At 54.8% G+C, this 118,753-nt stretch overlaps 8 protein-coding genes and 1 long non-coding RNA gene across 20 annotated transcripts; 8 read left to right on the top strand and 1 right to left on the bottom strand.

The window, feature by feature from the left end:
* Positions 1–922: 922 nt before the first annotated feature.
* Positions 923–6,608, top strand: DPM2 (dolichyl-phosphate mannosyltransferase subunit 2, regulatory). Its single transcript, XM_022578642.2, is given in 7 exon segments — positions 923–1,072; positions 1,557–1,608; positions 1,611–1,747; positions 1,749–1,766; positions 2,053–2,142; positions 2,954–3,056; positions 3,847–6,608. Coding segments are annotated over 7 exon segments (609 nt in total). The 3' UTR covers positions 3,906–6,608.
* Positions 6,609–7,534: 926 nt separating this feature from the next.
* Positions 7,535–10,695, top strand: LOC149749056 (phosphatidylinositol 4-phosphate 5-kinase-like protein 1). The gene is made up of 5 exons (XM_089912653.1): positions 7,535–7,564; positions 8,383–8,586; positions 9,807–9,857; positions 9,955–10,208; positions 10,428–10,695. The coding sequence occupies exons 1-5, from the start codon at positions 7,535–7,537 to the stop codon at positions 10,597–10,599; spliced, it is 711 nt and encodes a 236-aa protein (XP_089768779.1). The 3' UTR covers positions 10,600–10,695.
* Positions 10,696–10,726: 31 nt separating this feature from the next.
* On the top strand, positions 10,727–15,342 carry PIP5KL1 (phosphatidylinositol-4-phosphate 5-kinase like 1). 2 transcript variants are annotated; one of them, XM_030761633.2, is made up of 5 exons: positions 10,727–11,104; positions 11,195–11,250; positions 12,036–12,148; positions 12,608–12,839; positions 14,832–15,342. In XM_030761633.2, the coding sequence occupies exons 1-5, from the start codon at positions 10,847–10,849 to the stop codon at positions 15,097–15,099; spliced, it is 927 nt and encodes a 308-aa protein (XP_030617493.2). In that variant the 5' UTR covers positions 10,727–10,846; the 3' UTR covers positions 15,100–15,342. The 2 variants fall into 2 exon arrangements, with proteins under 2 accessions (XP_030617493.2, XP_089769920.1); XM_089913794.1 differs by having other exon boundaries at positions 10,727–11,250.
* A 65-nt stretch (positions 15,343–15,407) lies between these two features.
* LOC149749055 (uncharacterized) lies at positions 15,408–19,115 on the top strand. The gene is made up of 2 exons (XR_016393650.1): positions 15,408–15,593; positions 18,766–19,115. It is a non-coding gene; the product is annotated as an uncharacterized LOC149749055 (long non-coding RNA).
* A 1,083-nt stretch (positions 19,116–20,198) lies between these two features.
* ST6GALNAC4 (ST6 N-acetylgalactosaminide alpha-2,6-sialyltransferase 4) lies at positions 20,199–29,886 on the top strand. Of its 5 annotated transcripts, XM_022578654.2 has the most exons (7): positions 20,228–20,339; positions 20,764–20,850; positions 22,426–22,623; positions 25,988–26,236; positions 26,330–26,400; positions 28,196–28,303; positions 29,178–29,886. In XM_022578654.2, the coding sequence occupies exons 2-7, from the start codon at positions 20,839–20,841 to the stop codon at positions 29,365–29,367; spliced, it is 828 nt and encodes a 275-aa protein (XP_022434362.1). In that variant the 5' UTR covers positions 20,228–20,339; positions 20,764–20,838; the 3' UTR covers positions 29,368–29,886. The 5 variants fall into 5 exon arrangements, with proteins under 5 accessions (XP_022434364.1, XP_022434362.1, XP_022434361.1 ...); XM_022578653.2 differs by having other exon boundaries at positions 25,988–26,400; XM_022578656.2 differs by lacking the exon at positions 20,764–20,850 and having other exon boundaries at positions 20,199–20,339; positions 25,988–26,400.
* Positions 29,688–52,435, top strand: ST6GALNAC6 (ST6 N-acetylgalactosaminide alpha-2,6-sialyltransferase 6). Of its 5 annotated transcripts, none has more exons than XM_089913791.1 (8): positions 29,688–29,802; positions 31,691–31,782; positions 36,555–36,739; positions 38,258–38,348; positions 40,329–40,508; positions 41,975–42,381; positions 49,900–50,007; positions 50,701–52,435. In XM_089913791.1, exons 4-8 carry the CDS (start codon positions 38,334–38,336, stop codon positions 51,023–51,025), a joined length of 1,035 nt encoding a protein of 344 aa, XP_089769917.1. In that variant the 5' UTR covers positions 29,688–29,802; positions 31,691–31,782; positions 36,555–36,739; positions 38,258–38,333; the 3' UTR covers positions 51,026–52,435. The 5 variants fall into 5 exon arrangements, with proteins under 5 accessions (XP_089769917.1, XP_022434357.1, XP_022434352.1 ...); XM_022578649.2 differs by having other exon boundaries at positions 31,691–35,404; XM_022578644.2 differs by lacking the exons at positions 29,688–29,802; positions 31,691–31,782 and adding an exon at positions 35,475–35,742 and having other exon boundaries at positions 36,555–36,609.
* A 4,281-nt stretch (positions 52,436–56,716) lies between these two features.
* On the top strand, positions 56,717–66,553 carry AK1 (adenylate kinase 1). 2 transcript variants are annotated; one of them, XM_022578660.3, is made up of 7 exons: positions 56,717–56,814; positions 59,743–59,781; positions 61,317–61,352; positions 61,507–61,670; positions 62,476–62,592; positions 64,829–65,020; positions 65,266–66,552. In XM_022578660.3, the coding sequence occupies exons 2-7, from the start codon at positions 59,775–59,777 to the stop codon at positions 65,332–65,334; spliced, it is 585 nt and encodes a 194-aa protein (XP_022434368.1). In that variant the 5' UTR covers positions 56,717–56,814; positions 59,743–59,774; the 3' UTR covers positions 65,335–66,552. The 2 variants fall into 2 exon arrangements, with proteins under 2 accessions (XP_022434368.1, XP_022434367.1); XM_022578659.3 differs by lacking the exons at positions 56,717–56,814; positions 59,743–59,781 and adding an exon at positions 60,926–61,011 and having other exon boundaries at positions 65,266–66,553.
* Positions 66,554–75,975: 9,422 nt separating this feature from the next.
* Positions 75,976–106,007, top strand: ENG (endoglin). 2 transcript variants are annotated; one of them, XM_089913779.1, is made up of 17 exons: positions 76,148–76,341; positions 84,237–84,379; positions 84,801–84,865; positions 85,602–85,608; positions 93,152–93,289; positions 96,149–96,314; positions 97,026–97,191; positions 97,494–97,623; positions 98,066–98,240; positions 98,476–98,618; positions 101,313–101,450; positions 101,673–101,711; positions 102,220–102,336; positions 102,655–102,906; positions 103,931–103,985; positions 104,981–105,082; positions 105,209–106,007. In XM_089913779.1, the coding sequence occupies exons 1-17, from the start codon at positions 76,275–76,277 to the stop codon at positions 105,331–105,333; spliced, it is 2,028 nt and encodes a 675-aa protein (XP_089769905.1). In that variant the 5' UTR covers positions 76,148–76,274; the 3' UTR covers positions 105,334–106,007. The 2 variants fall into 2 exon arrangements, with proteins under 2 accessions (XP_022434369.1, XP_089769905.1); XM_022578661.2 differs by lacking the exons at positions 84,801–84,865; positions 85,602–85,608 and having other exon boundaries at positions 75,976–76,341; positions 93,149–93,289.
* Positions 106,008–106,400: 393 nt separating this feature from the next.
* FPGS (folylpolyglutamate synthase) lies at positions 106,401–115,454 on the bottom strand. Its single transcript, XM_022578662.3, has 15 exons — positions 115,266–115,454; positions 113,940–114,068; positions 113,797–113,850; positions 113,647–113,711; positions 111,937–112,051; positions 111,708–111,788; positions 111,515–111,576; positions 111,324–111,426; positions 110,925–111,002; positions 110,536–110,683; positions 110,318–110,407; positions 109,387–109,537; positions 108,995–109,070; positions 108,093–108,159; positions 106,401–107,259 (listed from the first exon to the last, which is right to left on the bottom strand). Exons 1-15 carry the CDS (start codon positions 115,401–115,403, stop codon positions 106,874–106,876), a joined length of 1,743 nt encoding a protein of 580 aa, XP_022434370.1. The 5' UTR covers positions 115,404–115,454; the 3' UTR covers positions 106,401–106,873.
* Positions 115,455–118,753: the final 3,299 nt, after the last annotated feature.

Raw genomic sequence — 118,753 nt, 5'->3', positions numbered from 1 at the left:
CAGCACCGTCTCCAGGCCGGGACCACCCCTCACTCTCTGCCCCTGACTCAGAAGAGCTGACTTAGCCAGGCTCTGGGAAAGGCAGGTCACCCTGGGCCTTTAATGAGCTCAGAGGTGGCAGGAATCCTCAGGGCTTTGGACAAGCCAGAAGGGACCAGACTACGAGGCCTTGTCCCTGCCACAGCACCGCATTGTCCCCACCCTTTCTTAGTGCTGATGCCCACTCATGGCCTTTGTAAACCCTGGAGGCTGATTCTCAGTCCCTTCCTCTGTTCTGTGCACACCTGGGGAGGGAAAAGGTGGCTCCTGGCTGAGCTCAAATTCTCCTGAGATAGAGAGGGAAGGGATTGGGCTGTAGGCTAAAAAAAGGTTGCTCCTTTGGAACACAGTAATGCTTAGTGAAAAATCAGTATACAGAGTGGTAGGGGGAAAAAAGTCCCTCTCAGCTTTGTGATGGGCTTGGACGACCCAAGGAGACAGATGCTGCCAGCAGGAACACGTCATGCCCGGTTCAGGCCCGATCTCTGTGTGCCCCCGCCCCCCAAGTGAAGATAACACACGGAGAGCCTCCACACAACCCCTCAGGAGGCCTGGAGTCTCCACATGCTGTCCTCTGTAGCATTCCAGAAGTCACCAAAATTTCAAAGCTGGTTGACTGATTCAAAGCTCTTACTTGTGCCAAGCCTCACTCTGGGCACTGGGGATACAGCAGTGACCACAGATGCTAATCTCAGGGAGCTCACAGTCACGTGGGCCAGATCAACAAGTAAATCAGCTAATTAAAACGCAGTGATAAGCGTCATCCTGGAGCCACACTTGGGGCTATGGAGCGGAGGAGGGAACCCTGCCCAGCTGTGAAGGTCACTTCCCTGGCATGTGTGGCATCCCAGTGAGACCTGATGCGGGAGAAGCAGCCAGCCCCATGAGCTGTGAGGAGACAGTGTTCCGGACCTCGGAGCTGGAGGAGACATTGAAGATGATCTGGCCTCCAAGCCTAGGGAGGGGCCTACACACCGGCCCAGTCCAAAGACCTGTCTGGGCTGCGGGACACCCAGGGCCCGAGAGGCAGACGGTGAAGGAAGGGAGGGTCACCCTAGCCTCATTCATGCAGTGAAGAGAGGACACCCGAAGGGTCGCCAGGGAAGCCTGGCATGGTAAGGGGGTGCCCTCTCACAGCCAGTCGAAATCCTCCCCATCCCTGGGGGCCCCAGCCAGGCCCTCCTCCCACCCCAGGCCGGTCGGTGAACTTTTTCTGCACCCTACCCTCAACAGACAAGTTAGGGCCTCGGGACCAGGAAGTAGTGCCCTCGGGTTCTGAAGTCGGCTACACCACTGACTCAGACTGTGGTCTCCTGCAAGAGCGCGCCCCTCTCTGAGCCTCATTTTCCCTATCGGAAATATGGGACTTCCGGCCACCCACCCCCATCCCGCTCTGGCTATGGGACTCTGGGACATCGAGAGACGGGCTTTTGTTCTCGGGCGAGTTCGACAGGACTGAGACCACAAACGCCACCTAGACTGGGTTCCCCCCCGCCGCCCTCTGTCCCATTCCCTAGAGATTCGGGAACGCGGCCCACAATGCCCTTGAGAAACTACATTTCCCGATATGCAAAGGGAAGGCGGTGCCTGCCTGTCTCGGGCGACGTGGTCCTGGACCGGCCTAAGGACTACGACTCCCGGCGTGCCCCGCGGCCCAAGGCCAGAAGGGCCCGGATCCGGAACCGGATGAGGCTTGCTGCTCCAGTGCCCGCCTCGCTGGGGAAATGGTGAGCTTGGGCCCGAGTGCGGGGAACGGGGGCGTCTGGGGGTGGGGTCCTGGGTCTGCTCAGGAGCTGGGACTTGAGTACTCGGATCCGGCATCGCTCTTCCGCCGGTCCGTCGTACGGGTGATAGGCCTTGGCCCGGCGCTCTCTCCCGGCCTAAAATTGACCTAGTCCTCCACGTCAGATACGTCAGCTGAGTGAATGGGCGTAACCAGGCTGCAACGCCCCCCTTCTTTAGTGCACCTAAATGGAGCATCACTGCCTCAGTTGAGTTCTCCCTTTTCTGCAGGCCACGGGAACAGACCAGGTGGTGGGACTCGGCCTCGTCGCCGTTAGCCTGATCATCTTCACCTATTACACCGTCTGGGTGATTCTCTTGGTATGTGTGCTGCCCCGTCCTCTCTCACCTCCCATCCCTGGATCTTGAGGCCAACTCCTAACATCATTTAAGCAGCTGCAATGTGACAGGTGCCGTGCTGGGTGCTTTACCTGCACACCTCACGAAAGCTCCAGAACAGCACTATGAGGAAGATGCTAGCGGTGTCCCCCATTTTATACACGAGGAAACGAAAGCGCAGGGGGAAGCCTCAGGCTCAAGGTGGAAAACTTAACCACTACACTGTAAAGTCCTGTCCTTGATTTGCTCTGCCTTTGATGGGAGTTCTAGTTCTTCTCGTTATCCTGCGGGACCCTGGGCATGACAGGTGCCAGTGGATTTTGTGAGAGTTTTTAGGATTTTTCTTTTCCCTGTGGGGAAATGTCTTGGTTACTGCTTTAAAAGTGTAGTGTTTGGAAGGCAAAATCTTGCAGAACTTGGTATCCTTTGGAGAAAAATGTTGGTAAAGAAGACTTTGGAGCCCAGGTTGGGAATCATTCGAGGATTCCTCATGTACCCTTTGCCCCTGCTAAGCTGCGGGGGCCTTAGGGCAAGTCCTTTGTCTTCTGTTCCCTGCCAGGTCCCCAGCCCCAGCTTAGGGCAGGCACCAGGCAAGTGCCCAGTACACAACTATTAGATAAATGAAGGAAGGGAACAAATCAAGGCACCCCAAATGCCATCATCTTAAAGAAAAGCAAATGCAGTCTCAGTGCTTTGGTGGGGTCAGCCCCAGAGACGGAGGAGGTGGGATGTTTGGGCTTGGGGAGCTGAGCAGGGCGGGGAATGCTCACCAGAGCTTTGCCCTCGATGCCAGCCATTCATCGACAGTCAGCACGTCATCCACAAGTATTTCCTGCCCCAAGCCTATGCCGTTGCCATCCCACTGGCTGCCGGCCTTCTGCTGCTCCTGTTTGTGGGTAAGTTCCCCCAACCCTGGGCAGCGTGTCTGAGGGACCCCATGACCCTCTCCCAGCCCTGAACATGCTGCTACACTTTGTCACTGGCTGTATGTCTCCGTGAGGCTCCTTGCCCCCAACTCATCCCCTGGGGTTTCCCTGTTCATCCTTCAGGGCTTTAAGTCAGGCTTCCCGATGCCCCAGGCTCACTGGACTCTAGTGGGATGTCTCCCTTTTTCCTGCTCCCTCCACCACCACCATCACTCTGCTCACACCTCCATCACCTCTCACCCCCTGGTCACCCCGGTTCAAGATCCCTGCACCTGTCTGTCTCCCGGGGTCTAGTCCTTAAGGGGCAAGGACTGTTGCTTTATCATTGCTGTTTACTCAGCCCCCGGCACAAGCTGTGGCACTGAGTTGGTGCTCAAGAAAGTGGTTTGGATGCATCAACAATCAGATGTCTGGATGACGGGATGGGTGGATGATGGATGCTGAGTGGGTCAGTGTGTAGGTAGGTGGGTAGGTGGTTGACTGGGTGAGTAGATGAATAGTTGAGTGGATCTTATTCCCTGTAGAATTGGAAGCGCTAAACTCAGCAAATTGCCTGTAGTAGGCACCCGGCTGATGTTTTTTGAATGAATGGGTGGATGTGTGGCTTGATGAACAACTGGGGAGATGACCAGGTGGCCTGGAGTGTGGTTGGGTAGGTGCTTGGCCCCCTGTGTGGGTCACTCTCCCATGCTGTGTCCTGCTCTGGCCTCCCAGCAACCCTGCGCTTTCTTTCCTGACCTTTCTGGTCTGTGTATTCCAGGCGTGTTCATCACCTACGTGATGCTGAAGAATCAGAAGGTGACCAAAAAGGCTCAGTGAAGGCCCAGCACGGATGAGGCTGCCGGCGCCTTCTCTGCTTCTTCTCCAGGGCAGACCAAGGGTGGGGGCCCAGAGGACCCGTCCAGGCACTGAGGGCCCCTCAAGCCTGGCTACCCTGCAGACACCCTTGTGGGATGGAGCTGCTCAGGACTCACCCCTGACTGACCAGAGCCCCTGCTCACCCTTCCAGAAGCCAGGAGGGAGGAGTCCCTGGAAGTCTCGCTCTCACCCTCTTCAGGTTCAGGGCCTGGAAAACGCCGGTCCTCCCCACCTCACTTTTCAGACTCCCTGTCGCTTTTTCCTCTGGCTTCTACACTCTTGCCTCAGTTTCCCTCATGTCACATGCTGTTGCTGGACTTGGCAGGTTCTGGGGTGTCACGAGACCTCTCCCCCCATGTCCTGCTCCTCCACAAAGGCAGCTTTCCCGGGTCTGACATACCCCAGACCCCACAAGGATTTCTGGACCTGGAAAGCCTAGGGGGAGGCCTGACAGGCCCCAGAGCCCATTAGGGTGGCCACACGGGGGGCCCCTGGATTGACCACTTCTCACGGAGGCCCAGCCCCCCAGCCTCAGTGCTGGCCTGTTGGGGAGAGCTGAACAATAAACGGTGGTGGTGTGTTTGTCTCAGTGCCATCCCTGGCCAGGGGGCTGGGCCGCTCAGGGGCTGGAGAGGGGCTGGGCGCTGGCCTCTGCATTGGTCTCGGGTCAGGAGACCCTGGTTTGTGCAGTTGGTGCCTCAGATGCCTCCTGGATCATCTGTGTGCTGGACACAGGATAAAGCAGGGACCGGGACCGGGACCGATACGGGTCTGGCCTGGCGCAGCTGATGGCTGCGGAGTCTGTGGAGGCACGGCAATCTGCCAGACGCCACATCAGCCTCTACCAGGTCTCCCCCGTGCCAGCCTAGCCAGCTGGCACCGGTATTTTACGGACCCTCAGGCTAGTCCCCGAAAAGCCAAGCCTGTCATCTGTCTCTTGTACCCAGCAGCCCAACTTAGCGTGGCTCTGAGCAGAGGGCTGTTATGAGCCAGAGCAGGGCTGGTTCCACTGTGTTCAGGTTAACCGGCACAGGCCCCAGCCTTAGTCCCTGGCATCCCACCATGCCCCACTGGGCAGCCAGCTCTCCCATTCACAGTGTGAGCCTCCACCCCTCACACCTTGGACATTCATTCTTCCTCCGGTTAGCAAAGGTGTCCCCCTCATCAGAGAAGAGAGACCAACTGCAGGCACACTTGCCCTGTCCTTACCTGTCTCCCTCTCCATCTTCCAGTCCAGGCAGAGCTGCCCACCTGGACTCTGGGTCCTGTCCTCTCCCACTGCTATAGCAGGAGCCTCCTGTCTGATGATCCCTCTCAAGGGAACAGCCTCTGCCTTTCAACAAGGTCCCCCAGTGTTAAATGAACATGTTACGGGCTCCGTTTAAGGGACCCTCCATCAACCCAGTAATTCCCTCCGGGTCTCTCCCGCGCTTTCCCCTCCACAGCCAAACTTCCCAAAAGGGTATCCACACCTGCTTCCTGCATTTCCTCACCCCTACTGTGCTTGGCAGCATTCCAGGTGGGCTGCACTCACCACCCGTGATGTGCAGTCTTTAAATCCAAAGCACATTTCCTTGACCCCTCTGCTACATTTGGCCGGTGACCTCCCCCCGGGACACCCTCAGACGCTGGATGACCCGTTCTCCTACTTTATGCTCTCTCTGGCACTCATGCTCCTCTGCCCCGAGAGGGTGGGTTCCTCGGGACTCGTCACAGGCTCTTTCACCCCACACTCTTCTGGGTGACCTCATCCTTACCCAGGCTCACCTCTAGCCCAGCTTTCTTCTGAGCCCCAAAGTATTGCACGTGCACCAGCTGCCCACCTGAGATCCCCATCGGCTGTTGTAGTGACACCTCAAATCCATCCCGTCGTGATCTGAATTCTCAGACTTACCCAGTCTCCCCCTGCACAAATCTGGCTCTCCCGTCGTGCCCTGCCTTAGCATCATCATCCTGTATCCCTGACCCACAGCCAGAAGCCTGGCAGACATCACTGACCTTGGCTTTCCTCTTCCACGACCTCATCCCCATGACCCCAAATCCTGTCAATTCTCCCCTTACCCCGTCACCTTCCAGATACAAAGCCACTGTCCCCTGCCTTAAATCACCAAAGGCTTCCTCACTGCTCTCCCCTGCCCACAATGGCCCGCTCCAATCTGACTGCACTACAACCAGTGGCCTTTTGAAAACATCTGAGCATCTTTTCTTTTTTTAATTTTTAGCCGCACCACGCTGCACGCGGGATCTTGTTTCCCCAACCAGGGATCGAACACGCACCCCCTGCAGTGGAAGTGCAGACTCTTAACCACTGGACTGCCAGGGAAGTCCCTGAGTTTTTTTTTTTTCTTTTTCTGAGAATCTTTCTCACACACTTACAATGCTTCTCTGGGTTCCTGTCCCTCTCCCTCCCATGGCCGGCCGACAAGAGCCTGCATGCTTGCTTGAGCTCTCCTCACTCCAGTCACACTGGCCTTTCATTTCCTGGGACTCACTGAGGTTCCCTGCACATCCTACTCACATTGGTTCAGCATGTACTTCTCAAACACTGGTTTGTGCAAGGTACTGAGCCAGGGAAGGAGACTGGCATGGTTCCTGCCCTCCTGGCACTCCCACTCTGGGTGGGGGAGGGGAGATATAATAAACAAATAAATGAACAAGACAGTCTCTGACAGTGTTAAGTGTGATGAAGAAAAATAAAGCGATGTGATCATGACCGAAGGGAGGGGACACTTAGAGTCGGGCAAGGTGATGAGGAATAAAGCAAGTGGAGGGTGGAGGTGGGGGAGGATTTCAGGCAGAGGGAACAGCAGCTGCAAAAGCCCGGAGGTGTGAGAGTTCGGTGGCCAAGGGCCAGCCGGGATCCCCTGTGACCGTGTGCTGGGTGCAGGGACAGTGATTTGAGATGGGGCTGGAGAGTGGGCAGATGGGCCTGGGGCCATGCCGAGATGTTTGGACTTTGTTCCAGTGCCGTGGGAAGCCACTGGAGGCTTAGAGCGTGCGAGTGACATCATGCGATTTATGCTTTTAAAAGCTCACGCTGGCAGCTGTGTTCCTCTCTCTCACTCACCACTAAAATCCGCTTCCCCCCCACGCCACCCCGGCCTACACTGCTCCTGGCCCATAGTGAATGTTCAAAATAAGTGTTGAATGAATGCACGCCCCTGACTTCCTGTGTGACCTGGAGGTAGTCACTTCTCTCTCTGGACCTTAGTTTCCTCACCCGAAATACGGTCGGTGGGAATTTCACGCCAGGGTGTGTGGGCGGGACTGGATTTAGGTTACCCGCCTCCCCGAGCGCCCCGAGACCTGAGTCTCCCACCCCAGGAAGGGAATGTGGGTCTTCCCCCGGTGGGGACCTTAACCAACGCGCGGCGGCCCTGCCCAGCCCTGGACCGCGGTCCGAAGGGTGCTGCAGCCCCAGGGGCGGGACCCGCAGGCGATCCCCCGCGCCCCGGCTCGGATTGGGTGCAGCCGTGACCTGCACCACGCGATTGGTCGATCCAGAAGCAGGGGCGGGGCCTAGCTCCTGCAGCGGGGCGGCCCGGCAGCTGGGGACGCGGCCAGAGCCCGGGGAAGCTGCTGCGGGGGCGATGGCCGCGCCGAGCCCGGGGCCCCGCGAGGTAGGTGCAGACCCGAGAGAGGACAGGAAAGGAAAGGGTTGGAGGGCAGGGGCAGGACCTCCCCTCCCCGTGCAGGGCGAACACACCCCCATCCAAGCCCAGAAGGGGTCCTGCACTGGGCGGGACTGGGACACGCCCCACATGGGGCCGCAGGTCTGAAGCGGGGAGTCCGGCGGGTATCCCCCGAGAACTTCCTCAGTTTCCTTATCGGGAAAATGGAGACAATGATAAAAGCTTCTCCTTCATAGGGCTGTTAGGAGGTCAAGCTCTCAGACAGTGCTGGGCACATGGTGGGCGCCCAATGCGAAGGGGTCAGCAGCTATGATCTCAGCTTCGTGCTGACCCTCCGCGCTGGCCTGGAGGAACTCGGCATAGACGAGTGGAATAGATGACTGAATCACTGACATCACAGCTCCTACTATAAGGAGTTCCTGTGCAGGATGCTCAAACTCAACAGTAACAACAGTTAATACCTGCCACGAAGGAGTTATTATAGTTCTCATTTTACAGAGGAGAAAACGAGGTGCAGAAAGGTTAGGTGATCTACCTAAGCTAGTGAGAGGCTGCAGAACAAATGCTCTGCCTACTGATAATAAACATCACTATTGTGGGTGCTGACTGCATGCCAGGTACTGTCCCCTCACAACACCCAGTGAGGTGGGTACCAGCCTTATCTGCATTTTACAACTGAGGAAACTGAGGCAGAGAGGGATGAGGGGTGAGCTGACAAGCAGTGGATGTGGGACTCAGACCAGGGTCTCTCACCTGTGGGATGCTTGCTGCCTCAGGCTCATTGCTTCTGGTGCCTCCCACCCCAGGTCCTGACCCCCTCCCCAGAGGCTGGACACAGAGCTGCCACCTCGAGCTCTGGCCGCCGTGGCCTCCTCTGGCGTCTACGAGACAAGCAGTCTCGCTTAGGCCTGTTTGAGATTGGCCCAGGGCATGAGCTGCACCAGCTGACGTGTATGATGCAGGCAGGGCTGTGGGCTGCCACTCAAGTGTCCATGGACCACCCGCCCACGGTGAGTGGCCAGTCTGTCCCATACACCTCCACAGCACCGACAGCAAGACCAGGCTGATGCCCTGTCCTGCTAATACTGCAGGGCTGGGGAACAGAGCGGGCTAGATAGAAGGAGAGGAAGGCAGGGGCTTGGTGCAGGGAGGGAGGGACATTCTGGGGTGGGGGCTGAGGCCAGGAAGCCAGAAAGCCCAGGGTGTGTGGGGAGTGCGAGAAAGCCCCTGACCCGGGTGGTTGATGTGTGATCTAGGTGGGTCTCTGCCTCTCTTTGGGCTTCAGTGTCACCTCTGTATAATGGATGGGAGGGATTGTACTCCTTGGTCTCTGAGGCCCTCCCAGTTCTGCCAGGGTGTGTGGTTAAGGGACCCCGCCCCCACCCCACCAGCCCAGCCCATCCTCCCCGGAGCTTAGGCTGGGGCCAGGCTGGCTCAGCAGAAAGGGTCGCCCACTGCAAGCTCAGCAGCTGGACGGCCCGGGTGAGCATGTATGTTGTTTGTGTGTGTGCATACATGTGCACAGTGTGACCACATCCTGTGAGCCAGGTCCTAGCACAGGACCTGGAGGTCCAGGGAGAGAGTAGGAGTCCTCTAAATCTCATCACCTGCTGAAAATCTTCCATGGCTCCCCAATACTCAGCCTGGCCTCACGGTCCTGCTGGCTCAACCCCAAGGGCCAACTGTCCAGCCTCCTCCCCAGTCCATCCTGACTCGCTTCAGTCACTCAGGCTCTCCTTCCCTTCCTGGTGGCCACCACTGCTGTTCCTGCTCCTGTGAGCACCCTGCTCCTCCTCTCCACTGCCCTTAAGATTTCAGCTTAGGGGGCACCTCCTCCAGGAAGCTTTCTCTGATCCTGCTTCTCCCAGGCTGAGTCAGACAGTCCTAGACTTCTAGGCCATCCCCTTTGACTGGGAGGGCATCTGGCGACACTTTGGCCAACGTGTGTCTGGGCACATGCGTCAGGCTCTAGCTCAGAGACTGGTGCTGGGGACCCAGCAGTGAATGAGACACACCTAGGACCTGCCTTGGGTTACTCTCCTCCTCCCTCCAGCTCTGGGAGGGCTGGCAGTCTATCTGCCCAACTCAGGCACACCCAGAGTGGTCCCCACTGGCTGGAGGAATCAAACTGGGGGGAACGGGGGTGAGGCCAGGTACAGGATGCTTGGAGACCCTGGGCTGGCACTGGGGGGTTGAGACTTGCCCTGAGCCCCTCTGCTCCTTGCTACAGGGGCTGCCCACGGAGGAGGATTTCTCCGAGGTCCTGACCCAGGTTCACGAGGTAGAAAGCCCGAGTGCTGCATGGGAGGGGGTGTGTTCTGCTCCTCTCCTCAGTTTCCCCATCTGTGCAGTGGGAATGACGGCTTGCCCCGGGGCTTTGCAGGAAGGGTGTGCTTACCCTGACCCTCCCGCGCCAGAGCCAACTGCACACACCTGGGCCCCAGGGACACTCTCGGGGCTGCTCTTCCTTTCCGCAGGGCTTCGAGCTGGGCACCCTGGCTGGCCCCGCCTTCGCCCGACTGCGGCGCTCCCTAGGGCTGGCAGAGGAGGACTATCAGGCTGCGCTGGGTCCCGGCGGCCCCTACCTGCAGTTCCTCAGCACCTCCAAGAGCAAGGCCAGCTTTTTCCTGTCGTGAGCTGGTGGCTGGGGTGGGGAAAGGGTGCGAGAGGTGTCCGGGGCGGAGGGGGGCTCTTGAGGAGAGAGACAGCATGGCCAGGTCAGGGTGGGTCAGGGCCGGATAGCGGTCAGATGGAGGAGCAGAGACTGGGGGCGAGGGCAGGAGGCGAGAGGGGCGGTGCGGACGCGGCTCCTGCCCCACCTGGTCAGTGACCTCTCCGTCCCGCCCCCCAGCCACGACCAGCGCTTCTTCCTGAAGACCTTGCGGCGCCGGGAGGTGCGGGCGCTGCTCGCCCACCTGCCCCGCTACGTGCAGCACCTGCAGCGGCACCCACACTCGCTGCTTGCGCGGTTGCTGGGTATGACCGGCCAGGGACCCGGGACTGCGGGACGAGGGGAGGGGTGAAGAGAGAGAGCGAGAAGGGGAGGAGGTCAGGGAGTGGGCGGTTCCAGGACGGGGGGCGTAGGGTACCTGAGCCCGAGCAGGGTGGAGGGGACTGGACAGGAGGCGGGGCCGGCTGGGGGCAGAGTTCAGTGGGGGGGCGGGTCCTAGACAGCAACGTAGGAGGGCGGGGTCGGTGGGCGGGGCCAAGACCTCGGGCGGGGCCCAAAGGGGGCGGGGTTGGGATTGAATAGTCCCGAGAGGAGGGTATATGGGCAGGGCTAGGCCTGGGGGACACGGCATCTTTGGGGCTAAATTTAGAAGCGGGTCGACTTGGGACACCACCCCAAGCTGGGGAAGGGGTCTGGGGGCGTGGCCTGGAGGCTCGGGATGCGGCGGATCGCGAGAAGGAGGCATGGCCTGGAACTGGGGCAGGATGCACCCGGCGTTGCCGAGTTTGGGGCCTCTCTACCTGACGCCCTCTCCCTTTCCAGGAGTGCACAGTCTGCGGGTGGCCCGGGGAAAGAAGGTGGGTGAGGCCGAGGTGAGGGGGCCGGGCCGGATGGGGCGGCTGGAGGGTGGGATCCTGTCCTCCCTCACTCCCTACCCCCGTCTCCAGAAATACTTCATCATCATGCAGAGCGTCTTCTATCCCACCAGCCGCATCTCCGAGAGGTGAGTCGGCCTCCCCGCCCCACCCAGAATGTGCCACCTGAAGCACCCACACTCACTAGACAGACCGCGAAACTGAGGCGCAGGGAGGAGAAGGGACGTTACCAAGATCTCCTGACGGGTCGGAGACAGTGATTCCCAGGACCAGCATCTCTTGAGCACTCAGTATGCCATGGGCGCTGTGTTGAGACATACACATTCATCATTTTCCTTATTCCCAGAACAACTCTTGAGGGGTAGCTGTCCTTATCATCCCCATTTTGTCGATGAGAAACTGAGGAGGGGAAAGCCACACAGCTACTAGATGAGGAGCAGGGATTCAAACTAGCCTCTGATTGCAGGTGGCCCTCTGAGCCTCCTAGCCCTGCCTCTGCCTGCGAGCTCCACGCTGATGCTCTCCCAGGGCGCGGACTTCACTCATGCCCTCTGTTGCTGCGTCTAGGGTTGGGCCCCTCTGTCTGGGATACCCCAGGGATGACAAGGTGCCAAGAGGCAGTTACAGGCAGGGGTAAAGTCTGGACTGGACGTTCAAGGGCCTGAGTTGGAATCCCTGCTCTGCCCTTTACTCACTGTGTGGTCTTGGGCAAATTAAAAACAAAACAAAACAAAAAACCTCTCTGAGGCTTTTTCTTCATCTCTAACACGGGGACAGTAACGGACTGGGGTTGTGCTGAGAATCTGGACGGTCACCCAGTGGAAGCTCTTGTTTCTTATTACCTCGTCAGTTCCCTGTATGTCTCAAGTCTGTATAAGGTTGAATTCTGTCTCCCCCACCCCTCACTTCCCAGGTATGACATCAAGGGCTGCGAGGTGAGCCGCTGGGTGGAGCCCGCCCCTGAGGGCAGCCCCCTTGTCCTGGTGCTGAAAGACCTCAACTTTCAGGGCAAGACCATCAACCTGGGTGAGCCACGGGGGCGGTCACTACCTGCTCTTCCTCCATTTAGAGTGAAGTTAGAAGGGTGTCCCTGGCACTGCTCTCTGCCTGAGTCTTTTTTTTTTTTTTTTTTTGCGGTACGCGGGCCTCTCACTGTTGTGGCCTCTCCCGCTGCGGAGCACAGGCTCCAGACGCGCAGGCTCAGCGGCCACGGCTCACGGGCCCAGCCGCTCCGCGGCATGTGGGATCTTCCCGGACCGGGGCATGAACCCGTGTCCCCTGCATCGGCAGGCAGACTCTCAACCACTGCGCCACCAGGGAAGCCCCCCTGCCTGAGTCTTTAAGAGCCCAGATTCTGGAGTCAGGAGAGTCTGGAGTTAGACAGAGAATCCTAACTCCACAGCTTTCTAGCTAGGTGACCAAGGCAAATTACAGATGAGTTCCCTCATCTGTGAAATGGGACAGTAATGACATCTGCCCTTCTAGGGCAGATGTGTGTGGAGCCCTCAGAAACTTGCCTGGCACACAACGAGCACTCAGGTGGGGGCACTGATGCTCCGGCAGGGCCCCAGCGGAGCTGGCTCCTCCGCCAGATGGAACTGGACACCGCCTTCCTCCGGGAGCTCAACGTGCTGGATTACAGCCTCCTGATGGCCTTTCAGCGTCTCCATGAGGATGAGCAGGGCACAGACAGTGGCCTCATCTTCCGCACAGCCAGGTGGGCCCCCCAGAGGCAACAGCAAGAATGAGGTGATGAGAACATGGAAAAGACAGTGTAGTGGGGGAACAGCACAGGCAAAGGCTCGAAGACTGGAAAGTGCAGTGTTTGTGTGTATGTGTGTACGTGCGTGTGTGTGTGTGTGTGTGTGTGTGTGTGTGTGTGTGTGTAGCGTGGAGGGCTGGAGAAGCCTGGCCGGCAGGGGTGGCAGGCACAGATGGATCTCAGCAGAAGAAAGACCAGGTGAGATCCAGTTGAGCTTTTGAAGAATCTGCCCATTTTCCAGAAGGAGATGTGGAGCCATTGAAGGTTTCAGACCTATTTAATTTTTGCCTTAGAAAGAGCCCTTGCCCCTTAACTCGGTCATTTCACTTTGAGGACCTCGAAGTCATCACCACTGGCACCATCATCTTGTTGCCTTCCTCTTGCATGCAGCCAATCTTTGCATGCTGACTATGAGCCTCATTGAGAGGATGGGCTCATTCCCATTTTAGAGATGTGGAAACTGAGCCTCAGAGAGAGGAAGTGAAGTTGTAGAATGACTTTTGAGGATTCATGTTAGTACTTGGTTAGTGACTTGCATTTCAGTCCTCCAAGGCCCACATCTGTGGTTGAACCGAATTACTCAGGGTTTAAGACAGGCACTTCAAGGAAATAAGTTCATTGATCCAGTGGGTGGACAAGTGAAAAATGATGTCCACTCACTAGCCCCCATCCCCACCCCTTGGAGGAAGACCTTGGGATGGGTGAGTCTGTGGCACAACCCAAGGTAATGGCTTGGTGGGCACATCCTGACCAGATGGTGGGATGCCTGCCATGGGGCACAGAATCCACCAAGTCTGCCCATCCAACCTAGGTCAGCTTCTCCCTTGCCCTCTACCCCCAGATAGTGCTCATATTACAGCCGTCATTCAGCAGGTAAACCCAAGTGTGCATACGACGGTTGTTTCTCCATGCTGCCTGGTGAAAGGTCACAGCTACAGCCCCACCCCCACCCAGTTCCCAGCCCCTCATTCAGAACCCACCACACCCAGGTTAACCCTGGCACCACAGAGAGTACCAGCGCTCTGTTCTGGCTCCCAGACCACTCGGTTCTGATTGGTTGGTGCTTGGGTGGGACTTTCTTTGATTGCTTTCTTTCCCCCAAGACCTGGGCAGGGCAGGGATAAAGCCCTCAGCGACCCCCCCGCCCGCGACCCCCACTCCCAAACTCCCACCATCACAAGAGGACAACGTTAGGGGACTGAGCCTGCTTCTGGTTGGGATTGGGGGCCCAGCCAGAGACACCTTCTGATTTGGAATACAATTTGAGGCAAAAAGACACACCATCTGCAAACTTGGGTTGGACTTTGTCTGCAAGGTCTCAACTCTGCCACCCTGAAACTCCAGGGTTGGATAACCCCAAACAGCAGTTTAGGAAGTACCCAAATATGGGACTTACCCAAAGTGATGTGGCACATAAGGGCAGAGCCAGAGTCTGTGTGACCCAAATGCTCTAGACCAGCGCTACCCAGTAGAAATTTAATGCGGGCCACACATGTAGTTTTAAATTTTCTAGTAGCCTCATTTTTAAAAGTAAAAAAGAAATAGGTAAAAATAATTTTAATAACATATTTCACTTACTTCGTACATCCAAACTTTTATCATTTCATCATCTAATCAATATAAACATTTATGAGATATTTTACATTCTTTTTCTCACACTGCTTTGGAAATCCAGTATGTATTTTATACTTACTGCGCATCTCATTTGGGACTGGCCGCATTTAAGTGCTCAGGGCCACATATGGCTGGCTGCTGGCTGCATAATGGACAGCTCAGCTTCAGACCGTCAACTGCACTTTACTCAGCTGCCCAGTTTATCTGACATCACAGGCCCGGGCACACGGGAGGTGTGGGAATGACCCAGGGGCAGCATGGCCATGCTGACAGGGTCCATTGGCTGGGGCTCCCTGGAGGAGGTGGTAACCTCACCCTCCTGTCTGCCCCCAGGTCTATGAGAGGGGTACAGAGCCTGGAGGAGCCGGAAGCCCAGAACCGCCGGCTGCTGCCCGACACCCCCAACGCCCTACACATCCTGGACGGGCCAGAGCAACGCTATTTCCTGGGCCTCGTGGACCTCGCCACAGTCTACGGGCTCCGCAAGCGGCTGGAGCACCTGTGGAAGACGCTGCGCTACCCAGGCCGGACCTTCTCCACCGTCAGCCCAACTCGCTACGCCCGTCGCCTCTGCCAGTGGGTGGAGGCGCACACCGAGTGACAGGCGCCCAGCCGCGCTCTCCCCACCTGGACAATGGTCGCCCGCTGGGGACGCGGGTTCCAGCTTGGCCCGGGCAGCGGGTCGGGCTCTCCTCGCCTGTTGTTCCTCCTATTGGCCTCCAGAGGGCAGCATCCCCTAATTAATATTATGAACTCATTTTGCTGGGGATGCTGTGCCTGGCATTGTATCAGGGACTCCCTTACATTATTAGCTCATTTAATCCTCAAAAAAAAAAAATGCTATTATTCTTTTTTTTTACAGACCATGAAATGAACGCTCAGGGGGTGAAGGGACTGAGCTAGATCATTCAGCAATAAATGCTGGAACCAGGACTCAACTATGCCTTTTGGACTCAGGAGCCTGTATTCTTACTCACCAGCTCCCACAGCCCTGTCCTCATTGGGGAAGCGGGGAGGCTGAAGCCACCAAGCCCAGCCCCCTTGTCGTCCAGATGGGGAAACTGAGGCCCAAAGACTTTAAGGGGCTTAGTACGGGTAAGTGGCAAGGCCAGCCCAAGAACCCGGGCCTCCCAACCCCCTGCCCTGGCTCAAGCAGGGCCCACTGGCCTCCCTCTGGGGTGGCCCCCCTCACTCCTGCTCTTCTAGGATGCAGGTGGGAGGAGGTGGGGGAGTGGGGGGGCTTCAGCTCTGGGAAACATTAGACTGCGGTCCACTATGGATCTTGAGTAAGCTCTGCCCTCATCTGGGAGTCACTTTTATCATCTGTGAAATGGGAGCAGGGGTTGGTGGTCAGATGGAGGGACCTGGACACACAGACATCACTGGGAGCAGAGAAGAAAATTGCCTGCATAGCCTGTGATCTTTCCTTCTCCCTCCTCCAGGAAACTCCAACTCTGCCTTTGGCCCCAGTCCAATCCGACCATGCCCAGGTGGCCCTTTCCTCTAGAGCTTCTCTGGGGCCTGGCTGTGTGATCAGGACAAGGTGCTAAACCTCTCTGTGCCTCAATGGTCTAATCGTTAAAATGGAAACATTTAACTCATTAAATATTTATTGAGCACCTGCTATGTGATAGGCCCTCTGCTGGGAAATGGGGACGTGGGGTGGAGCAAGATGCATAGATTCCACCACCACAGAACTCACAGTTGGGGGGGACAGTGACAAAAGCAACCTGTGTGACAAAGCCTTGCGAAGGAACATGGGGCTGTGGAGCTCAGGGAAGGAGCCTCTACCTAATTATTTGATGGGTGGGTGTGCTCTAACCCCTTCACTGAGACCAGAAGAATCAGATGCAGCTCTGGGAGGGTCCCAAGCCAAGGACACAGGAAAGACCTGGAGTAAGAGAGAGCCTGGCACTAGAGAGAAAAACATGACACTGTGGTTGGAGTTCGGGGCTGGGGGTACAGTGTGGGGGTGTAGGGGGCTTTGTGGGCCAATGGCTGATCCCTGGACTGGATGACTCCAGACCTTGGGAAATTCACTCACCCACCACTGCCATTCCATTGGCCTTGAGAGAAAAGGAGGAAAAATGGCTGGTGGGGGAAGGGAGAGGAAAGGGAAATCTTATGCTGCAGGGCTGGAGTGCGGGTTCCTGGAATATATATACACATATATAATTGACCTCACCCTTAGCTGCCTGGGTGAGTCTGGGTGATTACTCTACCTTTCTGAGCTGGCACAAGCCACAGAGCATTTCTTGTTCTGGCTCAGCAGGAAGCTGAGACATAGAGTGCATTAAGGTCATCACTAAGGAGGTGGGTGGGTCGTGGAGACTCTGGTGGGAGGGCAGCACAGCAGGAAACTGGGGTTTGGCCCTACATTTCCCTGGGATCTGAATCCAACAGGGCTGAGTCAGGGCCTGAGCCCTACGCTCAGAGATGGGTATAGCTCAGCCCCTACCCACTTTGGGTCTCTGGCAATGGGCTGAGGCAGGGCCTGCGGCTGGAAAGGAAGTGGCTTGTCCAACGTCTCACGAGGCCCAGGACTCCTGGCTCTTCTAACTGGCTCATTCAACAGACATTATCTAGCACTGAGTGTGTGCCAGGCACTGTGCCGGTGTTGGAAATGCCCTAAGAACATGACTGGCCTGACTGCCCGCATGGAGCTTAGAAGCTGGTGGGCAGATGGACCATAAACAAGAAAACCAGTTAATACACTGCATGATTTCAGAGTGTGACAAGTACTATGAAAAAAATAAATCAGGTTGGGACAAGAGGGATAGTGGTGCCGTGTTGGATAGAAAAGTTGGCAAGGGCCTTTCTGAGGAGGTGATATTTGAGCTGAATGACAAGAAAGAGCTGGCCATCTGAATAGAGAAGTCCAGGTAGAGGATATAGCAAGTGCAGAAGTCCTGAAGTAGGAACGAGCTCAATGCAACTGGAGATTGGAACGGTGGCCAGGGTGGGTGGACGGTGATTAAGAAGGAAGCAGGAGGGCCTCCCTATTCTATGAAGAGTTAGGAGAGGACTTTTGCCAAAACCAAATTGAAGAGCTTCATCTGAGGCTGTGGGACTTCCCAGTGTCAGTTCCACTGTGGATGTATGACCCTCATCTACTCTGGGAGCCCAGGACATTTGGGCATGTCTGGGCTTGTCAAGACAGGAACTTGACCATGTCTCCATGCGGCCTTAGCAAGGAAGGATTTGCCTCTCTGGGGAAGGAATCGTCACCAGCCATTGTGGGTGATCAATGAATCCATAGGGAACATCTCATCATTTTCCCCTTGGGGTTGGGGCCACGGAGAGAGACTGAACTGAGGTGTGCCCAGGCTGGAGTGGGGGATACAAGGAAGGCTTGTGCTCAGCGGAGGCCCCGGGGGCAGGGCTGCTTCAATAGAGCCCCCAAAAGGATGGGGAGAGGCATGGAGGCCTAGATCACCGGCTTGGGGGAATTTGGCTTTGCATATGGAGTGCTAGCCCTGGAAAGCTGCTGATCTGGGTACAGATACCCAACATAGATACCCTGCTGTTGTGCCCACACCGGAACCTCTTAGAAAAAGGAAAATGGAGTTTGAAATGGGACCAGAGCTGGAGCCCAGGCTGGTTCCCAGGCCAGGGCCCTGCAGAAGGGGATGCATGTGGTAAGATGAGCTTTCTTTCAATGCTCATAAAGCATTTTGTAAAAAAGAAAAACAGTTTAGATGGGAAGTATGCTCTCCACTTCACCCCAGGCCTGCCTCTCCCAATTGCCTCCTATTTGCCCCTTCAATCCTATCTGGCCCCGGAAAGCACTTGAGTTTGAATCCCCGAGGGACCCCAGGTGAGCCTTCGAATGCGACACATTTCAGCACCTGCAGGGGCCCTACACTGCGTTGGCTTCGAATTGGAGGACACTTTGAGAAGGGGGGTGTTATAGTGTGACTTCTTTTGTACCATGATTCTTCCTCATCTTGTGTGAAACTCATAGGATTTAACCTCAGTAATTCAAGATGGAGTCACAGTGGCCAATGTGAACTTCCATATTAGCTGTTGTCCGCCTGGCGTAGCCAAAAAAAAAAAAATTAACAGTGTTTATTTATTTGGCTGCGCTGGGTCTTAGTTTTGGCACGTGGGATCTTCGTTGCCACGTGCAGTGGCATGCAGGATCTAGTTCCCTGACCAGGGATCAAACCCGGGGTCCCTGCATTGGGAGCGTGGAGTATTAACCACTGGACGACCAGGGAAGTCCCAGTAGTTTTGCTTTAGACAAGGAATTTGTTTGGTTCCTCAGGAAGACTCTACTGGCACAGAGACTGATAGAGACAAGATTCTTTGGGGCATAACTGTTACACCCTACAGGCAGATCCTTTAAAATGAGACCACAAGACTGAGCAACTTGAAGGCTCTTTGCTGGAGGACTCCACACTGCTGAGAGCTGTTCCAGACGGATGCTCTGTTGGAGCAGAAGGCGACTTCCCACTCACATTTGTCATGAGATTCTGGTTCAGCTGGACCAAAGCCTGCTGCTCGCTCGTGCTGAGACGTGACCTTCCCAGTCTTCTCCTTGGAGTTGTTTGTTACCCCCTTTTCTATTTTTCCCACTAACCTGTGTTGTGTGCAATAAACCAAGTGACTCATGAATTGAATACTGGTTATGGTTTTTGGGGTTTTGGGTTTTTTTAAAATGTTTATTTATTTATTTGCTGTATCAGGTCTTAGTTGCAGTGCGTGGGCTCTAGAGTACCCAGGCTCATTAGTTGCGGCACAGGCTTAGTTGTCCTGCAGCATGTGGGATCTCAGTTCCCTGACCAGGGATCGAACCGGCATCCCCTGCATTGCAAGACCAATTCTTAACCACTGGACCACCAGGGAAGTCCCATGGTTACGTTTTGTATATCCCCAGTCCTGTGATTCTAACCTGGTCTTACCGCTGGATCTTGCAGCAAAACGGGGGTGTTTGGGAGATGAAAGTAGGTGGTCAGAGCCCTGGCTCTGCAGTGACTGCCCAGGGTTTGAATCTTGGCTCTGCCACAAGATGCCACTGCACCATCTCACTGGGAGATGCTATCATCAGGTAGGTGCTATCATCATCCCCACTCCACAGAGGAGAAAAACTGAGGCTCAGGTGAACTCACCCGAGGTAGTCCAGGTAAGGTTGCCAGAGAAAATACAGGACGCCCAATGACACTGGAATTTCATATTTCTAATTATTGGTTGTTGCTGAAATTCCAATATAAGTGGGCATCCTGTATTTTATTTGCTAAACCTAGCAACCCTACCAAGCTTGAAACCCGGGGCTGCCTGAGCCTAAAACCCCGTTTAATTACCGTCCCGCACCGCCTCCCGCACCGCCCCCCGCCGCCCGACTTCATAAATGGAGAAACTCCAGTCCGGACGACAAGAGAGCCACGGCACATTGGCTCCGACACCCTCTAGCCCTTTCCTAGGCGGACCGCCCAACCCACCTCCCGCAAGAGCTTGGGAGACGTGCGGAAGGGCAGAAGAGGGGAGACGCTGGAGCTCAGACTCCGCCCCCAGCTGCCGAGGCCCGGCCGCCGGTCCCGGAGGCCCCTCCGCCACTGCCAGCCGCGTACTTCCCACCCACGCCGCGCAAGCCGCGCTCGTAAGCCCCGCCACCGCCGTTCAGCCCCGCCCCCAGCGCCCCTGTCTCCTCCCCGTCCCGGCAAACCCCGCCCCTGCCGCCGGCAGCGACCGCCCTTTCAGTTTCTAGTCTCCAGAAGCTGCGGCGACGGCACTGCATCCGCCCAGGTCCTCCGGCTTCCTGCCCGGCTCGTCCGACCCACGGGTCATGGAGCTCGGAGCTGCGGATCGGGAGCAGCCGGCGCGTCCCAACCTGCCCTCCAGGTTAGCGCCCGGCCGGGTGAGGGGGTGGTGGAATCTGGGAGTGGGGTGGAAATCCCTCGTGCTGTCCCGCCCCAGGCCTCTCCATTAGTGAGGTAGGAGAGATGGGATGGGAGTCGAGGCTCCAGGCTCCTGATTCTGTCCAACCCAGAGTCGAGGGATGACCTTGAGCCGAGGGCTCCTCTCGTCTGCCTTTCCTTCCCCATCTGTGCAATGGGGACTGGGTTGGCTGGAGGTTTCCCAAGGGTCACTGATTCCAGCTCCTTTAGGATGGGGACAGAGCTTCCCCGTGTTTGGAGACTTTAAGGCGTTTGATTCCCAGAAGCCGTCTGCCCTGACCCCGGCCTGTACCCTCCCCTGCCTCAGTTTCCCTGGGCAGTTTCCTCAGAGGCCTGGGACCCAGCTCTGAGTGTCTGGGTTTTGGCAGGTCCCCGGCTCCCATCCCTTCCCAGCCTGATCCCTGGAGGCAGCAGCCACCCGGCTGCTGAGCGGCAGTGACAGCATGAAGGCTCCGGTAAGTGGCGGAAGGAGGAAGGCTCACAGGGGACTTGGAGGTGGCTTCTGGCACAGCAGCCTCAGTAGCCTCTCCCACCCCAGGGCTGACTGTCACTTCCGACTTCACTGCTCCTGAGCTGAGGAGAAGGCCAGACTGGCCTCAAAGGCCAGCCCTGATCTGGCAGGCTGTGTGGCCCCAGGCAAGTGGCATTCCATCTCTGGTTTCCGGGCCTTGCCCCTCTTCCTTGTAGAGTGGAGATAATAGCACTACCTCCTGTGAGCATCCAAGGTCACCCAGGTGAGGCATCTGTCTACCTGGGAGTGGGATATGTTGTGAAAGTTCAGTTTAGCTGCTCTTGATTTTATTCAGGAGCCCCTGGTGAGAACCTTGGATGTTGTGGGAAGTCAGCCACGGCTGCCTGAATCAAGGTCTCTGGGTCCCTTGTGGGCAGGGGACCAGGTGCCAGGCACAGCCTGAGGCCTCAGGGGCTGAACCCCCTCCTCCGCACAGCTGGCCACACAGAGATTTATTTTTAGAAGCTGAAGTGGCTTGTGGGCAGAATAGCGAGGGCCTCTGGCAGGATATGCCTGGGGGAGCTGGGGGGCTGCTTTTTCACTTCTGGTTTTCACAGAGCCCCAGCCAGCCACTCAGTGTTTCTGAGGGGTGGCAGAGGGACCTGGGCCTTGGGTAGGCTGGGAGAAAGTTAGCACCCAGAGAGACACAGGTGGTGACCAAGGTGGCCCAGCACACAATGGCATGTCCGGGTTGTGACCCCCACTAGGCGACCTCGCCTGGAAGGCTTGGTGGGGGTTACTCATTAAGCCTGCCCGCCGGGCAGTGGGCCAGGAGGGCTTCCTGGTTCAGATGGCCTTTGGCACGTCGTTTCTGGAGGCAGGAGCCTCTGGGCTGCAGCTTTCAGTTGTTGAAACCATTCGTTGAACGATGCTGCCCTCACATCCCTTTCTACCATCCCTTTACTCACCCGGTCTGCTGACCCAAATCGCGATCATCAGCTAGGGGGATGGCCAGTGAGTCAGCTGGGGGAGGGGATGGGCTATGGGCATGCAGGCAGCCTCATCCCAGGGTCTGAAGGGGGCTGGTTGCCCTTCTCATGGGCCACTCTCCTGTCCTCACGTGCACAGCACCTCACGGTAGTGCTTTGGCCACCGTCCTCACAGTAAGTTCACGCTGTGGGCATTACCTGTTTCAGAGAGGAAGCAGGCCCAGAGAGGTGGAGAGTTATACCCTAGGCTGCACAGCACACCTCAGCTTCTGGCTAAGAGCACGGTTTCTGGTTGTGAGGCCCCACCCTGCTACTTTCGTACTGTGTGGCCTGGAGCTACCCATTTCACCCCAAGTTGGTTCCCTTATCCTAGAATATAGGAATAATAATAGGGCTCATCTCAGGGTCATGTACTCTGAGCCTGGCAGCCCAGAGGAAGGCCTGGTTAACAGAGATGGTGGCCTCTGCTGATGTTCTGGGAGCTACTGAGCTGGGGTTTGGACCCATGAGGCTGGGGTACAGCACCCCTGCAGAAGCCTCTAGGAGCCCCAGCGACCCCCACTCCCGCCCCATGACAACTGTCTCCCCAGGGTCGGCTCCTCCTCCTCACCCTGTGCTCCTTGGGCTTCTCCGCTGCCTACCTCCTGCTGTACTGCTGGGCCTGCCTGCCCTCCTGCCTGCCCTCCTGCCTGCCCTCCTGCCTGGACTCCCACCTCTCTATCAACTCCAGGCCCACTGTGCCAGGGCCCCAGCACTTCAGTGGCTACAGCAGCGTGCCAGATGGCAAGGTGAGTTGGCTGGGCAACATGTGGGGGGCAGGCCCGGCCAAGGCTACCAGGGTGCCCTCAACTCTCTGGGGTTGTGAGAAATGGGCTCATGTCAGGCCAGCCTGGACCCAGGGCTTGGAGCCTGTCCACAAGCTGACCTGTCACTTTACCTCTCTGAGCCTCAAGTTCTAAGAGGAAATGTCTTTTTTTTTTTTTTTTTGGCCGCACCGCACATCTTGCAGGATCCTAGTTCCCCGACCAGGGATTGAACGTGGGCCATGGCAGTGAACGTGCCGAGCTCTAACCATTGGACCATCAGGGAATTCCCACATGTCTTTTTTTTTTTTTTTTTTAATTCAACAAATAATTGCCTGGCTGCTCTCAGCTGGGTGCTGGGGATAAAAAAAGGTGAATCAGACAGGGTGGCCACGTGGAACTCCCAGCCCAGTGAGGGGAGCCAGACGTCATCACATCACGGTGATGCGTGCATCTTTAGATTTACCTGTCTACGCACAATCCGTTTGTTCAGCAAGTGTGTCTTTGGTGCCTTGGATGTGTCCTGCCTTGTGCTGATTGCCGCTGGGGATACAGATGACACAGATAAAAGTCATATCAGTCCCAGAGCTCTCCCTCTGGGGGAGACAGGGACAGTGGGGCCCGGGGGTTACAAGGCAGCTGAGGCCCCTTGCCCCACGGCACACACCTCCCCATGCTTGCTCTGCTGGGCGAGGTTTGGAGCACTTTACCCCCTTCACCCTGATTTCAGTGGCCCCATCTGGTATGTTTCTCAAAGGCATCCCCCAACGACACCTGGTGCAGGAAGCTCCCAGTTCAGAGTTTGACAGCTCTCTGAACGTTGGTCAGAGGGAGGCGTGCTCAGGGACCCTGGCTTGGAGGAGACCTATTTCAGACCTTCATCCCTCTGAGTCACAGTTGCCTTATCTGTAAAAGGCTGTCATTACAGTTCCTACCTCGGTAGGGTTACTGTGCAGGTCCAACTGGATGATTCATGGACAGTGTTTAGAACGGGTGCTGTGTAAATCTTTGATGAAGATGCAAAAACAGGGCTTCCCTGGTGGGAAGTGGTTGAGAGTGGTTGAGAGTCCGCCTGCCGATGCAGGGGATGTGGGTTCGTGCCCCGGTCCGGGAAGATCCCACATGCCGCGGAGCGGCTGGGCCCGTGAGCCATGGCCGCTGAGCCTGCGCGTCCGGAGCCTGTGCTCCGCAACGGGAGAGGCCACAACAGTGAGAGGCCCGCATACGGCCAAAAAAAAGATGCAAAAACAGCTGGGGTCGGGGGGACAAATTAAAGTGCCATACAGGTTTGGCCAGGTGGGACAAATGGCGAGGTGGGCTGGGTGGACGGTGTCCCAGCTCCATGGTCATGGCCAATGTTCATTTCAGATGCTCAGAGCTCATGGTGACGTGGGCCCAGGGTGGCCAGATCCTCTAAATTTTGTTGTTGTTGTTGTTTGTTTGTTTTTTATTTATTTTTGGCTGCGTTGGGTCTTTGTTGCTGCGCTCGGGCTTTCTCTAGTTGTGACGAGTGGGGTCTACTCTTTGTTGCGGTGTGTGGGCTTCTCACTGCAGTGGCTTCTCTTGTTGCGGAGCACGGGCTCTAGGCGGGCGGGCTTCAGTAGTTGCAGCACGTGGGCTCTGTAGTTGTGGCTTGCAGGCCCTAGAGTGCAGGCTCAGTAGTTGTGGCACGTGGGCTTAGTTGCTCCGTGGCACATGGGATCTTCCCGGACCAGGGATTGAACCTGTGTCTCCTGCATTGGCAGGTGGATTCATAACCACTGCACCACCAGGCAAGTCCCCCAAGTTTGTTAACAGAGCACGAAATCTAAGTTTGGAATGTCAAAAGGGCTGATTTTTATAAATTATTAAGTATTAATTGTCTTAAAGACCCTGTGTAGGACAAGCAGAACACCTCCTGGGGCTGATGGTGACCTTGGATCTGACCAGACCCCAGTTGTCAGGTCAGGCTCAAACTGAGGGCAGAATAAGGAAGTCTTGTTTATTGCTGGGGCGTGGAAACTGGGGCTACGAGTTCTTAAGTCAACATTATGTCAGACATGAAATGTCCCTGAGTGGGCTACAACACTGTGTCTTTTATTGACTAGAATCAATGTTCCCATATCCTTTACACGCCTCCATAAACCTGTGTTCCCCCAGGAGGGAATGGAGGCCTGGGGTAGGCAGCAAGTCCTTTGCTGGGAGCCCTGACCCCTGACACCCAGTGAATGTTTGCAGGCTTGTTGGCTCAGCTTCCGCCTCTTGGGGGATAATGAGGTGAGGGTTGGACCCTTACTGTGCCCTTGGTCTGTGCTGAGCACTCTCCAGGCATTTTTAATTGAATCCTTCCTTACAACCTGGTCAAGTAGATGCTATTTTCATCCCCATTTTACAGATGAGGGAATTGAGGCTCAGAGAGGCAAAGTGACTTGCCTAAGTCCACACAGCTAGGAAGGGGCAGAGCCAGGATTGAGGCTCAGAACCAGAGGTTCCCAATGTTGTCGTGGGCACTAAAGACTGCTTTTACTTATAAACTGGAACAATGAGAATGGGACTGGGGCAGAGGAGGGAGTGACCTAAGAGTGATTCCGAAGAGCTGAGGTTCATATTTACCTAACAAACACATACATGACACCCAGTCTGTGCCAGGCACTGCTCTGAATGCTTTATAAATATTTGCTCATGTAACCTTAATGAGGAAATGCAATGTAGGGCCTCTTAGGGCCTCAGCAATAAAGACCAGGGTCAGGAATGTGGCTGATGAGGAAGCATGAAGATTCCCTGAACACAGAATCTTAGCTCTGCCACTTGTCATCGGTCTGACCTTGAGAAGGTCACTCCAGCTGCCCCGCCTCGGTTTCCTCATCTGCAAAATGGGTTGATAAAGGGACTTACATCCCTTTACTGATACATCTTACTGATATAGATGTCAAGTGTGGTCAGGGGGTGTTCCTGGGTGGAGGAGCAGGCAGGTGGAAGCTGTGTGCCCAGGACTTTCTTTCTTTTTTTTTTAAAGAATTGTTTTAGTTTTCATTCTTTTTTTATATAAATTTATTTTATTTCATTTATTTTTGGCTGTGTTGGGTCTTCGTTGCTGCACGCGGGCTTTCTCTAGTTGCAGTGAGCAGGGGCTGCTCTTTGTTGCGGTGCACGGGCTTCTCATTGCAGTGGCTTCTCCTGTTGTGGCTCACGGGCTCTTGGCGTGTGGGCTTCGGCAGTTGTGGCTCATGGGCTAGTTGCTCCGCGGCATGTGGGATCTTCCCGGACCAGGGCTCGAACCCATGTCCCCTGCATTGGCAGGCAGATTCTTCATCACTGAGCCACCAGGGAAGCCCGCCAGGACTTTCTTTCTCTCTACCTCCCCCTGCAGCCGCTGGTCCGAGAGCCGTGCCGCAGCTGTGCCGTGGTATCCAGCTCGGGCCAGATGCTGGGCTCGGGCCTGGGTGCCAAGATCGACGGTGCTGAGTGTGTGCTGCGCATGAACCAGGCGCCCACCGTGGGCTTCGAGGCGGACGTGGGCCGGCGCAGCACCCTGCGGGTCGTCTCCCACACGAGCGTGCCGCTGCTGCTGCGGAACTACTCATACTACTTCCAGCAGGCCCGCGACACCGTCTACGTGGTGTGGGGCCCGGGGAGACCCATGGACCGGGCGCTGGGCGGCCGCACCTACCGCACGCTGCTGCAGCTCACCAGGATGTACCCGGGCCTGCAGGTGTACACCTTCACCGAGCGCATGATGGCCTACTGCGACCAGGTCTTCCAGGACGAGACGGGCAAGAACCGGTGAGCCAGGGGCCTGCCTGCTGGGGTCTCCCTGGCGGCTGGGGGCCTGCCTTCTCCAGCAGCCTCTGGTCCATCGAGGGTCTGCTCTGTCAGGTGCTGGGGCTCAGCAGTGGTACAGGCGGACGTGGTCCTGCCCTCTGATGGGGGCTGGGAATCAGAGGGCTGTCATTCATCGAGTTCTCTTAGAGATGAAGAATTCCAAATGGTGGTGAGGGGCGTTCGGCCTCGCCAGCACGCGTTGTGGGGTGACTGGTGTGGGCCCGCGTCAGGGAGCTCTTCTCTCTGGAGGGGATGCTCTGAGACCTGAACTGGTCTTTGACGTCCCTTCCCGATAAGCAAAGCAACAGTGACAGGTCTAACAGCCCTTTTCACACACCAGGCGCTGCCCTCAAGATCTCATTCTACCACACGCCTAAAAGAGCGCCCCGACTCCTGTGGCCCCCTCCTCCACGCACGGGCTCCTCCCTGCCACCTCCCCACCTCAGAAAATACGGCTGCCAGCCTCCAGTTTTTCAGACAAACACTTGGGCTTTGCCCTTGACTCCCCTTGTTTCATCACCCGCCACGTACGATGGGCTCTCGAATCTCCTCCCGTGCCCACGGGTGCCACCTTGACCTAAGCCACCATCCCCTCCTGCTCTCGCAGCACCCCCTGCAGTCTGAGCTCCAGCTGCCCCAGGGAATTCACCCCATCAGTCACCTGCCCTCACCCTACAGCAGCTTCGCATAATGGGGAGAGTAGAGTCCAGACTCCCACCTCCTCCCTCCCCTGGCCTACAAGCCCCGCATGATCTGGCCCCTGCCTGCTTCTGTGACCTCATCCTCCTTCGCTTACCCTGGCCGCCTGGGCCTCCTCAGACATCCACGCTGCCCTCACCTGCAGTCCTGTGCACGTGCCGTTCCTTCCCCCAAGTCCTCCCACAAATGACTGTTTGCTTCCAGATGTGGATGGAGTGTCATGTTGACCCCAAATGAAGGAGCATCTACCACCTGACATCCTTCATCCCATTCTTTTGTTTCTTCCCAGCAGTTCTCTCCCAGCTGCCCACTCCCTTGAGAATGTTAGCAATGGGCGGGGCCGGTTCAGGCCAGCACAGGGCTTGGGAGGTGTTCAGTTTGAATGACTGAATCACCCCACAACCCCTCGGTAGAGGTGGAGGTGAGTGGCCCTCGGCTGGGAGAGTAACCAGTGCTGCTGCTTTGAGAGAGTCGAGGCCTGGGGTGGCCACACAGTTCCTTGCTCTGAGTTGGGTGTTGGGCCTGGAGGAGGAGCTAGGCTGAAAGTGTTCCCTCTCCATAGCCACCCATAATTATCCCCATTTCACGGATGGGTCACTGAGGCTCAGAGAAGTTCACGAGCAAACCTGATGACGCAGAGCAGATTCAAATGGAAGACCACTTGACTCCAGACGACCCTCTTCCCCACTTTCAATGACGGTGCTCTGCTGCCTCCTGCCATCTCCCCAAGCCTGGTCCCTTAGCTGTGGGCGGGATGTGATCAGGGCTGCCGCACCACCGCTGGGAGAGGGGTGGTTTGCTCAAGTCCTCTGTGGGTGGGAAGAGTTGAACGGACCCGGCTTTGCACCCCACCCCCACCTGTTGCCCATTGCTGGCCTTGGGCTGGGGCTGCCCCGTCCTTAGGCACCCCCAGAGCCCCACTGTGGGCGTCAAGGTGAGAGGCCCTCGGCTGGGAGGGGAACCAGTGCTGTGCCTTGAGAGAGCTGAGGCTGGGGCCACCTTGCTCCCAGTTGAGTTGGGGGTCGCGGCTGGCTGACTGCTTCCCTCCCTCTGCCAGGAGGCAGTCGGGCTCCTTTCTCAGCACCGGCTGGTTCACCATGATTCTCGCCCTGGAGCTGTGTGAGGAGATCGTGGTCTATGGAATGGTCAGCGACAGCTACTGCAGGTCAGGGCAGCCAGGCGCCGGGCGGGAGGGCACCATGCGTGGGCTTCCCAATGGGTGGCCGAGGCACAGGGTGGGAAGGAGCTCGGCCTCTGGAACAGGTTGGATACCAGCCTCCGCTCTGCCCGTGTGGCCTTTGGGCCTGGCCGCCACCTCCCAGAGCCTCTATTTTCTCATGTCCAAGAGAGAAAATAATCACACTTTCCTCAGAAGGTTATGGAAAGGTTTAGAGAGAGAATAATCTACCAAAGTGCCTACCACAACATCAGGGCTGATGGTGTCAGTGATCTATTACATCTAAGTTCTGACTTGTGATATTATATAGCTCAACGTTATCATAACTAATTGAACTGAAAGGGTTCCACGTCTTCACCCTCTGTTCTTCTTGGAACTTCTTTGCTGAGCACGTGGGTGAGATAGATACACGTGGGTAGCCTGTGTGCCCTCTGCCATGGCACCTGGCCAGACAGCCAGTGAGTAGCTGGGTGTGCAGGGCTGGCAGCTCCATGCGGCGGGGAATGAGGGCTCCCTCACCAAGAGCCCAGCACCAGGCGCTTTGCATATTTTGACCTGTGGTTTCAGCCGAGAAGGTAGATAATCACCATCCCCATTTTACAGATGGGTTATTGAAGCTCACGGCATACGTCTTTGGCCTAGAGTCAGCCAGCTTGCAAGAGGCAGAGCCAGGGCTTGAACCCTGGCCTTTGGGATCCTCAGGGGCTGCCCTTTTCCTCCTTTGTTCTGGCCTCCCCTGGGACCAAGCATGGGGCTCTGTGGCCTGTAGTACCTGGCGAGAGGGGGTCCGGTAGGTGGCAGGGTCTGGTGGGAGGCGGGCGAGTTCTGGTGCCTCACGCTCATCCCTGTTCCCCACCCACAGGGAGAAAAGCCACCCTTCGGTGCCTTACCACTACTTCGAGAAGGGCCGGCTGGACGAGTGTCAGATGTACCTGGCACACGAGCGGGCACCCCGCAGCGCTCACCGCTTCATCACTGAGAAGGCTGTGTTCTCCCGCTGGGCCAAGAAGAGGCCCATTGTGTTCGCCCACCCATCCTGGAGGACCCAGTAGCCCCATCGCCCAGCCAGCCACAACGCCTTCACCAGGCCTCTGTTCCGACCACACTCCACCAAAAACATTTAATTTATGGATCCTGCCTCCTATCATGTGCCGAGCACACCGAAGTTCTCTTCCTGCCCTACCCTGGGGACACTTGGAGCCATCTCAAGTGGCCTCTAGACTTATGGGGAGAAGAGGAGGGCTGTGGTGACCTTTGCACCCTCCTCCCTACCCCTGCTCCCTGAGTAATCTGAGTCGGATTCGTCCCACCTCTGAGTCTGTCCGGTGGCCTTTGCTCCCGGGGCTGGCAACCCCCCTATTCACCAGCACCATGAATTTCAACCGAGCACCAGCCCTGGCCCTTCCTCTCTGCACTCCCTCTCCACCTGCCTTTGGTGCCACACTTCCCAGGCTTGCCGCCCTGGTCAGGGCAACCCAGAACTTGAGGTTTGTTGGGCGAAGGGGCCTTTGAACTGTGACTGCCAGGGCCACCTCTGGAGTGTATGGGTAAACATGTTTTCTGGAAGCCTGTCCTGGCTGTTGTCACGTGTCTGGGGGTGGGGATTGGGGCTCCTCTTGCCACCACAATGCCATCACCTGTTGTCTTGAGGGCAGACCTACAGCCGGCTGGGCTTCTGGCCATTTAATGTGCCTGCATGTTTCCTCCCCAGGAACCTACCCGCTTCCCCACCAGGTCAGGGAGTCTGACCCCATGACTGCACTTGACCCAGGGAACACCCCAGCTCAGAGGCTTCCATGGGATCCCCACCCTGTACCCAGTGGGAGGAGAGTCAGGGTGGGAGGAAATTCTTCCATATCATGTTGCCTTCCTGGTCCAGGGTCAGATTCCACTGGCCTTGCCAGTTAAATTCCCAGTTAACTCTGGGGTTGGTTACACTGCTAGAAAGGAAGGAGGGCAGGCTTGGGGCTTTCCTTCTCTGAGTATCAGTTTGGTCACCTGTAAAGTGGAAAAGCACATCCACCAGTGAACAGGTAGCAAGGGTGTACAGCCACGCTGGGGTGGGTTAGAGTTATAGCCCATTTTACAGGTGAGATGAAGCTGCTTGGCTGAGCCAGGGTGCAATCCAAGGTCTGAGAGCTGCACCTGAGCGTCTGGGCCCTGCACCAGGGGGCTGGAAAAAGCCCACGGAGGCTTCACCCCCCTCCTCCCTTCTTCCCTCCTAACTTCCTCCCTCCCTCCCTCCTCTTCTGGACACCAGGAGACTAATGGAGGGCCAGGACCCCAGGCTGTCAGCTGGGATGGAGCCTAGGGTTCTAGCTTCCAGCTCCGGGGCTTGGCCCCTTCATTGGCTGGTGACCTGTGCAGAAACTGCCCCGGGGCACCACGCTTAGCTCAATGTTCTGCTGTTGCCACTTGAAATTGTTTGTTTGTTTGTTTTTAACAAGGGGCTGCGCCTTTTCATTTTGCACTAGACCTCACAAATCATGTAGCCATCTGTGCCAGGGAGTCTGGGTGACCCAGGACAGTCCCTCTCCCACCCCCAGCCTTCTCAGGAGAGACTGGAGACCTGGCACCTGGCCCACCTGCCTTTTGTGCTCTGCCTCCCCCTACTGGGTGCCAGGTGTGCCCAGAAGCCTCTGCAGGCATGCCCCCCGGGCTGGGGGGCAGGGAGCACGCCCGTGGGAGGGAGCAGGCTGGCAGCTGAGCCACAGCTGCTGGCCCGGCAGCTGGCAAGTGTTTGTGAGTAGGCGTTCGGCAGAGGTAAGGGGGGAATGTAACCTGGCAGGCAGAAGGGTTGGTGGGGGAACTTCTGGGCCCAGAGGGAGGGCTCTGGAGTCAGACCTGGCCTCGTTCTGGCTCTACTTCCTGCCGCGGGACCCTGGCAGGTTAGTGCCTCCCTCGTGTGTAAAAGGTACTAAAGTAGTCCCTACCTCACGGGATGGTACAAACTGGGAGAGATGGCATCCGTAAAATGCCTGTCCCCAGTGCTGGCCCTTGACATGTGGGAGCCATCATCTTCAATGGGGTCACCCTTGCTCAGCCAGCCCTGCCCTCCTCGGTGGTGGTGGTTGGGCAGGAAGACTTCCCACTCCCATCAGCTGTGTCTGCTCACCGCGTCATCCTCTGTCTGCAAGGCCCAGGGTCTGCTGGGTTTGCTAGGACTCCAACTCCACCCCCTCCCAGCAGGTTGCCTCCTCCTCCTGTTCCATTGCCTGGGAGGTGCTAGCCAAGCCCTTGGGGCGTAGTGTGCAGAGGCACCTCTGTCTCGGCCCTGTCCTTGGGTGGGTGGGATGTTTATTGCTGTGCTGGCCCAGATATTGTCCTTCTGGGGTGGTGACCCGGCAGGGACGATCCACCAGCTACTTCCTCTAGGCAGACGAAGATGACTGGTGACTGGATCTGGGCCTGCTGACAGCTCTCTGGACCCCCATCTCTGCCACTGCAGTTCCTGCAGCTTCCGGGAGGTGAGTTGGGGGACAGGAGCCTCCTCCCAGCCCTGAGGAGTGTGTCAGGGTGGGGGGGCACCTTGGCGTGCAGCCCCTCGTTGGGCCTCTGTTTTCCTGTCACACCCAGGCTCCTTTGTCTCCTCAGCAGGCCTGCTGGGGACGCCCCCTACTTCCTCCTGAGGACAGAGGGGAAGCTGGGTGAGTCTCATAGCCTGGAGGTATCTTAAGGAGCCTCTCCTCAGAAGGAACTTCGGGCCAGGTCAGGAACTCATCTAGCCAGGAGAGGACAGGAACCTTGGTTCTCCTAGGAACTGGTGGGCACCCATGTCCAGCGTCACCTGGGCCAGCCTGACCACTCCAGCCTCTGAGAAGAACCAGGTACTTCCTGGTTCCAGACCCACTGCCCAGAGGCCTCTGAGGGCTTTTTCCAGTATCCCATGGAAGGGAAGAATCCTAACAGTGCAAAGATTGCTAAGGGGTGAGAAGGGGAGAGTCACACCCTGGACCCCCATCCTGGGGCAGGAAGGGCTGAAGCATAGGCCACCTCCATCAGACCATGGGGGAGTGACTCCGGGGTGGGGGACCGGCTGCGCAGCTGCAGGCGGGGTCGGGGAGCAGCGCCAGGATTGGCCGCAACCTGCCGTCCATGAAGGCCCTGGCGTGCCTGTGAGGCAGGCCTGGGGCTTCCAGGGGGCAGAAAGGCTTGTGGTTATTCAGCAGACAGGTCTGCTGGAATCCCAGCTCGGGCACCTCTGTACTCTCTGTGCCTCACTTTCTCCCTCTGGAAAGTGGGAGTAACAGCAGTGCCCATAGGTTATTTTAAGGATTCAGCGAGGTATGTTTGCAAAGTGCTTATTAGCACAGGAGAAAGCACCCGACACACATGGAGCTGTGTGGGTTTTCGTATCCTTGTTGTTGCTGTTGTTATTATTATTATTTTGGCCGTGCCGCGAGGCATGGAGGATCTTAGTTCCCCGACCAGGGATCAGACCTGTGCCCCCTGCGGTGGAAGTGCAGAGTCTTAACTACTGGACCGCCATGGAAGTCCCCTTGTTCTTGAGGCCCAGGAAAGGGAAGCTAGCCCTAGAACAGAGCCTCCTGGAGCAAGCCTGGCCCCAGAGACACAGCAGGCCTGACGGGGGAGCTCCAGGTCCGGATTTGGTCCAGGAGCTGGGCTGTGGCACCCTTTTATTTCCGGAGTCTAGGTCATTGGCCTGGAGCTGGGAGAAGGGCGAGGGGTGGATTGGGTGCCTCCACCCCTCGCCTCTAACCTGCCTGTGACCTCAAGGAAGGGGCTCCTGTTCTCTGAGCTCCCAGCAGTTCCGTTCATCAGGTGTCCTGGCTGACTGCCTGGCCTCCTGCTCCGTGGTTTTCTGTCCCGTGGCCAGCAGGGTGGGTCAGGCGCCGAGGAGGGCTGGGGTGAGGATGGGGCTGAGGCTCAGGAAGCGGATGGAGGTGGACACCAGGGGGCAGGAAGCCTTGCATGCACCCCTGGCTGTTTGCACTCCCCCCCGCACTGCCTGGTGGGCAGTGCCTCCATGGCCTGGAGGCTGGACCTTGGGGGCCCCCTGACTTTTGTTTAAATTAAAAACAAAGTGGTATTAACTTCCCAAATTAGTCCAATGCAAACCACCTGGAATTTTATGAAGCAGAAAGTGAAAATAGCACCTACCCCACTCTCCCCACATCCACTCTCCAGGGGAAACTACTGCCAGTAGTCCTGAGTGGATTCTTCCAGAAGCCTTTTGTGTGCATTTACAAACATATATGCATAGATAGTTGTATAAAAAAAAGGAATCATGTTATACATGCAGTTCATTTTTTATATTAAAAATAAATTTTTAAATATAAAAACATTGACCATTATCTCAAAAATTTTGGAAAATACAGTTAAGCCAAAAGAAGACAGCAGCCCATAATCTTATCATTTGAAAAATAACCACTGTTGACACTTTAATCACTATGATAGGCAAAAGTATCTATTTTCATTTGACTTATCTTTCTTCTTTTTTTCACCTTTTAAAATACTGTGTTAGGGCTTCCCTGGTGGCGCAGTGGTTGGGAGTCCGCCTGCCGAAGCAGGGGACACGGGTTCGTGCCCTGGTCCGGGAGGATTCCACATGCCGCGGAGCGGCTGGGCCCGTGAGTCATGGCTGTTGAGCCTGCACATCCGCAACGGGAGAAGCCACAACAGTGAGAGGCCCACGTACCACAAAAAAAAAAAAAAATACTGTGTTACACCCGAATGACGGCATGCATTATACTTGTAAAAATAAAACACATATAATGAACCTCTTGAACACATGTCCCACTTAAAGACCAGACCTTCGTTATTATAACTTGCACACCCCTGCCTTTCTTCTCCTCTCCCTCATCCCTCCCCACAGAGACTGCTGTACTCTTGACTTTTGCTTTTAAAACTTTAATCAGTCTGATAGGCAAAACTATCTCCTGTCCTATGACAGGCGGCCTACTGCCTGCTGTATGCTTAAACAGTATATTGTGTAGTTTCATTTGTCTTCCAGGACCTGGCTTTTTCACTCCTCATGTCTGTAAGATTCATCCATGTCATTCCCCCCCACCCCCGCTATATAATATTTCACCATGTGAACGTATCATAATGTAATTAAAAAATTCCATTCTCCTTGATAGCTATATGAGTTGTTTCCAGTTTTGTATTATTTCAAGCATTGCTGCTATGAGCTTTGTTACATACATTTGCAAGAATTTCTCCAGGGTATATACCTAGGAGCAGAATGCAAAATTTTCCAACTTTGTTTTCCAAAGTGATCATAGAGGTACATTTTAAAAACTCGCTTTCTTCACTTATTACATATCCTGTAAATATCCTGGACACCTCTTCCTGTCGGTGCCTATTGACCTGCATCATTCATTTTAGCGGGGCTGTGTCTTTGTTCATTTAACCAGGTGTACAGGCTACTTAAGTTATTTTTCACTATCGCATAAAATGATGTAATGAATACCACAATTATCATAAGAAGTAATGTAACATTTTTAATCCTAACAACACCCTGTGAGGTTGTTCTCCCTATTTCCGGGAAGCAGGGGAAGTGTAAGTAAGTGCCAAGGCCGCACAGCTAGCAGACGGCAGGGTCGAACTTGAATCCAAGAGTGGATCCCTGAGTTCACCCAGGGTGACTACTGGGTGCAGGGCTCTGGAGGCCCGAGGTAGGGATGCCCAGGGAGAAACTCAGCTGATTCCAAGCGCAGTGTGCTCTGGGACTCAGTTTCCCCATCCCCGTCGTGGTAACAATAAAGCGAGGTAGAAGTGGGCCTGACCCACACTAAATGTTCTCCGGAAGACTGTTGTTGTTGTCGTTGTCACTACAGGCTGCCCAGAGGAGTAAGCGAGGCGCTCGGGTGCCCCGGGCCGGGGCTCGTCCGCCCCTCACCCATCCCCGCCTGCACCGCCCAGGGGCGGGGCCACCCGCGGCCCCCGAAGGCTCCGCCCGCCTCCCAGGCCTGAACCGAAGAGCGGCGAGCGGCGGCGCTAGGACCCGGCGGGCCTGGGCTGCGGCGGGGCCTGGGCGGCCAGAGTGGCGCGGACCCTGGCTCTTGGCTTCCGGCGCCATGTGAGGGGGCTCGGGGGTCGCGGGGAGCCGGGCGCTCCCCGGGGGAGGTGAGCTGGCGCCGCGCGGGGGCGGGCAGCGGGAGGGGGGCGCTGCCTGCGCCCCTGGTGGTGGTGGGGCCGTCAGGAGCCGCTGGGGATGGAGATTGATATGGGGGCCCCTGGGGCTCCCCTAGACCCACTCACTCTTGGCAACCGCGCCTGGAGATCCCGGTCCCCGCGCCCAAGGGCTGTCGCGGTGTTAGCGGGGCCTCCTGCCGCTGACTACCCCATTAGAGCTCGGGGACCCTGCCGCCGTCCTGCCTCCCTTCTCTTCCCAGCTGAGGCTAGAGCTCCGTACCCCCCGGAGTGCTGGAGTTGGGGGGTTCAGCGCAAGCGGGGCGCAGAGGGTGAGTCGTCCCCCTCCTAGGTGCACCCACGGTTTCGGCGCCCCCTATTTGGAATTAGGAGCCCCCCTCCCCCTTCTCCCGGGAGCTCTCCTCCCACGTGGCTCGTGGGGGCGTCCCGAGCCTGCAGGAGGACTCCCCGAGCTGGGAGAAGCAAAGCCCCCAAACAGAGGGCAGGGTGTGGCCCCATAGCCTGAGCTCACGGTTTCAGCCCCCCGGCTCCGCCCACCTTGGGGCTGAGTCCACGATCCTGGCTCAGAGCTCTGGGCTGCTGCCTCCCTAGCCTGAGCAAGTCGCTCCCAACAGTCCTGCTCTCCGGTGCTGGGCCAGGTGCTGGGAACGCACTCAGTGGCCTCTGGTCAATTCCAGCCCTGGGGGATCCTTGAGAGAGATCCAGTCAGGCTCAGCCCTGGGCTGCGCCCTGGAAACAAGCATGGAAATAAGGCACCCCAGCAGGCTCTGGACAGCTCTGCAAGGCACTTTGCCTCTCTGAACCTCAGTCTCCTCATCTGTGAAATGGGGATAAGAGCCCCTGCTGTGCAGAATTGCCAGGAAGATTCAGTGAGTGGGTGATGCTTAGCAAGGGCTCCGCATTTATTGATATTAGAGGGAAGTTGCTGGGCCATATCAGAGGGCAGGGGAGTGTTTCTCTGGCAAGCTTGTGGAGAGGCAGGCCTTGAACAATGAATAACCACAAAACTAACAGCTGCTGTCACTGATCAAGCACTTTCAAATCCTGTGCTTCCGTTGCCACATCTGCTTGAATCCTCCTAACAACATTGTGAGTTACCTACTCTTATTATTCCATTTCACAGATGAGGAAACTGAGGCTCAGAGAGGTCACATGGCTTGCCCGAGGCCCCTCAGCCAGTAAGTGGTGGAACCGGGATTCGCACTTGAACATGAGATGCTGTACTGACCATGGTCTTCTCAGAGCAGGATTGTGACGGTCCTGACCAGGGGGACAGTGGTCCTGGCTGAGGGCACTGCTCAGGCAAAGGTGGGAAAGTGGGGGGTGGGCCTGGGAACTGGAGTGCTCTAGTGTGTCTGGAGCTTGGGGCATCCGAAGGAAAGGGTAGTGAGAGGGGAGGCTCAGCTCAGAGAGGCAGCTGGAATGCTAGAGGCGTCAGGGTAGATGGGGACTACCCAGGGATCTGGATGACTTTTGCCTTAATGGGCTATGAATCTAAGAACAAGCCGCTCTTCCCTTCTGATGAGCCGCAGTTTCCTGATCTGTGCCGCAGGGACTGGACCCTGTGAGAGTCCGGATGAGAGTCCTAGGGGCCTCCCTGCATGGCTTTGAAGGCTGGCTGCGAAGGCTGGCTGCGAAGGCTGGCTGCGGAGAAATCTGAAGCTGGGTTTGGGAGGAGGGGGCTCCCGAGGAGAGGGGGCGGGGTTGGGTGGTGGGCGGAGTTAAGACCCAACCAATCAGGAGCGGCGTGGGGGCACCTCCTTTAGCCTGGGGCTCTCTGGCTATTCCTGGTGGCGGTGTAGGAGTAAACAGCTGCTAGGTCAGGGGGCGGAGATAGTGGCGGGAGATGGGAGGCCCCTGGAGGGAAGGACGGAGCTGGGAAGCTCCTGGGCCCCAGTTTCTCTCTCTGCTCACTCTCCTTCCCTTAGTGCCTTCTGGCCTCGAATCGGCTGGAGGTGGCTGGACACAAGTACTTACTTTTGACAGGTGGGGAAATTGAGATCTGCAGAGAAGCTGCGTCCTGCGTGGATGGGCGGGGGGCGTTGGGGAGTGAGGAGCAGAGCTGAGCTTGTATGGTCCCGGACCCCACTGCGCCCCAGGGTGGGGCTGTGATTATAACCATTGGACAGATGAGTCTGAGCCCTTAACCCCCAAGATCTTATTAATGAACAAAGTCAAAGGGGAAAAAAAAGATAAGAATGAAGTCATTCAGCAGTCCTCCTGCACCCATCTCCAGGGCTCTGGAGACACAGCAGAGAATGTGAGGCCCTGTGCCAGCTGCGACCTCAGAGAGCTCTCAGCGGGGAGGTGGCACGCAGGGCACATTCCTGGCCCACCTCAGGCCGGGAGGATGAGTGGGCATGAACAACATTGTGGAGGGTGTCCTAGTCAGAGGGGCCAGTTTATGCAAGACCTGGAAGGGTATGAGTTTAGAGGAGTTTGGGGACCTACAAGGAATGTTATTCCCAGGCCTCAGGAACATAAGACAGGGTTTAGAGTAGGCGTGTGAATGGGGCTCCTGCTGGGTGGGGGGCAGGCCCCCCCCAGCAAGGGAACCAGTTTTAGGCCTGCCAGCTGCCTTCGAGCAGAGTGGGAGAGTGCATGGGCAGAGACAGAGGCAGGGCTCTGCCACCACCTGGCTGTATGACATCAGGCCAGTTCCTGCCCTTTCTGGGCCTCAGTGTCTCCACCTGCAAAATGGGTACAGCCCTGAGCCTTGAAGTCATGGGTGGGTAGGAGGGCTGGCAGGGGTGGGGAGGGTGTAGCCTAGGACCAGCTGGACTTGGGGGAAGGCACCCAGGCCGTAACTCTTTCTGTGGCTTGCAGGTGTGATCCCACACCCCTGCCCCCTGGGCCACCTGCAGGACGCTGGCCCCTGCCCCTCAGCAGACGCCGGAGAGAGATGAGTAGCAACAAAGTAAGTCCCCCTTCATTTCTTGTCCCCATCTCAGCTTCTTATTTCCCTCCGTGAAATGGGCTCCTTTGGACCTGCCTCAGACCCAGGCGCTACAAGTCTCTCTTCCCTGCTGAGAAGCTGCTGATGCCTGGGAGACCCTGGTGTGAGCCCTGCTGTGGCCACTGATCTGTGTGGCCTGGGCAAGCTCCTGCCTCTCTCTGGGCCCAGGTCCACCTCTGTCCTCCTAGACTTGACTGGTCCATCTGTGGTAAAGGGCTGGCCGAGAAGGTGACTGTGGAGTGCTATGCAGGAGGTGGGGGTGGGGAGTGAAGGTGAATGGGAGGTTGGGAGAGGGGGCAGTGGTCAGAGTCAAAAGTGACATGATATTATGAGCATCACTCTGAGGGTTTCAGGGTTCCCCATGATCCATTCATTTATGCTTTCCTGAGCACCTACTATGTGCCTGGCCCTGCACACCCCTTTCCTAGCTGCACTACAGCTTTGGCAGAGCCTGGGGGTTGGGGGTGGGGTGATCTGAGTGTGTCTGGGTCCAATCCAGAAAGAGAAACCACTCAGTAATTTGAATAGAGAAAGTTTAATATAAAGAATTACTAATTTTAATTGTGCATTGGAGTAACAGGGGATTAGAACTCTACAGAATACAGGGATAGCAGGTATAAGGAGCAGCTACTGGGAATTTCCAGTCGTTAGGACTTGGTGCTTCCACTTCTGGGACCCAGGTTCGATCTCTGGTTGGGGAACTAAGATCCTGAAAGCCGTGTGGCACGGCCGAAAAAAAAAAAAAAGGAGCTGCTACCACACCCAGGGTTGAGACCCAGGCCTTGCTGGGCTGGAGAGGGCACAGCTCTGGCCCACTGAATGGCAGAGAACTCACTGTGGGGCTGTGCTGTGGAAGTTGTCATAAATCCACCTGCTAGGCTACAGGGAAGGCTGTTCACAGGAGATAACTCCCAAGAGACACTTCAAGCATCAGATAAAACTGCTCCGGGGAGGGGAAGCTTACGTTTTTTGGGTGTTACTGGTGTCGAGTGTGCCACATGAGCGCAACTCTGGAGAATCTGTGGTCGCAGCAGGAATCAGAGGCACTCTGCTTCCAAACTGCCTGAGGCTGGATGCTGGAGGAAGCTGCTGGCCACTGGGAGAAGCCATGTGCACTGTAGAAGCAAGTGCACCAGCACCAGGCCCAAAGCCCCCGGAACCAGGAAGCAAACTCCCTTCCTCCTGACATGTCTCTCCGGCGCCCTCTACTGACAAAGTTTATTATGCAGTTCGCTGGCAAGGAAAAACCTGTAAAGGGCCCAGATCCGTTTTCACAGAGCAGGCAAAAAGAGTAAACCTGGAGCTGAGAAGCAGTACATTAATAACCAGCCCAGGGGGCTCAGCACAAGAAGCCAGGACTCCCGGGTCCCACCTAGCCTTGCAGACCCCAGGCAAATAAATACCAGTGGACACTTCAGATATCACTTTCCTGCCCTTTGCCATATGTTGGTGTACTGACTACCCATGCATCCTGATTCCTGACCAGATCCTTTCCCTTCAGGTTTAAATGAATGGTAAACATTTATAAAGAGTTACTGTTTGGGGGAAGACCTAGACCCTCTCGTTGGAATGTCCCACCTGTCTCCAAGCATCCTTCCAGCTGCAACTGGAAGGATCCTTCTGACCCACACTTCCAATCTCATCCAGCAAACCCTGAGAACCTTCTGTGCTCTGGGCCCAGCCCTGGGAGCTGAGATACAGTGGGGATCAAAGCTGACTCAGTCCCAGCCCTCAGAACTCATGGTTTAATTGAGGGGGACGGCTCTTTGAATGCAGCGTGATTGGTGCTGTGATAGGCGGTGCTCAGGGGGCTGAGGGAGGCCTTCCTGGGGGAGGTAGTGCCTGAACTGGTCTGGAATAAAGAGCAGGAATCAGCAGGCATGGTAGGTGGCAAGGAGCCTCCCGGGCAGCTGGGCCCTCACTGGCCTCTCCCCTCTCCAGGAGCAGCGCTCAGCGGTGTTCGTGATCCTCTTTGCCCTCATCACCATCCTCATCCTCTACACCTCCAACAGTGCCAACGAAGTCTTTCATTACGGCTCCCTGCGGGGCCGCGCCCGCCGGCCCGTCAACCTCAAGAGGTGGAGCCTCACCGATGGCTACATCCCCATTCTCGGCAACAAGGTAGGGCAGCTGCTTTGGGAAGCTCCCTGGGAGCTGCCTGGAGACGAATCCTCCCCATTGCCCACCATCGCTGCTCCCACCTCCTTCTTCTCCTCCACCTCTTCTCTCTGCTTCCACCAACCCTCCTAAAGGAAAGGGTGAATCCCAAGAGTCCAGTGCCTTCAGCCCCTTGTTGGCTGTGTGACCTCAGACAAGTACCATGTCTCTCTCTGGGCCTCAGTTTTCTCCAAGGTCCCATCCTTAGTGCTAATATCCTATCATCTCCTGAGTCAGAATCCCTTTGGGAAAGTCTCTCTGGTTTTCACTGATCTCTGTCTCTGTGTGGGAGTCTACATAGGCTTTCGGAGTAGGACACTAGGGTACTTGACGACACAACAACAGTAACAGTAATGGCTGCCCATTGTCAGTTGCCTGCTGTGCACTGAACACCGTGATCAGCAGTAATCCTCATACCAGCCCGGTGAGGTTAGCGTTATCTGCCTTGTGAGGCTCAGAGAGGTGAAGTCACTTGCCCAAGGCCACACAGCAAGGGAGGGGAGGAGCCAGGGTATTGCCCCAATGCCTGATGAGCTACAGCTGTGTCAAGAGGCCAACAGTCATTCTGGGGCTTCTTTTGGCCTTGGGTAACCATGAAACTCAGGTTGTGTTTCTGGAGTTCACCCTGTGGTCCTCTGAGCCCTAATGTTTTCCCTGGGGTCAGGGAGAAAATTATTGGCCTCAAGCATGGACTCCATCTTCTAGGAGGAGGTCTCCCCAGGCCCTGCCTACCTCTCTCTCCTCCCTCACTAAAACCCTCATAAATCTCTCGGGGTCTTTGGCATACAGTGTGTTGGTCCTGGGGCTCTGTGGCCATATAGACCTGGGTTCAAGTCCTAGCCCTGCGCTCCTCTGCTGTATGACTTTGGGGACATCCCTGCATGGCTGTTCTGTTCTTTTGTTCCTTAACTCTGCCCCCAATGAGCAGCCTTCTTTTGCTTCTCAACACACCCTGGTCATCCCACATCAGAGCCTCTGGTCTTGCTGTTTCTCCTGCTTGAATACTTTCCCCTGCATGGTTCCTTTTCATCCTTCAGGTGTCAGCTCAGAGAGGCCTCCCCAGGTGACTTTTCTAGGGCAGCTCTCACTCCTGCCACTCTTGATCCCCTGCCCCTATTTTATTTCCTTCCCAGCGTGTTTAACTTACCACCTGGCATTATTTTATCATTTACTTGTACACCGTGTCTCCCCAACCGTGAGCTTCTTGAAGCCAGGAGTGGGGTCTCTTTTGTTCATTGTTCTGTCCCTTGTACTTGGCCATTAGCCAGCTTGCTATAAAGATTTGTTGAATGTTGCATGAGTGGGCCTCAGTCTCCCTCCTGTCTCTAAAATGAACATCATAACTCCTGCTTCCTGGAGGCCTGGATGTACGGAGCACAGTGCCTGGCACTGAGTGGTCATAACAGTGTTGGCTTTCCTTACCCCCCCAGACTCTGCCCTCCCGGTGCCACCAGTGTGTGATTGTCACCAGCTCCAGCCACCTGCTGGGCACCAAGCTGGGCCCTGAGATCGAGCGGGCCGAGTGCACAATCCGCATGAATGACGCCCCCACCACGGGCTACTCAGCCGATGTGGGCAACAAGACCACCTTCCGCGTAGTGGCCCATTCCAGCGTATTCCGTGTGCTGCGGAGGCCCCAGGAGTTCGTCAACCGGACCCCTGAAACCGTGTTCATCTTCTGGGGTCCCCCAAACAAGATGCAGAAGCCCCAGGGCAGCCTCGTGCGCGTCATCCAGCGGGCAGGCCTGGTGTTCCCCAATATGGAGGCTTACGCCGTCTCTCTTGGCCGCATGCGCCAGTTTGATGACCTCTTCCGGAGTGAGACAGGCAAGGACAGGTACCAACCTCCTGCCCGCTCCCTCTGGCCAGTCCTGTGCTCCCTCTCAGCACGCTCCGCCCAGAGGGCCTGTTGCTCCCAGCATGCACTGCTGTGAGGGTGTGGTCACTTCTTGCCACCTTGTGGTCAGGTTTCCTAGGGGAGTTGGCTTCATGTCCAGCTCTTAGCATGAGTCATTTCCAACACGCTCTGCATGGCCTCGTCTCCCCCGGGATGCGTGAATGGCTCCGAGAGACTAGGGCTCCCAGCATGCTCTACTCTAAGGTTGCGCAGTCACTCCTAGCATCTTTCTAGGAGAGCTGCCCCATAGCATGCCTCATGGAAAGTGTTGACCATACCCAGCACATCTTACTTTAAGCACACTGTTGTTCTTAGCATGCTCTATTCTATTCTAAGGCTACATCACCCTCAGTATGCCCTTCTCTGACTAATCTCCCTAGAAAAGCTAAGCCAGTGCTATCCAATAGAAACATCATGCAAGCCACACACGTAATTAAAATTTTTATAGTAGCCACATTTAAAAAGTAAAAAGAAACAGGTGAAATTAAATTCAATATATTTTTACTTAACTCAGTATGTCCAACATATAGATGCTGTAAGTATTTTGTTTGATTTACATCTAAATATTTTAAAATTTTTGGAGATATTGTAAATAGCATTAAAAAAATTTTTTTTTTGGTTTCCCATTATTCATTGCTAGTATATAGAAATATGATAGATTTTTGTGTGTTGACCTTATATCCTGTAATCCTACTAAACTTACTTATTGGTTCTGGGAGACTTTTGTAGATTCTTTGGGATTTTCTGTGCAAATGATCATGATGTAAGGACATGCAAATAAGGACAGTTATTTTTTCCTTTCCAATCTACATGCCTCATTTCTTTTTCTTGCCTTGTTGCACTGGCTAGTACTTTCAATATAACATTGAATTGTATTGGAAGTGGTGAGAGTAGACATCCTTGCCTTGGTTTCAGGCTTAGGGCGAAAGTGTTCAGTCTTTCGTCATTGAATATGATGTTGGCTATAGGTTTTTGAAGCTATGGGTTGAGGAAGTTATTAGGTTGAGGAAGTTCCCTTCTCTCACTGGTTTGCTAAGAGTTTTTTTTAATCATTCCTGGATATTGAATTTATCAAATGTTTTTCTGCATCAATTGGTATTGCATGGTTTTTCTTTTTGAATTTTATTTTTTATACAGCAGGTTCTTATTAGTTACATATTTTATACATATTAGTGTATATATGTCAATCCCAATCTCCCAGTTCATCCCACCACCCCTGCCGCTTTCCCCCTTTGGTGTCCATATGTTTGTTCTCTACATCTGTGTCTCTATTTCTGCCCTGCAAACCGGTTCATCTGTACCATTTTTCTAGGTTCTACATATATGCATTAATATACGATATTTGTTTTTCTCTGTCTGACTTACTTCACTCTGTATGACAGTCTCTAGATCCATGCACATCTCTACAAATGACCCAATTTCATTCCTTTATATGGCTGAGTAATATTCTATTGTATATACATACCACATCTTCTTTATCCATTTGTCTGTTGATGAGCATTTAGGTTGCTTCCATGACCTGGCTATTGTAAATAGTGTTGCTATGAACATTGGGGTGCATGTGTCTTTTTGAATTATGGTTTTCTCTGGGTATATGCCCAGTAGTGGGGTTGCTGGGTCATATGGTAATTCTATTTTTAGTTTTTTAAGGAACCTCCATACCGTTCCCCATAGTGGCTGTATCAATTTACATTCCCACCAACAGTGCAAGAGGGTTCCCTTTTCTCCACACCCTCTCCAGCATTTGTTGTTTGTAGATTTTCTGATGATGTCCATTCTAACTGGTGTGAGGTGATACCTCATTGTAGTTTTGATTTGCATTTCTCTAATAATTAGTGATGTTGAACAGCTTTTCATGTGCTTCTTGGCCATCTGTATGTCTTCTTTGGAGAAATGTCTATTTAGGTCTTCTGCCCATTTTTTGATGGGGTTGTTTGTTTTTTAATATTGAGCTGCATGAGCTGTTTATATACTTTGGAGATTAATCCTTTGTCTGTTGATTCGTTTGCAAATATTTTCTCCCATTCTGAGGGTTGTCTTTTCATCTTGATTGTAGTTTCATTTGCTTTGCAAAAGCTTTTACGTTTCATTAGGTCCCATTTGTTTATTTTTGTTTTTATTTCCATTACTCTAGGAGGTGGATCAGAAAAGATCTTGCTGTGATTTATGACAAAAAGTGTTCTTCCTATGTTTTCTTCTAAGAGTTTTATAGTGTCTGGTCTTACATTTAGGTCTCTAATCCATTTTGAGTTTATTTTTGTGTATGGTGTTAGGTAGTGTTCTAATTTCATTCTTTTACATGTAGCTGTCCAGTTTTCCCAGCACCACTTATTGAAGAGGCTGTCTTTTCTCCATTGTATATCCTTGCCTCCTTTATCAAAGATAAGGTGACCATATGTGCGTGGGTTTATCTCTGAGCTTTCTATCCTGTTCCACTGATCTATATTTCTCGTTTTGTGCCAGTGCCATATTGTCTGGATTACTGTAGCTTTGTAGTATAGTCTGAAGTCAGGGAGTCTGATCCTCTAGCTCCGTTTTTTTCCCTCAAGACTGCTTTGGCTATTCGGGGTCTTTTGTGTCTCCATACAAATTTTAAGATTTTTTTTGTTCTAGTTCAGTAAAAAATGCCACTGGTAATTTGATAGGGATTGCATTGAATCTGTAGATTGCTTTGGGTAGTATAGTCATTTTCACAATATTGATTCTTCCAATCCAAGAACATGGTATATCTCTCCATCTATTTGTATTATCTCTGATTTCTTTCATCAGAGTCTTACAGCTTTCTGAGTACAGGTCTTTTACCTCCTTAGGCAGGTTTATTCCTAGTATTTATTCTTTTTGTTGCAATGGTGAATGGGATTGTTTCCTTAACTTCTCTTTCTGATCTTTTGTTGTTAATGTATAGGAATGCAAGAGATTTCTGTGCATTAATTTTGTATCCTGCAACTTTACCAGATTCATTGATTAGCTCTAGTAGATTTCTGGTGGCATTTTTAGGATTCTCTATGTATAGTATCACGTCATCTGCAAACAGTGACAGTTTTACTTCTTTTCCAATTTGTATTCCTTTTATTTCTTTTTCTTCTCTGATTGCCGTGGCTAGGACTTCCAAAACTATGTTGAATAATAGTGGTGAGAGTGGACATCCTTGTCTCGTTCCTGATCTTAGAGGAAATGCTTTCAGTTTTTCACCATTGAGGATGATGTTTGCTGTGGGTTTGTCGTCTATGGCCTTTATTATGTTGAGGTAGATTCCCTCTATGCCCACCTTCTGGAGAGTTTTTATCATAAATGGGTGTTGGATTTTTGTCAAAAGCTTTTTCTGCATCTATTGAGATGATCATATGGTTTGTATTCTTCAATTTGTTAATATGGTGTATGACATTGATTGATTTGCGTATATTGAAGAATCCTTGCATCCCTGGGATAAATCCCACTTGATCATGGTGTATGATCCTTTTAATGTGTCATTGGATTCTGTTTGCTAGTATTTTGTTGAGGATTTTTGCACATATATTCGTCAGTGATATTGGTCTGTAATTTCCTTTTTTTGTAGCATCTTTGTCTGGTTTTGGTATTAGGGTGATGGTGGCCTCATAGAATGAGTTTGGGAGTGTTCCTTCCTCTGCAGTATTTTCGAAGACTTTGAGAAGGATGGGTGTTAGCTCTTCTGTAAATGTTTGATAGAATTCACCTGTGAAGCCATCTGGTCCTGGACTTTTGTTTGTTGGAAGATTTTTAATCACAGTTTCAATTTCATTACTTGTGATTGGTCTGTTCGTATTTTCTATTTCTTCCAGATTCAGTTTTGGCAGGTTGTGCATTTCTAAGAATTTGTCCATTTCTTCCAGGTTGTCCATTTCATTAGCACAGAGTTGCTTGTAGTAGTCTTTTAGGATGCCTTGTATTTCTGCGTTGTCTGTTGTAACCTCTCCTTTTTCATTTCTAATTTTATTGATTTGAGTCCTCTGCCTCTTTTTCTTGATGAGTCTGGCTAAAGGTTTATCAATTTTGTTTATCCTCTCAGAGAACCAGCTTTTAGTTTTATTGATCTTTGCTACTGTTTTCCTTGTTTCTGTTTCATTTATTTCTGCTCTGATCTTTATTATTTCTTTCCTTCTACTAACTTTGGGTTTTGTTTCTTCTTCTTTCTCTAGTTCCTTTAGGTGTAAGTTTGGATTGTTTATTTGAGGTTTTTCTTGTTTCTTGAGGTAGGCTTGTATCGCTATAAACTTCCCTCTTAGAACTGCTTTTGCTGCATCCCATAGGTTTTCGATCGTCATGTTTTCATTGTAATTTGTCTCTAGGTATTTTTTGATTTCCTCTTTGATTTCTTCAGCGATCTCTTGGTTATTTAATAACATATTGTTTAGCCTCCATGTGTCTGTGTTTTTTATGTTTTTTTCCCTGTAATTGATTTCTAATCTCATAGCGTTGTGGTTAAAAAGATGCTTGATATGATTTCAATTTTCTTAAATTTACTGAGGCTTGATTTGTGACCCAAGATGTGATTTATCCTGGAGAATCTTCCATGGGCACTTGAGAAGAAAGTGTAATCTGTTGTTTTTGGATGGAATGTCCTATAAACATCAATTAAATCTATCTGGTCTATTGTGTCATTTAATGCTTCTGTTTCCTTATTTATTTTCATTTTGGATGATCTGTCCATTGGTGTAAGTGAGGTGTTAAAGTCCCCCACTATTATTGTGTTACTGTCGATTTCCTCTTTTATAGCTGTTAGCAGTTGCCTTATGTATTGAGGTGCTCCTATGTTGGGTGCATATATATTTATAATTATTATATCTTCTTCTTGGATTGATCCCTTGATCATTATGTAGTGCCTTCCTTGTCTCTTGTAACATTCTTTATTTTAATGTCTATTTTATCTGATATTAGTATTGCTACTCCAGCTTTCATTTGATTTCCATTTGCATGGAATATCTTTTTCCATCCCCTCACTTTCAGTCTGTATGTGTCCCTAGGTCTGAAGTGGGTCTCTTGTAGACAGTATATGTATGGGTCTTGTTTTTGTATCCATTCAGCGAGCCTGTGTCTTTTGGTTGGAGCATTTAATCCATTCACGTCTAAGGTAATTATCGATATGTATGTTCCTATTACCATTTTCTTAATTGTTATGGGTTTGTTTTTGTAGGTCCTTTTCTTCTCTTGTGTTTCCCACTTAGAGAAGTTCCTTTAGCATTTGTTGTACAGCTGGTTTGGTGGTGCTGAATTCTTTTAGCTTTTGCTTGTCTGTAAAGCTTTTGATTTCTCCATCGAATCTGAATGAGATCCTTGCCGGGTAGAGTAATCTTGGTTGTAGATTCTTCCCTTTCATCACTTTAAATATATCGTGCCACCCCCTTCTGGCTTGTATAGTTTCTGATGAGAAATCAGCTGTTAACCTTATGAGAGTTCCCTTGTATGTTGTCATTTTTCCCTTGTTGCTTTCAATAATTTTTCTTTGTCTTTAATTTTTGTCAATTTGATTACTATGTGTCTCAGCGTGTTGCTCCTTGGGTTTATCCTGCTTGGGACTCCCTGCGCTTCCTGGACTTGGGTGGCTATTTCCTTTCCCATGTTAAGGAAGTTTTTGATTATAATCTCTTCAAATATTTTCTTGGGTCCTTTCTCTCTCTCCTCTTCTGGGACCCCTATAATGCGAATGTTGTTGCATTTAATGTTGTCCCAGGGGTCTCTTAGGCTGTCTTCATTTCTTTTCATTCTTTTTTCTTTATTCTGTTCCGTGGCAGTGAATTCCACCATTCTGTCTTCCAGGTCACTTATCCGTTCTTCCACCTCAGTTATTCTGCTATTGATTCCTTCTAGTGTATTTTTCATTTCAGTTATTGTATTGTTCATTTCTGTTGGTTTGTTCTTTAATTCTTCTAGGTGTTCGTTCTTTAATTCTTCTAGGTCTTTGTTAAACGTTTCTTGCATCTTTTCGATCTTTGCCTCCATTCTTTTTCCGAGGTAGTGGATCATCTTCACTACCATTATTCTGAATTCTTTTGCTGGAAGGTTGCCTATCTCCACTTCATTCAGTTGTTTTTCTGGGATTTTATCTTGTTCCTTCATCTGGTACAAAGTCCTCTGCCTTTTCATCTTGTCTGTCTTTCTGTGAATGTGGTTTTCCTTCCACCGGCTGCAGGATTGTCTCACATGGTTGTTCTTAAGATTTAATCTGATGGATTATATTGATTGATTTTTGTATGTTGAATCAGCTTTGCATTTCTGGAATAAACTCCACTTGGTTGTGGGTGTCTTATTCTTTCTATATATTGCTAGACATGATTTGCAGTATTTTGCTGAGATTTTTGTATCTATGTTCATGAGAGATACTGGTCTGTAGTTTATTTTGTACTGTCTTTGCCTGGTTTGGGTGTCATGGTAATGTTGGCCTCAGAAAGTGAATTGGGAAATATTTTCTCTTCTATTTTCTGGAAGAGATTGTATAGAATTGGTTTTATTTCTTCTTTAAATGTTTGGTAGAATTCACCAGTGAAACTGTTGGCCTGGAGAGTTCTTTTTCAGAAGATTTTAAACTATGAATTCAATTTCTTTAAGAGTTATAGGATATTCAGGTTATCTATTTCACCTTGAGTGAGTTTTGGTAGTTTGTGGTTTTCAAGGAATTGGCCCATTTCATCTAAATTGTCAAATTCATGTATGTGTTTTTTTGCGGTTTTCTTATTATTCTTTTAATGTCTTCAGGGTCTATGATGATATCCTCTTTTTTTATTCTTGATATTGGTAGTTTGTGTCTTTTCTCCCTTCTTTGTCAGTCTTGTGAGAGGTTTATTTTCTTTTAAACTTTTCAAAGAACCACACTCAATCAAATATATCCAAAATATTGTCAGTTCAACATGTAATCAGTATCAAAAACGATCAGTGACATATTCTACATTCTTCTTTTCATACTATCTAAGGAATCAAGTGTGTATTTTACACTGACTGCACGTCTTAACCACATGTCAAGTGTTCACGTGTGCCCGCACGTGGCTAGTGACTGCTGTAGTGGGCACACAGCCTGAGGTTCTTGGTTACTTTTTCCATGCCTTGCTCTGAACTTGTGGTCACTTCTGGCATAACCTTCTCTGTTTAGTCTCCCCTTAGGAGTTTTCTCCTAGCATGTACGTAACTGCTTCTACCTACCATGCTCTGTGATCATGGTTACTCCCAGCCTGCCCAGGTGTGACCAGTCTCCCCAGGAGTTAATTCCCAGCATGCTGTGTTCCTATTCCTCCCCTCAAAGGAGCAGACCCCACACCCCTCATCTCTGTCCAGACAGCTTGCCCTCTGCCAGCTTGCCCGTGCTGCCATAGCAGGGCTGGACAGGGGGTGACTGAAGTGGGGGGAAGGCCCCATGAGTGGGTGGGAGGAGTTCTGGAAAACCCTGTGTGGGTTGACCCTTCCTCCCTGCCTGCATGCCCCCTCATCGTGACCCCTCTTTGTCCCCAGGGAAAAGTCCCACTCGTGGTTGAGCACAGGCTGGTTCACCATGGTGATTGCGGTGGAGTTGTGTGACCATGTGCACGTCTATGGCATGGTCCCCCCCGACTACTGCAGGTGAGCACCCCCAGGGCGATGCCCAGCCATTGGCCGCAGGGTGGAGCTGGGGTCCCAGAAACCTTGGCTGGGGTGCCTTCAAGGGCCTCTATTTTATAGTATTCAAACTGCTCTGCCGAGATCTAGGCTCTTTAGAGCTACCCCAGGAGCCTCAATCCCAAGCTTAGCCAGAGTCCAGAATTTGTATATTAATAATAACTATTTTCGTTATTACTATATGAAAAGCCCAGCAGGTGACAGCTGTTTTTTACCAAGTGCTGACCGTGTACCAAGCATGGCTTTTTATTATCTCATTTACTCCTTATAGTGACCCTAAGGGATAAGTGCACTATTCTTCCCATTTCATAGATAGAAAAACTGAGCGGGACGTTTTGTGAGTGGCCTCAGTTCCCACGAACAGTAAGGGGTGGGGGCCAGGCTCCAGAGCCCGCAGTCCTTACCACTACCCCATATTGCCACCCTCTTGGGAAAAGGAAAAGTTTCCACTGCATTTAAAAAAAAAAGGAAAAAGAAAGTTTGAGAGTCACATACCTAGTCCATCCTACACCCATTTCACAGATGGGGAAACTGAGGCCCAGGGAGGGGCAGGGATTTCCCCCACTGAGGCCCTATAGCAGGTCAGGGGCTGGAAAGGGCAGGGTCCTGCTGGTGCCCACCTTGCCCTTATGGCCCCATCTGCTCTGCCCCAGCCAGCGGCCCCGCCTGCAGCGCATGCCCTACCACTACTATGAGCCCAAGGGGCCGGACGAGTGTGTCACCTACATCCAGAATGAGCACAGCCGCAAGGGCAACCACCACCGCTTCATCACGGAAAAGAGGGTCTTCTCGTCCTGGGCCCAGCTGTACGGAATCACCTTCTCCCACCCCTCCTGGACCTAGGCCACCCTGCCTGTGGGACTCTTACAAGGGACACAGGAGAAGTGGGTCTCCGCCCAGCCGCTCGACCAAGGGCCATCGTCTGGCTAATCAAGGCTGGTCAGAGTGTCTTCTGGCCATTCCGTCCTTGAAGAGGATATAATCTCCAGCCGTTCAGGGCCTGGGGGTATCTCTTGGCCAATCAGGGATTTGGGCTTCTATGTGGTTACTCGGGTGTCGAGGGTATTTCTTGTCCAGTCAGGGTCTGAGCATAGTCAATCAGGGTATTTCTGAGTAATCCGAGGCTAATGTCGTGTCTTTTCCCATGAGGCCTTGGTTCAGAGTCTCAGGACAGACTCTAAATCACTTCCTATTGGTTGGGGCAGTGGGGTCCTGTCCCAAGGAGCTGGGAACTCGTGTCGTCCCCTCACTCCCCAGAGCCAGAAAGAGGTTGTGTGGCGGTGGAAGCTGTCTGGAGCCCAGGCAGGGGCATCTGTGGGATTCGGGGGGTTCCAGGCGTGGGAGGCAGGTGTCCGGGTCTTGGCTCTGCCGTGAGTGGCCTTGGACAGACCCCTTGCCCGCTCTCTGGGCATCCTTCTGCCTGTGTCAGGTTCTAGAGTCTGAGAACCCTCCCACCTCCTCCAACGACCACCTTAGGTCTGTTCTCCGTCAAGATTGGACCCCACCAGCCACCACCCCTTGCCGGAGGGCTCAGCTCTCTGAGGGTCTGGGGTTCCCTTCCCCACCTCCTCCTGGAAACTTGAGGATGTTTTTGTGCAAACTCTCCCAGGCTTTGGGGAACTCTGAAAAGAAGGGACAAGCCTTCAGCTGTTTTCCTAGCCCTTCCGCCCAGCTGCCATTAGCGTGGCTCTTAAAGAGCCAGGCCCCCTTTTCTGCCATCCAGCAGTGAGGTTTTCCACCTGTTGGAGGAGCCCTTGGGGCTGAGAGAGGGGGGATCCCAGCCCAACTGAGGTTCCCTGCAGCCCCTTTGTCTGCAGCTGCTGGAGTAGTCCAAGGGTCTCCCCCGGCTGGGCCTGGGAAGGCCCTAGGGGGCTGGGAGCTGTTGCCTGTGTTCTGTCCCCTCTCTCTCCATCAGGCACTTTATTGCTGCTGGACTTCAGTGGGGTGGGTTTAATCCCTGCTCTTCTGGAGTCTTAGAGAAGACTGGAGGAGGCTGTGCAATGGGTCGAGTCAGGTGGAGGAGACGGAGGCCCGCAGTGAGCCATTGCACACTGGGGCAAGGGGTGGGGGCCGGCGACTACCCTAGACTTGGTTTTGTAATGATTTGTACAGGAATAAACACACCTAAGCTCCGGCTGCGTTTCCTGTGTTCTGGGTTCGAGCTCCGCTTTCTCTGGCCCTGCACTTCGGGCCCCGTTGGGACAGTGCCCACACTGTCCAGGCTGGACGCCCACACACAAGCAGGATGTCCAGCTTTGTCAGCTGGCCAGTGAGTCATGCATTTCACAGCTTGGGTGGAGACCTGGCAGCCCTGGGGGCTGGAGGTACGTGGGCTTCCGGAGCCAAGCCCACCTGGCTCTTCCAGTCTGGCCTCCCCTTGCCTGTGTGACCTTGAGCAAGTCACTGCCCCTCTCAGAGCCCCAGTTCCCTCTTGGTTGAGACCAGACACTGCTCTCAAGGAGCTCAGGATAGAGGGAGGGGAGGGGCCCCACGACAGGTTCAGGGCAGTAAGGGCCACACAGAGCAACACAGGGCGCTGCGAGCATAGCTTTGGAGGAGGTGACGTTCTTCCAGAGGAAGATTCCTGCAGAGGTTTTGGGGAAGAGCTTCCGGCAGGAAGAGAAGGGGGCCGGGAGAGGACATTTCTGTCACAGAAGCATCTGCGGCGGACGGGATGGAGGAGCCCAGAGAAGAGGATTGAAGGGGAGAGGCAGGTGATGGGGTCAGAGGTTGGCTGCAGGGGGGTGTTGCTGAGGGCAGGGAGCTGAAGTACCCTTCAGGCCCTGGCAGGAGGGAGCCAGGCAGGGCTGCAGCCCTGGGCCAGGCGGCGTGTGAACTGTGGATCCCTCACTGCTGCCTCTGTCCTCTCAGCTAAAGGGCTTGTTCACTCCAGGTTGGCAAGAGCAAGCGGGTCCGTGACTCGGGGAGATTACAACCTGTTTAGGAAGATAAGATGCCCTTGGGAGCGGAGACCTAACAAAGGGTGACTGTGAGACAAGGGCAGGTGGCCTGCTGGAGATGGAAAAGAGCTCTCCTGGGCACTGGGCCAGCGGGATGGGGGCCACGGAGCTGGCCAACGGGAATGGCCCCTGCATTTGTCTCAGTTCATGTATACATTGGCTCAATAGGTGGCCACGTGCCATGCGCTGTGTTAGGTGCAATTGATGAGGGAGCGGATGTCAGGTGGGAAGAAGGGCCTGAATGGAAGCCTAGTGGGAGGACCCACGGCCTCGCTCAGGGAGGTCAGCAGGAGGGAGTCAAGAGGGGTTGGTTGCTGGGGGTGGACCCTAGGAAAGCTCAGTTCAGCGTCAGCAGGTAGGACTTTGATGAGGGCAGGAGGTCCAGGGTCTAGTCCTCAACCCCACATGCTCTCACTGCCTCAGATGGGACCCAGCCGAGACTGCTCCACTCATGGCCAAAGTTAACTTCCTGAAGACACCTCATCACGGCCAGCTTTGCTCTGAAAACTTCACTGGCTTCCCACTGTGGTCAGGACCAAATCCACCTCCTAATTTGGGGTTCAGGGCCCTCCCGTGAACTCTTTTACCCAGTTACCCCTGTGAGGCCCCTACCCCCCACTCCTCCTTGGGCGAGGGGGCATCTCCCACCAGCTGCAAACCCCACATGTGCTGCCCGAAGCAGCCACTCCAGCTGTTTCCTGCGGATGCTCTGCGGTCCAGCCAGGCCCGCCCAGGGCAGCCCCACACCTGAGCCCCATGTGCTGGACACATGGATCCAGCTGTGCACCTCAGAGAGTGGCCACCCAAGATATATCCCCCGATGCTGGCTCATTGGAATTCTTTATTAGCTAGAATATTTTAAAATGTTTTTTAAGACTTGGTTTCATTTTGTACGGTTATGTTTTAGGTATTTTTTTATATTTTAAAATAACTTGAACTATACAAACACTGTAAGATGGAAAACGAGGGTATCACCCAGTCCTATTCCCTGTTGACAGTTTAGGGTTCAATCTTTCAGATTTTTCTTCCGTGTACTTTTTTTTCTTTCCCTCTCTCCCTTCCTTGCTTTTCTCCTTCCCTACTTCTCTCCTTCCTTCCTCCCTCCCTCCCTTCCCCTCTCCCTTTTTTTCTTTCTTAAGATTGTAGCCGGGAAAAAAAATCCTGAAACTTTAATATCCCAGCCTTGGTGGAAAATCCATAGATCATGCGCAAAGGAAATAATTAAAACAGGTACTTAAAATATATTTTGTTCAGTTTCTAAGATTTTTAAGGTTTTTTTTAATTGTGGAAAAAAAGCACATAAGATTTACCACTTACCCATTTTTAAGTGTACAGTTTAGTAGTATTAAGTTTTTCTACACTGTTGTGAAACAGACCCCCAGGAATTTTTCATCTTGCCTCTCTGAAATTCTCCCTTTCCCCTCAGCACGTGATAACTATCATTCTACTTTCTGTTTCTATGAATTTGACTGCTTTAGGTACTTTGTATAAGTAGAATCATACAATATTTGTCTTTTTGTGACTGGCTCATTTCCCTTAGCATCATGTCCTCAAGGTACATCTATAGATGCTTGTTGTATTTAAAAAAAAAAAAAAGCATGGAGAAGCCTTTAAGTAAGAAGTGAAAGTCCTACCCCCACCCAGGCGATCCTGTGCACACAACTGCTCTCTCAGTTCTGCTGTAGTTCATCAACTTTAAGATACCGTTGATTTGATTATAAGACAAAACGATTTCAGAGATTTTTGTTTTGTTTTATAAATTTATTTATTTGTTTGTTTTTATTTTTGGCCGTGTTGGGTCTTCACTGTGGTGCGCGGGCTTCTCATTGTCGTGGCTTCTCTTGTTGCGGAGCACGGGCTCTAGGCGCACGGGCTTCAGTAGTTGTGGCACATGGGCTCAGTGGTTGTGGCCACGGGCTTAGTTGCTCTGCGGCATGTGGGATCTTCCCGGACCAGGGCTCGAACCCTTGTCCCCTGCATTGGCAGGCGGATTCTTAACCACTGTACCACCAGGGAAGCCTGATTTCAGAGATGTTGAAATGCAAAAAAAAAAAAAAAAAAAGTTTAGGGATAGATTTTACACACATGCGCACATACACATCCGCATGTTTAGAATTGTTTTCATGAAGGTGGGATAAGATCAGGGCTATTGGGCCTTTTGCCTCTTTCTCTTGCCCCAGCAGCTACACAGACCTCCAGCTTCCTTTCTCCAGCTGACTCTAGGGAAGTTGCCATCTCCCCAGCCTGACTGTCTGTGCCACTGTCCCTCCCATCAGTCAGTCTCCACTGGCACTAGAGAACATCCTGTACATGTTTTGCACCCACTTGTGGGATTCCTAAGAATAGAAAGACACATTTGAAAGTTTGATTGACATCATCAATTTGCTTTCCCCATCATCAATTTGCCAGTTCACACAACCACCTACAGCTTTCGAGAGGGCCTTTCAAACAATTTCTAAGGCAGACCCTCTGACCCACTACTTACCCCTCCCACAAATGGCGAAACTAAAATCCCAACGAATAAGAACCTTGTCTGACGTCATAGGTGGCCGTGCTGGGATCAGGCCCAGGCCTCCTGGAGTCCAGGTTGCTGTTGTTGCTAAGAAACCACCCATCTAAGGTGGTCTCACCCTTCTGATAGTCTCATCCTCTTGCTTAAACACCTTCCATGGCTCTTTTGTGCCTGCAAGACAAATTCCAAATTCAACCCACTCCATCTGGGGCTGCTGCCTTCAAGGTCGTGATGTGGTCTAGTGGTCAAGTGCCTGAGTTCTGAAGATGCATGGTCCTAGGCTCTCATCTCTGTTCTGCTACATCATTGGGCACCTATTGCTGTGTCCCGGTCTCATGCAAAATGCTGGGTAAATACATCACTCTCTACCTGGGAACCCCAGGCAAGTTCTTTTACAACTGTGACCCTCACTTTCCTTCTCTGTGTTTAAGGATTGACAGACATGGTCTGAGTCCAATGCTCTGCCCGGCACCTGGTGCCCACTGAGTCTCATTAATGGGAGCTGTTCTTTTTTATCAGGATTGTCGGTCCCCCATCTGGGTGCCCTCAGCATTCTGAATGACCCACATCCTCATACAGCCTCACTGGGAGCTGCCTGGCAGCTGCATGGGAGCAGGGCTGGGTTTTTTTTTTATAATCTACACGGCCACCGCCTCGGAGATGGGTATGTGGGTGGTCTTTGGAGTCCCGGGAAGTTACAGTCCCAGAGGAGCTCTTGGGTCCCTTCCAACAGAGGAGGAGTTCCAGGTGGGTTTGGCCCAGGGGCCTCTGGGCAGGATCCGAGGAGGGGCTGGGGGACTTTGTCCAGCCAGCAAAGCCCCCAGAATCCGTGCCTTGGTGCCCTCCATCCCTGGTCCTGGCCTCTCTCTGCCACCAATTTGCTGTGGGATTTTGTGCAAAGAGCCTCTCCTCTCTGGGTATGTTTCCCCAGCTGTCATACAGGAAGACTGGTCCCGTCCGCCTGGAGTGATGCGGGCACAGTGGGGGTGACGAAGGAATGAAAAACCCTGGGGAAGCTGTAAAGTACCCTACGCGTGTGCAGGCACAGCCACCCGCAGGTGCACGGCGAGGGCGCTGGCCTGGCTTCCCATCAGGGCTCCGCTCTGGTCCAGTGCCCGCTTCCTTCCCGGTCCGCTCTCCCTCCCTCTGTCCCTCCCTCCCTGCCATCAAGGAGCGCTGGCTCCCGGCATGCCGTGCGCTGCTGACAGCCTTATAAATAGTCGCCTTTGCGGGCGGGCGGCCGGCGAGGACGGGCAGGGCACACACTGTCCCCGGTGCCCACCCGCACCCCTCCCTCAGGTCAGTGTGTGCCCGTGTGTGTGCCTGTGCACGTGTGGGGGGTGCCCCTGCGGGGAGTGGGGGGTGCGTGTTTGTGTGTGTCAGGGTATCCTCCGGGTTTGTGTGGCTGTGTGTTTGTATCCATGGTTGCGATCTGTATGCATCTGCCTGCCTGTGTTCCCCAGGCTCTGCTCTGGGTATTAGTGCCACACTGTGTGTGCCATTGTGGATGTGTGTGTGTGTGTGTGTGTGTGTTGCTCTCCCTCCCAGCCTCCGCGACAGTCACCCCTTTGTCCTGCCGGCACTCTTGGGGCTCCAGGTCCCTGCCCTTGGCACGTCCCACCTGGGGACTGGGGAGGGGGAGCTGTGGCTGGACTGCCTGCCCCGAGGACCTGGGCAGGGGCAGCCTAGGTGATGGGAGGAGCTATCCTGTCATGTCATTTTGAGTGCTGGGGGGACGGGAAGCCCCCTGGATGTTTGGCCCCCTGCCCCCACCTCCTGAAAAGCAGGGGCCCTGTGGGAGCCCTGGGACAGCCCATGGAGCCTTTCCTGCGTGCTGCTCAGTTACCTACCTAGGACTCTCCAGCAGCAGCAGGACTGGGCCTGGGGGTACAAGCCCAGAGAGGGTACAGCAGCTGCCCAAGGTCACACAGCTGAGTGATAGAGTTGGGATTTGAACCCTAACCAGTTGCCAACCACTGGAAATGCTGCTCTTGGTCAGAAGCTGGGAGACCTGGGTCTTGCCTGGCCTTGCCTTGTGATTGAGATGAAGTCGCTGTCCCATCGGGCCTCAGCTCCCCAGGCCCCTCAGCAGACCACCCAGTCATATTAGGAGTTGCCGTGGCCCTGATTTGGGGACCTTATAAGGCCTGGGTGCGGAGCCCGTAACCCAACTCTGCCCTGGACCCCTGGCTTCTGTGAGGACTCCTCACAACCCAAGTTATTTTGGACCAAGAAGTGGCAGGTGCCAGCAGGACAGAGGGGCTTAGGTTACCGGGAGGGAGCAGGGCAGGGTGGGGTCAGGAACAGCCCTCAGGGTGTCTTCGTGGCAGGCTGTCCCTGGCCCGGGGGCCTCTCCCTCCCCCACCAGCTGCAGACAGGCGCTGCCAGCTGTTACTCTTCCTTAAGCACACTTAGCAGGAGAGAGGTTATAACTCGTAGCCCCTGAGCAGCGGGACGGTCCGCAAAGCTGCTGAAGGACCTAGTGGGTGCCAGGCCCTAGTGGGTGCCAGGCCCGGGGCAGCAGAAAACGTAGCCTCAAGTGTGACCCCAGCCAGGCCCTGGAGCAAGTCTCTCCTTCCCTCCCAAGGTGACTGTGAGGATGGAGTGAGGCTCCCGGGGCTATGCTCAGCCGGGGCCAGGCCCAGTGTGGTGGACACAGGCCTGCAGTACACAACAGAGAGGCCCAGTACGGTGTGGTGTGTGTGATGCTGGGCGACGGTCACCTGCCAGTGTGTGGGAGTGGAAAGCAGAGTCCAGGAAGGCTTCCTGAAGGAGGTGACACCTGAACTGAGTCCTAAACAGTAGCACCTTGGGGAAGGGCATCCAGGTGTTGGGTGCAACATTAGCCGGGCCCTGGAGTGGGACACGGTCGTGGTGGGTGAGGGAGGCCGGAGCAGTTCAAGCAGTGGCTGATAGGGCTGCAGAAGCGCTGTGGGCCCTCGTTGGGGCGGTCAGCTACGTTAGGGTTTATCTTGGGGACTGAGGGGGCCATATACGGAAGGGTTTTTAAGCAGGTAAAGACGTGGTTTGATGCTTGTCAGAGAAAACCCTGCAGTTTGCCTGGTGGGGCACGGAGGTAAGGAGGCCCACGGGAGGCTGGAGCAGTGGCCAGATCCCCTGCTTGGAACACGGCAGTGGCGGTGAGGACATGGACTGGAGGGACGTTCAGGAGGGGAGGGCTGGGGCTTGTGTGTGTGGGGTGGATGTGAGTGGGGAGAAGGGCGTCCGCTCTGACTGCAGCCTCTGGCTGGGTGGTAGGGCGCAATGCTGGGGACATGGGAGGGACTGTTTAGAGGCTCGGGGTCTGCGGGGTCTCTGGGCCTGTCCAGGGGCTGTAGATGTTTGGGGCTGGGAGAGGAGGCCTGGGCTGGCTGAGCAGGGATGGGGGTCCTGGGAACCTGACGCCAAAAGTGAGAGGGTGGAGTAGGGGCCCCGGGTGGGGATGTCCCCGGCAGGAGGAATGCTGGCCAAGGGTTGAGGGTCAAAGGCCAAGGCAAGAGTGTCTCTGATGTTTGCTGGCGGCCTTGGGGAGGGCTGGTGGGTGGGGAGTAAAGAAGTGGGGGCCAAAGATGTGTTGCAGTAACTCTGAAGGCACCGATGGGAAGGGAAGGTGGAGGGAGACCCCTGGGGCTGTGGATGCAGAGTGTGTGTGGGGGGGTGTCCCAGGAGGCATTGGGCTTGATTTACACACTGAGGGAAGGTGTGGGCAGGGGCCACATCAAGGGTGGAAGTTGGGCCTGTGCAAGGGTGAGAGCCTGGGGACCCCCTCAGCTGAGGACCGTACAGGCTGTGGTCACGTGAGCAGCCCTGCAAATTTCTCTCCCACCCTGGGCCTCTGTGTCCTTTGAGCATCCTAGTCCAAACCTCATCCCAGATGAGGACACGTGCAGCTCCCCTCCCACCTGCCTGCACCCCGGCCCTGGGGAGCGTTGTCGGCCTGTTTTCGAATCGCAAGGGGAGCAGCTCAGCAGTTGTTGGTGTGGCTGTTTATGCCCCTCGGTGCTGCCCCCGCTGTCTGGCCCCAGAGGGAGGAGGCAGGGACAGGACAGTGGAGGCATCCAGAGGAAAGGGGACTTTGTGAAGTCCTCCCAGCCTCCTGGGCCTTCCCTGCCCCCACCAGCCCCTCCACCCTCAGAGGAAGTCAGGGCCTAGCACACCATGTGGCTGGGCGGGAGCAGAGGCAGGAGAATCCCCCTCACCCTCCCCACCTGTGCCCTTGTCTTGCAGAGTGCTGGCTTGGCTCCCCAGACCTCGGCAGGATGGAAGGTACGGAAGCTCCCCTCTTTTCCTGCTCACAGCCTGGGCCTCAGTGTGCCCATCTGTTTAGGGGGTGTGCTTTCGGGAGACATTTGGGGAGGGTTTGGATGTGGCTCTGGGGTTGCTAGAAGGGGCCTATCTGGGGGCCTCCAGCATCTTCCTCAGGCCTCTCACAGGATATACCAGCTCCAGGATTACTTTTAGAAGGGAAGAGGCCTCCTTGAGGCTCCTAAGGGCCCCACAGCTCACCTCCTACACTGGTATTTATAGAGCTGAATCTCTGGCTCTTTCTGGAGACGGGGGCGGCACTGGTGAGGGAAAGCCTGCCCTGTGGAGAGGCCCCAAGAGTGCAAATGCCAAGGCAAACAATGACACATTCCTGCCCCTCTCCCGGACCAGCAGGGGTGGGTCTTGAGGATGTCTTGGGCCCTCCTGGCTCCTATAGGCTGGGACCTGGAGGGAGACGTGGGCCAAGAGCCCGGCTGGCCCGCCTCCTGGCAGCACCACCCGTCCCTCCCTGGCGCTGGGCCTCGGCCTGGGCGGCTCTTAAAGGAACCCAGCTGTCCTGGCTGCTGCTGCGGCCTGAGGCCGGCGGTCATCCTTCCACCCCCGGGCCTCTGAACGTCCGCTGCCACTGGGCTGTGGCCTCCCCCCACGCCCAGGCTTGAGCCCATCACATGGCAGCAGGCGATGGGAACCCACAGAAGTCATTCTTCGGCAGCTCCTCTAGACCTCCAGCCCCGTGGCTGGGAGGACCCCGGGGAACTGCCGAGCTCACCTCCCCACTGGGGCAGGGACTTCTTTCCTAAGTGCACACAGCGAGCTGCTACTTCCCTGAGAAGCGGGGAAGGCCTGGCAGCCTGGGAAGAGGCCCCGGCCGCAGCCCTAGCTCTGGCATCCCTGGAGCAGGCCCCTGCCTCTAGGCCTAGGTTCCCCCCTCTCTGGTGGGGCTACGGTCTTGCTGAGTTCTGAGATAGAGGTTGAAACGTAAGCTCCCTCCCTCTCCGGGCAAGGGTTCCACGTGCCCACCAGAGCCCCCTCCCCCCCCACCCCGGCAACCGTCTCCAGGGCAACGTGTGTTGTGGTTGCCAACTCCACACTGGTACCGCCCAGGGAAGGCAGGAGGCAGGCTGGCCCAGGGCCCGGGAGGGGAAGGGCAGGGGACACAGCAGAGCAGGACCATGCGGGCCTGCCACTCGGCACCAGACGCCCGCAGCGTGGAAGACGCTAACGCCCGAGGTGACCAGGCGTCTTGGCCAACGCGAGGGTTGGCGTCCGAGCCCCTGAGGGTCACCGTCACAGCGTGTGCTGAGCCCGTAGCCTTCAGGCCTGGAACACCCTCTTCTCCCTGACCTGTCCCAGTCTCTGAGTTTTCCTCGCCCCGTTATCCCTCACTCTGGGCTGACTCATCTGCCTCTCTGACGGGACCACGAGCTGAGTGTGTGCAGCTGCCTGGGGCCCAGCACAGGCCTGGGATCCCAGAGGTGCCTCTGGTTCTCTGTCCAGTGACTCACTGAGCTCTGCTTCCCTTTTCTCTCCCACAGAGAAACTGAAGAAAACCAGGATCATCTTTGTGGTGGGTGAGTCCAAGGCAGCAGGCAGGGAGGGGCTTTGCAGGCCCTGGTGGGAGCCTGGGCCTGGGGCTGCACCCTGGGCTCTGCCCCCGCTTCACTGGGTGACCCGGGCAGACCCTGTCCCATTTCTCGGGGCTTCTGAATGGGCGGGCGCTTGCAGGCGGGCCTGGTTCGGGGAAGGGCACCCAGTGTGAGAAGATTGTCCAGAAGTACGGCTACACCCACCTCTCCACCGGGGACCTCCTGCGGGCTGAGGTCAGCTCAGGCTCAGCCAGGGGAAAGATGCTGTCGGAAATCATGGAGAAGGGGCAGCTGGTGCCACTGGTGAGTGGGCCCCGGCAGGGTGAGGGTTGGGGGGTGATGGTGGCCCTGAGTGGACACCAGCCAGCAAAGCCCATGACACACTAGCAAGGCGGACCATGACCTTCCCTGTTTCTGAACCCTCCTGAGGGTCCCCACTGCCCTTGGCAGAAAGTTCCTTCCGGAAGCTCCCGGGAGCCTCCAGGACCTGCCCTGCCAACCCCTCCCACCACCAACCCCTCCCACCACCAACCCCTCCCACCACTAACCCCTCCGGACTCCCACCACCCTGGCCTTTCTGTCCCCTCACACTGATCACACTCTTTCCTGCCTGGAATGTTCTTTCCTCCTCATCTTTCATACCTTGCTGACTCCTCAGACTTAGGCTAAGACCCCCCCCCTCCCGCCAACTTTATACTCCAGTAGCCTCCCTTCTTTGTCCGTATAACCCATGTCATGCTTGGAAACTATAAATCAACGGTGTAATTGTCTGTCCCCTCAGCAGACTGTGAGTTTGCGGAGGGCAGGGAAGGTCTGCTTTGTTCACAGCTGTGTCCTCAGGGCCCAGACAGGAGGCTGGGAGGAGGGGCTTAGTCATATTATTGAGTGAATGAAGAAATGAATGAATGAATGAACGAATGAATGAATGATTCAATCAATCAATCAAGTCGTCACAGTTCACAGAAGGCTTCCTGGAGAGGGAGGCTTGTTTGGGAAATCTGTGTTAGGGCAGAGGGCATTTCTGGCTGTGGGGCAACGCGTGCAGAGGCCCGAGGAGGGGGTGGAGAATAGGGGGTCATGACCCCGCCTTCTTTTGCCACGCCTCCAGGACACAGTGTTGGACATGCTCCGAGACGCCATGCTGGCCAAGGTAGATACTTCCAAAGGCTTCCTGATCGACGGCTACCCCCGGGAGGTGAAGCAGGGGGAAGAGTTTGAGCGGAGGGTAAGTGCAACCTCTTGGAGCTGTGACATGGGATGAGCCGGCGAAGGCTGCTGTGATGGGCAGTTCTGAGCAGGGGAAGAGAGACACTGATTGTGGGCGGGTGGGAGGGTGGGCAAGGAGGGAGACCAGGGAGACTTTCTGGAAGTCTTTCTAGAAGTCTAGAAGAAAATGAATGGAAGGAGAGAAGGCACCAGGCTGGGGAATTCACAAACATGGCCGCAGGTTCCAGCTCAGCTGCTTGAGGCCTTGGGCCAGTCAGGCTGCCTCTCTGAACCTCGGTGTCCCCAACTGCAAAATGGGGACAGACAGTTCGCAGCTGCCTTGAGGAGCAGCGTGGGGATTAGAGAGAATGCATCCTTCAAAAATGGGGCTTGGCACCCCATAAACACACAATCAGAGGGGCAGGGAACAGCATGGATAGGGCTGGAAGGGTCACGCTGGTGTGGGGAGAACAGAATCTGTGGGGCAGGGCAACCGGCAGTGATGTGGGTGAGGACGTTCAGGCCGGGCTGAGGCCTCGAATGCCACAGAGGGGCGTCTAGTCTCCTTCCAGGTGCCATGGGGAGTCTGGCTGGAAAGAGTGAGCCTTGAGGATGAGGGCTCTGGGCTGCCTGGCACGGGTGTCCCCCAGGAAGACTTTCCACAGTGGGGGAGCACCTCACTCAAACACACACATGTGCAGGCATATGTGCCCACAGGCATACAAGCACATGTACATGTGCACACAGGTACAGACACACATGCACAAGGCCAGAGGCATATGCACACATGTACACAAGCATCTAATGTACACACACGCACACTCATGCAACGTGTGCGCACGGATGCAGTACATCCAGATACAGGGACGCACAGAGATGCACACACATACACCGATACCTCTGATGTCACAGGCCATATGGGGGAAACAGATGAAACCGCAAGTGCCCAGGAGGAGGGAGAGGTCTGCTGACCTCTAAGGGTGGGTGTGGGCTCAGGGAGGGCTTCTCGGCAGCGGGAATGCCTGCGGGGAGGGCCGGGCATCTTAGGGGGCTGGGGCAGGACAGACCTCCATCCTCATTGCCTGTCTCTGTGAGGCTGGGCCATCTTTGGGCTTCCATAGCTTTAAGCCTCATCCAGAGGGAGGATATTATATTCCTTGACATCGAAATGGCTGCAAGACCTCAAGAAAGTGTCTGTCCTGGTCTGGGCCTCAGTTTCCCTATCTATGCAATGGGGATTGGCTGGGTTTCCTTCAGACTAGGAGGCCATGGACCCTGAGGTCAGATGCCAGGCAGCCCTGAGGCACGTCCTGATGTACCAGATGCATGATGTCGCCTCAGGCCCTCAGGGTCACATCTAGAAAATGTGGTTAATGAAAGTTAACCCATCCCTCCTGGGGCCGTTGTGGGTGCTACTGGGCTACAGGGCTAGGCACCTGGTCTTCTCGGCTCTGGACAGCAGGGGGCGCCTGGGCCTCACCGAAGGAGGACCGGTCGGCCTCCTGGCCCTTCCAAATCTTCCCCGCAGATGAAATGCTTATTGCAATGACAGGGACATTGTTCAGAGCCCCAGAGCTCAGCAGGCCCTCGCCCCTTCACTCAGCCCTCCTTATTCCTTTGTCAAGTTCATATCCAGCCTTGCAGGTATAAGACGCACCTACCTGCCCTCGGGGGCTCCAGGCCTGGCTGGGAGAGGGACCGTAAATAAATAACCAGAGGCCCTCCTGAGACAAGCTCGAGGCAGAAGTAAAGGGGGACTGGAAGCGCGTGTCGCAGAGAGCTGGGATGGTTGGGGGGGGGTGGGCATCTGCAAAGACTGTCCTAGAGGAATGAGATTTTAGCTCAAATCCGAAGGCGAGCACTTGGTATTGAGGGAAAGGGTTCCTGGCCAAGGTTCCCGGCATGAGCAAAGGCCTGGCAAGGGAGGAGGTGGATGAGAGCCCAGACCACAGACAGTCCGCGTGGCTGAAGCCAGGAGAGCAAAGGACTGAGAAGCACGAGATGAGGAGGTGGGGGGAAGGGTAGGTCAGGTAAGGAGTTAGGACTTTCTCCTGAGGGCACTGGGGAGCCATGGAAGAGGTTTGAGCAGGGGAGGGGCAGGGCAGATTGGTTTTAGGAAGGTCCCTCAGGCTGCCTTGCAGGAAGGGCTTGAAGGTCTGAGTGGGTCTCAGTGGGGCCTCAGAAGTGGGAAGATGGGGAGGAGATGGCCCCAGGGGGCAGGAATGAGGCCCCTGTAAATAGTGCCCCGCCTGCAGATCGGACATCCCACGCTGCTGCTGTATGTGGACGCAGGCCCTGAGACCATGACCAAGCGGCTCCTGAAGCGTGGAGAGACCAGCGGACGTGTGGACGACAATGAAGAGACCATCAAGAAGCGCCTAGAGACCTACTACAAGGCCACAGAGCCCGTGGTCGCCTTCTACGAGAAACGTGGCATCACCCGCAAGGTGCGGGCCCGAGGGGGCCCTAGGCAGCCTGGGCCTGTGCCTGGCTTGGCCTCAAAGTGCTGTGACCTTGGGCCAGCCCTCCTGTCTGGGCCTTGGTTTCCCCACTGGTTGGATGAGGGGCTGCTGCCCACTGTGGCTGGGCTCGGGGAGCCTGGCCTGGCTTCCGGGAGAGGTCAGCCCCCTGCCTCGGTGGGGCCCACCCAGCCTTCCCTGGCATCCTGCCCTCATGGCCCATCTCCCCACAGGTCAATGCCGAAGGCTCCGTGGACAGTGTCTTCTCCCAGGTCTGCACCCACCTGGACGCCCTCAAGTAGCAAAGCTGGAGCCCCTTCTCCAGCTCAGAGCCCGGCCCCACCCTCGTCCTGACTCAAGGCCTTCCCAGCCTGAGCTCAGCGCTTCCACCCTGCCCGGCTGGAGCACAGGCAGAGGAAGCCACTTTATCCTGTTTTCATGGACAGCTGAGCACTAAAGGAATTTCCAAGGACATTCAGTTTTACTCCTTTTTCTTTGATTCCATCAGGGATGATTCACATGGCGTGGCCGCCCCAGCCTTGAGTCCTCAGCCCCTCCCCTTCCCGTTCCTCTTTGGACCCCTCAGCCCGCCTCAGCCGGTACCCCTCTCCTAGCTCCGTTGGAAGACACAGGGCCCTTCTTCACACATGGCGTGCTGGGCCTGGGCTGTGCCAGGCGTGGGGACACTGGGTGACTGAGGAGTGGTCCTGGCTCTCGGGGACTCGTGGTCAGGCAGAGCTGGGCCCTGGCCTGGGTTCCTCTGCATCCTTGTCGTGTGGCCTTGGTCCTGAGCCCCTTAGCTCTCCGAGCATGTTTTCTGTCCCGAACCCCTGCTGGGGACTGGGCTGGAGCAGGCAGTGTGGTCATGGGCTGTGGGAGGGCTTCCTGGGCAGTGGGGGCAGCACACATCAGCCGGCCGAGTGGGCAGCGAATTGGCCTCCTTGGTGCAAGAAGCTTTGAGGGTCCGGAAAGGGCATCGGGATTGAATGGGGGGGGGGTCATGGTCAGGGGTGCCTCCCTGATGAGGTGAGACCTGAAGGATATCCCACCATGTGGTCCTGGACAGGTCACAACCTGCCCTTCCTGAGCCCATTTCCAAGTCTGAATTAGGATCAGTGCCCCTACCCCCAACCCTCCCCCAAGGTTAGGGTGAGAACTCACTGAGCAAGGGGTGTGGGTGGTCAGTTACCGTGGCCTGTGGACCGGAGACCAGAGCAGCCTCAGGGAGGTGCAGGGCTGGGGTGCTTGGGGGCTGCCCCGGAATCCCCTGGGGAGAATCATCTTCCCTCTTCTGTTCTCTTTCACTCTTTGACCTCATCACGGAGAAAGTCTCCATTGGTGCTCACGTGTCCCTAACACCTGTCCCAAGCCCAGCTGGCTCCCTTTAAAGCCAAGAGAGCCTTCAACAGGGCATCCCCAGCTGGAATGAAATCCTGTGCAGGGCTGAGGGTGCCCCTGTGTGTCCCCTTCTACCTACAGCAAGTGCGGCTGGTTTTCCATTTACAGTAGTTATTTAAACTTTCCTTTAAAATAAACGTATTTAAGTTTTAAAAGATGAGTCTATTGAAGGAACACAAGATCAATAAATGATAGCACAGGGGAGATAGGTTCTAGAAGGCAGGCGTCATGCGGCCCTGGGTGGGGTGCGGCCGAAGGTCTCTGCAGCTGGTCTTTCTGTGCCCCGTGCCACCTGGGCCGCACCGGGAAGCCCCAACTCACTCTGTGACCGCCCACCTCGGGGTCTCCAAGTCGCGTCTGTCAAACTGGGCTAAAACACGCACACACTCATGCATACACACACACTCGTGCACACACACGTCCTCTGTCGAGGTTGTCATGATCAGCGCAAGGATAAGTGGAAAAACACGCCCCTGAGATGATAAAAAGCTAAGAGAAATCCACCTGACAAAATTGTCTTCAATATCTTCATTTTTTTAAATTATAGCTTCATTAATTCAGGTGTGTCTTCAGTTTATGGAAACCTAAGCTGACCCAAACTATTCACCATGGAATCACTTTATTCACTAAAGAACAAAAAAAACCCTTGAAAACTTGAAAAAAAACACAAAATGTTTAACAGCTCCAGTAACTACCACCACCCCATCCTTGCCACTGCGAACCTCCCTTTGAGGGTTACGTCTCTGGAGCAACGGCTATGCTGGCAAAAGATGGGGTCGCGAGCCCCCAGCCTGCTGTGCTGTGGCTCCCAGAAGGAGGGCAGCCGTATTCACAAAATTCCATCCCACCTACTCAACCCAGACCAGCTCTGGGCAGCTCAGTGCACAGAGCTCAGAGGAGCCCCTGGTAGCGGGAGTTGCCTTGAACTGGAACTCTGCAGTGGGGCCTTGAGGGTACAGAAGAGTTTGCTTTACCACGAGACAGAGGGCATGGAAGGGCGGAGGGAAGAGCTCTGCGGAGTCTCAAAGGTGGAAAGGACCAGCTGTGGGGAGGGCTGAGGCCTTAGAGGGACAGGAGTGCAGGCTAGAAGTAAGGTGGTGGGTGGTGGGCAGCCAGGCTCTCAGGGCCTTGAATGCTGACTCAAGTATCAAGTCTTTCCCCTAAGAGCAATGGGAAGCTCAGAAAGAGCTTTGTTTTTTTTTTTGTTTTTTTTTTAAGAGCTTTGTTTTTTAATGAAAAATTTCAAAGTGAAAATTGGAGGAAATAATATAATGAACACCCATATACCCATCACCGAGATTTAGTAATTGGTAACATTTTTCCATACTTCATTGTTTTACTTTTGCCAAGCTATTTTAAAGTAAATCACAGATATGAGAACATTTCACCACTGAAGTCTGACTTCAGCGTGACTCTCCAATAAATAAGGACACTTTCCTATATAACCACAACTCAGAGGTCCAGGAACACTAAGTTACAGTAACATTGTGATAGGTAATAATCAGACCACACGCAATTTTCCCCAATTGTCCCCAAAATGTACCTTTGGTCAAAGCGGGACGCTATCCAGGACCACACGCTGCATTTGGCTGTGATGTCCATTAAACCTCTTTCACCTAGAACGCCCTTCCTACTCTTTGACATTGGCCTGTGACGGGATCAGCTGTCCTGCAGAAAATTCTTCCTTCCAGATTTGTCTGTTGCTTCTTCGTGGTGTGTTTAACTAGCTGCCCCGTCCCCTGAATTTATTGTAAACTGGAAGTTAGTTGTAGTCTTCGTAGATGCGAGTGAAGCCTTTGGGGCAGGAATACCTAATAGGCGAGGCTCAGGAAGGGTTTTTAAACCGGGCAGGATGGTCAGATCCGCAGCGCTTCCAGCTTTAACCTGCACACGCATCTCCCTGGGGTCTTATTAAAAAGCTGATTCTGGGGCTTCCCTGGTGGCGCAGTGGTTGAGAGTCCGCCTGCCGATGCAGGGGACACGGGTTCGTGCACCGGTCCGGGAGGATCCCACATGCTGTGGAGCGGCTGGGCCCGTGAGCCATGGCCACTGAGCCTGCACCTACGGAGCCTGTGCTCCGCAACGGGAGAGGCCACAGCAGTGAGAGGCCCGCGTACCGCAAAAAAAAAAAAAAAAAAAAAAAGCTGATTCTGATTCAGCAAGTCTGGTTTGGGAGGGAGGCCCCAGCTGCTGGTCCGAGGCCCACACTTTGAGGAGCTCAGAGAGAAGCTGCTCTGTGGAGGCGGAAGCCCAGGGAGGGCGTGGGAGGAGGGGGCATCTCTAGGGTCAGCGTGTGCTCAGCCCCTAGTGGTGGGCTGAGAGGGCGACATGGCATTGGATCTGAGACGGCAGAAGCTGTCACACTCTTGAGGTCTCTGGGGACACTCCAGGCTTGTCCCAAGATGTTGGAACATTCTAACCATCCGGGGGACTGGTACGGCGCCTCTGTAACTTCAGGGTCTCAGGCAGGGTGGGCTCCCAGATAGGGTGGTGTCCTCAGGTGCCTCCCGTGTACTGAGCCCCTAAGTCTTGGCCTCAGGGCTCCTGAGGGCCTGGCCGGAGGCACTGAAGTGGGAGAGGAAGGAAGCGGAAGCAGGGAGCAGAGGAGGCCAAGGCTGTCGCCTCCCAGACGCGAGAGGGGCCTCGAGTAAACAGGAAGGCCTGGCGGCTCCACAGTGGGGGGGCTTTGGAGGGGGGGTGCAGAGCCCTACTGGACATGCGCAGCAGGCGAGCACAGGGCTTCCTTTCTGGCAAGCAGACCCAGAGAGGTTATGTGGCTTGCCCCAGGTCACACAGCGAGGCAGGGGCACAGGACTAGACCCTCGCCTGCCTCTCCTGCTTCTGTCCCCATCCTGGGGTTCTGGTGCAGGCTCTCCTGCCTCTGCTTCCCACTGTGGTTCATGGGGTGCTGGACAGTCTCTCCCCTTCTTGGGCCTCAGTTTCTCTTCCTATAAACTCAGAGTCCCTACAACTCAGAGGTTCTAGAATCCTGGCCCAGTGGAATCCTTCTGCCTCCTAGGTGGTCTTCATGGGTTCTCTAGACCTTGGGCATCGTTGGGTTTTATCAAGAACGTCAACATCACCCAGGAGGCGGCAGGTACCAGGACCTTTCCTCGGGGAAAGAGAGGGAGACTTTGAGGGATTTCCCTCTTCTAGAATAGAGTCTGGCAGAACCACTGACCCTGGTCACCTCCCTGTATCCTTGGGGAGTCATTTGCCCTCTTCAGAAACCCTGTCCCTGGGCTCAGAATGCCCCCAACACCCACACCCTGGAGACTCAGAATCACAACATGTGAGACCCCAGGCTGTGTAGGCCAGTGGTTAAGTCCATTCATTCATTGCATGAGCACTTACTGAACGCCTGTCATGGGCCAGGCACTATGCTAAGCGATGGGGATTCAGCAGCAAACAAAGCAAGGCCCTTGCCCTCATGGAACTTCTGTTGTAAAGAGGGAGACAGACAGAATAAACAATATATAGTATGTCAGATGGGGACATGCACCCAAGGTCCAATTGCTGGTGTGGGGAGAGGGCTATTTACAATGCGATGGGAAACCCGCACTGCCCGTGTGACATTTGATCTGCAACTTAAAGGATGAGGAGCAAGACCCGTGATTATCTAGGGGGACAGTGTTTCAAGGAGAGGGAACAGCAAGTGCAAAGGCCCTGAGGTGGGCACGTGCTTGGTACGTTCAAGGAACAGCAAGGATGCCAGCTGCAGTGGATTGAGCAAGTTGGGGAAGAGAAGAGGTCGAAGAGGGGACAGGGGTGGGGAACCTTGAGGGCCATTTAAGGGGCTCTGCCTTTTACACTGAGTGACATGGTTGCCTGCAGAGGGCACTGAGCAGAGGAGGGATGGAACTTGACTTGGTTTTAACGGATTCCCTTTACGGTGTACAGAATGGGCTGGGAGCAAAGGTGGAAGCAAGAAAGCCCACTGAGGCAGTGACTGCTATATTCCCAGAGGTGCTGGTGGTGACCAGAGTGGCAGTTGTAGGGTGGTGGGAACCCCACAAACAATGGGAATTTGGGGGGAGGAGACAACAGGATTTACTTATAGGTTGGATGAAGGGCATAACAGAGTCAAGGTCACCCTTAAGTCTTAAGCAACGAGAGGAGGGAGCTGTCATGGTCTGAGATGGGGAGACTGAGGCAGAAACAGTTGGCAGAGGACGAATAGAGCCCAGTTTTGAATGTGTGAAGTGTGAGTTGCTTATTAAGAGCCTGGAGCCTGGGGAAGAGTTCTGGCTAGAGACACAAAGCTGGAAGCCACCAGTATATGTATGGTATTTAAAGCTATTTGTCTGGGTTTCCCTGGTGGCTCAGTGGTTAAGAATCCACCTGCCAATGCAGGGGACACGGGTTCAAGCCCTGGTCCAGGAAGATCTCACATGCTGCGGAGCAACAAACCCATGCGCCACAACTACTGAGCCTGCACTCTAGAGCCCGCGAGCCACAACTACTGAGCCTGCATGCCACAGCTACTGAAGCCTGCACACCTAGAGCCTGCGCTCTGCAACAAGAGAAGCCACCGCAACAAGAGAAGCCACCGCGATAAGAAGCCCGCGCACCACAATGAAGAGTAGCCCCCGCTCGCCATAACTAGAGAAAGCCTGCGTGCAGCAAGACCAAAAATAAAAATAAATAAAATAAATAAATAAGGACAGACCTTGAGTTAGTGGTCTCCTGTTTGCCCTCCAGATGCACGCTCCGTCCCAATGGACACATCTACCTCCTCTCAGCCAAAAATAAATAAATACATTTAAAGTAAATAAATAAATAAAGCTATTTGTCTGGATAAGGGCACCCAGAACAGTCCTTCTCAAACTTTAATGTGCACGTGAATGCCCTAAGGATACTGATGAAAGGCAGGCTCTGATTCAGCGGGTCTGGGGCAGGGCCTGAGAGAAGCTCCCAGGAGATACTAAGACTCCTGGCTGTCCAGTGGTTAAGACTCTGCACTTCCACTGCAGGGGGCGCAGGTTCGATCCCTGGTCAGGGAACTAAGATCCCACATGCCACATGGCGTGGCCAAAAAAAGAAAGAAAAAAAGAAGACTACACTTTGAGTAGCGAGCATCTAGGGCATTATATTCTATGGCCAAGACCCATGGGCGGGCAATGAAATCAATAGGGTGGCTAGTGATCAGTATTTGAAAGAAAATGGAACAGGGTGGATGTACCTCATAAGGGTATATATACCTATATATAGGTTCACAAAATGTTTGTTTTAATTATTTGAGCCTGAATCCCAGGGTTTGTGCTGGGACATGACGTCATGGTCACAAAGATTTGAGAAAACCTGACTTGGGAGTGAGGGTAAACAGAGAAGGGAAGAGACCCAGGGTCCAAGCATGGGAGGATGGGGAGGGACCAGTGAAGAGACGGATAAGGTGACAGGGAGGTGGGAGGAAAACCAGGATGGAATGTTGTGGAAGCCAAGGGAGGAAAGACAGGCCCAGATTTGAATTATCCTCTGCTTCTCCTCAGCCCTGTTGTCCTGCACACCTGAGCCTCAGTTTCCTCCATTGTAAGATGGGGACATGACGGTCTCAGCCCGTTAAAGTGGCCGTGAGGTGGCACTTGGCACAGGGCAAGTGTGCGAGTGGTGCAGTGATTCTGACTGTTCTCCCGGGCTTTGAGCTTCCCCAGGCCAGCAGGCTGGCCCCCCGCTGCGCACAGGAAGAAACTGAGACCCAGAATATGTTAAAGTCTTGCCTGAAGCCACAAGAGCAGAGCCTGGATACCCTGTGGCTCCCAGACCAGTGCCCTCTTTCCCCTGTACCCACTTTTTCCCTTGCCCATGTGGGTCTGGCCCTGTTCTTTTCGACAGCCACTGGCTCCAGGCCGGTGCTGGAGACGGACTGCCGCCTGGTTGGGGGAATCCCTGGGGGCCGCCTAAAATTCCTCCAGTGGCCAGTGGCCAGGGTACACGTGCTCCATCCCTTCCTGCAGCCCCGGCCTTCCCGGCCAGCCAGGGGGAGGAAGGAGTGGAATTCGTGTACCTGCCCACAGTGGGGCCCAGGCACAGACGTCTGGCTACTGGCCACGTCTCTTTGGCGTATGGATAGGCAGGCGGCACCTGAAAATGTCTGTATCAGTCAGAGCCCCAGCAGGAAACAGATGGCACGCTCCAGTGGGATAATTTGAGAAGAGTTTGATGAAGGGTCTGTTGACACAGGTGTGGGCAGGGTGGAGGGAAACCACAAGGGACAGTGCAGAAGCCCGGGGCTGGCAGCGGCCATGGGCCATGACCATCCTTGGCCTGAAAGGCTTTGTGGAGAGGGCCAGGTCAGGGCTGTGGCCTTCAGTGCAGGGAGGCCACCAATTTGCAGTGACCCTGCAGGGAAGGCACCAGAGGGACAAATCCTCCACCTCCTTCCCCTCTCTGAACTGTGCAGGGCTGAGAGGAGGTAGATGTGTCCATTGGGACGGAGCGTGCATCCGGGGGGCAAACAGGAGACCGCTGACTCAAGGTCTGTCCCTGCCTGTAAGACAGTGTGACCGTGCAGCTTCCTGGGGACAGGCAGCCCAGTCCCGGCCTGGCCTCTTCCACTGGGAAGCAGGAGCGAGGCTTACCTCTCTGTGCCTCAGTTTCCCTATGCCTCCATGGCCCCAGCCCCTGCTTTACCTTCCAGAGCACTTCATGATTTCAAGGGTCCTGGCTCTGTGTTGGGGACACAGCGGTGCAGAGGCATCAAAAGCCCCTGCCCTCGAGGGGCTTCTAGTCGAGTGGAGAGACCTACATAGCACGACTCACATAAGCGGGGGTGGGGGAGGCCCACGGTGCTGTGGGAGCTTCGGGGTGACCGCCTCTCCACCCCAGGGGGTCCCAATCTCTTCCTTCCTCCACCAGGTCTCAGGGGTCAGGGCTCCAGGCCCTCCTGTGCTGCCTATAGATTTCTCTTTCCCTGGAAGTTTGCTGCATGCTCTTCCTGTGTCCACCTGCAGCCTCTCCTGCTTTCAAGAGAAACCCGGTGGGTCTTGTTTACAACGTGGGAGGGGCCGGATTGTGCAGCATGAGGCTGGGAGGGAGGGAGGTTTGAGAAAGGCCTCCTATAGGGTCCCTGTTACGGCCTCAGATACCCCAACGCCCATTCTGGACCACAATCCCCCTCACCCAGTGACATCTGTCCTCTCCAGATTCAACTCAGACGGGATCAGCAGGGAAGGAGCTGAGCTTGGAGCCAGGCAGTCCTGGGGTCTCCAGCCGGGGGTCTCCCAAACCTCAGGAGGCCTTGGGCTCCTCCTCTGTCAATGGTGTGACTTAGGGGTGGCTATGAGGATTCAGAGCTGATAAGGTGAACGCCTAGGGCGGGGCAGAGGGAGGGTTCAGCCCCAGGGAACTGGATTAACTAACTGTCCCTGGGGCACGGACGCTGGTAGGGGGGCCTGGGAAACCTCACCCAACCTTCCCCTACTGAAGCCACCCTTCGCCTCGTGGCACCCACCTCCCCATCTCCGTGGCTGCAGGAAAAGACAGAGGAGCTGCCACTCTCGGGCTGCCGCTTTGGGGTGGCCCCGTCCTCCCTGTCATGGCCTTCTTGGCCTGCTGGGCCGAGATGGGTCTCCTGTGAGCCCACACTCATGCCTGGCCGGGAACTGGCCATGCAGCCAGCCGCAGGGCTGGGCAAGAGAAACTTCCCTCCCCCCTGCCCCGTTCCCCACCCAAGGAGCCACACCCGCCCTTCCCACCCAGGGGTCAGCTCCTGCAGACACAAACACACTCCCGCTATGCCCTCTGCTCCCTTCAGAGGCAGCCAGGGCTCCCACCTTCTCTTCCTTCCCTGGGCTTCAATTTCTCCATCTGTGACCAAGACAGTATAAAGAGAAAAAGTCCTGGCTCCATCCCCGCTGCGGGTCCCGCCAGCACACACCAAGATTTGTCTTCTCAAAGCCTGCTCCGCCAGCACCTTCTGCTCCAGACCCCTTCATGACTCCCCATGGCCTTCAGGAGAAAGCCCTGGCATTCAAGGTCCCCCTCCCAGAGCAGGGCCAGAGTCTGCCCCTCCAGGCTTCCCGTCACCACCACACCCCTGCTTGTCCCATGGTGGTCAGGCCACTTCTTGCCTCTATGCCTTTGCTCAGGCTGGTCCCCAGTCCGACATGCCCTCCTCACCCTTCCTTCTCTCCCCACCCCCAACTTGCCCAGACCTCCACGGGCCAGGCCTAAATGCCACCTCCTCCAGGCAGCTCAAGCTTCCTCCTCTGAGCTTCCTTGGGCCTGACCCTAAAGTGCCACATGTGACCAGCACCATGGTAGGCATGTAGTTGGCTCTTACTGTTTGCAAAACAAACAAGGGACAGTTCTGGAATTGTCTCCCAGGCTCAGGGAGCACTGATGGGTGAGCGTTTCCTGAGTGCCAGGCCCAGGGCTCTGCGCAGCAGTGCCCCGACCCATGGAAACCTCACAACAGCCTGGTGAGGAAGGCATCATCGTGCCCACTTTACAAACAGGATGACTGAGATCTCACAGCTCAGAGCAAGCACGGCAGGCTCTTGAACGTCAGAAACGCCATTAAAGGGACTCCCTTGGTGGCGCGGTGTTTAAGAATCCTCCTGCCAATGCAGGGGACATGGGTTCAAGCCCTGGTCTGGGAAGATCCCACATGCCGCGGAGCAACTAAGCCCGTGCGCCACAACTACTGAGCCTGAGCTCTAGAGCCCGCGAGCCACAACTACTGAGCCCGTGTGCCACAACTACTGAAGCCCACGTGCCTAGAGCCCGTGCTCCACAACAAGAGAAGCCACCGCAATGAGAAGCCCCCTCACCGCAATAAAGACCCAACACAGCCAAAAAAAAAAAAGCCATTGAAGTGTGTCCCACCCCTCCCCCCGCCACACACACGTTTTCATTTAGGGCTGTCATTTGTCCCTGAAGTATTTTCCAGCCACGGAGGGGACAGACAGAAAGTGGCCCTCTGCCCGTCCCCTGTCCTTTCTGGGCCCTGAGACCTCAGCCCCAGCTGCCAGGCTGTGCCAATTTTGGAGTGTTCCTCCCTTATCCTGGGCCTCAGGTTCCCTGTTTACAAAACAAAGGAACGCCAGCCGGGTGTCACACTTATGTAAGCCACCTTTGGTGCCCGATGAGACCTGTTCAAATTCCAGCTCCACCATCTTCTTGGACCAATAATCTCATCTCTGCAGGCCTCTGTCTTCTCATCTGCAAAATGGGAACAGTGAGTACATGGAGCAGAGCTCCACATGAAGCGCCTTGGCCAGGCCTGGCCCCTGAAATTTCCCCTTGGTGGGCTGTTGGGGTGGTACTTTTCATCTGCCCCCTGGGGGCTGCCAGATGCACCCCACCAGCCAGCCCTGGACAGGGTGGGATGGGAGGTTGGGTGTGTGGGGGGACGAGCCTGGAGGCTGGGTCCTCCCACCCCACTGCCTCCCCCACGCCCCAGGGCCCCCCACCCAGCGACAAAGCCCGTGGCACTTCCTCTCCCCGCCTGGCAGGCCGCCTGGCCCAGCCCCTTGTCTAAGGAAGCGCATTTCCTGCCTCCCCGAGCCAGGCTGATGAGCCGGGAGCTCCACACTGCTGACGCTCAGACCCCAGCCTCCAGCCGCATCCACAGGCCGTGACTGCTGCCGCCATCCACAGGAGCCCCGCAGCCCCTCCCCGCTCAGCCCTTGGCCAGCGACCCCCGGCCTGGCCCCGCGCCCCCGTGCCCACTTCTCCTGACCCCTTGGCCGCCACCTCAGAAGGCTGGAGCAGGGACGCCGTCGCTCCAGCTGCCTGCTCCCCTTGGGTCCCCACGAGAGCCCACGCCGGCCCCGGCGCCCGCCTGCAGCCCTGCCCCTGGACACCGGCTAAGGCCCAGCGCACAGATCCCCAGGTGGACAGCATGGACCGCGGCATGTTCTCCCAGGCCGTCGCCCTGCTGCTGGCTCTCTGCAGCCTCGGACCCACAAGTAGGTGTCCAGGGACCCGGGGTGGGGAGACTCGGCCCCCAGGGCACAGACCAGGCCCCAAGTGTTCTGGGCCTCCTCCATGTGTCACGTCCAGTGGAGCTGTCCTGGGACGTTTGGACAGCCCAGGACAGATGCCACGGGGTGACCAACCATCCCGGTTTGGCAGGACGAAGGTCTTTCAGCCCTAAAAGTCTCAGGCAAACAGGGATGAGTTATTTACCTTAACTCTGGCTACCCTGGCTTCTGCCCTCCCAGCTACATCCAGTTTCTCCCCAAGAAGCCCGGGTCCCAGAGTGCTGTGCAGCCCCTGGAGACTCTCCTGCCCTCTCTGGGCCTTAAGTTTCCCATCTGAGGAACGTGTGGGATGGGAGGGGGTGTGCGGCCTCACAGTCAGATCGTGGGCTCTGGGTTCAAATCTCATGTCATTATTTCCTCGCAGTGTGATCTCGGCCTCTGAGCTGAGTGGGGATGGTAGGAGAACTCCCCTTGGGGCTGTTGGGAAAGTCGGTGGTGAGGCAATGCTTGTAGAGAGAGGCAGGCCGGTTGTTTCTGTGTTGTTGTTGTTTAAGGATTAGTTTTAAATTCCTCTACCCTCACCTTCCCCGGGATCTGTGAATGGCTCCCAGAATCCTTCGGACGCAGTGCTCTCTCTGCTTCTACCCAGTTCTCTACTCCTCAAAAAGAGTACAAGATGCGGGCACAGGCCCGGACGAGGTGTTCTGCGGAGGCTCCTCAGCCTGGGGGCTTCTCCAGGTGGTCTTGGCCTCTGCTGTCTTCTGAAATGAGCAGATGGGGGGCAGTGACTCCCAGCCCCTCATCCCACTCACTGTGGGCCTCGCTGTGCCCTGCCCCTCATCCGCCTAAAGCCCCGGGACAGCCCTGTGGACACCCCTTCACCTCTGGCACATCCAGGACCACGTTAAAGGATCGGGGGTGGGGGGTGAGCATGGGAACAGCAGCAGCGGTGGCCACCCCCTCCCCACCCTACCGTAACCGCAGCATTTGAAAGTCCCTAACCCTTGATCTCTAAAGCTCTTACCACTGCCTCACTGATAGACAGGAATGAGTCTCAGACATTAAGTGACCCAGCAGGGATTTGCCCCAGGCCTGGGCCTCCCCTGAGCACTTGTTCCTGACCTCGGGTGATACAGCGACCCCTCTTGATACAGCTCCTAGTCGCCCTGCAAGACTGCGGCCTTTATTGCCCCATTTTACAGGAGGAGGAGTGGAGGCTGTGACCTGCTAAGTTCACACAGCTCAGACAGAAGCCCTACCTGACCTCCACGATAGGCCCCCAGGCCACCCTGCCTTTCTCCCACCTCCCCCCACATTCTAGCTTGATAACACTCTCTTCCTCTAGGTCATCAGAGAAAGATCCTGGAAGCTCTTTAGGGCCTGGTTTTATAGGATCAAAGGCACTGGTGTGCTGGCGAATAATGAACAGCGGAGTGGGGGGTGGGGTAACGTTTGTCAATATCCACGGTGTAAATGTTCCCACAGGGCTGATTTCAAGCTATCAACTCAGCAGACTCAGCGTTGGGGCGGATGCACAGTAATAAACCTTTATCTACTATTTCCACCACACAGATATTACAGACGTAGATAACCTCAAGAGCACAGATAATACAAAAGGGAATAAAATAATTAGGGAGTAATGAGTTTTGATATTTATTAACTTTTAAGTATATATAATTTATGTAATTGTAAGCTTATAAAATTTAATTTTTAATAATGGCTGTGTTTAAGAGCCAACTGGAAAAACTCCTGAAAATGTATCAACCTGCTTCTGAGAGCAGGTACTAGCACCCAGTGTTCATAGGGCTCAAGGGCATCCCAAAGCATCCAGCCCAGCTCATCTTCAGTCTGGGAAACTGAGGCCCATAGAGGGCAGATGGGGACCAGGGCCAGGGTGTGGGAGCCAGACCTCCACGCCAGGGGAGGAGGTGGGAGTGCTAGTGACCCAGGCATCCTCGTTAAAGCTGGAGGGGGTCAAAATGGGTTGAAAACATGTCCCAAACGAGTCCAGCCTTCTGGGAACACAGCTTGGCAGAATCTTTCAAAACCATAACTTGTGTAACAGACTCACCTTCAGAAGTCAACCCCGTGGAGTTACTTGCCCAACTCTGTAAAGATGTGTGGTCCGTAGGTACCTGTAACAAAAACCGCACAACTGGAAACCACCCAGTGTCTGCCAGCCTGGGCCCTATGAAGTGGATGACTGTGCAGTGGAACCCTACACAGCCGTTACCAAGAAAAAGCTAGCTACGGATCTACATTGCCGTGACATATGTCTAGGACACATTGTCAGGTGTGCAAACATCAATGACTCCACTTCTGTAAGAATAAAATAGTAATAATACACAATATGCACAAAGAAAATCCCCATGTCACTGTTCTTTAGCACTGGGTTCCTCTAGAGGATTTTCATTTTCTAAGACACACATTTTTGTCTTGTTGGAATTTTTTTTTTAATTGAAGTATAGTTGATTTACATGAATTTTTTAAAGTACAAATATGTAGAGATTTTTAAAAAGCAATTTAACCATATATTCGCTTTAGTCCACTCCTCCTGTTAGGAAACAGATAAGAGGGGGAAAAATGACCTCCCCGGCTCCTTTATTAGTATAGGTACAGTTAGCATGCTGGTGGATTGCTTACTAGTTTTTGTCTAGCTTTTTAAGGTAATTTTAATGCAGGTGGATCAAATTTGGAAATCTTGTGTACCCTTCTTATGCCCCAGAAGTTTTCTGTGTTGTCATGTGGACTCCATAACCATCCCATTGTGGTTCTAGAATAGTCTCTCCCTCAAACGTGCCATCTCATCGTTTGCCTAATGAATTCTTTATTGTTGAATACTTAGGTGGTTTCCCCTTTGGGGCCAGTTATAAATACCACTTCCATGCACGTTTTTGGTACATGCATCTTTTCCTGTATTTTGGAGTATTTCACTTGGATAGAGTCCCAGAAGTGGAGGTACAGGGGTTCGTGGCCCATGTTGGGTGGTTGGGATCAAAGAGTGTCTCCTAAGTGTGGATGAGCGTTCGCTGGAGGATGGGGTAGAGGTGAGACTTGAAGTCCCCCGTACTGCTGTCCACATGTGTGAGGCTCTGGGACTCCCTGGAGAGGGGGGCAGGACATGTCCTGCTAGGGATGCAGGACACAGACCACAAATATCCATCTCTTAGAGCCTGCATTGGGCAGCTTCCCATTTGCCCGGAGGAAAGGGAGGTTGAAGCAGGAGCCATGTGAACCAGGAGACAGTGGGTCCCTGGGGACAGTGGGGGCATGACCATTAAGGTTCTCACTTCAGCCAGACAGATGGTGACACTTAGACCCAGAGGGAGAGAAAGAATTGATGTCTCTCTCATGCGCACAGATGGGTCAGTGATGGGCCCTCTGAGGACAGGCCTGGTCTATTTATTTGCTTGAGGACCTGACGAGGGATCTGGGCAAGAGGGAGGGACCTCCTCTTCTGTGTCCCCAGTGCATCAGGCAGCCCTTTGTCTCTATACCCAGGTTACAGACGAAGAAATCAAGTCTCGGGACAAGTGACAGGTCCAGGCTTCTTTTCTCTGCATCTTTGGTGGCCTGGGTGGGTGTGGAAGGCTTGGAACATTGATTGCCCTGGCTCTGGAGCAACCTCCCCCTTCTAGCTCCAGCTTTGGGGCCTCAGCCCTGGAGGCTGAAGAGGACCCTCATCCAAGGCTGAGCTGACTTCAATACCTGTGACGGGGTGGGGGTGAACGCCAGACACTCCTCTAGGCTTGTTTTGTGCACCATCAGACTTAACCTTCCCAACAGCCTGATGAAGCTGACACTCCTGTTACCCCCATTTTAAAGCTGAGGAGACTGGGGCACTGGCAGGTGAAGGAATTTGCCTGAGTAACACAGCTCAGAAATGAGCAGCTGGGGCTCGGGCCCTGGACCTAACCATACACCGTAGTGCCTTAGGGAAGACTATGAGGCTCTCTCTGTTGCCAACTCCTCTCACCCCACGCATTAGGTTTCTTTCCTACACCTGCAGTGGCCCTCCCACCTAGAGCACAACAGGATGGGTTCTTTTTTTATTTAAGATTTTTTTGATGTGGACCTTTTTTTTTTTTTTTTTGATGTGGACTATTTTTAAAGTCTTTATTGAATTTGTTACAATATTGCTTCCGTTTTACGTTTTGGTTTTTTGGCCACAAGGCATGTGGGATCTTAGCTCCCCGACCAGGGATCAAACCCACACCACCTGCATTGGAAGGCAAAGTCTTAACCGCTGGACCACCAGGGAAGTCCCTGGATGGGTTCTGGTGAGAAGCTTTTCACAACAGGGTTTTAAAGGATGAATAGGAATTGAAGAGAAGTCGTCAAATAAAGGAAGACTATTAGTCTGGGAAAGGGCATGGCAAGGGCAAGGAACAAGGTGTGTTTGAAGGAAAAGTTCACTTCTCCCCACTGCTGGACGTAAATAACCGTGACAGCGGTTGCCAGTTCCTCACACATCAGGATCCTCCTTGGCCCTGTGCATGTGTCAATTTTCTCACCAATTCGTTGAGGAAGGTATTTTGATGATCACCATCCCCATTCTACAGATAATAGCACTGAGGCATGGAAAGGAAGCTGGCAAGTAGCAGAACCAGGATCTGAACCTTCAGAATCTCTTAGATCCCTGCACTTCTTAACTCCACTCCAGGTTGTGGAGTATGGCCTTAGCCCGCAGACATCGGGCAGCCGGAGACAGACTAGGGAAAGGAGTGTTGAGGCCTCACTGGTGGCCAGGCCCAGGGGCAGTTGTTGCGCGGGACACAGGGAAATCTCTGAGGCCACAATTGGCCCCTGAAAGGAGCAAAGGGTGGCTGGGTAACTGAAGAAGAGGGAATGCAGAAAAGATCCTTGTCAAAGAGGATTGGCCCTGGTTTCATGAAATAATCACAGCTTCCATGTCCAGAACACTTACTGGGTACCATGGGTTACCTCATGCACCTGATACATAGCCTGCAAAGTGGGTGCTGGGCGCTAAAGCTGGATTGTCTGGGTTCCAACACGGGCCCTGCCACTTAACAGCTGCGTGCCCTCAGGCAAATTCTTGCGCCTCCCTAATCTTCAGTTTCCCCTTGTGTCAAATGGTTACAATAACTGCACCTACCTCGTAGGGCTGCTATGAGCATTAGATGAATGAACCCACAGAAAGCCACAAAACAGTACCTGGCGCCCAGTAAGCGTGATGGCAGCTGTTTTGCAAATGGGGAAACTGAGGCTCAGAGAAGTTAGGCTTTTGCTCATGGTGGCCAACTTTTTTTTTTTTTTTAATTACTTATTTATTTTTGGCTGAGTTGGGTCTTCTTTGCCGCGCGCGGGCTTTTTCCTAGTTGCGGCGAGCGGGGGCTACTCTTCGTTTCGGTGTGCGGGCTTCTCATTGCGTGGCTTCTCTTTGTTGCAGAGCATGGGCTCTAGGCACGTGGGCTTCAGTAGTTGTGGCTCACGGGCTCTAGAGTGCAGGCTCAGCAGTTGTGGCGCACAGGCTTAGCTGCTCCGCGGCATGTGGTATCTTCCGGGACCAGGGCTCGAACCCGTGTCCCCTGCATTGGCAGGCGGATTCTTCACCACTGTGCCACCAGGGAAGCCCCAAGGTGACCAGCTTTTTTAAGAGGCAGAGATGGGATTTCACTCAGACCATCCAGCTCCAGAGCTGGCTTTGCTTGACCATCATCCTCTCCGCCGCCCAAGGCGCTGGGGGTGGCCATTTGGAAAGCCCCCAAGGTGGCTCTGTGCTTGTGGGTGGGGGAGGATAGGGAGGCAACAGAGGTGGAGAGGTGGCCCCCCAGTTGGTAAGTCTCTCACTCACCCGGTCACCCAGGGCCCCAGCGGCGCCTCCTCCAACCCAGGTCCCAGGAGCTCCAGAGTTTCCCTTGGTGCCAGGGGATTGTTTTCAGCTCTGTCTGGGCCCGCCTCTGGCTCCGGGAGACAGGCCCTGGGCGTCACACTCCCTCCTGTCTCCCCATTCTCGTCTGCGGAGTGGGGGCGGCCAGGACTCGAAAAGGCCCCAAAATAAATGGACCTCTTATCTGATCTCCCAGCCTGGCCTGTTATCTGATCATTACATAATGGCTAGGCCTGTGGCCTCTCCTGCTGGCTGACACGCTGACGGCATGGAGGAGGTGGCCCCAGGCGGCCCCAGCAATCCGGAGGAACTGGGGTTCCTGGAAGTCTGGGGAGGGGTCAGGGTAAGTCCGAAGGGAAGGAGGAAAGCGCTACAGTAATCTGCAAGCCAGACCCTGGGTGTCTGTGGGGAGAGGTAGGTCCGAGCCCGCCGGTCAGCCGCGTGTGCTGGGAATCTGGCACATCGCCTGTCTCCGGGCCTTGGTCTCCCCATCTGTACAGGAGGGCTAAGTAGCAGCCAGGAAGTCTGTCTTCACTATCAGGGACAGGGAGAGCGTGAGGGGCTTGGTGGGTCCCAAGCGGGGGGTCAGCCCTTGAGTCTACTTAGGCCTGAGACATCAGTGACCTCCCTCACAGAGGCCCCTCACCTGCAGGCCACCCTGTTCCACCACATCACCACCCACCTAGGACAGTCAATTCTTCTCCCGTGGCTGAAGTCAATCAAAGAATTGTGATAAAAAGAACTGCCATACACCCTGTCTCACCTCTGTGCGTTGTGTGGGTTCTATTCTTACTGTCCTTTTACTGACGAGGAAACCAAAGCCCAAAGTGAAATCGTTCGCCAAAGCAGCATCAGTTAGTAAGTGCTGGGCCTGAGATTCAAACCCAGGTCGGCCTGGCTCCAGGAACCTTGCTTTTAATGAAAATGCAGGCACTCTGGAGTCCCTGGCACATAGGACAGGGCCAGGGTGAGGATTTATAAGCCAAATGTCCTTGTCCCGGACTTATCCTTCCCAAGGTGTTGCTGGTGGGTGGCCGTCTGCCGTCCTTCTCTGACCCCTGGGGGTCCTGAGCCAACCAGGCGGTGGAAGGAGGCCGGGTTAGGCCAAAGACAGCCCAATAGCCTGGGATTCAGAAGAAGCCTCCCTCCCCCCCTCCCCTGAGCTGGCGTCGGCTAGACGTGCGGCCAGGCCCTCCGCACCCATCTTTGATCTCCAAGAAAACAGGAAGTAAACGCGACAAGATGGAGACACAAACTTCCCAACAGTCTCCCCTTCTCTGTCCTCCTTCCCTCCTCCAGAGCCCCCCCTTCCCTGGCACATTCCTCAGGACGAGGTGTAGGGGCCTCATTTCCTCTTCCTTCTCTGCTGGGCCAGGGTGAAATTCCATTCCCTTCCCTCAGGACCTGCGCTTCCGGGCAGCGGGCTCTGCAGCCTACTCCGGCAGCTGCCCTCTGAACCTGGGCTCACTCTGTCCGTTGGGGCCAGGAGACTCTCAACCCTCCTTGGCCCGTTCCTCCCGGCCTCCTTGAGGCATAAGAGGGGAATTTTTGTCTCCTGATCCTTTGGAGTGGACCAGCCCAGAGGCTTGGATGTGTGCACAGGTGGGTCCTGCCACACATTTAGGGTTGCCAGATGTAGCAAATGAAAATTTAGGATGCCCAATTTAAGTTTGGATAAACCGTGAAAAATTTTTTGTATAAGTATATCCCACGCAATGCGTGGGATATACTTATTCTTTAAAAAATATTCATTTTTTTATTTATTCAGATTTAACTGGGTGTCTTGCATTTTATCTGTCAACCCTACACCTACAAGCACTGTGACCTCAGGCAAGAGACTTTGCGTTTCTGAGGTTCAGTTTCTTCATCTGTGGAATGGGTATAATGATATCCACCTTGCAGGGTAGCTCTGAAGATGCAATAAAGCCCTTCACCAGTGCCAAGCACCCAGTAGGCATTTGGAAACTGGGAGCAATTGTCACCACGTTGCTCTTAACTGGCCCACTCTCTGGCTGTGCTTTCCCAACAGGTCTTGCAGAAACAGTCTATTGCGACCTACAGCCTGTGGACCCACAGGTGACATACATCACCAGCCAGGTTTCTGAGGGCTGTGTGGCTCAGAGCCCCAATGCTACCCTGGAAGTCCACATCCTCTTCTTGGAGTTCCTAAAGGTGAGTGCCTGATGGCAGGATCAGGTGGGGACCCAGCAGATGGCCCAGGGCCGATGAGATGAGGGGAACTTTTCCTTGTGGCTGTCCCTGGGACAGTGGGCTGAGTCCTCACCAGGGCCCCTGTCAGGAGTGTGACATCGGCATCTCATCTCACAGGGCCTGTAAGGGGTGGCATTTCTGGGGCAATCTTCTGGATGCCCGCACAAGACCCTGGTGGAAAGGGCTGTGTTTGGCCGGCAGTGGAGTGGAGAAGAGCCAGGCGAGCTGTCATTCATGTACCTCCAGTGATGGGGAGCTCACTGTTTCTCAGTGACACGGCTCTGCTCTAGGCAACTTTGACCTTGAGACAGTGCTTCCCTCAGTTGAGCGCAAATCTACCTCCCTGGAATGTCACTCATTGAAGATCTTGTGACCCAGCCAGGCAGCCCCCCAGAGACTGGAAGCCGGTGATGTCACCTCAGAGACCATTCTCCCCCCACCAAGAAGGTCCACCATGAGTTTGTCTAAGTCCCTCTTGATAATAATAACATGTTTATTGAGCACTTACTATGTGCTAGGTACTGTGTTAGGCCTGCTAAGTACCAGGAACAGAGTTAAGCACCTTTCGTGTATTAAACCTCCTGAGGGCCCATCTGTCAGGGTCTGTTTCCCCACTTTTCGGAGGAGAGAACTGTGGCAGGCTGAGAGAGGTGAAGCAACATGCCCAAGGCCAGAGTTCACTAGATCCCCAAGACTCCAAGCTAGGCCGTCACCTGGGTCTCCAGTGGATCTCAGTGTTCAGCCGGCGCCTGGCCTGCCCGGGGTTGGCAGCCACACCTGACCAACGCGGCCTCAGGTCCTGATAGCGATTTAGTGGTGTCAGCTCAGGGTGAACTTGTGGCCCCCAAAACTGTTAGGTTGCCCTGCATTTGTGCAGTGATAAGACAGTGCCAAGACCACCAATATCGGGGGGCCTGCTCCACACCACCCTGCCTGCCACCAGGACTGTGGGTCTCGATAATCCCCAAGCCGAAGATAGCGCCAAACACACGTTGTGTGGTTTCCATAGCCATTGTAATTTTTTTCAAGTTTGCTAATGATATGGAAAATGAGATTGCCCTCTGTAAGTTCATCACGTGTGTTCGGATGTTCAGGTCTCTGTGCCTCGCCTGGGTGACCCCGGGACCCCCCCAGCCCCAATCACTCAACAGTGAGCCAGTGTCAGAGAAGGCTCCTGGCCAAGCACCCAGGTCTATTGGAGACAGATGTGTAGACAGACAGCCAGCACCCAGATGACTGGTGCTTTCTCGGGGGGCGCAGGGCAGGGGTAGGCCAGCTGCTATGGGATTAGGCCGGGCTTCGTGGAGGATGCAGGAACAGTAACAAAGGCCAGAGTTCACGGAATGAAGGAGGACGTGGGGAAGAGCAGAGGACAGAGTGAACGTACAGGCAGGAAAGTGGGACTCAGCTGAGGCCGGCATGTGATTCACTGCATCGGAGCTTACAGCTCACCTCGGGGCAGGGCTGGGGAGATGGATAAGGCCCCGTTGCCATAGGAAGGGGTTCGGTCTTTACCCTGTGGGCAGTGACAGTCGTTGGAGGGTTTTTAGGGGCATGACAGGGTGCTGCTGTAATATGTCATCCTAGAGCTCACGACAACAGAATCTCCCTGTCGCACTCTGCCTCTTCCAGAGAACTCAGTCCATGGAGTGTCCGGCTTTTAACTCAAGGAGTCAGGCTGCAGGCTCCAGGACGGCTGGACCTGTTTGTTTGAGGGGGTGATGGAGAGAGCCAGGGTTCGGGAGATGGGGGCTCCAGTCCTGGAGCACCTCGTATTGTGCCTGGCATGCAGAAGGGACTCCTCCCCGCGCTCCAATAGACACACACTTCTTGGGCTAAGGGACTCACCGAAGAATCATGGAGTAGCAGAAGCTGGCCCAGGGCCTGGAGTATACCAATGACTCTTTGTTGAGTGTATGAATGAATGAATGCACTGCCATGTGACCTTGAGGCCAGTGTTAAGAGCATGGGCTCTGGAGCCAGACAGTCTTCGAATTGAACCTTACCCCCCACCACTTACAGGGGCTCGATCTTGGGCCACCTCTCCAAGCCTTGGTTTTCCCTGGGAAACATGGAGGTGATAATCGTACCTAGCTCACAGGGGGCTGTGAGAATCCAGTGGGGTAGCACAGGCAAAATACTGAGCTCGGGCCTGCCCAGAGCCACTCTCGATGTTCAGTAGCTCTGCCTGTTGTTATCATAACGTCTCCTCTGTGGGCTCCGTGTCTCCCCTGTCAATACCCTCATTCGGCTGAGCATGCTACAGTGTGCAGCACATCTTCACGTCAGTCAACTAATTTGATCCTCATAGGTTGTTGCTACGAGGCGGCTGAAACAGGGACTGTGAATCCATCTGCAAAGGGGGAAGCTGAGGTCTAGCCTGATGGAGCTGGGTGTTCCTGGCTTCTTGCCCCAAGGGTCGAGCCCATGATCCCACCAGATCTACTACCGTGACAGCGAAAGACCCGTGGCTTCCCTGGGAGACATCTTCCTCCCCAGGAGGCCCCCAAGAAGGGGGTCTACAGCTCAACAGTCCCCCTCAACCAGTCCTCGCCAGGTGCCTGCTCTGTGCCCAGCCTATGTTGGGCATTGATGGCACAGAGAGAAAGCAGATCTGGCCCTTGCCCTTGAGCCACGCACAGGGGAGGCAGAGGTGGGCACTGGCATCCCTGGCACCAAGTGATGGACTCGGGAGCTGGAGAAGGGGATGCAGGGGCCTGCTGGCCCCGGGAGGATGATCACTGAGTGTGGACGGAAGGAGGCATTAGGGAAACGACTCCCAGTGTCTAGCCAGACCGAGAGGGGAGTCAAGGGCATTCCAGGCAGAAGGCACTGTGTGAGCAAAGGCCTAGAGGCAAGAAACACGAGCGGGCAGCGGTGGCGTGGGTGGCGACCGTCTCAGCAACAGGCCCAATCCCTCCCAACCTATGGCTGCTGCCTTCAAACCCTGGCACAGAGAAACAGCTTTCCCCTGCATCCCCGCGTGGCCTCTGAAGCCTTAGATTTCCTGTGAGTGGGCGGCAGATGAGTTGTGGCAGCCAAGAGCCTCGGGGAAGAGAGGTTCGGAGCGGGGGGTGGGGGGGTGGGGGTGGGGGGGTGTTGGGAGGGTTTGCAGACAGACGAGGGGGCCGCTGGGCAGGGGCTCTATCTTGCTGGGTCCCCGAAGGGCAAGCGGGAGCCTGGATTCCGGGAGGGGGCCCAGGGTCACATCCTGACCTGCGGAGACAGGAAACCGGCCGGGTGTCTCAGCAGTTCCCGTCAGGCCGACTACACGGGTCTGCTGTCCTCCTAACAAACCCCAGACAGCCAGAGCTGAAGCAGCCACTGATTCACCCCACTTCTGGGCAAACTCAGGGAACTGACGCTGCCTTGCCCAGCCCCAAGCACACGACTCACGGGGCTCTGGCACTGACTCTTTCCTGGGGAGAGGGGCAGACAAGGCTGCTCGGGCAGAGGGAGGGCAGGGGGCCCACGGGTTCCCCCAGACCATCCTGGGAGGCTGTGAAGGGCTGTGGAAGGCAGTGCCGCCCTCAGACCTGGGCAACGGGTCCTTGCCTGGCACCCACAATTTGCAGCCCCTCTCTGGCCCTTGTCCAGTTGCATCTCCCCTGCCCTGGGTGGGGAATCTGCCGAAGGGACCTGCGTCCCTACCCTGGGAACACAGGACTCCAGAATTCCCTGCCCAGATGCGCTGGGCCTCCTCCCAGGGTTGGATGGGGCTCTTTCTTGTCCTTTCCTCTAGAAGGGGCACTGCACGGCTGGGGTCAGCTCCCTTAGACCTGAAGGCTGGGTGAGGTGACTAAGGGTGGACACTGATGGTGCAGAGAGAAAGCAGACCTGGCCCCTGCCCCGGAGCCGCTCCTGGGGGAGGCAGAGGTGGGCGTCAGCAGCCCTGGTACTGAGTGATGGGCTCAGCAATGGGGGCACAGGGGGCTGGGAGGAGAGAGCATGGCAGAGCTTGGGCATCCAGGCTGGTTTTCCACACGTGTCCGTGTGAAGAGAAGCAAGGTGGGCTGGGGCCGGGGGCTGTCATATATGTTCTTGTGCCAGGCCTTGCAGACATTAGGGGCAAGCTTGGTGGAGGGGCATGGGCTGGGGGTCAGACAGACTGGGCAGGGATTGCATCTGCTCTCTCAGTGCTGTGCCCCCAGTGTTCAGCTCAGGGTCAGTCCAGGTACTGGATGGATGGACGGACGGATGGGTCGGTGGGTGAATAACGGAAGGAAGGGGAAATATACGTGGGTATAAGCATTTGCCTGTTGTCCATCCCCAAGAGGTTGGCGGTGTCACTGACAGTTTGCGGGTGTTACTCTTGATCTCTGCCGAGCTCCTTGATGACAGGCTTACGCCTTCTTTCCTGTCCCCCTTTGACAGCATAGAAGCCCCAGGCTGGGCCCAGTGCTGGTCTCTCAGACAAATGAACTGGGGATGTGGGGAGAACACGGGCTGACCAGGGACCCTCAGCTGGGGAGAGGAGCATGCCTCTCCTGGGTGTTCTGGAAGCCCACCCTGTAGCCACCTGGCTGGAGACCATGACCCCCAGATGCCAGTGGGAGCCCCAGGAGGCCAGATGGAACGTCACTGAGCCCAGCTCCTCCCTGCACAGAGGGGGAGACTGAGGCCCAGAGAGGGGAAGCTGCAGGGTGGCGTGGCTGAAGTAGGTCCCAATTCCAGCTAACTGCTGCCCAGCTCTAATGCCAGCCTCCTCAGCCCCCAAACCATGGCACTCCTCTGGATGAGCGGGCAGGGAGAGAACCGGCAATAGTGAAAGCCAATCTAGCAATACTACCATGGGCACTGGACAACCCGCTTTGCAGGCAGACTCTCACTGAATCCTCACAAGTCTATGAAGTGGGTATATTGTTCAGCCCATTTTCCAGATCAGGAAGCCAAGGCCCAGAGAGAGGAAGTAACTGCCCAGGGTCACAAGCGAATGACTGAGCCCGGGTTTGAATTCAGGTCAGTCTGGCTTTGCCCCCCTTCACCCGTTACCCTGCCTGCATGTGCCGTCTGAGTCTGCTGGGGTGGACAGAGGACGGCTGGCTCCAATCTGGCCGGCTCCAGTCAGGCCCTCGGAGTGGGGGGGCTGCAGGCAGCCCCGAGGCTCCACTCCTAGAAGAATTGCTGGAAGCGACTTTCTATAAGTGGCTACTAGCACTCAGGACCTCCTCACCGAAATCTCCCCTTCCCGCCACTGACTGCTGGGCCAACAATGGCATCTGTGGGACACGGGCACAAAAATAGAAACATGGTCTCCCGCCCACTGGCTCAGGGAGGGGGCCGGGGCGGGCCCAGGCCGGCCCAGGTTGCAGAGTTGGGGGAGAGGGCTTGGCTGGCCTGCCCGCCTCGCTGGGCTCCCGGAATTCCCAGGATGACATTGGGAAGACTGGGAGCTTGGGGTGGGGGGCAAGGCAGGCCCCTTTCTTAGCCTTTGGGCTCCAGGCTGGGAGGGAAGAGGGAAGTCGGCGTGTGAGTGACCACACTGATGAGTCAGGGCCATGGGATGGAAATGTTTGCTGTGGAAACCCTGACTGGGTTTTTCTGGTAACCAGCTGGCCTTCGGCTTGGCCCAGGGGCTCAGAGACCCCAGGGAGCCCAGCCAGCTGAGTTTCCACATGACTCGCTTGCTGTGTGGCCCTGGCCCCTTCCTGCCCCTCTTTGGGCCTCAGCCCCCACCCCCTTCCCAGCCCCCAACTCTACAGGGAGGGACTTGGTGACAACTGAATTGGGGGATTGGTATGTGAGCCCTGGGAGCACAGCCAGATGTCATGACAAACGTCACCAAACTCCAGTCTCCTAACCCCCTCACCCTCAGCATAACCCGACCCTGACCTCTACTTCTCTTTTTTAACTTCCTTTGTCCCGAACCCCACCTGGTTTTGGTTCCCAACCCTGTCTTACTCCCATTTCACAGATGGGGAAACTGAGGCACAGAGAAACTGGGACAGTTACAGAGCGGCAGCAGGAACGGATGTTCACAGGGCTCTTTCCTCCCAGCTCAGGGGCTGCGCTCCCAGTCGCTCTGTCACCTGCAACGCTCTCGGCCTGCGGGTGCCCACCCAAGGGCAGAGGAGGGATCTCCCCATCTGCAGCAGCCATGGCACCTCCAAACCATGGAGCCCATCTATTCACCATGTATGGGCCTCAAGGTCTACTCCTCTGTGGGAGGGCAGACAGATGGGGCTGGACAGTGATGAACTGTGGGGCAGTCTGGGGAGCGGCAGGATTGAGAGGAAGGACACGGTCCAGGTGAGCTATCCAGGGGTCCAGGCACCCACTCTGGCACCAGGCTGATGTGCACTGGGCGCCTGACTTCATCACTCACCTTGGCACGTGACCTCCCTGTCCCCGATGGCTGCATCTGTGAAATGGGAGAGTACCTGACCCTGCTTCATGAGAGCATGCGCAACTTTCACAGCACAGGACCGGGCACAGATTAGGTTGAACCACGTGAAATTACTGATATTTGATTGTTGTTTCTTTAAAAGCTTTATCGTGAAAACATTTGCCTGTTTAAAGTGTACAGTTGAGTGGTTTTTATCAAATACACAGAGTTCTGCAATCATATTCGATTGTTCAAGCTAATAATACATAGGCAACTAAGGCAAGGAAGCTGGGGTGGGTGCATTCTTGATGGTTCAGACAGGTCAGCAGTGCCCGGGCCTTTCCTGACACCGCCGAGGTGGGTCTTCCTTCACTCCGGTTAATTTCGAGTACTGATCACAATCCTGGAACAAAATGTCAGTTCTGACCTTTAGATTGGTGTTTCATATTTTGCCAGAATATGATATTAAATCCAGTATTTAATTCTTCAAGTGTTTAGAATGCATAATATTTTTAAAAATTTATGAAACAAGGTATTTCAAAATCCAAAAGTTATAACCCCATTAGAAAACATAAATTAATCAAAAATGTGAACTTATACAAACATAAATTTGAGACACATCATTCTACTATAAATTAGTATAAAAGTGATTATTCAAAAAATAGGCAACATAAATAGCTCACTAAAATGAAAAAAAATATTTATGAAACATTGAAAATGAAACATTATTTGCTTTTCTGTTGTTGTTTCAAAGAGCAAACTTACAAAGCGTGATTATGGTGTCATTTTTAGGTAACGGAAATATTTCTGGCAGATTTTTCCAGCAGCTGAAACACTCTCCGGCTCTGTGACATCAGTTGGGGAAATGGCCCAGAGATAATTAGAAGTTAAATCTAAAAACTTTCCACTGATGTCTTCATCTTGAAATATCTGTCTCCTTTTTGATAAGTTTGAGGAGATTTGGGGAGGGTCAGCTTTTTGTCTCTTTGGAGAGACTGCCAGCTTTTGAGAGCCTCTGGAGTTTGTGTTTCAGTCAAGTGTTTCCATCTGTCTTTGTCCTCGTGAGGACGGGGCTTCTGAGGCCTATACCTGTCTCAGTTTCAGGAGTCACCTGTTCATACTCCATTGGTTCAGAGAGTCTTTGAGCAGAGCAGGGGTTCTTCTTTCGATAGAAGCTTTGCCTTGTGGATTGCTGTGTTCTTTTTCTTCTTGAGAATAAGGAGGTATAGAAAAACGTGATGGGACAGGATAGCGGTTGAGAGTAGAGGCCTGCCCAGGTCCAGATCTTAGCTCCATACTTACTTGCTGTGTGATCATGGGCAAATGACTTCACCTCTTTGTGCCCCACTTCCTCCTCTGTGAGCGAGAATAACAACGGTACCTACCTCTTCGGGTTGTCGTGGGGATTAAGTGAGTCAATGTGTAAAGCACTTAGAATAGTCCAAGCACTTAGTAAGCACTATATAAGTGTGAGGTATTAATTAATGTTGTAGTCGTTGTTATGAAAGCATTCTAAATGCGTACACCATGATCAATTAAAATTTTTAATGCAGTCGGTACCTCTCAAGACACAAATGATTTCAACTTACATTTCTTATAAAATATCAAAATAATGGTATTACTCAACAAAATATGAGTAGTTAGTGCTTTAAAATAGTAAAGCAAACAGGAATACTGCAAACTGGGGAGGGTTTGATGCCTCAACGCTGTTGCATAGGGACAGAGAAAGGGCACAGGGTACTCTCTAAGTCACACAGGCGTTTGCAGGCCTGGTACACAGCAGGTGCTCTGTGGAAATAATAAACCTCAACTGACTACTGGATAAAGTTCAGGTTCATTGCATTTACTTATTTATTTTCATGGAAAGGCATTTTATTTTATTTTATTTATTTTTTTGCGGTACGCGGGCCTCTCACTGTTGTGGCCTCTCCCGTTGCGGAGCACAGGCTCTGGACACACAGGCTCAGCGGCCATGGCTCACGGGCCCAGCCGCTCCGTGGCATGTGGGATCTTCCTGGACTGGGGCACGAACCCGTGTCCCCTGCATCAGCAGGCGGACTCTCAACCACTGCGCCACCAGGGAAGCCCAAGGCATTTTATTTTAAATATAGCCGTGTGTACATGTCAATCCCAAACTCCCAATCTATCCCTCCCCGCTACCCTTAAAGAAACATCTCCTTGGATTTGCTGGGACTCATCTCCTTCATTCGTTCAGCAAATATTTTTTCTGGGTACCTCCTGAGGGCCAGGCACTGTGCTGGGCTCTGGGAGACAGGAGTGGACAAGCTGGGCAGGGAGAATGGAGTGGAAGCTTACAGTAAATGAGTCGTCACTACTGATCTGGTGGCACAGCCTGTGCAATCTGACTGGTCTCTGTATGTGTCTCTCCCCTGCCCCCGTTCCAGGAGGTGTCAGTGCTGGAGCTGACTCTGCAGACATCCAAGCACAATGGCACCCTGCCCCGAGAGGTGCTTCTGGTCCTCAGCACTAACAAGACCATCTTCCTGAAGTTGCAGGCTCCGGGAATCCCACTCCACCTGGCCTACGTGAGTGTGTTACCTCCAGCCCCAGCCTCAGGCACGGGCCTGCTGTCCACCTCTGTGGGCCAGGGTCCCCTACTTCTCATTTTCATTCTGACATTATTCACCAGGGCCCTGCCTGGTGAATCCCATAGGGCCCTGACAGGGAGAACGCAAAGGGCAACAGAACCTGGGATAAAGAGCCCAAACCTGGAGGTGGGAATCAGGTTGATGTGCAACCCTGGCCAACTCCAATCCCCTCTCATAGCCTCAGTTTTCCCATATGTGCAGTGGGAGAATTGAGGTAGTCCCATAAAATAACCTTGTCACTGTCTTTGAGAAAGTTACAAGACATAAATTTGAAAATATTTAAGTGCAGACGAAAAAGGCCAGGAAGAAACCTAACAATGATGGACTTCCCTGGCCGTCCAGTGGTTAAGACTCCACGCTTCCAATGCAGGGGGCACGGGTTTGATCCCTGGTCAGGGAACTAAGATTCTGCATGCTGCATGGAGTGGCCCCAAAACCAAAACCAAAACCAAACAAAAGAAACCTAACAATGCGTTATCGGTAGTTATGGGGAATTCCCTGGTGAAAAACCAAACAAAACAGTACTTATGGCTGGGGAGTGGGATTCGGAGAGATATCTGTTTTGTTCTTTAAACTTTGTTGAATTTGCAAGATTTGCTATAATTAGCATGGCCTAAGTTGGAGAAAAATTATTTTTAAAAAATTCAGATAGTAAGTGTCAGACACATCCACCAGAGAGAGGAGGTCCACTGTCCGGGACCCACAGAAAGGAAGTTCAGGGCTGGAGGAGGTGGGGCGGACCACGGCACTGCCCCCTCCACATGGAAGGCCCTGGGAGGTGATCCCCAGATGCGAGCAGCTGTTGTTTACAGCCAGAGAAAGCAGAGGGGAGGGAGCCAGAGCCCGGGGGAGAGCAAAGATAACAAATGCGAGAGAGACACAGGAAGAAAAATGGCAACGGAAAGAGGGTGGGCCTGTTGTGAGAGGAATAGACAGACTCTCAGAGAGACCACAGAGTTCCAGCAGCGGGAGAGAGGAGCTGGGGACCTGAAGAGAGGCCCAGATCCAGGGCTGCCTGGGAGACGGGCCCAGACACGGAGAGAAGTTGAGGGGGTGCGGGACTGGCGGCAGGGGCAGCACAGAGGCAGACGGGGCTGGCCAGCCCGGACGGCCCTGGGAGGGAAGTTGCAAGCCTAACGAAAGCCAACCAGGAGGGCAGAGCCGACCGACCCCACGCGGCACATCCCTCAGCTCCCAGTGCGGGAAACCGAGATCCTGCCACGGCTCCTCCTTCCTCTCGACTCTCCCCTTTCCCCTTCCCATTCCCGGACGCCCTGGCGGCCCAACCCCGGGATCTAGGTCCGGCGGCGGGGTTCCGGGTGACGCAGGGCCCGTGAAAAGCGCCCGGCCGGAAGGTTGCAGCAGCCGCCGGCTCCGACCTCCGCCAAGCCTTCCTTCCCCCCTCCCTCCCCCGACCCACGCTAAGAATACATGGCCGGGGGGCCGGGCCGGGGGCATCTCCGGAGCCGCGCGCGGCCTCGGCCCGCAATTTCCGGAGCCGGGCCCCCGCAGCCGGAGCCGGGACGCTGCTGGAGGGACAGAGAGCCTCACGGGGGCGCAGGCCTCTGTGCCAGACCCAGCGCCAGGAGACTGAGAAACGCCTTGCCCTTTAATCCCTATTACATCCCCATTTTACAGAGCTGACCCTGAGGGTCAGATGGGTAAAAGTCCCCCCACCCCCAGACTCTCCAGCTCTAACCCACTGCCCCAGCCCTTCCATGCAGGCGGGCGCTGAGTTCCTCACCCAGGTGCTCATCACTTTGCCCCCCTGTTACAGTCCTGCTCCATTCCAGGTGGACCATTCTATGGTGTCTTGCCTACTGCCACTGTCCGGCAGTCCCCCTTAGTATCTAACCTGAAGCCCTTATGCTGCTGCTGCTTCAGCGCATGCCTCTGGCTTTGGAGATAGATGGAAAAGGAACTCTCTTGAGTCTGTGGCCCCAACAGCTTCCTCTGAACCCTTTGACTTCACCAGAGTACCTACACCAGGAAGTCTTTCCTAGTTCCTTCCCCAGCCCAGCAGAGTCTCTCCTGAGGCGTGGGCAGTGGAGGCAGTGAGGTGCTGGAGCCACCCAGATTCTCATCCCTGTCCATCCAGGGGACGTGTCCTGCTCCTTTGTTTCTTATTAAATAATATGCTCTGTCTTCTGTGTTTCAAATGACTTGAGGCGTGACTAGTTTCTGGATGGTAAGATCCCTCAGAGCAGGGACCACCCCTGTTTGTCCTTCATTCATTCATGAATTCGTCCATTTCTTCTCTCTTGCCTTCTCCCTTCCCACGTGCAGAGAGCACCTGCCATGTGCCAGGCATTAGGGAGAAGCTGCCATGTCAGGATCCCAGTGCTGGGCCTTGGGCCCAGCACGAAGTTAGACAAATATTACTCAGTGCCTACTACGTGTCAGGTCCCCTGCAGGGGTGGGCGAGGCAGGCGTTGTCCCTCACAGACCTTAGAGTGTGGGGGAAACAGACAGTAACCACAGATGTCGTTAAGTGTGGGCTGAATGAGGATGCCTATGGAGGGGTGCGAGGGTGATGTTTGGACAGGTGGAGGCACGTGGTTGTGTGTCCATCCAGCTCCCCAGGTGTAGGAAGGAGATGGGCAGATCTGGCTCTGGGGGAGCCCTAGTCAGGGGACTGTGAGCTAACTTCAGGTCCACCAGCCTCAGCACCCTCAGGCCTGGCCTCCTCTGCTCAGCCAAACCGCTGCCTCCTCAGATTATCTCCTGACCTCCTGCATGGGACAGAGGGGACTCAGGCCCAGGAACAGCACCCTGAGCCTTCACATATCTCCCCAGAACCCCAACCTGGTCATCTTCCAAGAGCCCACAGAGGTCAACACCACACAGCTGCCACCCTTCACTACCAAGGGTGAGCTCCTCAACTGGGCGGATACAAAGGGCCCCGTCACCTCTGCTGCTGAGCTGAACAACCCCCAAAGCATCCTCCTCCGTCTGGACCAAGGTCAGCTTCCCCAACAGCCTCTCTGGGTTCGGGACTCGGCTCTGGAGGAATGTGAATTCCCCTGGCTCATTCCTCGGATGTGGACACTGAGGCACTGAGAGGGGATGTGATTTGCCCCAGGTCACACAGAGCAAGTCAGTGCGCTCTTAGGACAGCGATTACCCCTGCACCAAATGTTAGGTTGAACCATGTGAAATTGCTGTGCTCTGTCAGTTTCCTGAACTACAAAAACAGCGCTTTCTTCTTATTTGTTGTGCACCTACTAGGCACCAAGCCCTATGCTAGGCATTTGGGGACTTTGTGGGGGACAGACCCAGACCCTGCCCTCCTGGAGCTGGCACTGTGGTGGGGAGATGATAATAAATATGTACACAAACAAATTCTATAATTTCATGTCATGGTAAATTCTATAAGAAAGATAAGAGGGGGATGATGTGCTGGTGGTTGCAGGGCTGCATCCCTAGCATTATGCCATGAGTTCATACCTTAAATTAACCCTGTCTTGACAGATGAGGAAACAGAGGCCAGGGACTTCCCCTGGGTCCCTCTGCTGTAAGTGGTGGAGGGGTGATTTGAACCCCGGTCCTCCCATGCCCCTCACTCTTTGCTCCTCCATCCTGCCTCCCCCACCGTTTCTGTGGCTGAGGGTGGGCCTCTGTATTAGATGCCAGGCTGCTCGAGGAGGAGACATAAGTGCGCTTGTCTCCGCAGCCCCGAGGTCACCGTCTTCCTGCAGTCTGGAACCCCACAAGGACATGGGCCACACACTCGAATGGAGCCCTAACGCCCAGGCCTCCGTCCGGGGCTGCCGCTTGGAAGGTGTGGCTGGCCACAAGGAGGCGCACATCCTGAGGGTCCTGCCGGGCCCAGAGGCCTGGTAAGGGTGCCCGCCCCACCCCCCCAGCCCCACCCCTTATAAAGCCCCGCCTCTGTCCAAGCCTCAGCCCCGCCCCTGGCCTGGTCAGAGTACTGTCACCCCCACCTATCTCGGGGCCCCGCGCATTTCCTCGTCCACCCCACGGACCCACGACCGACCAGGTTAAGAGCGCAGTCGCTGCCCACCCGACCCCAGGTCTTGTCCCTGACCCGCAAGTCCAGGTCAAGCACCAACCCTCCACACCCCGTCCCCTGCACCCCGCACCACCGCCCGCTCTGATGCGGGGGTCTGTCTCCCCACAGGCCCCGGACAGTGACCGTGAAGGTGGAGCTGAGCTGTGCTTCGAGGGATCCCGACGCCGCCGTGCTCATCCTTCAGGGTCCACCCTACGTGTCCTGGCTCATCGACGCCAACCACAACATGCAGATCTGGGTGAGACCCCGTTCAGGTCTCCCCAAGGCTCCCCAAAGAAGAAAACCAAACTCCCTGCACCATCACCCCAGCCCTGAGGCTTTATACGTGATGATCCTTCTGCCCCCAACCTCTCCTTCTGTGCACTATCTATTCTTCCTTCGGACCTTCACCTAGATGTTACCTCCTCCAGGAAGTCTTCCATGATCCCTTAGGGAGGCCCCTAACCCAGCCCACAGGGTCAGGAAAGTTTCCTGGAGAGGTGAACTCCAAGCTGAGTTGAAAGACGAACAGGAACCCGTAGATGAGGGGAGGTGGCCCAGGCAGGGGAAACAGCAGGAGCGAAGGAGAGAGCAGGATCGAGGCCTGGCAGACCCTCACTGGCTTGCAGGTGCCCCCGCCAGGCTGTGTGCCCCCTGACTGTGTCTGTAGCTCCCTGCTCTGCCTCTCTCCCTGTCATTAGACCACTGGTGAATACTCCTTCAAGATCTTTCCGGAGAAGAACATCCCTGGCTTCCACCTCCCAAACACAACGCAAGGCCTGCTGGGGGAGGCCCGGAGGCTCAACGCCAGTGTAGTAGCGTCCTTTGTGGAGCTCCCTCTGGCCAGTGTCGTCTCTCTGAGGGCACCCAGCTGTGGTGAGCACCCGGATCCCTCCCGCGCCCCCCTCCCTTCCCTTGCCCTCTCCTTGGATCTGTAGCCACGCCCAGCTGCTGTGCGTGCTGGGCAAGTTGCATCCGCTGGTCAGAGCCCCGTTTTCCTCATCTGCATCTCAGGCGCCCTGAGAGTACCTATAGCTGTAGAGGTGCTTAGTGCTTAAGAACACAGCGAGCCCGCAGTGACTGTCTGCCGGCTGCCTCTGCTGCCCTGCAGGCAGTGGGCTGCAGCCCTCACCCACACCGGTCCAGACCACCCCTCCCAAGGAGGGCTGCAACCAGGAGCTGCTCCTGTCCCTGATCCAGCCCAAGTGCTCCGACGACGTCATGACTCTGGTACTCAACAAAGATCTCATCTCGGTAAGGGAACTCCTGGCCTCCGGCCCAGCTGACATGGGCAACTGGTCCTTCCTCTAGCCCAAGAATCTTGGGGTCCTAATCCAGGCAGGAGGACAAATCATAGCCCTCGGCAAGCGTCAGTTTTTCCACTTGTAAAATGGGGTTGATAATGGTCCCTACCATGTGGTGAGAATTACATGAGGTCTGACGACCCAGCCAGATGTGGAACAGTAAGTGCTCAATAAATAGATACTAGGTAGGCGTCATTATTAATCCGAAATGGAGGCTGAGCTGAGTGGCCACTTAGAATATCTATACAGTATGATCTCTGCCTAATTGAAGAACAAAGATGTTTATTATAAACATAACACAGGCTTTTTTAAATGTGGAAAAAATTAGAAGAAAATCTCAATCACCCCATCCAAAGACAATGGCTACCAACAATTTGGTGGATTTCTTTCTGGAATGTTTTCTCTGTGTATTTGTTATACAGTGTAATCATATTGGATGCAATTGTCTGTTTCCTGCTATATTCATTTAATGTATTCTTTAAACTTTGACATATGTACTTAATAATATCACTTTTTGATTATATTTTTAACATTGATTTATTTATTTGGCTGCGCCGGGACTCAGTTGTGGCAGGCGGGCTCTTAGTTGTGGCATGTGGGATCTTTAGTTGAGGCTTGCATGCGGGATCTAGTTCCCTGACCGGGGACTGAACCCAGGCCCCTGGAATTGGGAGCATGGTCTATTAACCTCTGGGCCACCAGGGAAGCCCCAATAACATCACTTTAAAAGCACATCCAGGGGGCTTCCCTGGTGGCGCAGTGGTTGAGAGTCCGCCTGCCGATGCAGGGGACACGGGTTCGTGCCCCGGTCCGGGAAGATCCCACATGCCGTGGAGTGGCTGGGCCTGTGAGCCATGGCCGCTGAGCCTGAGCGTCCGGAGCCTGTGCTCCGCAACGGGAGAGGCCACAACAGTGAGAGGCCCGCGTACCGCAAAAAAAAAAAAAAAAAAAAAAGCACATCCAGTCCCATGATATTGACATGCCATAATTAACTCCTCCTCCCTCGTTAGACATTTGGGTTGTTTCCAATTCTGTAATATTATAAATATGCAGAAAGTGTCCTTGTGCATATGAAATTTTTCTTTAAATAGGATTATTTTCTTAGGATGGGTTTCCACATTAGTGAGATTTCTGGGTCAAAATGAGTGAACATTCTGGAAGTTTTGATACATGTTGCCAACCGGCTTTCCAATAGATGATTCCAATTTTCATGGCTGATTAATGAGAACACTTTGACTCTCTCTCTCCCCAAATTATTATTTTTTGTCTAAAAAACTTTTTGCTGATGTGAGAGTGGGAACGCTGTGTTCTATTCTTTTTTTTTTTTTTTTTGGCGGTACGCGGGCCTCTCACTGCTGTGGCCTCTTCCGTTGCGGAGCACAGGCTCCGGACGCGCAGGCTCAGCGGCCATGGCTCACGGGCCCAGCCGCTCCGCGGCATGTGGGATCTTCCCGGACCGGGGCACGAACCCGCGTCCCCTGCATCGGCAGGCGGACTCTCAACCACTGCGCCACCAGGGAAGCCCTCTGTTCTTGTTTGAATTTCTACTTCTTTGATTAGTAGTGAGTTTGGGCTTGGCTTCGTGCGACTGATAATAACCAAAGTCTCTGTGTGCGTTGTAACTTGGTATTTTTCTTGATGATTTTTATTAGCTTTTTACATGAAGAAAGACATTTGTGGCCCTTTGTCCATCATTCTTATTGAAATAATCTCTCCCGGTTTGTTAGAGTTCTTTAAATTTTCGCCAGAGTGTTTTTTAATTTTTTGGACATTTGAAAACGTTGGGCCATCCTAGCTGGTCATCTTTTCCTTTGTGATTTTTTTTCTAGTCTTTCCGAGGCAGGAAATCTCTCTGCCAGAGCCTTGACAAGTCATGCATGTTCTCAATGACGTTTAACTCTACATCCATGTGGAAGTCTTTTGGGGTGTGGGGTATTGGGGCCTAGGTGAAGCCCCACCTGTCTGCGGCCCATCTCCCCCTCCTCCCTTGCCTCTGCGTGGCCAGACAGATGTCTGGGAGGTGGAGGACCAGCGATGGCTGGCATTACTGCTGTCCTGTCCCAAGAGGTCTGGATGCATACACTGTAATCCATCGATCTTTGAAACATTACACTCCAGTTAAAAAGAATGTTCTAGATCTATAGTATAAACACAGAAAGATGTCTGTGATTTATTGTTCAGTGAAAAAACCAAGCTAAAGCATGAAGGACGGTATGATGCCATTTGTTAAAGATGAGTGGAAAGAAAGGGACTTCCCCAGCGGTCCAGTGATTAAGATTCTGAGCTCCCACTGCAGGGGGAACTAAGATCCCGCACGCCGGGCAGCACGGCCAAAAAAAAAAAGGAAAAAAGAAACCAACAAAGCCACACAATTTCTCTGAGTATATATGTCTGTAGAGAAGGAAACACTCATGATGTCACAGATCTTATTGCTAAGTACAAAAGTGCTTGTCAAGTTCAGGAAAAGTAGTCTTAAATGGTGTGGGATGATGAAAACTAACAAAAATGGGGAAAGGAACAGAGGCATGGCTGTGATTTGGGACCCCTGGGGGGTGGTCAGTCCTTGGTGCTGGGGTGTGATGGACAGGTCCCCGGGAGCCCCGAGCCTCCTGACCGTTCCCCCCACCCCCCAACCCTGGCCCAGACTCTGAGGTGCACCATCACGAGCCTGACCTTCTGGGACTCCAGCTGCCAGGCTGAGGACAGAGATGACCAGCTTGTCTTGCGCAGCGGCTACTCCAGCTGTGGCATGATAGTGACAGAAAATGTGATCAGTAATGAGGTAAGAGCTGTGGTGGGAAAGGTATCAGGGCCGGCTTAATTGGTGCCCCCTGGATCTTCCAGGCTGAGGGGCGTTTGGGAGAGCGGGTGTGATGCTCAGTAGGAAGACAAGTTTAGCCATTGGTTGGTTCAGTCTCCCCATCCACAAAAATGGGCGCGTTGGGTGGGATACCCTCTGGGTTCCTTTCTGGCTCTGACCAGCTCCTTGGCTCTGTTCCTGCAGGTGATTGTCAACCTCCTGTCAAGCTCGTCACCACAGCAGGTGAGATGGATGATCACCGTGCTAACCCATCTGGTCCAGGATCCTGGGGTCCATTCCTGGCCTGGGAGGGAGCAGGCCTCAGGAAATTCAGGCCCTGATCCTGGCAAGCCAATGTGTCTCCAGCGTGCCTCAGTCTCCCCTTCCGTGCAACGGGAGCAGTACTGTTTAGGGTTATGTTCTCAGCCTCTCAAGTCAGAGGGTTCATGCACATATCGGCTGTGTGGCCTTGGGCAAATCACATAAGCTTTCTGGGCCCAAAGGTCCTGTTAATAGTGGCATAGGAAAGGATCCCCATACGGGATGAGCCATCACTGAGACGATGCATGAAAAGCACTTCACACAGGTCTCGTGCAGAGCAAGTTCTTAAATCTCAGTTTGGGGTGGGGGGTGGTTTAAGGTGGTGATGAAGGTCAGGCAACAACTCTGGACCGTGACTCCTGCTCCCACCCCTTACCTCCCTGGCTGGGTGCCTCCCCGACTGACCAAGCCCCCCTCCCATCTCCCACAGAAAAAGGTGCAGTGCATCAACATGGACAGCCTCTCCTTCCAGCTGGGCCTCTACCTCAGCCCGCACTTCCTCCAGGCCTCCAACACCATCGAGCTGGGGCAGCAGGGCTTTGTGCAGGTACTGGACTTGACCTCTTAGGCGTTGCCAATGCCTGGGATTTCTCAGAGCCTTTCTTTCCACCCAATGGAACTTGACTTCCCAGAGGGAGGAGGGAGCCCCCATGGTGCTTGGTGGAGGGGAGAGGCAGAGCTCAGACACTGGTTGGAATGTTGCCTCTTCTTCCTCATTCGCCCCAGGCGGGCCCGTGACCGTCCTCCCACCGTCAGGGCTCTGGAGCGGGAACTCTAGAATGAGTCTAGCTTATTTCACGAGAACAGGCAGGGCGGAGAGTTGAGATTAACTGACCGTGCCTCGTCCCCCTTCCTACCCATGCAGGTGAGCGTGTCCCCATCGATCCCTGAGCTCACGATCCAGCTGGACAGCTGCCAACTGAACTTGGGGCCTGACATGGAGATCGTGGAACTCATCCAGAGCCAGGCGGCCAAGAGCAGCTGTGTGAGCCTGCTGTCCCCGAGCCCTGGTGGCGACATGCGCTTCAGCTTCCTCCTCCGTGGCTACATGGTGCCCATGCCCACGACTGGGGTCCTCAGCTGCACTGTAGCCCTGCGTCTCAGCACTTGGTCCCTGGTGAGTAGGGGCTGGGCTAAGCCCAGCTTCAAGGGTGGCTTCCGGGTCTGGAGTTTTCAGGAAGGGATGTGATAGACCATGAGGATGTGGGACCAGTGGGCGAAAGACACAGCCACAGGCAGGCGCGTGGCCTCTGGGTACCAGGGGCACTCTTTCTGCCACCCTACAGCCTTCTGATGGCTGTGTCTTGGACATTGGTAGGATATGCAGCTGCAACCATTAGTTAGCTATCCATCCATCCATCCATCCATCCCACCCAGTCATCTATCCATCTTCTCACCATCCCACCCAGTCATTCATCCACAGTCCTTCTATCAGCCCAGTCCCCCAGCCAGCCAGCCATCCTTCTACGCTCCCACCCAGTCATACATCAATCTCTCCACCCAGGAATCCATCCGCCCACCCATCTATCCATGTAGTATGATCACCAGTGTAATCTCAACAAACAGGAGACCTCGGGGAAGAGGGTTAGTACAAAGGACACAAAATTCTGATTTTCTGCACTTACTGGTCACATTTCACCATCCAGTGGATACCTGTTCTCAGACACTCAGCCCTGGACACACTCACACAGTCATCCCCAGGCCCTTGCACTCAGAAGGGTCTCCAGGATTAAAAGCCTCTCTGGTCGTATGAAGCTGGAGAAGCCCCTGAGGCTGCTCCTGAGTGGGCCTCTCCCCCAGCCACAGTGAGCCTGGGCCTCTGGGCTGACCTGGCTCCTCTCACCCAGGCATTCACAAGGGTGATGGATACAGTGCCCCCATAATCCTCACGGGAGCTAGGGCCTTCTCAGGAACTCACAAGAACCATTCCAGCAGCAGCCAGGGATTGTCTGGCCGACACCCTCCCACAGCACAGAACTCAGCACTTGCCCAAAGGCTGCCAGCCAGAAGGTGGTGGAAAGGGGGCTCAGAGTCAAGGCCCCAGGGTGGGCTGTGACAGGCCAGGGTCACAGAGGCAGGGAGTAAGCCTGGAAGCTGCTCTCGAAAGCTGTGTCACACACTGTGTACTCTTCCTCCCCAAGGACGTCCAGAGGACTGTCTCCACACGCCTGAACATTGTCAGCCCTGGCCTGCATGGTGAGTTCTCTCTAAGTCTCTCCAGGGTTCCAGGGGCTGAGGTCAGAGTGGGGCATGACGGACGGCCCAGAGGGATGGGTCTAGGCACACAGCAGGGAGGACCCCAGAGAGTAGGGTCCACAGCTGCATCTTCCAGATGGAGAGCCTTTGTTCGTGACCACCCCGTGGGCCCGGGTTCCAGGCCTTTGGTTCTTCTTGATCCCCAAGGTTGCTGGCTGACCTTGCTGGGGGGCGGGGCATGGGGCCTCCTAGGATGAGACTTGGGGCAGCACTGACCTCACCTTCCTTAAGGCCCCTACTGTGGAGGTTACGCCTCAGCCCTCAGCCCAGCTCCCTCCAGCCTGGGCAGAAGAGTCCCTGACACTGAAGGCAGAGGTGGGAGAGGCACCTGCCTCTTTGCCATCCCACCTGGGCCTGGATGGAGCCCCTACACCCAGCCTGCAACCAACAGTGCAGGCTAATGACCCCATTGCAGGGATGGGAACTCAGAGGCCTAAGGGGAGGCTGCCTGGCCCATAGTCACACAGGAATCGGGAGTGTGGAAAGAGTGAAGGTTGGGAAAACCCAAGAGCAGAGCTGAAGAGCCCTCAGAGGTGCTCTGGCCTATCCCTACCATGGTATAGGGCTCAGAGTGGGGCAGGGACTGACTTAAGGGCACACAGCGGGACTCTGGACTCTCCGGCCCCACTCACACTTTGCTCAGATTATACCATGCATCCTCCCTAAAAATGCATCTCTACCAGCCTTGGGAGGCAGAGGCATGGCCCAAAGGCCTGGCTGGGCCCTCTGGGTGGATGGTCATAGCAACCACGGCTTAGTGTCAGGCATGGGTGTGATGAACCCATTTGCTAGGTGAGGAAACTGGGGTTCAGAGAAGTCAGGGTCAGTAGCTGAGACTGGCACTGAAGCCTGTGCTCCTGGCCAGCACAACAGGGTAGGGGGGCAGGGAGGAGGCGGCAGTGCTGACCACAGCTGTCCTGCCCTTGGTTGCGCAGACAAAGGCCTCGTCCTGCCCGCCGTGCTGGGCATCACCTTTGGCGCCTTCCTCATCGGGGCCCTGCTCACCGCCGCGCTCTGGTACATCTACTTGCACACGCGTGAGTATCCCAGGCCCCCACGATGAGTGCTCAGGACCCCTCCACCACCACCTGGGGGAGCCCGGCGAAGCCTCTGGGGGAGTGGGGAGCCCTGGCCGGGGCCCTGACCTCCACCCCTGCCCCCAGGTCACCCCGGCAAGCGGGAGCCCGTGGTGGCGGTGGCTGCCCCGGCCTCCTCGGAGAGCAGTAGCACCAACCACAGCATCGGGAGCACCCAGAGCACCCCCTGCTCCACCAGCAGCATGGCGTAGTGCCCAGCCCGGAGTCCCGGGGGCCGCCCAGCCAGCCCTCGTCCAACAGGAGAGACTGAGCAGCCACCAGCTGGGAACCAGTGGCCATGAACTTATCCTGGGACCCCAACCCCTCCACTCGAGCAAGGATGGACAAGGCCCTCTGTGCCCGCCCCTCCTGCCTCCCTCTCCAAGGCCTGCTGCCAGTGGGGGCACCAGCTTGGAACACCTTGGCGTCCCCCCACCCCACCACGAACCTTCAAACCCAGTGGGCCTGGGGTACGGCTGCCCAGCACCACGGAGAGAGAGTCCGCTGCGCTATATGTCCACATTGCTGTAGCAACCCAAGTCCCTGTAATTTTAACCTGGACCCAGTACTCGGTGACGTGGGCTGGGCAGGAGCTGAGAACTCCAAAACGGACTCAGCCCAGCCCACCCAGGCTGACAGCGCCTCCTCCATGGAAACAGCCAGCCCAGAGCCACCCGGACCTGCTCCCATCGGCCTCTACATCTGGACTGGCCCAACTTTGGCGGGGGAAACAGAAGCCTAGCGGCACCCAGCCTGGGAGTGAGTGGGGGAGCCTAGCTCCTCCCTGCAACTGTCACACAGAGACCCCCCCCCACCGGGCAGCCAGGCTGCCTGTCCTGGGCCCACCCCTATATACTCACCACCAATAAATCAGACCATGAAACCAGTGCTGGGCTGGGCTGAGAGAAGGAGAGTGGCACCTAAACTGGGGTTGCGGGGGGCGACAGTTCTGGGTTCAAATCCTGGACCTGCCACTTATTGGCTGTGTGACTGTAGGCAGGTCCCATGGCTTCTTTAAGCCAGGCACAGTTCCCTTATCTGTAAAACGGGTATGAGAATTTGCGATCACAAGGTCTGCAAAGTGGTGCATGGCACGTGGTCAACAGACATCAATCCATTCTTCTCATTTCACAGACAGGCCACCTGAGGCTCAGAGGGAAGGGGGGACTTGTCCCAGGCCACAAAGCCCAGGCTCCTACGCAACCCAGTTCCTGTATCAGCTGTAGCCCCCAGCCCCCTACTGTCTGCTGAGGGAGCTAGAGGTCAAGAGTCAATCAAATGTTCAGCCAATGCTTTTTTTTAAAAAAAAAAAGTTAAAGGCTTTAAATCACTCCAGCCACCCTCTTCCCCCACAGGGCCCCAGGCAAGGACCCTCTCCTCTCCCAGAAGGCCACTGGGAGGAGGAAATCTATCAACCAGCAGCCAGTATCCGGCAGGACCCCAGGCTAGGTCAGGCAGTTTACCTGATAAGCTGCGCCTGAGGCAGGAAGCAGACAGGGTGGGAGGGGAGGTGGGATGGAGGGTCAGGTCTACTACCACAGCCAGAGAACTAGGAAGGAGAGGCCTGAGGCACCTGAGGCTCAGAGACAGATCTCAGCTTCCTGCCCCCGGCCCTCTATTTCACCGCCCAGAGCCCAAGTCCCTGGGGCCAGTCTAGACAGAATCAGGAAGGCACGAAAAGCACGTAATTTAGTTCATGGCGAAATGCAGGGCAGGTGTGGGGGAAGCCCACCTCCAGCCCCACTGCCTTGGCTACTGGGACAGGGAGGGCTCCAGCAGCTTCAGCACGCCGCCCACCAGGTGCAGGCTGCCTGTGACCAGCACGTGGATGGCAGCAGCCTCCTGGAGGACGACGGCCCCACTGCCTGCCACAGGGTGGGCAAAGAGGACCCGTGGGGGACTGGGTGGCTGAAAGACAGGGTCCCGGCCTTGACTGATCCACTGCAAGGCGTGGGAAATGCAGCTGAAGACGAGGGAGCTGGCGCTGTGGGTGTGGGCTGGGCGGGGTGCCAGCAGCAGGGGTGCAGGCCCACCAGGCTCCGGGCTGGCCTGGTCCTCGTGCAGGCGGCTCCAGTGTTGCTGGTGCGCAAGGCAGCGGAGCAGCACCTGGTCCAGGGTCACTGTGAAGTTCTGTTGGTCTGCGGGGCACAGGGATGGGCGCGTCAGCGAGGCAGCCGAGGGTCGGGGAGGGGGAAGCACGCTGTGAGCACCTGCGCAATGCCAGGCTTTATACAAGCATCATCCATCCTTACAGTGGGTGCTATGAGGAAACTGGGGCTCAGGAAGTTCAGTGACTGCCCATCGTCACAGAGCCGGTGAGAAACAGGGCCAGGCAGTTTAGCTTCTAAGCTGGGGCTTCTGCCTACCAAGCACATCTTTCTGCCCTAGCCTTATTGCCTTCATCTGTAAAACAGACAGGGGCCATCACCAGGTGGGCATAAGTACTTCTACAAACGCAGACTCCCGCACTGTCCCCACGCAGTCTGATGTGGGGCCTCGGGATCTGTATTTTTTAGATTATTTCAAAAAAAACTTTTAACATGATCCACAGTAAAAATATACATTTTACAGTGGCAACCCAGTACTCACATATGTGTACATATATGTTTGGAACAGAATCTTCATCAAATAATACCTACCCTTAACTTTGTGCAAGACACACTGACACTCTCTATTCTGTTTTATTTAAAATTTAAAATGGTGGTTGAGACCCACTAAACTGACTTCAAGAACCATCACTGGGTTGTAACCTGCATTTTGAAAAATAGTTTCACCAACAATTCTCTTTTCAGTATTGCAGTCACATGCAAAATTCACCATGTACCAAAGGTTATTTATTTATACGATAAAACAAATCTAGTTCCTACCCAAGACCTTCAGTTCAAAAGCTCTCACCGTCACCAACAGAGCAATCCACCTCAGGGCCCTCCGCCCCCCGCCCACCGGAGGGACCATGCCTGTCACCTCTCACCTGCGTTGTCCGTGGATGACACCTCTGTCAGGTTAGGGCAGAAAACGGTATAGTCAAACTGGCAGGGCTAGAAGGCCAAGGGGAGAAGCTCAGTGTCAGAGCCCTGAGAGGATGCCCCCTATCCCAACTTCCACACAGCACCCCCGGAGTCCACATACACGTCCCCATCTCTGGAGATGCCCCCCCACCAGCTGAACTGGAGTGATGTTGCATAAACCGAGCCACAACACTTCCGTGTCCCCCATCTACCTCAATATACCCTGCCTGGCCTGTGGCCTGGGCCGCATGGCCCAACACAGATGGGGAGACAGAGGCTGGAGCGGGGGGCTGCATTTGCTTAAGGTGACCCAGCTACTGAGCACAAAGGATATGAAGAACAGACTCAGCATCCTGGTCTGTGAAATGGGAAACGATCACTAGGAACCATTTCAGCCCTGACAGTCTAGGGCAGGCTCAGTTTCCTTGGGCAGAGGAGGGCCCCTCCCTATATGCTCTATAGCCCAGTGACTCCTTAAACGAAACTTTAGAAGCAGGTATCCTAGTAGCAGCCCTGTTCTATGGAGAGGCAAATTGAGGCTCGGAAATGCCGTCTGGTATCCAGGGTCGTACGCTAGCAGCTAAAGGGCCTGACGAGGGAATCCAGAGCCTGGGCCTTACACCACTCTAATCCTGGGCTTGAGTGTGACCATGGAGGAGAATGAGTACCATGACCTGTGACTTGACTTCCCTGTGCCCAGTGCTTTCACATTTAATCCTCAGTACAATTCAGGGGGGAGAGGAAAAATCACTCCCATTCTACAGTTGAGGAAACAGAGGCTCAGGGATGAAGGCACCGCTGCTGGGGGTCAAAGCCAGAACCAGGGCTGGGTTGCCTGCTGTCCATCCCCCAGGCAGCCCCTCACCTGCAGCAGCTTCAGCAGGGCCGCGGAATCCCGGTCCCCAGTGGAGTTGAAGAGCAAGACACGCACCTCAGACCCGCTGTGTGGGTGGTGAGGAGCGGGGGAAGAGGAGGGTCAGAGCGGCGCCTCCCACCCCTTCTCCGCGGGCCCCGCCCCATCCTTCCTCCAAAAACTTCCCGCCTCCCTACTGTCCCAGTGCGACCCCGTCCCTGCGACCCGCCCCATCCTTCCCCGAGTCCCCGCCCCTCCCCACTGGCCCAGTCCTGCCCGGGGCCCCGCTCCATGCTTCCTCAAGGTTCCTCCCCTCTCCACTGGCCAAGTCCCGCCCCCGTCCCCGGTCCTTCCCCATCCTTACCCGAGGTCCCGCCCCAGCCCCGCCTCTGGCCGCAGCTCACCCGCCCGGCCTCTCGCGGCTTTGCAGCGCCTGGCGGAACCAGCGCACGCAGGCCTGCATGCTGCTGGTGGTGTGCGCGCCGTCCAGGTACCAAGTGAGGGGGCCCCGCCGCAGCAACTGCGTCCGGCCCGGCCACTCCGTGTCCCGAAGCCCTGGGGGAGGGGAGTAAGGTAGTCTTCCAGCGGCAGCCGCGAGGCTGCCCTTCTACATCCTCCCACTCCAGTCCTCAACTCGCACACACTACCCACCCCCGCTGCTGGCCGCTCTGACAGCCCAGGAGCCTCTTACTGGGCACTAGCCACTGGGATCAGCTCTTTGGCTGCCTCATCTGGTGGAATCATCCAGGCGGCCCTGAGAGGGGGCTGCTCTCATATATCAGTCCCAAGTTTCAGGCAGAGAACCCTTAGCTCAGAGAGATTAGGTCACAGAGCAAGTGACACTTGGGGCTGGGATGTAATCCACCTAGCTCCAGGACTGTGTCATGACCCTGACACGGGGCCTGGCACACAGTGGGCACACTGGAACCAACTGCTGCAGGGGCTTAACAGCCACGAGCACCTACTGTGTGCTGAAGGCCTCGGGGGCAAGCACGAAGCCTGACAGTATCGCCGTCCTCAAGAACCTCATGGTCTTATGACGATGGTGACAAGGATGGTAGCTTGGCAGCTACCAGTGGCTGGGCACTTTATCCCGAATCTGCCAGGCTCTGGACTCAGCCCCTTAGTGATGTCACTTCACAGTGCACCCTATCATCGTCTCATTTGGCAGGTGGGGAAATGGGCTCAGAGAGAGTTCATGAACTCAAGGTGTGGGAAGCTCATTGACTTCAGTCCTTTCTCTTAAGGCACCATCTTGAATTGTCCCCACCTCTCAAACAGGAGACCAAAAGAAACATCTGAAGCAGCCTGGCTGGGCAGGAAGGTCCAACTCACCATGCTGCATGTGGGACGTGGGCTGGAACACAGGTGCCAGGGGCAGCTGCCCCAGGAGGCTTGGCCTGGATGCCTTCAGCTCTCCAGTATCTGGGCAGGGGAGGGGAGGGAAGGGAGAGGGAGGGCTGTGTGGGACTCAGTGTGCTCAGGCCTCACCTAAGGGCCCTCAGAGGCAGGTTCCACGTGTCCCCTGCCCACCCACTCACCTGCCCACTTACCCCGGTAGCCCTTCTGCTGCAGCCAGCAGCGAGCCAGCTGCAAGGCCAAGGCGGCATTGGCCTGCTGGTGCTCCCCCTCCAGGCCCAGGGTCAGCAGCGGCCCCCCTTCCTCCAGGGCTTCTAGTGGTGGGCACAGGTAGAGGGGACACTACAGAGGAGATGGGCAGCAGCTGGTCAGGGGAGCTGCTGCTGCCTCCTCGGCCAGCAGGCCCTCCCTGATGCCATCAGCCCTTCCATCTTTCCCCATCAACCACAACCCACCAAGTCCTGTTCCTAGAACCGAGATGTCCTCCAGCTGGACGAGCACAGATGAGCAAACTGAGGCCCCAAAGGGTAAAGTACCTCCCCAGTCAGCCAACCCCCCACCCAGCTGTCCCAATCAGACTCACTGAGATCTGCTGAGCGCGGTCCCTCAGCACTGCCAGGGGCCCGTCAGGCTGGAGCACAGTGAAGGCGGGGACGCCACTCTGTGGAGGACATGGAGAGTGAGCCCAGGGTCCTCCGTCTCCCAACACTGGCCCCCACATCCCTGGTTCTGGATGGCCCACTCAGCCTTCCCCCCCATCAAACCTTTGGGAACCCCTCGATGGAGAAACTAAGGCCAGAGATGGGGCTCAACTTGTTCCAGTCCCATGCAGAGCTGGGACGAGAACCCAGACCCCACTGATGCCCAAGACCTCGTCCTGAGTCAGGAGGATACAAATGACTGTGCCACACCCGCCCCCACTTCCCTGAATCTTGGGGCCCAGGCCATCCATGTACCTCCCTCCCCAGGACTGCCTGGTCACCTTAAAAATGCCCCCTTTCTGCCATGCGATCTTCTCCATCGTGTCCCCCAGAAGGCCAGTGTGGTCGATGCCAAGAGAGGAGACCCCACACACCACAGGCTTCCTGGGGGAAATGAAAGAGCCATGATGCCCCTGCCCCTGGCCACCGGGCTCCCAGCCACCATCCCTCTGCTCAAGCCGCTCCCCCTCACTTGACGATGTTGGTGCAGTCGTAAGCCCCGCCGATGCCCACTTCCATCACTGCCAGGTCCACCTGAAGAGGATCAGAGGGCATGGCAGGGGGTACAGGGGCTCCCGAATACCACACAGGAGCCCCTAGTCTGCTGAGATTCCCCTTCCCGAGGCCTGGAACACAGGGTTCTGGGGAGTGGTGGGCACACACACCTTCTCTTGGAGGAAGACATGGAAGGCCATGAGTGTGAGGAAGCGGAAGTAGCCAGGCATGGAGACACAGCTGCTGTCATCCTGTGGACAGGATCACATCGGAGCTCAGGGCCCCTGCAGCCTCTGCCCTGGGGAAGATGGTGTCCCGGGATGTGCAGTGCCCTCTGGGTCTACCCACCCACTCCAGGCCCCTTACCCTGCCCACCCACCAGCCCTCCGGCATGGGCACCTTGGTCTCCTCCAGCCGGTGGTAGAGGCACCAGAAGTGCTTGGTGAAGAGCTCAGGGCTTATGGGCTGCCCATTGATTCGGATCCGCTCACGCACCTGCACCAGGTGGGGAGAGCTGCCGAGAGACCTAGGGTCATCAGGACTCCCTTCCCAAGACCCCCAGGCTGTCCCCCTCCCCACAGTCAGACCTGTCTTTCAGAGAAACAAATCTAACTATGTCACTGCCCTACTGAAAACCCTTCTGTCGCTTCCCCCTGCCCTTTAGAGAGTCCCAGCTCCACATCTCAGCCTACCAGGCCCCGGCGGGTCTCATGCCACTGGCCTCACCTCTCATACATCCCTTGGTAGTTCCCTGTGCCCCAGCCACTCTGGACTATTATTAGTTCCTCCAGCTCCCCCCTCACCAAATTTTCTAACTCCAGGCCTATACACATGTCCACTCCACAGGTCTCAACTAAGACGGCTCCTCCAAAAAAGAGAAAGGACCCCACCCCACCAGATTGCTCAGGCATGCTCTCTGGGCTCCCACAGCCCCCCATGCTTCCCCCATCCCACATCGATCAGTAACTCGGCCAACATCTGCCCCCAGAATGTCTGTCTTCCTGCCCTTGAGGGCAAGGCCCCATCTGCTGTGTTCAAGCTGCATCCCCAGACTGGCCCATGAGGCCACATGGGCCCAAGTCAAAGGCTGGGTTTTTACCCCAAACATTATTTTGGAAGAGAGATTGTTGGCTTATATTTAAATCCTCAAAGGCCCTCTGGTATTATGAATCCACTCCATTTCTTTAATTTGAATGAAGAACTGCTGAGGGAAAACACACTGGTCTGAGGTGACCTCAGTCAGCAGGTTCCAGATGCTTACAGAGGTCACTTGATGGAACTGGTAAAATAAAAGGAGGCAAAAATCTTGAAAGCCCCAAGCTTAAGGACCAAATCCTGAGCAACCTACCATCATGTGAATCCCACTGCTCTACCACTGACAGGCTTAAGAAGGCAGGTACAGCTCCAGGGAAGAGAGACCCATGTCTAATCACCCTGCCCCCCCATCCTCTGGTGTGAGTTTAGATGCCTGAATGCAACCAAGAGGGGGTGCTGCCTGGAGGGCAGAGCAGCAGCTGAGGCTGGCACAGCGGAAGGGCTCCCTTCCGCTGCTCACCAGGGAGGTCTCAACAGAGTTGTCATAAACTACGCTGATTGTTTAAGTCCTTACTAGCCTGGTTTTCTGCTCCTTATGGCAAAGATGCCCTAGTTGATAAATATTTCTATGTGATTTAAAAACTGTATAAGGAATTTAAGTTAATAAAAAGATATCTGAGGGACTTCCTTGGTGGTCCAGTGGTTAAGACTCTGCACTTCCAAAGCAGGGGGCACGGTTCGATTCCTGGTTGGGGAATTAATTAATCCCGCATGCCGCTAAGCGTGGCCAAATAAATAAATAAATAAAAAGATATCTGACTATTCCAGCTGTGTATTTCATTTATCCATTCAAGCTGCTGCTCCCCTCCCCAGTTTCTTTCCGTTATGAAAATTAAAGATTGCCATAAACTTGGGCTAACTGGTAAATGCTAATTGAATGTTTGTTGAATGAATGAACACTAGGCAGAGAGACATGCAGCTGAGCTGCTGGGGGTGACCCTGGCCCTGAGGTGCTGGCTGGTTCCAGACCCCCGAGAGAGCTAGGAGACACCACACCCCTCTGTACCTCAGTACCTAAAGAATCCCGTCTTCAGGCCATAGCTTCGGAGGATACGTTCAGTGAAGGCACAGGTGGAGCCCTAGAAAGAAAAGGTCTTGTCTGGGCAGGTCCCCCCACCCCCACCCCACCAAGTGCATGTCCTACCCCTGGGTCCTGTGGCTCGCCTTCCCCTTGGTCCCAGTGATGTGAATGATGTTCAGTTGGTCCAAGTCCTCCACCTAGGACAGACGGACAAGGTCCCCGCCTCAGCCACAGGACTCACAGACAGATGAGAATGGGGTGTGGTCAGAGGCCCTCCCCACCTTACCTGCAGCCCACTCCGTGCCAAGTACAGCCTCATGGCTTCCAGTTGTGTCTGGGGGTCACCCCGCTGGCGCTTCACCTGCTCCAAGTAGTTGGCATTGGTCTGCAGGGTGTTGAGTGTGCGCACGGCATCCTGGCAATGAGTCCCCAGGTGGTAGGTTAAGGCTCATTAGGGATCCATAGGGACAGGGGAACCCAGCATACCAGTGGCCAGGCCAGGGGCCAGGCCTTCCGTGTCAGCCCTGTTTCCCCAGCCTAGAGGTTAGGCACCAGTGAGAAAGAAGTGGCATCTTTCCAGTTCTAGCAGAAATGGGAGCCTGGGGCAGTTCAGACCCACCCAGGGAGTGTCAGCCAAAGCAGGCAAAATGACTAACGGGACTATCCTTGCTTCCTGTTCGGCCTCCCCAGGCTTCACTCTCAGGCTTTTGCCCTCATTCTCTCCATGGTCCACCACCATGTTGGGCCCCTCTTAGGGCAGGGCCAGAACTACAGAAGGGTGGGGTCTTAGAACTGAAGGGATTAGAACTAGGAATTCCTGGAGGCTTCCATGCCCAGGATTGGGCATGAGGATTGGGGTTCCACATTCTGACCCAGAGAAGAGGTGCTTGAAGCAACCAGATGGGGAAGAGGAGTCTCAGGGGGAGGAAGGGTGTGTCAGGGTCACTCAGACAAGAAGGCAAGTAGGTATAACCTCAGGACTACACTATACTTCCACCTGGGGGGGGATGGAAGTGGGGGTGATGTTTATTTCCTCTCAGGGCCTCAGTGGCTGGTTGGAGGACCCACTCTCATCACACTGGTGCCACCTGCCTGGCCAGCATCAGGTTCTGGTCCCTGGCAACTGGCCCCTGGCACAGAGCCAGGAAGAAGCTTTCTGTTTTCCAGATTCTTGCACCACCCCCACTGCTCCCCACTTCCAGGCACCTGGATCTTCATCTCCTGAATCCTAGAGACGCCAACCCAGACCTATACTCTGGATCTCCCAAGTCTGAACTCCTGAATCCGTTTCCCCTCCCCCACCCCAACTGCTGGTTCTGAGTCCGGAGACACTGGAACTCCAGAACCTCAGCTGAGCCACTGGATCTCTTGGTCCTATCACACGGCGTCCCTTCCCACTCTCTAACGCGGTACACTTCAGCCTCAGAATTCCCAAATCCGGTACCCCGGGTCCAACTTCCTGGTGCCTGTCCCCACCTCCGGAATCCAGGATGTCCCCGCCCCCCCGAGTCCCCCAGTCCCAGGCTCTTGGCCCCTCTCTCAGCTAGCGGAGGCCAGATGCCAAGCCCCTCAGGCCCGGCTCACGTGTCATTGCAGGACCTCCCTCCAATACCTGATACTCCATGCCGGGCTCCTGCGGCGCAGGCCACGCGCTCAATACTCGCCTCGCTGCGACCCCGGTTGTTGCACCACGCGAAGAAACCTCTGCCAGGAAGAGAGCCGCGCGCAGGTGGCAGCGTGCCCGCGACATAGTAGAGATGCAAGCGGCGGCACGCTAGGCCCGGACCGAATACGCCCCGCCCCTCTCCTGGCCCCGCCCCCGACTCGCCTCCACCCTCCGCCACTCAGCGTTGCCCAACGAGCCCACCGGCACCAATAAGAATCTGCGGGACGCCATCCTTGTGAGGGGCAGGCCCCGGGGCGGGGCGGAGAGCTTCATTCATTTTTATGAGGGGCACGGTACCGAGCGAGTCCACTGCCTTAGAGAAATACGCGCTCCTTTCGTCATCATCCTCTCAAGCATCCGGCCGCGCCCCGCAAATTAGCCAGTCCCAGTCAGCAGCCCTGCTCCAGGCCGGAACCAGCTTCGAGCCGGGATAGAATGATAGAACTGGCGGACACCTTAGGGAGGTCGCTGAATCCTGGCCCCCAAACGTCCCGACCCAACGCAGAGACCCAGGGCGGCGGGGATGCGGCCTCTGGTCTGTCGAATCTGAGAGCTCGATTGTGGGGCAATAGGCCAAAAACCAGGCACCTACGCTACTGGGGCTCCTAAGCGTTCCTGGGCAGCCTGGGAAGGCTTCCTGGAAGAGGCGACATCCTGGCCTCACGAGGCCTGGAGATGGAACGCAGTCAGAGAGCCCTGGGGTGACAGGATGCCAGATCCAGCAGGACCTTTTAGCCTTATAAGAAATTGGATTACATTTAGATGACAATAAAATGGTTCTAAGGAGGGATGACAAGATCAGATTTGTCATCAGATCAAATGGAATGGATGGGAGAGCCACCCACGGAGGGGACAATAATCTGTCCTACCTGGGGGTGGAAGACTCCCATTTGTCCTGGAGTTTTCAGAGCTTTTTCTGTCTATGGCCTTCTTGGCCCCAACTAGCATGGAAAAAAGTAGTATGGAGATTCCCTTTCTACAGCTGAGATCTGGAAAGGTGTGTGTGTTCGGGTGGAGGTGGGGGAATTGCTGCAAAAACCCTCCAGAGAAGTTTCCTCAGATAAAAGGCAGTCCCTTAACTGATGGGGTTTCAGTACCAGTAGCCCCTCCCTCTTTCCTGCAGGCATTGGGGATAAATATTTATCAGAGATTGTTTGATTTTGAAATAAACAAATATGTTGAGAAGACTCTGTCATTGGCTGGACTTCCACTTTTCATATCACTGCAGGGTGCCCCACCCCAGCCGCATGGGAGACAGACAAGTCCTTTTCTCTCGCAGTGTTCTTTTTTTTAAATCATTGAAACTTTCTTTATACATTATAATTTAATAACTGAATAAAAATAATCATAAAGAGGCTTTAAATGATTTCTCTTTTGCTTAACCCTCGCCCCCAATCTCCAACCCCATTCTCCTTTTGGTAATTCTATTGACAGCCAAGTGTGTGTCTCACGGTTGTCTGTGCTCATGAAATCCTGGACACACCTAGACATCTATAAGGCCTTGATCTTTTTTGGTTTTGGGTTTTGTTTTAGTTTTGGGGTTCTTTTTGGTGGCGGGGGGAGGTGGCGCGCCCCACCTGGCTTCCAGGATCTCAGTTCCTAGACCAGGGATTGAACCGAGGCCACGGCAGTGAAAGCAAGCAATCCTAACCCGCAGACCACCAGGGAACTCCTTATAGGGCCTTGTTGATGCAGACAAGATTTTTTGCATCTTCTTACTCAACAATAAGCTCATAGGGATCCCTCTAAGACATTTACTTAACAAATAGTTAAGTTGCACCTTTCTGGGCCAGGCACTGTTTTAAACACATTCCACATAGTTGCTCATTTAATCAACAAAACTCTATGAAACAGGTGCTAGCATTATATCCTGTTTCATAAGTGAGGAAACTGAGACACAAAGGAATAAAGACACATGCTCAAGTCACAAACTCAAGCTTTGAACTCTGGCCCCGGAGTCCTTATTCCTAGCCTCTGTACCTCCTTCCTGCTGCCCTCCCCCACTGGGGGTAAGGGGGCACTGCTAACTCTGCAGCAGTGGCTGTACCCTAATGCATCCCCCACTTGCCTGCAGTGTTCTGCCACAGTGGATAGCTTCTACACCCGGGGCTTATATTTCTGCAGGTGACATTGCACGGAGGGGGACAGTTGGGTCCAGGGGTGTTTGCATTCCTTCCTGCCAACACTTGTAAACGTTGCAGCCCACCAGCTGTGTAGTGTGAGGAGAGCGTCCCTCTTCCAGAATGTCCCCCAGACGACTGGGTGTAGAGTACCCTGTCATTTGTACTCTGCATTTCCCTGGCTGCAGTGAAATTGAACACCTTTCCAGGTATTTATTTTAGTAAACTGCCTCTCACTCATCCTTGGCCTATATATATTTCCAATGTCTGTTCAGCACCTTATTGTCAATTATAAAGCACTTTGGGTATCACAGATGTGAGTCCTCAGTTCTGTCCTCAATATGGGAAGTATTTTTTTCTTGATCTATTAGTGGTGGCCCCAGTTGATTCATTTGTAACAGCGGGTATTGGAGCTCTCGGCCATTCTTCCAAGAATAAGATCCCCGGGAAAATGAGATCCCAAGGGGGAGACTCCCTCCTCATTTGTATGATTTGGAAGCAAGTCTTCCAAAGTGCAAATCTAACCTTTTCATCCCTCCTTAGAACCATTTTATTGTCTTCTAAATGTAATTCAATTTCTTATTGGAAAATCCCATTGCCTACTTTCCTGAATCTTAACTGATTTCTTTCCCTTTGTTCTGAGCAAAGCAGTCCTGTCAGTTCTCCCCTCTGGCCTGATACAGCCCTTCTCTAGGGTGGGGTGAACTCAACAGTCCTAAAAAATCGTTGAGGGGTTTCCCTGGTGGCGCAGTGGTTGAGAGTCCGCGGGCCGATGCAGGGGACACGGGTTCGTGCCCCAGTCCGGGAAGATCCCACATGCCGTGGAGTGGCTGGGCCTGTGAGCCATGGCCGCTGAGCCTGCGCGTCCGGAGCCTGTGCTCCGCAACGGAAGAGGCCACAACAGTGAGAGGCCCGCGTACAGCAAAAAAAAAAAAAAAAAAAAATCGTTGAACTACACACCTCAGCTCAAGTTGGAAACAGAAATAGATGTAGAGACACAGAAGGCAAGAAACAGCACAGAAAATTCCAGGGATCCTATCTGGTATCATCCCAGTTGTGCAGGAAATTATAACTGGTGACTGGAGCCTTGGCAAAGCCACCCAGTGGCCTTGGGCATGTCACCTGTCCCCTAGACCTCTGCTTCCTCCATGGTCTCCAAGGACAAAATTTTTTTGGCCGTGCCGCGTGGCCTGCAGGATCTTGGCAGTGAAAGTGTTGAGTCCTAACTACTGGACCACCAGGGAATTCCCTCCAACGACAATTTTCATAGCCAGTGACGCCAGGAAATTTAAAAGGGGAGGGGACAGAATAGAT

The sequence above is a fragment of the Delphinapterus leucas genome, chromosome 6, assembly GCF_059928025.1.
Source record: "Delphinapterus leucas isolate spDelLeu-1000000601 "Yukka" chromosome 6, BTC_Dleu_Yukka2, whole genome shotgun sequence".
Lineage (NCBI taxonomy): Eukaryota > Metazoa > Chordata > Mammalia > Artiodactyla > Monodontidae > Delphinapterus > Delphinapterus leucas.
Note: the sequence above shows the minus strand (reverse complement) of the source record. Positions and strands in the feature narration are given on the sequence as shown.

Coding starts and splice junctions, on each gene's coding strand:
- ST6GALNAC6 (XM_022578644.2), top strand. CDS start 35,493: ATGGAGATTGATATGGGGGCCCCTGGGGCTCCCCTAGACCCACTCACT. Junction 35,743..36,554: donor GCGCAAGCGGGGCGCAGAGG/GTGAGTCGTCCC, acceptor TCCATTTCACAG/ATGAGGAAACTGAGGCTCAG. Junction 42,382..49,899: donor AGTGAGACAGGCAAGGACAG/GTACCAACCTCC, acceptor CTTTGTCCCCAG/GGAAAAGTCCCACTCGTGGT.
- ST6GALNAC4 (XM_022578653.2), top strand. Junction 26,401..28,195: donor GACGAGACGGGCAAGAACCG/GTGAGCCAGGGG, acceptor TCCCTCTGCCAG/GAGGCAGTCGGGCTCCTTTC. Junction 28,304..29,177: donor GTCAGCGACAGCTACTGCAG/GTCAGGGCAGCC, acceptor CCCCACCCACAG/GGAGAAAAGCCACCCTTCGG.
- ENG (XM_089913779.1), top strand. CDS start 76,275: ATGGACCGCGGCATGTTCTCCCAGGCCGTCGCCCTGCTGCTGGCTCTC. Junction 76,342..84,236: donor CTGCAGCCTCGGACCCACAA/GTAGGTGTCCAG, acceptor CTTTCCCAACAG/GTCTTGCAGAAACAGTCTAT. Junction 98,241..98,475: donor TCTGAGGGCACCCAGCTGTG/GTGAGCACCCGG, acceptor GCTGCCCTGCAG/GCAGTGGGCTGCAGCCCTCA.
- FPGS (XM_022578662.3), bottom strand. CDS start 115,403: ATGTCGCGGGCACGCTGCCACCTGCGCGCGGCTCTCTTCCTGGCAGAG. Junction 114,069..115,265: donor AGCCCGGCATGGAGTATCAG/GTATTGGAGGGA, acceptor ACTCATTGCCAG/GATGCCGTGCGCACACTCAA. Junction 112,052..113,646: donor CTGAAGACGGGATTCTTTAG/GTACTGAGGTAC, acceptor GTCTCTCGGCAG/CTCTCCCCACCTGGTGCAGG.
- PIP5KL1 (XM_089913794.1), top strand. CDS start 10,847: ATGGGCAGGGCTAGGCCTGGGGGACACGGCATCTTTGGGGCTAAATTT. Junction 11,251..12,035: donor ACCAGCCGCATCTCCGAGAG/GTGAGTCGGCCT, acceptor CTCACTTCCCAG/GTATGACATCAAGGGCTGCG. Junction 12,149..12,607: donor GGGCAAGACCATCAACCTGG/GTGAGCCACGGG, acceptor CTGCCCTTCTAG/GGCAGATGTGTGTGGAGCCC.
- AK1 (XM_022578659.3), top strand. CDS start 60,954: ATGCGGGCCTGCCACTCGGCACCAGACGCCCGCAGCGTGGAAGACGCT. Junction 61,353..61,506: donor CAGGATCATCTTTGTGGTGG/GTGAGTCCAAGG, acceptor GGGCGCTTGCAG/GCGGGCCTGGTTCGGGGAAG. Junction 62,593..64,828: donor GGGAAGAGTTTGAGCGGAGG/GTAAGTGCAACC, acceptor CCCCGCCTGCAG/ATCGGACATCCCACGCTGCT.
- LOC149749056 (XM_089912653.1), top strand. CDS start 7,535: ATGGCCGCGCCGAGCCCGGGGCCCCGCGAG. Junction 8,587..9,806: donor CCATGGACCACCCGCCCACG/GTGAGTGGCCAG, acceptor TCCTTGCTACAG/GGGCTGCCCACGGAGGAGGA. Junction 10,209..10,427: donor AAGGCCAGCTTTTTCCTGTC/GTGAGCTGGTGG, acceptor CCCGCCCCCCAG/CCACGACCAGCGCTTCTTCC.